Genomic DNA, 144,179 nt, shown 5'->3' on the forward strand with positions numbered 1-144,179 from the left:
ACTCAGATACCCTTTATCATTTGATTGGGGCATTTTGTCTATCAGCATTCAGAGTGATTATTGAAAGATATGAACTTATTGCCTTTGTGTTACCGGTAGAGTTGGTGTTTTTGGTGACGTTCTCTGGTCCTTTGTAGTCTTTGTTCTTTTGGTCTCTTTTTTTCATCCACTAGAACAGTCCCTCTTTAAATTCCTTATTGGACTGGTTAAGTGGTCCTGAACTCCTTTATATTTTGCTTGTCTGGGACAATCTTTCTCTCTCCTTCTATCCTGAATGACACCATTGCTGAAGAAAGAATTCATACAAATTGGACTCCAATTAAAAGAGATTTAAAAACATAAAATAAATTTTTGCTATTATGATTGAGGAAAATGGCATTTAGGAGGAAAACCAGAAGCTGAAATGGAGGAGGACAGATTTCACCATCCGTAGCATTCACAGCAATCTGGTATCCTTTCCTAGGATTGACCCCCCCTTCCTGACCCTCTGCGCTCCTTGTTGAAACCCAGCAGTCACATCTCCGTACCTCCCGCACCTCTGCAGTCATGCTTTATACCGCCTTCCATGTATCCTATTGGGGACCACAGCGTCGTGTATGGAATCATCCGGAAGCTGTTTGACAAAACTGGGGGGATTCTGACTTTTGTTGGTTTTGGGGTGTGTGTGTGTGTCTATCACATGCAGCTATCACATGCAGCTATCGGATCCTCTGGCTGGGTCACCCTGATGCCGAAATGGTTGGCACAATATCATTTCTGGTGCTGGGGCTGGGCGGCTAGTCTGGCACTCCTGGCCGACCCGGTGCTCGCTTGTGCAGTGACATTCCACTGGAGGGGCAGCTGAGCTGAAAGGACCAGCTCAGCCACATTCTCATGTCCGGAAGTGTGGCCCGACAATGGCGGCTGCTTCTCTTCTCCCCGATGCCTCTCCAGCAGGGAGCCAAACTCGGGGCCGCCATGCGGGGAGCTCCTGAGGTGCTGGGTGCACATGGCGGGGAGCCCAGGGGTTGCCTGTGTGTGGGAGTTGCGGTGGGGACGGGGTTGGGTTCCTCGGTCTACTGTGCTGCCTGGCCTTCAGGCTGAGCCCCATGCTCACCCAGCCCTTACTCACTCGGGCAAGGAGGGTGCCCTCCACACACTGGTGTGAGAGATCCCGCACCACAAGTTGTGCATGCTGAGTCCACCTGGTGAGGGTGGCCCAGGTGCGTGAGCTGCAAGTGTGGGACCCAGGAAATTTAACAAAAATCTCCTATCCCTGGACAAGCAGAGCAAGACTGATTCCATTTTATGCTACACCGGCCACCTCCAGGATGACCCCCACATGACCTGCTTATGGCTTAAGGTGCTGCCCCACCATAGTCAGGCCGCTGTGCACACCCTAATCGGAAATGAGCTCATAACAATGTAACCCTGCTTTGTGTCCCCCAAAACTGCATGCCGATTCTGAACTTCCCCTGGGGAGGGAGAGATTTCTGTCCTTTAGGGGAGGGAAAGAATGACACGGGTTGGGGGGGCGGGTGCTGGAGTCCCCCACCTGGGAGCATGTGTGGAATCTGGGTGGGGGCATATGTCCTGAGGTTTCAGCCTGAGAGACGGTTCTGAGGACAGCAGAGCTGACCTGGACCTGCAGCTCATGGGCTCCTGCACTGGGTCCCTGCAGGGCAGCAGGACCCCGGCCTTGGGCTCTCAGTGGCCCCAGCACCTGGAGCAGCCTGCCTCCTGGTGTTGGTGCGGGTGGGGCCCACCGGCCTACTCCTGCTCTCCCCACCCTGGGGTGTCCCAGGATCCAAAGGGCACCCTAGGTCAGTGACCTGGATCTGTGGGGTACACCCAGGGCCTAAGAGGCCATTCCAGCTGTGAGAGGGCTCGCTCAGCCTGGGGCCAGAATCCAGGGCTGGCCAGGGCCATGGGGGGCTGGATCCCATTAGTCTTTGTGTTGGGCCTGGAGGGGCTCAAATCAACTTAGCCCCCACAGAGCCCGGGGCCAGGTCAGCCCAGGTCCCTATGGGTTAGGGGCTGGTGTCCTGTGCAGGGTGTGCCGCCCTCCAGGAGGGACAGTGGGCAGAGGCAGGGCACGGTGCATCTTTTGAACCACTCACCTGCACCCACCCTGTCAGGGGCTCCCTGTCTTTCCTCCTCTCTGCAACCCCTGGGTACTCTTTGAGACACCCGGGCTTCTGATGGGATCAGGGTATGCAGAGAAATGCCGGGAGGCTGAGCATGTCTCACAGGGGTCACCTGCACCTGGTCCTTGCTGGGGGTAAATGGTGTGGGGGTGGATGGTGTGGGGGCAGGGGTATGATTGTTGTGGAGTGTGGGGGATGGTGTAGGGGGATGGTGTTGAGGTATAGTGTGGGTTGGGTTTGCGTGGGGCTGTGTGGGTGTGAGGGGGATGGTGTAGGTGGGATGCCATTGGGAATGATGATGTAGGGGGGTGGAGTAGGAGTGGGGAATGAGGGGGATGTCGTGGGGAGCCTGCGGACAAAGGTACCTCCTTCCCCTAAGATGCAGAAGGAGACTTCTACAGTTAAAGACGACCCCAGTCTGGGGTTTGTTGTGACACCTTCCCCTGGGGCACGGTGTGGTCAGTGCAGGTGTCTGGCTGGACCGGGGGCATTATCTGGGGGTCATCATAATGTGTATGCTTTCAAATTGCAAATTGTCTCAAATTAAATGCATAGAATTTAGAAATATATAAAGTACTGAGAGTGGGTGTCACTCTGACCCATCTGACCCTCATGGGATCGATGTGTGTCCTGCTCCAGCCGCGGCCATGCCGCCTGCCCCCAGGTCCGGTCCCTGCCCCCCACATCCCCCACCCCATCCCCTGCTTCTCATGGGGCCGTCCCTATTCCTTTTGGTGTTCAGCTCCCATGGCAACCCCTGGAGGCCCCATCCTACTGGCCACTCATCCCTGAGGCCTGGGGGGTGGGCACAGGGGTCATCCCAATCACCCTACCATTGAGCAGTGTGTTGTTGGCTGCCGTTGCTCCCCCTGGCACAGAGGCCCTGTTTTCCCTACCCAGAAGCCCCCGGGGCCCCAAAGCCCCCTGTACAAGCAGCCTCACCCGACCCCCTAGCAGTCCTAAAACATGATGTGGCTGCCCAACGTCCTGTTGACGTCCAGGTCTACTTCCGTGATGTCCCTGGAGAAGAAAAGGGCATCCTCCTTCATTTCCTGTGGGAAAACCAGGGAGGAGGAACAGGCGCCAGGGATACAGACCCCGACCTGTCACGAGCTGCCATGCTGGGCAGGGTGCCCTGGGGCCACAATGGGAGTGTGTCCTGCGGAAACCTCCTTCCTTCCTTGGGAAATCCAGGGATGACGGGAGTGCCCACCGTGCCCGTGGGACCTGTGTGACGGCTTGTGCCCAGCTGTTGTGGGCAGGGAGGTGACTGAGTTTCACCCTGCGTGGGAGGGGATAGGGGTTCACCCAAGGTGTGAGGGAACATGGGAGTGTTGTGCCCAAGATTGCGAATCCAAGAAACCACTAAGTATCTGACACCAATGCAAACATACAAGGGTTGATTTCCAAACTCGAGCTTGCGTCCAAGTACTCCCAACACAGCGGAGCAGAGACTTGGACCCCGAGGTGGGTTTTAGCTTAGTTTTAAGGGCTTGTCTTCGGGTCCTACAGAGGGCTGGAGCAATTCCTCAATTTCTGTTGACATTTTGATACGGGGCCTTCAAGCGTATTGAGCTCTGCTCTCATTCTAATAGACGGTTCCAGCCCTTGGCATGGGCTTAGTTTTGATTCAATTGTGGGGCTTTCTAGAACATTAAGCTGTAAACTTTTGTTTTTTTTTTCCTGTAACTGAAGCAATGTAAATTTCAGCTCTTCTTCACAGGGGCCTGGGTTGGCTGGGCGTGTGCTAATGCTGAATTTAAATTGGAATGGCCTTAATTTTCTCAGCCTCCTTGCTTCCTGTCCCACCTATCTAGCTCCTTCCCCCTTCCCCAGAGCTCCTAAGAGAGCAATTGCAAATAACCTCAGCATGGTATCCTGTGTTGGGCAACAGGCCAGTGATTTGGGATCAGGAAGACCTGGAGCACGGGCGTCCCAGCTGTGCAGCGGGATTCGAAGCTGCAGAATCTTATTCCCTGAGGCTATCTTGACAACTGACTTTATACATAGAAAAGCTCCCCTTTGTCTTTAAAAGTTGAGGAGCAAGTCATAGAGTTTTATCTCTGCACATCTGATTGCTCAGATTCCAATCTGAGATGTATTTCCTGTTAATAAGGATAATTTACTACTATCTGTAGTACTATGGTTAAAATATTCTGACACAAGTAATTCAGAGGGAAGGGTTTCTCATCATTTCTTCACAGTTCAGTCACTCATCAGGAAATGCATCTTTATGGATTTGGAATGAACTGAGAGACATTATTACCAATGGTCCTATTATTATGTGAAGGATTCTTCCCTGAGATTCTTCCCCTATTTCAACTGACACTGAAACACTGTGAACTCTTTGGAAGACAAATGTCAAGGAAATAAATGTTATGCATTGCTAATTTTATTTTTTAATTTTTTTTATTTTATTTATTTATGATAGTCACAGAGAGAGAGAGAGGCAGAGACACAGGCAGAGGGAGAAGCAGGCTCCATGCACCGGGAGCCCGACGTGGGACTCGATCCCGGGTCTCCAGGATTGTGCCCTGGGCCGAAAGCAGGCGCCCAACCGCTATGCCACCCAGGGATCCCCCATTGCTAATTTTAAATGCACTTGCAGTATGGTGTCTATTATACTAGAATTATTTTTATCTGATTTTTGCTATTTATTATCCGTTCCTGCTTTTCAGGTTGAGGATGCATTATACGTGTTCATAAGTGTTTTTCTTTCCTTCTGATCTAAAATTCTTACTTTGTTTCCATCAAAGGAACTCTTTAAGAATAAGGCAAAAGTTAATTCAACTATTCTTAAAATGTCTTCACACTTGGAGCCTGATTCATTTAAGTCAATTTTCAAAATAAATCTTATTTTTTAGGAAAAAAACAAAGATTTATAGGGAAATTGAGAAGATAGTATAGTGCATTCACATGCACTGGCACTCTATTTCTCCAATTATTGATATCTTATATTAGTACAGTACAAATATGAGCTAATGAATCAATATTAAAATAGTCGCATTAACCAAAGACCATACTTTATTCAGATTTCCTTAGTTTTTGCTAAGTTACCATCCCTCATATCACATTCCATTTGTCCTCATTTTTTCTTAGGCTCCTCTGGATTGTGACAGTCTTTCAGGCTTTCCTTGTTGTTGTTGAACTGGAACACTTTGAGAAGGAGAGTATTTTGAAAAACTTCCCTCAGTTGGGACATGTCTGTCGTTTATCTCATGATTGAACTGTTTTTGTGGATTATATACAGAGATATACTGCCATTTTTATTATATCATATAAAGGATAGATACTATCACATGATTTATCAGTCGTGGTATCGATCTGATCATCTCGCTAAGGTAGTGTTTGTCAGCTTTCTCTGTAGTAAACTGATTAATTTTTGTTATTTTTATTATTATTTTTATTATTATTCGTGTATTATCATTATTATTTTAGGTATTTCATAATATATTTTTAGAAGGAAGTTACCACGTGTATTGCACACATAAGAGTGGGAAGGTATGCTCATGAACTTGACGGTGGAATGTCTGCACAAATTCTTTGAAATTCTTCTACATGGGAGATTTCTCTTCCCTCTAGGTTTGTTTGATTTTTTTTTCAAAGATGTTATTTATTGATATGAGAGAGAGAGAGGAGAAAAAGCATGAGCGAGAGGGGTAGAGGGAGAGGGTGACAGGTCCCATGCTGAACAGGGAGCCTGCCTTGGGACCTGGATCATGATCTGAACCTAAGGCAGAAGCTTAACTAACTCAGCCACCCAGGTTCCACTCTTTCTTTTTTTTAATAATAAATTTATTTTTTATTGGTGTTCAATTTGCCAAATATAGAATGACACCCAGTTCCCATCCCGTCTAGTGCCCCCCTTAGTGCCCGTCACCCATTCATCCTCACTCCTGCCCTCCTCCCATTCAATCACCCCTAGTTCATTTCCAGAGTTAGAAGACTTTATGTTCTGCCTCCCTTTCTGATATTTCCCACACATTTCTACTCCCTTCCCTTATATTCCCTTTCACTATATTCCCCAAATGAATGAGAACATACAATGTTTGTCCTTCTCTGATTGTCTTACTTCACTCAGCATAATACCTTCCAGTTCCATCCACCTTGAAGTACATGGTGGGTATTTGTCGTTGCTAATGGCTGATCAAGGTCCACCTTTTCTCTCTCTTCATCTTCTGAGTCTCCTATGATATGAATGTTATAGTTTTAATAAGTGGCTGAACTCCCTAAGTCTGCCTCTTTGGTCCATAACCTTTCTTGTTTTGAAGACTTCCACTTGGGACTACATCTCAGTTATAGAATTTTTAACGTTGGACTGACTTGATTTAAGTTCTTTTATTTCTACAGTAAGGGATTCTCTAGTTTGCTTCTGTGCTCTTTTTCCAGCCCAGCTGCTATCTTTATAATCATTGCTTTAAACTGTAGTTAGAAATCATATATGTTTATTGATGAACTTCCTGGCTGTGAGTACTACTTCATGTTATTTTATGGAGGAGAATTTCTCAATCTCATTATTTTTTCCAAAAAAGAAAGAAGAAAGAAAAGGAAAAATCAAGAAAAACAATAACAACTGCCCTCCCAAAAAAAAAAGATTATTTTAGCCTGCTTGTTAAAAGATTCTAAATCCCAAAATATGAAAAACAATTAAAGTACCATGAAAGTAAAAAAAGAAATATATAAGGTACATAAAAAAAATTAAAATAAGGCAACTAATAAAAAAGAATCAAAGAAAATAAATTAAAAAAGAGCACAGTGTACAAAGGAATCTAGAACCTACTTTCCAGGCAGAGCTGAAGCTCTGCAGCCTCTGTGGTCCAACAACTTGGCGGCAGCAAATGGCCTGTGTGGGGTCTGGGGATGGGCCGTGGTGCTGATTATCAGGTGCACATCTGCCTAGGAGTTGATCCTGCAGGGGTCAGAGGCGGAGTGGGCGTCAGCATCTCTGGGCTCAAGCGGGCAGCGCTGGGCTGCTCCCTGAGACCCGGCCCTGATGGGCGGGATGCGGGTGGGGATGCTAGGTCCTCTGGCTCTGGGGCTGAGCATCCCACCCGCCTGTCTGCTTGGGCCTCCAGAGAAGAGCCCCCAAGCCCCCGGGTCTCCGCCGCTGCTCTCAGAACCCTGCGTTTACTCTACCTGCATCCGAGCTTCTTTTGGTTTTGTTTTTTTATCTCAGACTGTTGAGCCCAGGATTGCGAATCTGAGAAACCACCAAGAAGCTGACACTGATGCAAACACACGAGGGTTTATTTACAAGCTCGAGCTTGTGACCAAGTATACCCGACAGAGTGAAGCAGGGACTTGGACCCCGAGGTGGATTTTAGCTTAGTTTTAAGGGCTGGTCTCGGGGAACTCCCAAAGGGCTGGAGCAATTCCTCAAGTTCGGTTTACTTTAATATGGGGCCTTCAAGGGCATTGAAATCTGTTCTAATAGAGGCTTCCTGCCGTTGGTCTGGGATCAGTTTTTATTCTATTGTGGGGCTTGCTGTGTCCTGACAGTGAGCACTCAGGAAGGAAATGACGGACGTGACTCCCTTCTCAGGAGCATCACAGAGAATAAATGAGACTGAACCAAAGTAGCACAAGACTTGTGCACTTAGCCATACCAGGCTTTGGGAGGCCTTCCTGGGCTCGTGGGTTGGGAGCCTCATCGTGTGAAAATGTCCACAGTTCCTGAAGCCACCCTCAATTTAAATGTCATTCCTGTCAAATCATGGTGGCACATCCTATAAATAGGAAAAAAAAACCCATAACATCCATCCGCCCCCACAAATGACCCCGGACAGCAAATCAGTATTGGAAAAGCAGGACAGAGTGGGACATAGCACTTTCCTATTTCAAACGATGTCACAGAGACAAAGGATAAAGCAGTGTTTTCCTCAGGACCCCTCCTGGCTCCATCAGTTAAGCATCCGACTCCTGACCTCACCTCCGGTCCTGATCTCAGGGTCGTGAGTTCTCGCCCTGCGCTGGTCCATGGACTAGGCCTGACGCCTACTTAACAAACCACACCCATGTGGGTTGGTCCCAGAATAAAGTGAAGGAACAGAACAGAGAGTCCAGTAGGAAACATGTTCTGATACAACAGACTTTTTAAACTTAATTTAAACCCAATTAATTAATGTATAGTGTATTATACTTTCAGAGGAAGATTTCAGGAATTAAACAGTTGGAGATAACCGCAGTACTCGTGACATCACGTCCCCTCCTTCATGCTGGTCCCATGTTATCCCCTCCCCCGTCTCCGGTTGGCAGCGACACTCAGTTTGTTTCCTTTATTTTTTTTTTTTTTTTAAAGATTTTATTTATTCATGATAGTCACAGAGAGAGAGAGAGAGAGGCAGAGACACAGGCAGAGGGAGAAGCAGGCTCCATGCACCGGGAGCCCGACGTGGGATTCGATCCCGGGTCTCCAGGATCGCGCCCTGGGCCAAAGGCAGGCGCCAAACCACTGCGCCACCCAGGGATCCCTCCTTTATTTTTTTTAATTATTTATTTATCTATTTACCATAGACACACAGAGGGGGGGGGGGCAGACAGAGACACAGGCAGAGAGAGAAGCAGGCTCCATGCACCGGGAGCCCGATGTGGGATTCGATCCCGGGTCTCCAGGATCGCGCCCTGAGCCAAAGGCAGGCACCAAATTGGTGCGCCACCCAGGGATCCCCAGTTTGTTTCCTTTAATTAAGAGTCTGTGTTTCCTGCATCTGTTTTCATCTTATTTGTTTTTCCTTCCCATCACAGATGTTCATCTGCTTTGCTTCTTTAATTCCAGCTATGAATGACACCACACGGTCATTCTCTTTTCCGACTGACCTATTACACTTAGGATGATCCTTCTAGTTCTATCCACGTCATTGCAAATGGCAAAATTTCCTTCTCTTTGATAGCTGAGTACCATTCCTCTCTCTATGACCATCATCTATCTCCCATCCTCTTTATCCATCATCTGGCAGAGGGCACCGAGGCTCCTCCCAAGTGTGGCTACTGTGGACACGGCTGCTGTGGAAATTGGGGTGCAGTTGTCCCACGTCTCACTGCATCTGTATCTTCAAAGTGAGCTCCAGGCTGTACACCTGCTGGTCGCAGGGCGGCTCTATTTGTAACTTCCTGAGGAGCCTCCACACTGTTTCCAGGGCGGATGCACCAGCCCGTTGTCCCGCCCACAGTGGAAGAGGGTTGAGTGAGTTTTACAGGACGTGGTAAAAGTCTGGTCCACATTTCATTTCGCTTTTTGGGCTCCAATTCCTTCTCCTTAAGTATTTTTGGGGAAGCTGGGTGTTGGGCTCCTTTTCAGTCAGACGTTTCCGGAGATAACAGGCCACAGCTGGAGCCTGGAAGGAGGCAGAGGTGGGCCTGGGGATGGGCACTATGCCTCCTGCACAGCCTCCTGCAGCGCCTGAGCATCCCGCAGGGGACGCCTGAGCCCAGGCACCACCCAGAGGGCACGCATGTGCAGTAGGCCTCGTCTGCCTGCACTAACAGGAGCAAGCCTGTGCTGGGGAGGCCTGAGGAAGACGTGGGGACACGTCCACGCTGATGAGCCACAGCTTCCTCAGAATCTGCGGGGAGTCTTCAGGGGGATACTGGGCAGCGTTCACGATGGCAGGAGCCCCGGTCTCCTCAGGACACATGGAGAGGCTTCAGGAAGATGTGGGCCCACATCCACCCTGACAGGAGCCCCTGGGCTGCCTCAGGACCCGCGGGGAGGCTTCAGTAAGATGTGGGTCCGCATCCACGCTGACAGGATCCCCTGGGCCACCTCAGGACACGAGGGGAGGCTTCTGAAAGATGTGGTGCCGCGTTCACTCTGGCAGGAGCTAATGGGCCCCTCAGGACATAAGTTGAGGCTTCTGGAAGCTGGGGGCCGCATCCACAGTGACAGGAGCCTCGGCCACCTCAGAACCTGTGGTGATGCTTCGGGAGGACGTGGGGCCACGTCCACACAACCGGACACTGATGTCCTCAGGACCCCCGGTGTAGATGTTGGGAAATATGGGGATGCGTCCGTGCGGACAGAAGACCCCAGCCTTGTCAGAGCCTGTGGTGAGGCCTAAGAAAAATGTGGATGCCGAATCCACACTGACAGGAGTCTCCGGCCTCCTCAGGATGCACTGTGAAGGACTGGGATGATTTGGGGCCACGTCCATGCTGACAGGAGCCCCCAACCTCCTCAGGTCTTATGGTGAGGCTGAGGAAATTGTGGGGCCACGTCAAGACTGAGAGGACCCCCGTCCTCCTCAAGACCTGCACTTTGGCTTTGGGAGACATGGGCTGCATCTAGGCTGACAGGAACCCACAGCCTCCTCAGGACCTGCGGTGAGTTTTCTGGGGGACATGGGGCCATGTCCAGGCTGACAGGAGCCCCGGGCCTCCTGAGAACCTGCTGTGAGGCTTCCAGAGGATGTGAGGCATACCCACGGTGACAGGAGACCAGGCGTACTCAGGACCCGCTGACTAAGTCTCTGGAACACGTGGGGCCACGTCTGCACTCACAGGACCCCGGCTTCCACAGGATGTCCTGGAGGACTCTGGAGGTGCCATTGGGGACCACGTCCATATCAGTAGGGACTCCTCAGAACCATAGGGTAAGTGAATGGGTAGAATGAATGGTAGGGTCAGGGGAGGGGAGGCATTTGGTGGTTAGGCTTAGGTTAGATGTTAGGGGTTATAATTATGCTTATGGTTACGGATTAGAGGTTAGGGTGAGGGATAAGGGTAAGGGTCAGTGGTTAGGAGTTAGAATGGGGTTTTGTGTGAAGGATAGGAGTTAGAGTTAGGGATAGGGTTTAGACTTTAGGGACTAGGGCAGGAGGTTAGGAGTTGGTGTTTGGGTTATGGTGAGAGTTAGGTTTGGGCTAGGTTTGCGGTTAGGGTTTAGGGTGTGAGTTAGGGTCAGGGGTTAGGGTTAGGGGTTAGAGTAAAAGTTACGGCTAGGTTTAGTGTTAGGGCGAGGGTTAGGTTTAGGATAGGGGTTAGGGATAGGATTAGGGTTAGTGTTTGGTAAGGGTTAGGTTTAGGGTCAGGTCAGGGTCAGGGTACGGCTTGGAAAAGGTTAAGAGAGGGCTAGGCAGTGGGTTAGGGATTAGTTTTAGGGTACGGGTTAAGGTACACTTTTGGGTATGAGATAGGATTAGTATTAGAGGGTTAGGGTTAGGGTACAGGTTAAGTTTAGGATACAATTTGAGTACATTAAGTTAAGGTTATGGTTAGAGGTTAGGGTTAGATTTAAGGTAAGGGTCAGGGTTAAGGGTTTAGAATAGGTTTAGGAGTTAGGGTGAGGGTTGGCAGGAAGGTTCAGTGAATGTGTTTCGGTCTTGGGGTTTGTGTTTGGTTTTTGATTAGTGATAGTTCTTGTTTAAGCGTTAGGTTAACATTAGGCTTAAGTGTAGGGTAAGGGTTATATCTGTGTATGGTTAGAGTTTGGGTCTTGGCATGTGCCCGAACTGGGACTCCTAGCATCTTGGGCAGTTTAGTTTGATGCACTCTATTTAGGTTTTGGTTTCAAAGATAGCCTGACTCCACCAAGTCAGTGGCCTCCCCAGAGAATCAAAATCCAGGCTTCTCTGGGGTGAGAATAGGCATGGCAGGCTTCTCCTGAGCTCAGGTAAGGAGGGGTTTGTGGCTCTAAAGACTTTTGTTTGGATTTTCAGTTGCCTTTCTGATTTTATCTCTTGTGCGCACATGTATCCTCTATACTACCAATTATTATTTTAAAGTTTTACTTGAATTCCTCTTTGTAAACACAGTATGATATAGTTTCAGGTTTACAACATAGTGATTCAACCCTTGAATACAACGCCTGGTACTGGTCCGAGGTGACCTCCACTATCCCCATCCACTGATTCTCCATCCGCCCCACCTTCCTCTGGTATTTATTAGATTATTTTGTGTGGTTAAGAGTGTTATCTTGGTTTGCATCTCTCATCCCCCCATTTGCCCCTTTGCCAGTTTGGTTTCTTAAAATTCACATGTGAATGCAATTGTATGGTGTTTGGTACCTGTCTTACTCTGACTGAGTTCATTTAGTGTAAGTCCCTTCTATTTCTCCCACGTCATTGTAAATGGCTTCATTTCATGCCTTCTGATGACCCAGTGATGTTGCAGTGTGTATATTTACCACATCGTCTCTACCCATTCATCGTTGATGGACATCTGGGTTGTATACACAGTTTCGCTGTTGTTGATAATGCTGCTACCAACACTGGGCTGCGTGTTCCCCTTCGAATCTACTAAACTACTTTTGTATCCTCAGGGTAAATACCTAGCTGTGCAATTTTGGAATCATAGGGTAGCTCTATTTTTAACTTCTTTTTAAAAATTTTTTTTATGATAGTCACAGAGAGAGAGAGGCAGAGACACAGGCAGAGAAAAAAGCAGGCTACATGCACTAGTAGCCCGACGTGGGATTCGATCCTGGGTCTCCAGGATCAGGCTCTTGGCCAAAGGCAGTTGCCAAACCGCTGTACCACCCAGGGATCCCGTATCTTTAACTTCTCAAGGACCCGCCAGACTGTTTTCCACAGTGGCTGCACCTTTATTTACGTATTCATGAGAGACACAGAGAGGCAGAGTTATAGGCAGAGGGAAAATGAGGCTCCATGCGGGGAACCTGATGTAGGACGTGATCCCCTAGGAGCCTGGGAACATGACCTTAGCTAAAGCAGATGCTCAACCAAAGAGGCACCCAGGTGCCTTACTGATTCTGTGTCTTTGCTAATTATGGGTCTGTTCATATTTTCTATTTCTTCCTATTTCAGTTTTGCTCATTTGCACATTTCTAGGGATTTGTCCATTTCTTCCAGGTCTCCCAGTTTGTTAGCATATAATCTTTCATAGTATTCCCTTATAATTGTTTTATTTTTCTGGTGTTGATTGTGATCTCTCTTCTCTCATTTGTGATTTTATTTATTTAGGTTTTCTCTTTGCTCGTTGATAAGGCTGGCAAGGGCTTGATACATTTTATTAATTATTTTGAAGAACCAGCTCTTAGGGATCCCTGGGTGGCGCAGTGGTTTGGCGCCTGCCTTTGGCCCAGGGCGCGATCCTGGAGACCCGGGATCGAATCCCACGTCGGGCTCCCGGTGCATGGAGCCTGCTTCTCCCTCTGCCTGTGTCTCTGCCTTTCTCTCTCTCTCTCTGTGTGACTATCAAAAAATAAAAAAAAAAAGAACCAGCTCTTAGTTTCGTTATTCCATTCTACTGTTTTGTTTTTTCTGTATTGTTTATTTCTGCTCATATCTTTATTTTTTCCCTTCTTCTGTAGGCTTTAGGCTTTGTTTGCTATTGCTTTACGAGCTCCTTTAGGTGTAGGGTTAGGTTGTGTATTGGAGACTTCTTATTTCTTGAGGTAGGCCTGGATTGCTATGTACTTCCCTCTTAGGACTGCCTTTGCTACATCCCAGACGTTTGGGGAAACGTTTTCATTTTCATTTGTTTTATATTTCCTCCTTAATTTCCTGGTTGCTCCATTCATTCTCTAGTAGGATGTTCATAATCTCCACGTATTTTTGGTCTGTCCAACTTTTTTCTTACTGTCGACTTCGACTTTCTTAGCATCGTGGTCTGAAAATGTACAGGGTGTGATATCAACTTTCTTGTACCTGTTGTACCTGTTGATGGCTGATTTGTGGGCCATGATATGATCTGTTCTGGAGAATGTCCCATGTGCACTTGAAAGGAATGTGTATTCTGCTTTAGGAAGAAATGTTCAGACTATATCTGTTGAGTCCCTGTGGTCCAATGTGTCTAGGCAATTGTTCCCCTGTTGATTTTCTGCATAGACGATCAGTCCATTGCCATCATTGGGTGGTAAAATCCCCTGTCATTGTATTATTATCAGTGAGTACCTGTACGTTTGTCATTAATTGGTTTCTATATTTAGGTACTCCTATGTTTGCAGCATAAATATTTAGTTGTTTGAACTTTTTTTTAAAAAATAAATTTATTTTTTATTGGTGTTCAATTTACCAACAAGCAGAGTAACACCGAGGCTCATCCCGGCAAGTGCCCCCCTCAGTTCCCGTCACCCATTCACCCGCACCCCCTGCCCTCCTCCCCTTCCAGCATCCCTTGTTCCTTTCTCAGAGTCAGGAGTCTTTATGTTCTGTCTCCCTTTCTGATATATCCCACACATTTCTTCTACATTCCCTTATATTCCCTTTCACTATTATTTATATTAACCAATTGAATGAGAACATATGTTTGTCCTTCTCCGATTGACTTACTTCACTCAGCGTCAAACCCTCCAGTTTCATCCAGGTTGAAGCAAAAGGTGGGTATTTGTCGTTTCTAATGGCTCAGTAATATTCCATTGTATACATAAACCACATGTTCCTTATCCATTCATCTTTCAAAGGACTCCAAGCCTCCTTCCACATTTTGGCTATTGTGGACGTTGCTGCTATTAACATCGGGGTGCAGGTGTCCCCGCGTTTCATTGCATCTGAATCTTTGAGGTAAATCCCCAACAGTGCAATTGTTGGGTCATAGGGCAGGTCTATTTTTAACTCTTTGAGGAACCTCCACACAGTTTTCCAGAGTGGTTGCACCAGTTAACATTACCACCAAAAGTGTAAGAGTCTTCTCTTTACTCTGCATCCTCTCCAACATTTGTTTTTTTCTTCCCTTGTTAATTATCTCCATTCAGTGGTGTAAGGTGGTTCTCATTGTGGTTTTGATTTGTATTTCCATGATAGCAAGTGATGCAGAGCATTTTTTTTATGTTCATGTTGGCCATGGCAATGTCGTCCTCTGTGAGATTTCTCTTCATGTCTTTTGCCCATTTCATGATTGGATTCTTTGTCTCTTTGTTGTTGATTTTAAGAAGTTCGTTATCGACCTTTGAAACTAACCCTTTATCTGATACATCATTTGCAAATATCTTCTCCCATTCTGTAGGTTGTCTTTTAGTTTTGTTGACTGTATCCTTTGCTGTGCAAAAGCTTCTTATCTTGATGAAATCACAATAGTTCATTTTTGCTTTTGTTTATTTTGCCTTCGTGGATGTATCTCCAAGAGGTTACTGTGGCCAAGTTCAAAAAAAGATATAGCCTGTGTTCTCCTCTCGGATTTTGATGGACTCTTGTCTCACATTTAGATCTTTCATTCATTTTGAGAGTATTTTTGTGTATGGTGAAAGAGAGTGGTGTAGTTTCCTTCTTTCTTCTGCATGTGTATGTCCATTTTCCCAGCACCATTTATTGAAGAGACTGTCTTTCTTCCAATCGATAGTCTTTCCAACTTTATCGAATATTAGTTGACCATAAAGTTCAGGGTCCACTTCTGGGTTCTCTCTTCTATTCCATTGATCCATTTGTCTTCTTTGTGCCAGTACCACACTGTCTTGAACCACAGCTTTGTAGTACACCCTGAAATCTGGCATTGTGATGCCCCTAGATATGGTTGTCTTTTTTAAAATTCGCCTCGCTATTCCGGGTCTTTTCTGATTCCACACAAGTCTTTTTTTATTATGATAGTCACAAACAGAGAGAGAGAGAGAGAGGCAGAGAGACAGTCAGAGGAAGAAGCAGACTCCATGCACCAGGAGCCTGACATGGGATTCAATCCTGGGTTTACATGATCGTGCCCTGGGCCAAAGGCAGGCGCCAAACCGCTGCATGACCCAGGGATCCTGATTCCACACAAATCTTAAAATAATTAGTTCTAAGTCTCTAAAGAAAGTCCATGGTATTTTGATAGGGTTTGCATTAAAACTGAACATTGCCTTGGTAAAATTGATATTTTCACAATGTTAATTCTGCCAATCCATGAGCATGGAATATTTTTCCATCTCTTTGTGTCTTCCTCAATTTCTTTCAGAAGTTTTCTATAGTTTTTAGGGTATAGATCCTTTACCTCCTTGGTTAGGTTTATTCCTAGGTATCTTATGCATTTGGGTGTAATTGTAAATGAGACTGACTCCCTAATTTCTCTTTCTTCAGTCTCATTCTTAGTGTATAGAAATGCCATTGATTTCCGGGCATTGATTTTGTATCCTGCAACACTACCAAATTGCTGTAATAGTTCTAGCTATTTTGGGGTGGAGGCTTTTGGTTTTTCTAGGTAGAGTATCATGTCATCGGCGAAGAGGGAGAGTTTGACTTCTTTGTCAATTTGAATGACTTTATTTCTTTTTGTTTTCTGATTGCTGAGGCAGGACTTCCAGTACTATTTTGAATAGCAGTGGTCAGAGTGGACATCCCGGTCTTGTTCCTGATCTTAGAGGTAAGGCTCCCAGTGCTTCCCCATTGAGAATGATATTTGCTGTGGGCTTTTCCTAGATGGCTTTTAAGATGTCGAGGAATGTTCCCTCTATCCCTACGCTCTGAAGTGTTTTGACCAGGAATGGATGCTCTATTTTGTCAAATGCTTTCTCTGCATCTAATGAGAAGATCATATGGTTCTTGGTTTGTCTCTTGCTGATAGGTGAATCACAGTGATTGTTTTATGAGTGTTGAACCAGCCTTGTGTCCCAGGGATAAGTCCTACTTGGTCATGGTGAATAATTTTCTAAATGTACTGTTGGATCCTATTGGCTAGTATCTTGTTGAGAATTTTTGCATCCATGTTCATCAGGGGTAATGGTCTGTAATTCTCCTTTTTGGTGGGGTCTTTGTCTGGTTTTGGAATTAATGTGATGCTGGCTTCATAGAACAAATTTGGAAGTACTCCATCTCTTTCTATCTTTCCAAACAGCTTTAGTAGGATAGGTATGGTTTCTTCTTTAAACGTTTGATAGAATTCCCCTGGGAAGCCATCTGGCCCCGGACTTTTGTGTCTTGGGAGGTTTTGGATGACTGCTTCAATTTCCTCCCTGGTTATTGGCCTGTTTAGGTTTTCTATGTCTTCCTGTTCCAGTTTTGGTAGTTTCTGGTTTTCCAGAAAGCATCCATTTCTTCTACATTGCGTAGTTTATTGGTGTATGGCTGTTCATAATATGTTGTTAAAATCGTTTGTATTTCCTTGGTGTTGGTAGTGATCTCTCCTTTCTCATTCATGATTTTATTAATTTGAGTCTTCTCTCTTCTTTTTAATAAGGTTGGCTAATGGTTTATCTATCTTATTAATTCATTCAAAGAACCATTTCCTCATTCTGTTGATCTGTTCCACAGTTCTTCTGGTCTCGATTTCCTTAAGTTCTGCTCGAATTTTAATTAACTCTATTCTTCTGTTGGGTGTAGGATCTATCAGCTTTTTTTCCTCTAGCCCCCTTATGTGTAAAGTTAGCTTTTGTATTTGAGTAGTTTCCCGTTTCTGAATGGATTCTTCTATTGTGATATATTTCCCCCTTAGGACTGCTTTTGCTGCATCCCAAAGAATTTGAACCGTTGTATGTTCATTCTCATTAGTTTCCATGTATCTTTTTAATTCTTCCTCAATTTCCTGGTTGACCCTTTCATCTTTTAGCAGGTTGATCCTTCACCTCCACGTGTTTGAGGTCCTTCCAAACTTCTTGTTGTGATTTAGTTCTAATTTCAAGGCATTATGGTCTGAGAATATGCAGGGAACGATCCCCATCCCTTGGTATCGGTTCAGACCCTATTTGTGACCCAGTATGTGGTCTATTCTGAAGAAAGTTCCATGTGCACTTGAGAAGAATGTGTATTCAGTTGAGTTTGGATGTAAAGTTATGTAGATTTCTGTGAAATCCATCTGGTCCAGTGTATCATTTAAAGCTCTTGTTTCTTTGGAGATGTTGTGCTTAGAGACCTATCGAGGGTAGAAAGAGCTAGATTGAAGTCACCAAGTATTAGTGTATTATTATCTAAGTATTTCTTCACTTTGGTTATTAATTGGTTTAAATATTTGGGAGCTCCCACATTCGGGGCATATATTGAGGATTGTTAAGTCCTCTTGTGGGATAGATCCCTTAAGTATGATTTAATGTCCCTCTTCATCTCTCACTACAGTCTTCGGGGTAAATTTTCGTTTATCTGATATAAGGATGGCTACCCCTGCTTTCTTTTGAGGACCGTTTGAATGGTAAATTGTTCTCCAACATTTCATTTTCAGGTTGTAGGTGTCCTTCTGTCTAATATGAGTCTCTTGTAGACAGCTATAGATGGGTCCTGCTTTTTTATCCAGTCTGAAACCCTGCGCCTTTTGATGGGGTCATTAAGCCTGTTCACGTTCAGAGTTACTATCTACAGATATGAGTTTAGTGTCTTCATGATATCTATTCAGTCCTTGTTTTTGTGGATTGTTCCACTGAACTTCTTCTTAAAGGGGAATTTTAAGAGTCCCCCTTAAAATTTCTTGGAGAGCTGGTTTGGAGGTCACATATTCTTTCAGTTCCTGCCTGTCTTGAAAGCTCTTTATCTCTCCTTCCATTTTGAATGGGAGCCTTGCTGGATAAAGTATTCTTGGTTGCATGTTCTTCTCATGGAGGACCCTGAATATATCCTGCCAGCCCTTTCTGGGCTGCCAGGTCGCTGTGGAGACGTCTGCTGTTACCCTAATGCTCCTACCCATAAAGGTCAGGATTTTCTTGTCTCTTGCTGCTTTAAGGATCTTCTCTTTATCTTTGGAATTTGCAAGCTTCACGATTAAATGTCGAGGTGTTGGATGGTTTTTATTGATTTTAGGAGGGTATCTCTCTATTTCCTGGATCTGAATGCCTGTATCCCTTCCCAGAGTAGGAATGTTTTCAGCTAGGATTTGTTCAAATACATATTCTGGCCCTCTGTCCATTTCGGCACCCTTGGGAACCCCAATTTCACATAGGTTTTGCTTCCTCAGGCTGTCGTTTATTTCCCTTTATCTGTCTTCCTGGTATCTTAATTTTCTGTCTCTTTTTTCCTCAGTTTCCCTCTTTGCCATCAAGTTGTCTTCTATGTCACTCACTCGTTCTTCCAACTCGTTATCCCTCGTCATTAGGACTTCTAGTTTGGATTGCATTGCATTCAATTGATTTTTAATTTCAGCCTGATTGGATCTAAATTCTGCAGTCCTGAAGTCTCTTGAGTCCTTTATACTTTTTTCTAGAGCCACCATTAGCTGTATAATAGTGCTTCTGAATTGGCTTTCTGACATTCAGTTGTAATCCAGATTTTGTAACTCTGTGGGAGAGAGGACTGTTTCTGATTCTTTCTTTTGAGGTAAGGTTTTCCTTCTAGTCATTTTCCTGAGTGCCTAGTGGCCAAAAACAAATTGAATTGGGAAAAGGAGAAAAAGAGAGGAGAGAAAGAAGGAAAGAAAAGAGAAAAAAGAAAAAGAATAAAGGAAGAAAGAAGGAAAAAAGAGAATAAAAAAAGAAAGAAAAGAAAGAAAATGGGAAAAAGGGTGGGGGAAGCAATCAGAAATAAAAAAAAAACATTTGGGAGTATCTTCTGTTTCTGTGTACTTTAAGTCCCTTGACTTCCCCTGGAACTTGTCCGTCTAGCTGGTCTTCTGGCAGAGGGGCCTATTGTGCTGATTTTCAGGTGTTAGCATTTGGGGGAGCTGCTCTGTCCCCTGCTTGGTGCAGGGCTCAGTGCGGTTAGTTTACCCCGTGAGGTCCCAGGATGAACAACCCCAGTGGCAGCGGCCAGCTCTGGAAATCTGTATCCAGCATACACAGTAACTCGGGAGCAGTCCACTTCTAATGGCTGAGTAATATTCCATTGTATACATAAACCACATCTTCTTTATTCATTCCACTTTCGATGGACACCGAGGCTCCTTCCACAGTTTGGCTATTGTGGACATTCCTAATATAAGCATCGGGGTGCAGGTGTCCCGGTGTTTCATTGCATCTGAATCTTTCGGGTAACTCCCCAACAGTGCAATTTCTGGGTTGTCTTTAAGGTCTATTTTTATCTCATTGAGGAACCGCCACAAAGTTTTCCAGAGTGGCTGCACCAGTTCACATTCCCACCAACAGTGGTTTCTATATTTAGGTACTCCCATGTTGGCAGCATAAATATTTAGTTGTTTGATCATGATAGAGAGTCTTTTTAATTATGAAATAATGCCCTTCTTCATCTCTTCTTACAGTATTTGTTCTTTCTTTTTTGAAATTTAAAATATTTATTTATTTATTTATTTATTCATGAGAATTACACAGAGAAGCAGAGGAAGGAACATAGCAGAGTGAGTGGCAGGCTCCCCAAAGGGAGGCTGATGTGAGACTCGATCCTGGGATCCCAGAATCACACCCTGAGCCGAAGGCAGATGCTCAACCACTGAGCCACCAGGTGTCCCCAGGTTTTGGTTTCAAATCTCATTTGTCTGATATAAGTATGAGTCCTCCAGCTTTCTTTTGATATCCATTAGCATCATAGTGATTTTCCATCCCCTGACTTTCAATCTGTTGGTGTCTATAGGTCGAAGGTGAGCATCTTATAGGCAGCGTACAGATGGATGTTGTTTTTTTAATAATAATTTTATTTATGATAGTGTGAGAGAGAGAGAGCGAGAGAGGGAGGCAGAAAATTAGGCAGAGAGAGAAACAGGCTCCCCACCAGGAGCCCAATATGGGACTCGATCCAAGACTCCAGGATCACACCCTGAGTCAAAGGCAGAGGGTCAACCCCTGAGCCACCCAGGCATCCTAGATCCTGCTTTTTAAGCCACTCTGATACCCTATATCTTTTGATTGAAGCATTTAGTCTATCAGCAGTCAGAGAGATTATTCAAAGATATGAACTTTGTGCATTTCTGTTACCAGAAGAGTTGGTGTTTCTGGTGACGTTCTCTGGTCCTTTCTAGTCTTTGTTGCTTTTGGTCTCTTTTTTTCCCCCCACTAGAAGAGTCCCTCTTAAAATTCCTTACTGGACTGGTTAAGTGGTCATGAACTCCTTTATATGTTGCCTGCCTAGGAAAATCTTTAACTCTCCTTCTCTCCTGAATGACACCCTTGCTGAAGAAAGAATTCATACAAATTGGACACAAATAGAAAGAAATTTAAAAACATAAAATAAATTCTTTCTAATATGATTGAGGAAAACGGCATTTAGGAGGAAAACCAGAAGCTGAAAGAGAGGAGGACAGATTTCACCCTCTGTAGCCTTCACAGGGACCTAGTGTCCTTTCCTAGGTGGGCCCCCTCTCCGGAGGATGCTTCCTGCCCCTCTGCACTCCTTGTTGGATCACAGCAGGCACATCTCGGTGCCTCCAGCACCTCTGCAGTAATGGCTTATAGCGTTTTCCATGTATCCTATTGGGGACCACAGTGTAGTGTATGTAACCATCTGGCTGCTGTTTGACAACATTGGGGGGATTCCAACTTTTGTTGGTTTTGAGGTGCGTGTGTGTCTATCACATGCAGCTATCCCATGCAGCTATCGGATCCTCTGGCTGGGTCACCCAAAACCCCAAAATGGTTGGCAGAATATCATTTCTGGTGCTGGTACTGGGCGGCTAGCTGGGCTCTCCTGGCCACACTGGCGCTCACTCGTGCAGTGACTTCCAGCTGGAGGGTCAGCTGAGCTGGAAGTTCCGGCTCAGCCACTTTCCCATGTCTGGCAGTGGGTCCGGCCGCCCCGGGAAGGCACGTGGGGACGTCAGCTGTGTTTGCCTGGTGGCGCCCCTGGAGGGGCTGGTTGGGGCCTAGGTGGTGCCCCCTCCTCCTCTCTGGGGGTCTCTCCACCCCCCGTGCACAGAGGTCTGGGAGACACAGAAATGGGTTGGCTGTGCATTTTCGCAACACAACACTAATGACTTTGTACAGCAAATGGGCTCAGAGCCGTAGGTGCGTGTCTTCCCCTGGGGAAGGAGACCTTTCTGTCCTTTATGTGGGGGCAAGAATCACATGGGGTGGGTGGGCGGGTGCTGGAGTCCCCCATCTGGGAGCATGTGTGGACTCCGGGTGGTGGCGTGTGTCCTGAGGTTTCAGCCTGAGTGACAGTTCTGAGGACAGCAGAACTGACCTGGACCTGCTGGTCATGGGCTCCTGTGCTGGGTCCCCGCAGGGAGGCTGGACCCCTGCCTCGGACCCTCTGGGGCCCCAGCACCTGGAGGAGCCTGCCTCATGGTGTGGGTGCAGGTGTGGCCCACCGGCTTACCCCTCCTCTCCCCACACTGATGTGTCCCGGGATCCCCAGGGCTGCCCTAGATAAGCGACCTGTATCGGTGGGGCACGCCCAGGGCCCAGGAGGCCACATCCACTTTGAGAGGGCTCGCTCAGCCCGGGGCCAGAATCCAGGGTTGGCCAGGGCCATGCGGGCCTGATTCCATTAGTCTTTGAGTTGGGATTGGTGGGGGCTCAAATCAACCCAGCCCCCACAAGCCTGGGCCCAAGTCAGTCCAGGTCCCTATGGGTTATGGGCTGGTGTCCTGTGCAGGTTGTGCCGCACTCCCGGAGGGACAGTGGTTGGAGGCAGGGCACAGTGTGTCTTCTGCACCACTCTCCTGCACACACACTGTCCGGGACTCCCTGCCTTCCCTCCTCCCTGCAACCGCTGGGTACTCAATGGGACACCCGGGGTTCTGATGTGAGTAGGGTATCTAGAGAACCCCGGGGAGTCTGAGCATGTCCCACAGGGTGCAGGTGCACTGGGTCCTTGCTCAGGGACGATGGTGTGGGGGTCGATGGTGTGGGGGCAAGGGTATGATGGTGGTGGGTTGTGGGGGATGGTGTAGCGGGGATGGTGTTGGGGTATAGTGTGGGTGGGGATTGTGTGAGGCTGTGAGTGTGTGAGGGGGATGGTGTAGGGGCTATGCCATGGGGGATGATGATGTTAGGGGATGGTGTGGGTCTGGGGAATGGGAGGATGGTGTGGGGGGCCTGTGGACACAGAGCATCCCCTTTCTCTCAGATGCACACGGAGACGTCTACAGATAAAGGCGACCCCAGTCTGGGGTATGCTGTGACACCTGCCCCTGGGGACCCCTGTGGTGAGTGCAGGGCCCTGGCTGGACCAGGGGCATTATCTGGGGGTCATCATACTATGTATGTTTACAAATTGCAAATTGTCTCAAATTGAATGCATAGAATTTAGAAATATATAAAGTCCTGAGGGTGGGTATCACCCTGACCCGTCCGACCCTCATCAGATCGATGTGTGTCCTCCAGTCACGGCCATGCACCCAGCCCCCAGGTCCCCTTACTGGCCCCACGGCCCTCACCCCAGCCCCCTGCTTTTCAGGGGGCCGTCCCTCACCCCTTTGGGGTTCAGTTTACATGGCAATCCCTGGAGGTCCCGTCCTAGTGGCCTCCTCATCCCTGAGACCCCGAGGGTGGGGGCACGGTGTTCATCCCCAACAATCTACCATGGAGCGGTGTGTTGTTGGCTGCTGTTCTTCCCCAGGCTCTTAAGCCCTGTGTTCCCTACCCAGAAGCCCCCCGTCCTCCCGGGTCCCGATCCCCCGGGCCCCTCAGCCTCACCCTACCCCCTAGTAGTCCCAAAACATGACGTGACTGCTGAACATCCTGTTGATGTCCAGGTCCCCCAGCGTGATGTCCCTAGAGGAGAATAGGGTCTCCTCCTTCATTTCCTGTGGGAAAACCGGGGAGGAGGAGCTAGCATCAGGGACACAGACCCCAACCTGTCTGTCCTGGGCATGGATCCCTGGGGCCACCATGGGAGTGTCTACTGCCAAAACCTCCTTCCTTCCTCTGGGAGGCCAGGGATGGCGGGAGTCTCCACCGTGCTCATGGGACCTGTGTGACGGCCTGTGCCCAGCTGTTGTAGGCAGGGAGGAGACTGAGTGTTACCCTGGGTGGGAGGGGAGAGGGGTTCAGCCAAGGTAGGAGGGTGTTGTGCCCAAGTTTGCGAATCTGAGAAACCACTAAGGAGCTGACACCAATGCAAACACACAAGGGTTGATTTCCAAACTCCAGCTTGCGTCCAAGTACACCCAAGAAAGCGGAGCAGGGACGTGGACCCCGAGGTGGGTTTTAGCTTAGTTTTAAGGGCTTGTCTTGGGGTCCTCCAGAAGGGCTCGAGCAATTCCTCAAGTTATGTTTACATTTTGATATGGGGCCTTCAAGGGTATTGGGCTCTGCTCTCATTCTAATAGGCGCTTCCAGCCCTTGACATGGGCTCAGTTTCATTTTATTGTGGGGCTTTCTAGGCCATTAAGCTGTAAACCTTTGTTTTTTTCCTGTAACTGAAGTAATGTAAATTTCAGGTCTTCTTCACAGGGGCCTGGGATGGCTGGACTTGTTCGAACACTGAACTTAAAGTAGAAAGGCCTTCATTTTCTCGACCTCCTTGTGTCCAGTCCCATCCTATCTAGCTCTTTCCCCTTCCCTGGAGCTCCTAAGAGAGCAATTGCAAATGACCTCAGCTTGGCAGCATGTGTTGGGGACAGGCCCAGGGATTTGGGATCAGGAAGACCTGGGGCGTGGGCGTCCCAGCTGTGCAGCAGGATTCCATGCTGCAGACTCTTATTCCCTAAGGCTATCTTAACAACTGACTCTGTACATAGAAAAGCTCTCCTTTATCTTTAAAAGATGAGGAGTGAGTCTAAATTTTTTTTCTCTGCCCATCTAATTGCTCAGATTCCAATCTGAGATGTATTTCCTGGTAATAAGGATAATTTACTATCCGTAGTACTATGGTTGAAATATTCTGACACAAATAGTTCAGAGGGATGATGCTTTCTCATCTCTTTCTAAACAGCTCAGTCACTCATCAGGGAATGCATCTTTATGGATTTGGAAAGAACTGAAAAACATTATTACAATGGTCCTATTATTATGTGAAGGATTCTTCCCGGAGATTCTTCCCCTAATTCAACTGACACTGAAAAACTGTGAACTCTTTGGAAGACAAATGTCAAGGAAATAAATGTTATGCATTGTTAATTTTAAATGCACTTTCAATATGGTGTCTATTATAATAGAAGTATTTTTTTTCTGATTTTTGCTTTTATTATCCTTTCCTGCTTTTCAGGTTGAGGAGGCATTATACGTGTTCATAAGTGTTGTTCTTTCCTTCTGATATAAAATTATTTCTTTGTTCCCACCGAAGGAACTCTTTAAGAATAAGGCAAAAGTTAATTCAACGATTCTTAAAATGTCTTCACACTTGGATCCTGATTCATTTAAGTCCATTTTCAAAATAAATCTTATTTATTAGGAAAAAAACAAAGATTTATAGGGAAATTGAGATGATAGTACAGAGCATACGCATGCACTTGCACTCTATTTCTCCAATTATTGATATCTTACATTAGTACAGTACAAATATGAACTAGTGAATCAATATTAAAATAGTTGCATTAACCAAAGACCATACTTTATTCAGATTTCCTTAGTTTTTGCTAAGTTACCATCCCTCATATCACATTCCATTTGTCCTCCTGTTTTCTTAGGCTCCTCTGGATTGTGACAGTCTTTCAGCCTTTCCTTTTTGTTGTTGAACTGGAACACTTTGAGAAGTAGAGTATTTTGTAAAATTTCCCTCAGTTGGGACATGTCTGTTGTTTATCTCATGACTGAACTGTTTTTGTGGATTATATACAGAGATATACTGCCATTTTCGTTATATCATATAAAGGATAGATACTATCAACATGATTTATCAGTCTTGGTATCGATCTGATCATCTTGCTGAAGTAGTGTTTGTCATCTTTCTCCGTAGTTAAGTGATTCTTTATTATTATTACTATTATTATTATTATATTATCATTATTATTTTAGGTTTTTCATAATATATTTTGCAGAAGGAAGTTACTATGTATATTGCACACATAAAAGTTTGAAGCTATGCTCATGAACTTGAGTGTGGTATGTCTGCACGAATTGTTTGAAATTCTTCTACATGGGAGATTTCTCTTCCTTCTGAGTTTGTTTCTTTTTGCATGATATTATTTATTTATATGAGAGAGAGAGGAGAAAAAGCCTTAGCGAGAGTGGCAGAGGGAGAGGGAGAAGCAGGTTCCCTGCTAAACAGGCCTTGGGACCTGGATCATGATCTGCGCCTACAGCAGAAGCTTAACTGAATGACCACCCAGGTGCCACTCTCTTTCTTTTTTCTTCCTTCCTTTCTTTCTTTCTTTCTTTCTTTCTTTCTTTCTTTCTTTCTTTCTTTCTTTTCTTTCATTTCTTTCTTTCTTTCTTTCTTTCTTTTATTTTAATAATAATTTTATTTTTTATTTGTTTTCAATTTGCCAGCATACAGAAAAACACCCACTGTTCATCCATCAAGTGCCCCCCTCAATGCCCATCACACATTCACCCCCACCGCCCGCCCTCCTCCCCTTCCATCACCCCTAGTTCATTTCCCTGAGTTAGGAGTCTTTATGTTCTGTCTCCCTTTCTGATATTTCCCACACATTTCTTCTCCGTTCCCTTATATCCCCTTTCACTATTATCTATATTCCCCAAATGAATGAGAACATACAATGCTTGTCCTTCTTCGATTGACTTACTTCACTCAGCATAATACCTTCCAGTTCCATTCACGTTGAAGCAAATGGTGGTTATTTGTTGTTTTGAATGGCTGAGCAAGGCCCACCTGTTCTCTCTCTTCATCTTCTGCGTCTCCTAAGATATGAATATTATTGTTTTTATAAGTGGCTGACTTCCCTACGTCTGTCTCTGTGGTCCATAACCTTTCTTGTTTTTAAGGTTTCCACTTGGGACTGTATCTCAGTTATAGCATTTTTAACATTGGCCTGACTAGATTTTAGTTCTTTTATTTCTGCAGTAAGGGATTCTCTAGTTTTCTTCTGTACTCTTTTTCCAGCCCAGCTGCTATCTTTATAATCATTGTTTTAAACTGTAGTTAGACATCATATATGTGTATTGATGGACTTCCTGGCTGTGAGTACTACCTCATGTTATTTTATGGAGTTGAATTTATCCATCTCATTACCTTTTCCAGAAAAGAAAGAGGGAAGAAAAAGAAAAACCAAGGAAAACAATAACAACTGCCCTCCAAAAAAAAAACACCAGATTATTTTGGCCTGCATTTTAAAAGATTCTAAATCCCCAAATATGAAACACAATTAAAGTACCATGAAAGTAAAAATAAGAAATATATAAGGTACATACATAAAAATTAAAATAAGGCAATTAATAAAAAAATCAAAGAAAATAAATGAAAATAAAGCACAAAGTACAAAGGAAGCTAGATCCTACTTTCCAGGCAGAGCTGAATCTCTGCATCCTCTGTGGTCCGACAACATGGTGGCAGTGAGTGGTCTGTGCAGGGTCTGGGGATGGGCTCTGGCGCTGATTATCAGGTGCACATCTGCGTGGTAGATGCACCAGCAGGGTCAGAGGCAGGGTGGGCGTCAGCACCTCTGGCCTCCAGTGGGCGGTGCAGTGCTGCTTCCTGAGACCCCCCCTGATGGGCGGGATGCGGGTGGGGTCTCTGGGTCCTCTGGCTCTGGGGCTGAGCATCTGGTCCCCCAGTCTCCATGGGCCTCCACAGAAGAGCCCCCAAGCCCCCGGGTCTCGCTGATTCTCTCAGAAACCTGCGTTTACTCTACCTGTGTCCGAGCTTCTTTTGGTTTTGTTTTTTTATCTCAGAGTGTTGTGCCCAAGACTGGGAATCCAAGAAACCACGGAGAAGCCGACACTGATTCAAACTCACGTGCGTTTATTTACAAGCTCGACCTTGTGTCCATGTATACCCAACAGAGTTGAGCAGGGTCTTGGATCCTGAGGCGGGTTTAAGATTAGTTTTAAGGGCTGGTCTCAGAGACCTCCAGAAGGGCTGGAGCAATTTCTCAAGTTCTGTTTACATTTTGATATGGGACATTCAAGGGCATTGAGCTCTGTTCTCATTCTAATAGAGGCTTTCTGTCCTTGGCCTGGGCTCAGTTTTGATTCTATTGTGGGGCTTTCTAGGTCATTAAGCTGTAAACTTTTGTTTTTTTCCTGTAACTGAAGTAATGTAAATTTCAGCTCTTCTTCACAGGGACCTGGGATGGGTGGACTTGGGCTAACACTGAATTTAAATTGGAATGGCCTTAATTTTCTTGGCCTCCATGCTTCCCGTTCCATCCTAACTATCTCCTTCCCCCTTCCCCAGAGCTCCTAAGAGAGCAATTGCAAATGACCTCAGCATGGCAGCGTCTGTTGGGGGACAGGCCCAGGGATTTGGGATCAGGAAGACCTGGGGCACGGGCTTCCCAGCTGCGCAGCGGGATTCCATGCTGCAGACTCTTATTCCCTAAGGCTATCTTGACAACTGACTTTGTACATAGAGAAGCTCTCCTTTGTCTTTAAAAGATGAAGAGCGAGTCAAAGCAATTTTTCTCTGCCCATCTGATTGCTCAGATTCCAATCTGAGACATATTTCCTGTTCATAAGGATAATTTACTATCCGTGGTACTATGGTGAAAATATTCTGACACAAGTAATTCAGAGGGATGAGGGTTTCTCATCTCTTTCTAAACAGCTCAGTCACTCATCAGGAAATGCATCTTTATGGATTTGGAATGAACTGAGAGACATTATTACCAATGGTCCTATTATTATGTGAAGGATTCTTCCCTGAGATTCTTCCCCTGGTTCAACTGACACTGAAACACTTTGAACTCTTTGGAAGACAAATGTCAAGGAAATAAATGTTATGCGCTGCTAATTTTAAATGCACTTGCAATATGGTGTCTATTATAATAGAAGTATTTTTATCTGATTTTTGCTATTTAATATCCATTCCTGCTTTTCAGGGTGAGGAGGCATTATACGTGTTCAAAAGTGTTTTTCTTTCCTTCTGATCTAAAATTCTTACTTTGTTTCCATCAAAGGAACTCTTTAAGAATAAGGCAAAAGTTAATTCAACTATTCTAAAAATGTCTTCACATTTGGAGCCTCATTCATTTAAGTCAATTTTCAAAATAAATCTTATTTATTAGGAAAAAACAAAGATTTATAGGGAAATTGAGAAGATAGTACAGAGCATTCGCATGCACTTGCACTCAATTTCTCCAATTATTGATATCTTATATTAGTATGGTACAAATATTAGATAATGAATCAATATTAAAAAATTCGCTTTAAACAAAGACCAAAAACAAAAAACAAAAAACAAAAACAAAAACAAAAACGAAAACAAAGACCATACTTTATACAGATTTCCTTAGTTTTTGCTAAGTTTCCATCCCTCATATCACATTCCATTTGTCCTCATGTTTCCTTAGGCTCCTCTGGATTGTGACAGTCTTTCAGCCTTTCCTTTTTGTTGTTGAACTGGAACACTTTGAGAAGTAGAGTATTTTGTAAAATTTCCCTCAGCTGGGACATGTCTGTTGTTTATCTCATGACTGAACTGTTTTTGTGGATTATATACAGAGATATACTGCCATTTTCATTATATCATATAAAGGATAGATACTATCAACATGATTTATCAGTCTTGGTATCGATCTGATTATCTTGCTGAGGTAGTGTTTGTCAGCTTTCTCCGTAGTAAACATTATTATTATTATTATTATATTATCAATATTTTAAGTTTTTCATATTATATTTGGTAGTAGGAAGTTACTATGTGTATTCCACACTTAAGAGTGGGAAGCTATGCTCATGAACTTGAGGCTGGAATGTCTTCACAAATTGTTTGAAATTCTTCTAAATGGGTGATTTCTCTTCCTTGTGGGTGTGTTTCTTTTTCAAAGATGTTTTCTATTTATTTGAGGGAGAGAGGAGAGATAAAGCATGAACGAGAGGGGCAGAGGGAGAGGGAAAAGCAGGTTCCTTGCTGAACAGGGAGCCTTCCTTGGGACCTGGATCATGATCTGAGCCTAAGGGAAAAGCTTAACTGACAGAGCCATAGAGGTGCCACTCATTCTTTCTTTCTTTCTTTCTTTCTTTCTTTCTTTCTTTCTTTCTTTCTTTCTTTCTTTTCTTTTCTCTCTTTGTTTCTTTCTTTTCTTTTCTTTCTTTCTTTCTTTCTTTCTTTCTTCTTCTTTCTTCTTTCTTTCTTTCTTCCTTTCTTTTTAATAATAATTTTATGTTTTATTGGTGTCAATTTGCCAACATACAGAATAACACCCACTGCTCATCCTGTCAAGTGCCCCCCTCAGTGCCCATAGCCCATTCAGCCCCACTGCCCGCCAACCTCCCCTTCCATCACCCCTAGTTCATTTCCCAGAGTTAGGAGTCTTTATGTTCTGTCTCCCTTTCTGATATTTCCCACTCATTTCTTCTCCATTCCCTTATATTCCCTTTCACTATTATCTATATTCCCCAAATGAATGAGAACATACAATGTTTGTCCTCCGATTGACTTACTTCACTCAGCATAATACCTTCCAATTCCATCCACCTTGAAGTACATGGTGGGAATTTGTCGTTTCTAATGTCTAAGCAAGTCCCACCTTTTCTCTCTCTTCATCTTCTGAGTCTCCTATGGTATGAATGTTATTGTTTTAATAAGTGGCTGGCTTCCCTACGTCTGTCTCTGTGGTCCATAACCTTTCTTGTTTTTAAGGTTTCCACTTGGGACTGCATCTCAGTTATAGCATTTTTAACATTGGCCTGACTAGATTTTCATTCTTTTATTTCTACAGTAAACGTTTTTCTAGTTTTCTTCTGTGTTCTTTTTTTTTTTTTTATTTTTTTTTATTGGTGTTCAATTTACTAACATACAGAATAATACCCAGTGCCCGTCACCCATTCACTCCCACCCCCCGCCCTCCTCCCCTTCTACCACACCTAGTTCGTTTCCCAGAGTTAGCAGTCTTTACGTTCTGTCTCCCTTTCTGATATTTCCCACACATTTCTTCTCCCTTCCCTTATTTTCCCTTTCACTATTATTTATATTCCCCAAATGAATGAGAACATATAATGTTTGTCCTTCTCCGACTGACTTACTTCACTCAGCATAATACCCTCCAGTTCCATCCACGTTGAAGCAAATGGTGGGTATTTGTCATTTCTAATAGCTGAGTAATATTCCATTGTATACATAAACCACATCTTCTTTATCCATTCATCTTTCGTTGGACACCGAGGCTCCTTCCACAGTTTGGCTATCGTGGCCATTGCTGCTAGAAACATCGGGGTGCAGGTGTCCCGGCGTTTCATTGCATTTGTATCTTTGGGGTAAATCCCCAACAGTGCAATTGCTGGGTCGTAGGGCAGGTATATTTTTAACTGTTTGAGGAACCTCCACACAGTTTTCCAGAGTGGCTGCACCAGTTCACATTCCCACCAACAGTGTAAGAGGGTTCCCTTTTCTCCGCATCCTCTCCAACATTTGTTGTTTCCTGCCTTGTTAATTTTCCCCATTCTCACTGGTGTGAGGTGGTATCTCATTGTAGTTTTGATTTGTATTTCCCTGATGGCAAGTGATGCAGAGCATTTTCTCATATGCATGTTGGCCATGTCTATGTCTTCCTCTGTGAGATTTCTGTTCATGTCTTTTGCCCATTTCATGATTGGATTGTTTGTTTCTTTGGTGTTGAGTTTAATAAGTTCTTTATAGATCTTGGAAACTAGCCCTTTATCTGATATGTCATTTGCAAATATCTTCTCCCATTCTGTAGGTTGTCTTTGAGTTTTGTTGACTGTATCCTTTGCTGTGCAAAAGCTTCTTATCTTGATGAAGTCCCAATAGTTCATTTTTGCTTTTGTTTCTTTTGCCTTTGTGGATGTATCTTGCAAGAAGTTACTATGGCCGAGTTCAAAAAGGGTGTTGCCTGTGTTCTTCTCTAGGATTTTGATGGAGGGGGGAGGAGCAAGATGGTGGAAGAGTAGGGTCCCCAAATCACCTGTCTCCACCAAACTACCTAGAAAACCTTCAAATTATCCTGAAAATCTATGAATTCGGCCTGAGATTTAAAGAGAGACCAGCTGGAATGCTACAGTGAGAAGAGTTCGCGCATCTATCAAGGTAGGAAGACGGGGAAAAAGACATAAAGGAACAAAGGCCTCCGAGGGGGAGGGGCCCCGCGAGGAGCCGGGCTGAGGCCGGGGCGAGTGTCCCCAGGACAGGAGAGCCCCGTCCCGGAGAAGCAGGAGCTGCACCGACCTTCCCTGGCGGAAAGGCGCTCCCGGGGAGTTAGAACAGGACCCAGGAGGGCGGGGATGCGCTCGGGCTCCCGGGACAGTAACAGCAACTGCGCGCCCAGGAGAGTGCGCCGAGCTCCCTAAGGGCTGCAGCGCGCACGGCGGGACCCGGCGGGACCCGGAGCAGCTGAAGGGGCTCGGGCGGCGGCTCTGCGGAGGGGGCTGCGCGGCCCCGGGAGCAGCTCGGAGGGGCTCGGGCAGAGGAAGAGGCTCCGTGCGGAGGGGGCTGCGCGGTTCCAGGAGCAGCTCGGAGGGGCTTGGGCGGCAGCTCCGCGGAGGGGGCTGCGCGGCCCGGGAGCGCGAATCCAACAGCGCAGGCTCCGGAGCACAGGGCGCCGGGACACAGCCCAGGATCCCGCCTCCCCCGGGACAGGCAGAGGCCGGGAGGGCCCAGGACAGCGAGGACGCTCCTGCCCCAAGCTGAGCAGATCAGCGGCCCCACCCCGGAGCCTCCAGGCCCTGCAGAGTTCAGAGTTCCTGCCGGAGCTGAATCCAGGGCTCCAGAGCTGGCCCCGCCACTGGGGCTGTTCCTCCTGCGGCCTCACGGGGTAAACAACCCCCACCGAGCCCTGCACCAGGCAGGGGCACAGCAGCTCCCCCAACTGCTAACACCTGAAAATCAGCACAGCAGGCCCCTCCCCCAGAACACCAGCTAGACGGACAACTTCCAGGAGAAGCCAAGGGACTTAAAGTACACAGAATCAGAAGATACTCCCCGGTGGTTCTTTTTTTGTTTGTTTGTTTTTGTTTTTGTTTTTGTTTTGTTTTGCTTTTTGATTTGTTTCCTTCCCCCACCCCCTTTTTTTTCTCCTTTCTTTTTCTTTCTCTTTTTCTTCTTTTTTTTTTTCGTTTTTTTTTTTCTTTTTTTCCCTTTTTTTTTCTCTTTCTCTTTTCTTTCCTTCTTTCTCTCCTCTCTTTTTCTCTTTTTCCCAATACAACTTGCTTTTGGCCACTCTGCACTGAGCAAAATGACTAGAAGGAAAACCTCACCTCAAAAGAAAGAATCAGAAACAGTCCTCTCTCCCACAGAGTTACAAAATCTGGATTACAATTCAATGTCAGAAAGCCAATTCAGAAGCACTATTATACAGCTACTGGTGGCTCTAGAAAAAAGTATAAAGGACTCAAGAGACTTCATGACTGCAGAATTCAGAGCTAATCAGGCAGAAATTAAAAATCAATTGAATGAGATGCAATCCAAACTAGAAGTCCTAACGACGAGGGTTAACGAGGTGGAAGAACGAGTGAGTGACATAGAAGACAAGTTGATAGCAAAGAGGGAAACTGAGGAAAAAAGAGACAAACAATTAAAAGACCATGAAGATAGATTAAGGGAAATAAACGACAGCCTGAGGAAGAAAAACCTACGTTTAATTGGGGTTCCCGAGGGCGCCGAAAGGGACAGAGGGCCAGAATATGTATTTGAACAAATTCTAGCTGAAAACTTTCCTAATCTGGGAAGGGAAACAGGCATTCAGATCCAGGAAATAGAGAGATCCCCCCCTAAAATCAATAAAAACCGTTCAACACCTCGACATTTAATTGTGAAGCTTGCAAATTCCAAAGATAAGGAGAAGATCCTTAAAGCAGCAAGAGACAAGAAATCCCTGACTTTTATGGGGAGGAGTATTAGGGTAACAGCAGACCTCTCCACAGAGACCTGGCAGGCCAGAAAGGGCTGGCAGGATATATTCAGGGTCCTAAATGAGAAGAACATGCAACCAAGAATACTTTATCCAGCAAGGCTCTCATTCAAAATGGAAGGAGAGATAAAGAGCTTCCAAGACAGGCAGCAACTAAAAGAATATGTGACCTCCAAACCAGCTCTGCAAGAAATTTTAAGGGGGACTCTTAAAATTCCCCTTTAAGAAGAAGTTCAGTGGAACAGTCCACAAAAACAAAGACTGAATAGATATCATGATGACACTAAACTCATATCTCTCAATAGTAACTCTGAATGTGAACGGGCTTAATGACCCCATCAAAAGGCGCAGGGTTTCAGACTGGATAAAAAAGCAGGACCCATCTATTTGCTGTCTACAAGAGACTCATTTTAGACAGAAGGACACCTACAGCCTGAAAATAAAAGGTTGGAGAACCATTTACCATTCGAATGGTCCTCAAAAGAAAGCAGGGGTAGCCATCCTTATATCAGATAAACTAAAATTTACCCCAAAGACTGTAGTGAGAGATGAAGAGGGACACTATATCATACTTAAAGGATCTATTCAACAAGAGGACTTAACAATCCTCAATATATATGCTCCGAATGTGGGAGCTGCCAAATATATAAATCAATTATTAACCAAAGTGAAGAAATACTTAGATAATAATACACTTATACTTGGTGACTTCAATCTAGCTCTTTCTATACTCGATAGGTCTTCTAAGCAAAACAGCTCCAAAGAAACGAGAGCTTTAAATGATACACTGGACCAGATGGATTTCACAGATATCTACAGAACTTTACATCCAAACTCAACTGAATACACATTCTTCTCAAGCGCACATGGAACTTTCTCCAGAATAGACCACATATTGGGTCACAAATCGGGTCTGAACCGATACCAAAAGATTGGGATTGTCCCCTGCATATTCTCGGACCATAATGCCTTGAAATTAGAACTAAATCACAACAAGAAGTTTGGAAGGACCTCAAACACATGGAGGTTAAGGACCATCCTGCTAAAAGATAAAAGGGTCAACCAGGAAATTAAGGAAGAATTAAAAAGATTCATGGAAACTAATGAGAATGAAGATACAACCGTTCAAAATCTTTGGGATGCAGCAAAAGCAGTCCTGAGGGGGAAATACATCGCAATACAAGCATCCATTCAAAAACTGGAAAGAACTCAAATACAAAAGCTAACCTTACACATAAAGGAGCTAGAGAAAAAACAGCAAATAGATCCTACACCCAAGAGAAGAAGGGAGTTAATAAAGATTCGAGCAGAACTCAACGAAATTGAGACCAGAAGAACTGTGGAACAGATCAACAGAACCAGGAGTTGGTTCTTTGAAAGAATTAATAAGATAGATAAACCATTAGCCAGCCTTATTAAAAAGAAGAGAGAGAAGACTCAAATTAATAAAATCATGAATGAGAAAGGAGAGATCACTACCAACACCAAGGAAATACAAACGATTTTAAAAACATATTATGAACAGCTATACGCCAATAAATTAGGCAATCTAGAAGAAATGGACGCATTCCTGGAAAGCCACAAACTACCAAAACTGGAACAGGAAGAAATAGAAAACCTGAACAGGCCAATAACCAGGGAGGAAATTGAAGCAGTCATCAAAAACCTCCCAAGACACAAGAGTCCAGGGCCAGATGGCTTCCCAGGAGAATTTTATCAAACGTTTAAAGAAGAAATCATACCTATTCTCCTAAAGCTGTTTGGAAAGATAGAAAGAGATGGAGTACTTCCAAATTCGTTCTATGAAGCCAGCATCACCTTAATTCCAAAGCCAGACAAAGACGCCGCCAAAAAGGAGAATTACAGACCAATATCCCTGATGAACATGGATGCAAAAATTCTCAACAAGATACTGGCCAATAGGATCCAACAGTACATTAAGAAAATTATTCACCGTGACCAAGTAGGATTTATCCCTGGGACACAAGGCTGGTTCAACACCCGTAAAACAATCAATGTGATTCATCATATCAGCAAGAGAAAAACCAAGAACCATATGATCCTCTCATTGGATGCAGAGAAAGCATTTGACAAAATACAGCATCCATTCCTGATTAAAACTCTTCAGAGTGTAGGGATAGAGGGAACATTCCTCGACATCTTAAAAGCCATCTATGAAAAGCCCACAGCAAATATCATTCTCAATGGGGAAGCACTGGGAGCCTTTCCCCTAAGATCAGGAACAAGACAGGGATGTCCACTCTCACCACTGCTATTCAACATAGTACTGGAAGTCCTAGCCTCAGCAATCAGACAACAAAAAGACATTAAAGGCATTCAAATTGGCAAAGAAGAAGTCAAACTCTCCCTCTTCGCAGATGACATGATACTCTACATAGAAAACCCAAAAGTCTCCACCCCAAGATTGCTAGAACTCATACAGCAATTCGGTAGCGTGGCAGGATACAAAATCAATGCCCAGAAGTCAGTGGCATTTCTATACACTAACAATGAGACTGAAGAAAGAGAAATTAAAGAGTCAATCCCATTTACAATTGCACCCAAAAGCATAAGATACCTAGGAATAAACCTCACCAAAGATGTAAAGGATCTATACCCTCAAAACTATAGAACACTTCTGAAAGAAATTGAGGAAGACACAAAGAGATGGAAAAATATTCCATGCTCATGGATTGGCAGAATTAATATTGTGAAAATGTCAATGTTACCCAGGGCAATATACACGTTTAATGCAATCCCTATCAAAATACCATGGACTTTCTTCAGAGAGTTAGAACAAATTATTTTAAGATTTGTGTGGAATCAGAAAAGACCCCGAATAGCCAGGGGAATTTTAAAAAAGAAAACCATATCTGGGGGCATCACAATGCCAGATTTCAGGTTGTACTACAAAGCTGTGGTCATCAAGACAGTGTGGTACTGGCACAAAAACAGACACATAGATCAGTGGAACAGAATAGAGAATCCAGAAGTGGACCCTGAACTTTATGGGCAACTAATATTCGATAAAGGAGGAAAGACTATCCATTGGAAGAAAGACAGTCTCTTCAATAAATGGTGCTGGGAAAATTGGACATCCACATGCAGAAAAATGAAAGTAGACCACTCTCTTTCACCATACACAAAGATAAACTCAAAATGGATGAAAGATCTAAATGTGAGACAAGATTCCATCAAAATCCTAGAGAAGAACACAGGCAACACCCTTTTTGAACTCGGCCATAGTAACTTCTTGCAAGATACATCCACAAAGGCAAAAGAAACAAAAGCAAAAATGAACTATTGGGACTTCATCAAGATAAGAAGCTTTTGCACAGCAAAGGATACAGTCAACAAAACTCAAAGACAACCTACAGAATGGGAGAAGATATTTGCAAATGACATATCAGATAAAGGGTTAGTTTCCAAGATCTATAAAGAACTTATTAAACTCAACACCAAAGAAACAAACAATCCAATCATGAAATGGGCAAAAGACATGAACAGAAATCTCACAGAGGAAGACATAGACATGGCCAACATGCACATGAGAAAATGCTCTGCATCACTTGCCATCAGGGAAATACAAATCAAAACTACAATGAGATACCACCTCACACCAGTGAGAATGGGGCAAATTAACAAGGCAGGAAACAACAAATGTTGGAGAGGATGCGGAGAAAAGGGAACCCTCTTACACTGTTGGTGGGAATGTGAACTGGTGCAGCCACTCTGGAGAACTGTGTGGAGGTTCCTCAAACAGTTAAAAATATACCTGCCCTACGACCCAGCAATTGCACTGTTGGGGATTTACCCCAAAGATACAAATGCAATGAAACGCCGGGACACCTGCACCCCGATGTTTCTAGCAGCAATGGCCACAATAGCCAAACTGTGGAAGGAGCCTCGGTGTCCAACGAAAGATGAATGGATAAAGAAGATGTGGTTTATGTATACAATGGAATATTACTCAGCTATTAGAAATGACAAATACCCACCATTTGCTTCAACGTGGATGGAACTGGAGGGTATTATGCTGAGTGAAGTAAGTCAGTCGGAGAAGGACAAACATTATATGTTCTCATTCATTTGGGGAATATAAATAATAGTGAAAGGGAAAATAAGGGAAGGGAGAAGAAATGTGTGGGAAATATCAGAAAGGGAGACAGAACGTAAAGACTGCTAACTCTGGGAAACGAACTAGGTGTGGTAGAAGGGGAGGAGGGCGGGGGGTGGGAGTGAATGGGTGACGGGCACTGGGTATTATTCTGTATGTTAGTAAATTGAACACCAATAAAAAAAAAAAAAAAAAAAAAAAAAAGGATTTTGATGGAATCTTGTCTCACATTTAGATCTTTCATCCATTTTGAGTTTATCTTTGTGTATGGTGAAAGAGAGTGGTCTAGTTTCATTCTTCTGCATGTGGATGTCCAATTTTCCCAGCACCATTTATTGAAGAGACTGTCTTTCTTCCAATGGATAGTCTTTCCTCCTTTATCGAATATTAGTTGCCCATAAAGTTCAGGGTCCACTTCTGGATTCTCTATTCTGTTCCACTGATCTATGTGTCTGTTTTTGTGCCAGTACCACACTGTCTTGATGACCACAGCTTTGTAGTACAACCTGAAATCTGGCATTGTGATGCCCCCAGATATGGTTTTCTTTTTTAAAATTCCCCTGGCTATTCGGGGTCTTTTCTGATTCCACACAAATCTTAAAATAATTTGTTCTAACTCTCTGAAGAAAGTCCATGGTATTTTGATAGGGATTGCATTAAACGTGTATATTGCCCTGGGTAACATTGACATTTTCACAATATTAATTCTGCCAATCCATGAGCATGGAATATTTTTCCATCTCTTTGTGTCTTCCTCAATTTCTTTCAGAAGTGTTCTATAGTTTTGAGGGTATAGATCCTTTACATCTTTGGTGAGGTTTATTCCTAGGTATCTTATGCTTTTGGGTGCAATTGTAAATGGGATTGACTCCTTAATTTCTCTTTCTTCAGTCTCATTGTTAGTGTATAGAAATGCCACTGACTTCTGGGCATTGATTTTGTATCCTGCCACGCTACCGAATTGCTGTATGGGTTCTAGCAATCTTGGGGTGGAGACTTTTGGGTTTTCTATGTAAAGTATCATGTCATCGGCAAGAGAGAGAGTTTGACTTCTTCTTTGCCAATTTGAATGCCTTTAATGTCTTTTTGTTGTCTGATTGCTGAGGCTAGGACTTCCAGTACTATGTTGAATAGCAGTGGTGAGAGTGGACATCCCTGTCTTGTTCCTGATCTTAGGGGAAAGGCTCCCAGTGCTTCCCCATTGAGAATGATATTTGCTGTGGGCTTTTCATAGATGGCTTTTAAGATGTCGAGGAATGTTCCCTCTATCCCTACACTCTGAAGAGTTTTGATCAGGAATGGATGCTGTATTTTGTCAAATGCTTTCTCTGCATCCAATGAGAGGATCATATGGTTCTTGGTTTTTCTCTTGCTGATATGATGAATCACATTGATTGTTTTACGGGTGTTGAACCAGCCTTGTGTCCCAGGGATAAATCCTACTTGGTCATGCTGAATAATTTTCTTAATGTACTGTTGGATCCTATTGGCCAGTATCTTGTTGAGAATTTTTGCATCCATGTTCATCAGGGATATTGGTCTGTAATTCTCCTTTTTGGCGGGGTCTTTGTCTGGCTTTGGAATTAAGGTGATGCTGGCTTCATAGAACGAATTTGGAAGTACTCCATCTCTTTCTATCTTTCCAAACAGCTTTAGGAGAATAGGTATGATTTCTTCTTTAAACGTTTGATAAAATTCTCCTGGGAAGCCATCTGGCCCTGGACTCTTGTGTCTTGGGAGGTTTTTGATGACTGCTTCAATTTCCTCCCTGGTTATTGGCCTGTTCAGGTTTTCTATTTCTTCCTGTTCCAGTTTTGGTAGTTTGTGGCTTTCCAGGAATGCGTCCATTTCTTCTAGATTGCCTAATTTATTGGCGTATAGGTGTTCATAATATGTTTTTAAAATCGTTTGTATTTCCTTGGTGTTGGTAGTGATCTCTCCTTTCTCATTCATGATTTTATTAATTTGAGTCTTCTCTCTCTTCTTTTTAATAAGGCTGGCTAATGGTTTATCTATCTTATTAATTCTTTCAAAGAACCAACTCCTGGTTCTGTTGATCTGTTCCACAGTTCTTCTGGTCTCGATTTCGTTGAGTTCTGCTCGAATCTTTATTAACTCCCTTCTTCTCTTGGGTGTAGGATCTATTTGCTGTTTTTTCTCTAGCTCCTTTATGTGTAAGGTTAGCTTTTGTATTTGAGTTCTTTCCAGTTTTTGAATGGATGCTTGTATTGCGATGTATTTCCCCCTTAGGACTGCTTTTGCTGCATCCCAAAGATTTTGAACGGTTGTATCTTCATTCTCATTAGTTTCCATGAATCTTTTTAATTCTTCCTTAATTTCCTGGTTGACCCTTTTATCTTTTAGCAGGATGGTCCTTAACCTCCATGTGTTTGAGGTCCTTCCAAACTTCTTGTTGTGATTTAGTTCTAATTTCAAGGCATTATGGTCCGAGAATATGCAGGGGACAATCCCAATCTTTTGGTATCGGTTCAGACCCGATTTGTGACCCAATATGTGGTCTATTCTGGAGAAAGTTCCGTGTGCGCTTGAGAAGAATGTGTATTCAGTTGAGTTTGGATGTAAAGTTCTGTAGATATCTGTGAAATCCATCTGGTCCAGTGTATCATTTAAAGCTCTCGTTTCTTTGGAGATGTTTTGCTTAGAAGACCTATCGAGTATAGAAAGAGCTAGATTGAAGTCACCAAGTATAAGTGTATTATTATCTAAGTATTTCTTCACTTTGGTTAATAATTGATTTATATATTTGGCAGCTCCCACATTCGGAGCATATATATTGAGGATTGTTAAGTCCTCTTGTTGAATAGATCCTTTAAGTATGATATAGTGTCCCTCTTCATCTCTCACTACAGTCTTTGGGGTAAATTTTAGTTTATCTGATATAAGGATGGCTACCCCTGCTTTCTTTTGAGGACCATTCGAATGGTAAATGGTTCTCCAACCTTTTATTTTCAGGCTGTAGGTGTCCTTCTGTCTAAAATGAGTCTCTTGTAGACAGCAAATAGATGGGTCCTGCTTTTTTATCCAGTCTGAAACCCTGCGCCTTTTGATGGGGTCATTAAGCCCGTTCACATTCAGAGTTACTATTGAGAGATATGAGTTTAGTGTCATCATGATATCTATTCAGTCTTTGTTTTTGTGGACTGTTCCACTGAACTTCTTCTTAAAGGGGAATTTTAAGAGTCCCCCTTAAAATTTCTTGCAGAGCTGGTTTGGAGGTCACATATTCTTTTAGTTGCTGCCTGTCTTGGAAGCTCTTTATCTCTCCTTCCATTTTGAATGAGAGCCTTGCTGGATAAAGTATTCTTGGTTGCATGGTCTTCTCATTTAGGACCCTGAATATATCCTTCCAGCCCTTTCTGGCCTGCCAGGTCTCTGTGGAGAGGTCTGCTGTTACCCTAATACTCCTCCCCATAAAAGTCAGGGATTTCTTGTCTCTTGCTGCTTTAAGGATCTTCTCCTTATCTTTGGAATTTGCAAGCTTCACAATTAAATGTCGAGGTGTTGAACGGTTTTTATTGATTTTAGGGGGGGATCTCTCTATTTCCTGGATCTGAATGCCTGTTTCCCTTCCCAGATTAGGAAAGTTTTCAGCTAGAATTTGTTCAAATACATATTCTGGCCCTCTGTCCCTTTCGGCGCCCTCGGGAACCCCAATTAAACGTAGGTTTTTCTTCCTCAGGCTGTCGTTTATTTCCCTTAATCTATCTTCATGGTCTTTTAATTGTTTGTCTCTTTTTTCCTCAGTTTCCCTCTTTGCTATCAACTTGTCTTCTAGGTCACTCACTCGTTCTTCCACCTCGTTAACCCTCGTCGTTAGGACTTCTAGTTTGGATTGCATCTCATTCAATTGATTTTTAATTTCTGCCTGATTAGCTCTAAATTCTGCAGTCATGAAGTCTCTTGAGTCCTTTATACTTTTTTCTAGAGCCACCAGTAGCTGTATAATAGTGCTTCTGAATTGGCTTTCTGACATTGAATTGTAATCCAGATTTTGTAACTCTGTGGGAGAGAGGACTGTTTCTGATTCTTTCTTTTGAGGTGAGGTTTTCCTTCTAGTCATTTTGCTCAGTGCAGAGTGGCCAAAAGCAAGTTGTATTGGGAAAAAGAGAAAAAGAGAGGAGAGAAAGAAGGAAAGAAAAGAGAAAGAGAAAAAAAAAAGGGAAGAAAAAAAAAGAACGAAAAAAAAAAAGAAGAAAAAGAGAAAGAAAAAGAAAGGAGAAAAAAAGGGGGTGGGGGAAGGAAACAAATCAAAAAGCAAAACAAAACAAAAACAAAAACAAACAAACAAAAAAAGAACCACCGGGGAGTATCTTCTGATTCTGTGTACTTTAAGTCCCTTGGCTTCTCCTGGAAGTTGTCAGTCTAGCTGGTGTTCTGGGGGAGGGGCCTGTTGTGCTGATTTTCAGGTGTTAGCAGTTGGGGGAGCTGCTATGCCCCTGCCTGGTGCAGGGCTCGGTGGGGGTTGTTTACCCCGTGAGGCCGCAGGAGGAACAGCCCCAGTGGCGGGGCAGCTCTGGAAACCTGGATTCAGCTCCGGCAGGAACTCCGTCTGCAGGGCCTGGAGGCTCCGGGGCGGGGCCGCTGATCTGCTCAGCTGGGGCAGGAGCGTCCTCGCTGTCCTGGGCCCTCCCGGCCTCTGCCTGTCCCGGGGGAGGCGGGATCCTGGGCTGTGTCCCGGCGCCCTGTGCTCGGGGCCTGCGCTGTTGGATTCGCGCTCCCGGGCCGCGCAGCCCCCTCCGTGGAGCCGCCGCCCGAGCCCCTCCGAGCTGCTCCTGGAACCGCGCAGGCCCCTCCGCACGGAGCCTCTTCCTCTGCCCGAGCCCCTCCGAGCTGCTCCCGCGGCCGCGCAGCCCCCTCCGCGGAGCCGCCGCCGGAGCCCCTTCAGCTGCTCCGGGTCCCGCCGGGTCCCGCCGTGCGCGCTGCAGCCCTTAGGGAGCTCGGCGCACTCTCCTGGGCGCGCAGTTGCTGTTACTGTCCCCGGGAGCCCGAGGGCATCCCCGCCCTCCTGGGTCCTGCTCCAACTCCCCGCGAGCCCCTTTCCCCCGGGAAGGTCGGTGCAGCTCCTGCTCCTCCGGGACGGGGCTCTCCTGTCCTGGGGACACTCGCCCCGGCCTCAGCCCGGCTCCTCGCGGGGCCCCTCCCCCTTGGAGGCCTTTGTTCCTTTATGTCTTTTTCCCCGTCTTCCTACCTTGATAGAAGCGCGAACTCTTCTCACTGTAGCATTCCAGCTGGTCTCTCTTTAAATCTCAGGCCGAATTCATAGATTTTCAGGATAATTTGAAGGTTTTCTAGGTAGTTTGGTGGAGACAGGTGATTTGGAGACCCTACTCTTCCGCCATCTTGCTCCTCCCCCTCTTCTGTGTTCTTTATCCAGCCCAGCTGCTATCTTTATAATCATTGTTTTAAACTGTAGTTAGACATCATATATGTGTATTGATGATCTTCCTGGCTGTGATTAGAACCTCATGTTATTTTATGGTGGTGAATTTCTCCATCTCATTATTTTTTCCAGAAAAGAAAGAAGGAAGAAAAAGAAATTCAAGAAAAATAATAACAAATGCCCCCCCTCCCCCCAAAAAAACCAACAGATTATTTTGGCCTGCTTGTTAAAAGATTCTAACTCCCAAAATAGAAACAATTAAAGTTATCCCCAGTGGCGCAGCAGTTTAGTGCCTGCCTTTGGCCAAGGGTACGATCCTGTAGACTCTGGATCAAATCCCACATCGGGCTCCCAGTGCCTGGAGCCTGCTTCTCCCTCTGCCTGTGTCTCTACCTCTCTCTCTCTCTTTCTCTCTCTCTCTCTTTCTCTCTGTTTGTGATTATCATAAATAAATTGAAAAAATTAAAAAAAGGAACACAATTAAAATACTATGAAACTAAAAATAAGAAATTTATAAGGTACATACATAAAAATTAAAGTAGGCAATTAATATAAAAGAATCAAAGAAAATAAATGAAAATAAAGCACAAAGTACAAAGGAAGCTAGACCATACTTTCCAGGCAGAGCTGAAGCTCTGCAGCCTCTGTGGTCTGACAACTTGGTGGAAGCGAGTGGTCTGTGTGGGGTCTGGGGATGGGATGTGGTGCAGATTGTCAGGTGCACATCTGCCTGGGATATGCACCTGCGGGGATCAGAGACTGGGTGGGCGTCAGTATCTCTGGGCTCCAGCGGGCGGCGCTGTGCTGCTCCCTGAGACTAGGTGCTGATGGGGGGATGCGGGTGGGGACACTGGGTCCTCTGGCTCTGGGGCTGAGGATTCCGTCCCACAGTCTGCATGCTGCAGGAACCAAAGGATCCGCCAAGCTCCCGGGTCTCTGCCGCTTCTCTCAGAACCCTGCTTTCACTCTGCCCGCGTCCGAGTTTCTTTGGTTTTGTTTTTTACCTCAGACTGTTGTGCCCAAGATTGCGAATATGAGAAACCACCAAGAAGCCGATTCCGATGCAAACACATGAGGGATTATTTACAAGCTCGATCTTGTATCCAAGTATACCCGACACAGCAGAGGAGGGACTTGGACCCTGTGGTGGGTTTTAGCTTAGTTTTAAGGACTGGTCTCGGGGACCTCCAGAAGGGCAGAAGCAATTCTTCAAGTTCTGTTTACATTTTGATATGGGGCCTTCAAGGGAATTGAGCCCTGTTCTCATTCTAATAGGGGCTTCCTGCCCTTGGCCTGGGCTCAGTTTTGATTCAATTGTGGGGCTTTCTAGGACATTAAGCTGTAAACAGCAAAGGTTCCACACCTGGAAGGGGGACGTCACACTGTCCCTATATGCTGAAGAAGAGGTACTAGAAACGAGAAACCAGAGAGCCTCCACCAAATCCTGTTAGAATTAAGGAGTGAGTTCAAAAGTCACGGGACACAAACTGACCCTACAGAGCAGAGTAGCCTTGCTGTGTCCTGACAATGAGCACTCAGGAAGGAAATGAAGGATGTGACGCCCTTCTCAGGAGCATCAAGGAAAATAAATAATGAGACTGAACCAAAGGAGCACAAGACTTGTGCACTGACCCAAACCAGACTCTGGGAGGCCGTCCTGGGCTTGTGGGGTGGGAGCCTCATCTTGTGAAAATGTCCGCAGTTCCTGAAGCCACCCTCAGTTTCAATGTCATTCCTATCAAAATCATGGTGGCAGATGTTAGAAATAGGAAAAAAAAAAACATCCAACCCCCACAACAAATGACTCCACACAGCAAATCAGTATTGGAGAAGCATGACAGAGTGGGACGCAGCACTTTCCTATTTCAAAAGATGTTACAGAGATAAAGCAGTGTGGTTCTCAGGCTCCTGGCTGGCTCCGTCCGTTAAGCATCCGACTCCTGACCTCACCTCCGGTCCTGATCTCAGGGGTTGTGAGTTCTAGCCCTATGCTGGGCCAAGGATGAGGCGTGGAGCCTACGTAGACAAAACAGACCCACGGGGGGTGGTCCCGGCATAAGCTGAATGAGCAAAATAGAGAGTCCAGAAGGAAATGTGCTCTGAAAGAACTGATTTTTTTTAACTTAATTTAAACCCAATTAATTAAAGTATAGTAAATTATACTTTCAGAGGAAGAATTCAGGGATTCATCAGTTGGAGATAACAGCAGTGCTTGAGACATCACGTGCCCTCCTTCATGCCTGTCCCCTGTTATCTGCCCCCTGCAGCTACACTCAGGTTGTTTCCTATCATTAAGGGTCTGTATTTCCTGCATCTGTTTTCATCTTATTTGTTTTTCCTTCCCTTCACAGTTGTTCATCTGCTTTGCTTCTTTAATTCCACCTATGAATGAAACCACACGGTCATTCACTTTCCCGAGTGACTTACTTCACTTAACATGATCCCTTTAGTTTTATCCACATTATTGCAAATGGCAAGATTTCCTTCTCTTTGATAGCTGAGTACCATTCCTCTCTCTATGACCATCATCTATCTCCCATCCTCTTTATCAATAATCTGGCAGAGGGTACCGAGGCTCCTCCCACAGTGTGGCTACTGTGGACCCAGCTGCTGTGGACATTGAGGTGCAGGTGTCCCAAGTCTCACTGCATCTGTATCTTCGGAGTGAGCTCCAGGCCATTCACCTGCTGGTCGCAGGGCGGCTCTATTTGTAACTTCCTGAGGGGCCTCCTCACTGTTTCCAGGGTGGCTGCACCAACCCGCGGTCCCGCCCACAGTGGAAGACGGTTGAGTGAGTTTTGCAGGACGTGGTAAAAGTCTGGTCCACATTTCATTTCACGTCCTTTGGACTACAATTCCTTGTCCTTAAGTATTTCTGGGAAGCCGGGTGTTGGGCTCCTTTTCAGCGAGATGTTTCCAAAGCTAACAGGCCCCAGCTGGAGCCTGAAAGGAGGCAGGTGCAGCCCATAGAGCACCTGCTGCCTCCTGCACAGTCTCCTATAGCACCAGAGCATCCTGCAGGGGGCGCCTGAGCCCAGGCCCTTCCCATGGGGCATGCATGTGCAGTAGGCCTCCTCTGCCTGCACTAACAGGAGCCAGCCTATGCTGGGGAGGCCTGCAGAAGACATGGGGATGCATCTATGCTGATGAGCTGCAGCCTCCTCAGGACCCGCGGGGAGTCTTCAGGGGGAAATTGGGCCACATTCATGCTGACAGGAACCGCGGTCTCCTCAGGACCCGCGTTGAGGCCTTAGGAAGATGTGGGCCCGCGTCCACCCTGACAGGAGTCCCTGGTCTGCCTCAGGACCCGCGGGGAGGCTTCAGGAAGATGTGGGCCCACATTCACGGTGACAGGAGCCCTGAGCACCTCAGGACTGGCGGGGAGGTTTCAGGAAATTGTGGGCCCACATTCACGCTGACAGGTGCCCCTGAGCAGCCTCAGGAACTGTGGGGAGGCTTCAGGAAGATGTGGCGACACGTTCACTCTGGCAGGAGCTCCCGGGCCCCTCAGAACATAAGTTGAGGCTTCTGGAATCGGGGGGCCGCATTCTTGGTTACAGGAGCCCTGGCCTCCTCGAACCCTCGGCCACGCTTCAGGAGGACTTGGGGCCACATGGACACAACAGGACGCTGACTTCCTCAGGACCCCTGGTGTAGACTTGGGGAAATATGGGGATGCGTCCATGTGGACAGAAGACCCCAGCTTTGTCAGGGCCTGTGGTGAGGCCTAAGAAAACTGTGGGTGCCGCATCCACAGTGACAGGAGTCTCCAGCCTCCTCATGACACACTGTGAAGTTTTGGGAAGATTTGAGGCCACGTCCATGCTGACAGGAGCCCCCAGCCTCCTCAGATCTTATGGTGAGGCTTGAGGAAAATGTGGGACCACGTCAATGCTGACAGGAACCCTGTCTTCCTGAGGACCTGCACTTTGGCTTCGGGACATAAGGGGCTGCGTGTATGCTGACAGGAGCCCACAGCCTCCTCAGGACCTGCGGTGAGTTTTCTGGGGGACGTAGGGCCATGTCCAGGCTGACAGGAGCCCCCGGCCTCCTGAGGACCTGCTGTGAGGCTTGCAGAGGATGTGAGGCATAGTCCACAGTGACAGGAGACCCAGCGTCCTCAGGACCCGCTGACTATGACTCAGGAACACGTGGGGCCACGTCCACACTCACAGGAGCCCGGCTTCCTCAGGACCCCTTGGAGGAATCTGGAGGAGCCATTGGGGGCCACGTCCATATCAGAAGGGACTCCTCAGAACCACAGTGTAAGTGAAAGGGTAGAATGAATGGTAGGGTTAGGGGAGGGGAGGAACTTGGTGGTTAGCCTTAGGTTAGATATTAGGGGTTAGTGATTATGCTTATGGTTACGAATTAGAGGTTAGGTGAGGCATAAGGGTATTGGTCAGTGTTAAGAGTTAGGATGGTGGTTAGGGTAAGGGACAGGATTTAGTGTTAGGGTTAGGGTTTAGGCTCTAGGGATGAGGGCAGGAGTTTAGGAGTTGGGGATAGGATTATGGTTAGAGTTAGGGTTGGGCTTAGGTTTGCAGTCAGAGTTAGGGGTTAGGGTGTGAGTTATTGTTAGGGGTTAGAGTTAGGGGTTAGAGTTAAGGGTTAGATTTAAAGTTAGGGCTAGGTTTAGGGTTAGGGTGAGGGTTAGGATTAGGATAGGGGTTAGGGCTAGGGTTAGTGTTAGTGTTTGGTTAGGGTTTAGGGTTAGGGTCAGGTCAGGGTCAGGGTACGGTTTTGGAAAAGGGCAAGATATAGGGTTAGGGAGTGGTTAGGGGTTGGCTTTAGGGTATGGGTTAGGGTACAGTTTGCGGTATGAGATAGGATTAGTATTAGAGGGTTAGGGTTAGGGTACAGGTTAAGGTTAGGAATAGGATTTGAATACCTTATTTTAAGGATAGGGTTAGAGGTTAGGGTTCGTGTTAGATTTAATGTAGGGGTCAGGGTTAAGGAAACCTAAGTTTAGGTGCACCTGCATTTAGGAGTTAGGGTGAGGGTTGGCAGGAAGGTTCAGTGAATGTGTTTTGGTCTTGGGGTTTGTGTTTGTTTTTCGATTAGTGATGGGTCTTGTTTAAGTGTTAGGTTAACATTACGATTAAGTGTAGGGTTAGGGTTATGTCTGTGTATGGTTAGAGTTTGGCACTTGGCATATGCCTGCACTGGGACTCCTAGCATCTTGGGCCGTTTAGTTTTATGCACTCTATTTAGGTTTTGGGTTCAAAGATAGCCTGACTCCACCAAGTCAGTGGCCTCCCCAGAGAATCAAAATCCACGCTTCTGATGGCGTCAGAATAGACATGGCAGGCTTCTCCCGAGCTGAGCTAGGAGGGGATTTGTGGCTCTAAAGACTCTTTATTTGGATTTTCAGTTGCCTTTCTGATTTTATCTCTAGTGCGTACATGTTTCATCAATACTACCAATTATTATTTTAAAGTTTTACTTGAATTCCTGTTTGTACACACATTATGATATAGTTTCAGGTTTACCACATAGTGATTCAACCCTTGGATACAACGCCTGGTACTGGTCATAGGTGCCCTCCACTATCCCCATCCCCATCCCCTGATTCCCCATCTCCCTCACCTTCCTCTGGCATTTATTAGTTTATTCTCTGTGGTTAAGAGTGTGTTTTTTTGTTTGCTTCTCTCATCCCCCCATCTGCCCCTTTGCCAGTTTGTTTGGTTTCTTAAAATTCACATGTGAATTCAATTGTATGGTATTTAGTATCTGTCTTTCTCTGACTGACTGAGTTCATTTAGCATAAGTCCTTTCCACTTCTCCCACGTCATTGTAAATGGCTTCATTTCATCTCTTCTGTTGACCCAGTGATGTCGCAGTGGGTATATTTACCACATCGTCTCAGCCCATTCACCGTTGATGGACATGTGGCCTGTATCCACAGTTTGGCTCTTGTTGATAATGCTGCTACAAACACTGGGCTGCGTGTCCCTCATCGAAACTACTAAAGGAGTTTTGTATCCTCGGGGTAAATACCTAGCTCTGCAATTTTGGAATCATAGGGTAGCTCTATTTTTAACTTCTTTTTTATTTTTTTTATGATAGTCACAGAGAGAGAGGCAGAGACACAGGCAGAGGGAGAAGCAGGCTTCATGGACTGAGAGTCCAGCGTGGGATTCGATCCCGGGTCTCCAGGATCACGACATGGGCCAAAGGCAGGTGTCAAACCACTGCACCACCCAGGGATCCCCTATTTTTAACTTCTCGAGGACCCTCCACAGTGTTTTCCACAGTAGTTGCACCTGTTCGCATGCCCACCAGGAGTGTAAATGGCTCCCTCTTCTCCATAGCCTCAACAACACCTGTTGTTTCTTCTGTTGTCAATTTTAGCCATACTGATGGCTGTCAAGTGACATCTTATTGTGGTTTTAATTTGCATTTCCCTGATGATGGGTGACGCAGAGTGTCTTTCCGTGTGTCTGGTGGCCGTTGGATGTCTTGACAGAGACAAAATCCATTCATGTCTCTGCCCATCTGCAGTTGGATAATTTGTGTTTAGGATGCTGAGATTTATATTTGCTCTACATATTTTGCATACTAACTCTTTATTGGTTGTGTTGTTTACAAATATCTCCTTTCATTTTGTATGTTGCCTTTTAGCGTTGGTTGTTTCTATCACTTTGCAGAAGCTTTTGAATTTGATGAAGCCCCAATAGTATTTTTGATCTTGTTTTCCTCAACTCAGAGGCATATCAAGAAAGAATATCCAATGGCCAATGTCAAAGACTTTGCTGCCTATCTTTTCTTCTTTGTATGGTTTCAGGTCTCACATTTAGGTCTTTCATCCATTTTGAATTTATTTTTTATATATATGGTGTAAGAAAGTGGTCCAGTTTGATTCTTCTGCATGTGGCTGCCTGGTTTCCCAACACCATTTGTTCTTATCCTGGGGTCAGGGTTAGGGTTTGTTGTAGAGACTGTCTTTGTGCCATTGTATATTCCTTCCTGCCTTGTTGTGGATTAATGGATCATAGAGTTACAGGTTTGTATCTTGTTTTGGAATTCCATTCTGTTCTATTGATCTAAGCGTCTCATGTTGGGAGATTCTTGAGGGTTGATTCAATTTCTTTGCTGGTTATCTGTCTGTTCAAGTTTCTTATTTCTTCCTTTTTCATTTTTGCTATGTTATATATTTCCAGGAATTGATCTATTTCTTCCAGGTTCTAGTTTGCTGGGATATAATTTTTCATAATGTTCTCTTATAAACGTTTGTATTTCTATAGTGTTGGTTATTTCTCTTTTCTCATTTGTGATTTTATTTGGGTCCTTTCTCATCTTTTTATCTTTTTTCTTTTTTAAAGATTTTATTTATGGATTCATGCGAGACACAGAGAGGCAGAGGTACAGGCAGGGGAAAACTGAGGCTCCATGCAGGGAGCCTGATGTGGGACGTGCTCCACCAGGACCCCGGGATCATGACCTGAGCCAAAGCAGATGCTCAACCACTGAGGCACCCAGGGGCCTTGCTGATTAAATTCCTTTGCTACTTATGAGTCTGTTCACATTTTCTTTTTCTTCCTATTTCAGTTTTGCTCGTCTGCGCATTTCTAGGGATTTGTCCATTACTTGCAGGTCTTCCAGTTTGTTAACGTATAATCTTTCATAGTATTCCCTTATAATTGTCTTATTTTTCTGGTGTTGATTGTGATCTCTCTTCTCTCATTTGTGATTTTATTTATTTAGTTCTTTTCTCTTTTCTCGTTGATAATGCTGGCTAGGGCTTGATCCATTTTATTAATTATTTTGAAGAATCACCTCTTAGTTTCGTTATTCACTTCTCTTTTGTTGTTTCTGTATCGTTTCTTTCTGCTCTCATCTTTATTTTTTCCCTTCTGCAGGCTTTAGGCTTTGTTTCCTATTCCTTTTCCAGTTCCTTTAGGTGTAGGGTTGTGTTGTGTATTGGAGACTTCTTGTTTCTTTTTTTTAAATTTATTTATGATAGTCACAGAGAGAGAGAGAGAGGCAGAGACATAGTCAGAGGGAGAAGCAGGCTCCATGCACTGGGAGCCCGACGTGGGATTCGATCCCGGGTCTCCAGGATTGCGCCCTGGGCCAAAGGCAGGCGCCAAACCGCTGCGCCACCCAGGGTTCCCAGACTTCTTGTTTCTTGAGGTAGGCCTGTATTGCTATCTACTTCCCTCTAAGGACTGCCTTTGTTACATCCTAGAGTTTTGAAGAAACATGTTTTCATTTTCATTTGTTTTAAATTTCCTCTTTAATTTCCTGGTTGCTCCATTCATTCTCTAGTAGCATGATCATAATCTCCAAGTATTTTTGGTCTGTCCAATTTTTTTCTTACTGTCGACTTCGTGTTTCATAGCCTCGTGGTCTGAAAATGTACATGGTGTGATACCAACCTTCTTGTACCTGTTGTACCTGTTGAGGGCTGATTTGTGGCCCATTATATGATCTATTCTGGAGAATGTCCCATGTGCACTTGAAAGGAATGTGTGTTCTGCTTTAGGAGTAAATGTTCAGACTATATCTGTGGAGTCCCTGTGGTCCAGTGTGTCAAGGCTATTGTTCCCCTGTTGATTTTCTGCATAGATGATAGGTCCATGACATAAGTGGGTGTTAAAATCCCCTGTCATTGTATTACTATCAGTGAGTTCCTGTATGTTTGTTGTTAATTGGTTTCTATATTTTGGTTCACCCGTGTTGGCAGCATATTTAGTTGTTTGATCTTTTTTTAAAAATATATTTATTTTTATTTTTATTTTTTTATTTATTTATGATAGGCACACAGTGATAGAGAGAGAGAATGAGAGGAAGAGACACAGAGGGAGAGGGAGAAGCCGGCTCCATGCACCAGGAGTCCAACGTGGGACTGGATCCTGGGTATCCAGGACCGCGCCCTGGGCCAAAGGCAGGCGCCAAACCTCTGCGCCACCCAGGGATCCCAAATTTATTTTTTATTGGTGTTCAATCGACCTACATACAGAATAACACCCAGTGCTCATCCCGTCAAGTGTCCCCCTCAGTGCCCGTCACACATTCACCCCCACCCCCACCCTCCTCCCCTTCCAGCACCCCTAGTTCATTTCCCAGAGTTAGTAGTCTTTATGATCTGTCTCCCTTTCTGATATTTCCCACACGTTTCTTCTCCATTCCCTTATATTCCCTTTCACTATTATTTATATTCCCCAAAGGAATGAGAACATACACTGTTTGTCCTTCTCGGATTGACTTACTTCACTCAGCATAATACCCTCCAGTTCCATCCACTTTGAAGCAAATGTTGGGTATTTGTCGTTTCTAATGGCTGAGTAATATTCCATTGTATACATAAACCACATCTTCTTTATATATTCATCTTTCGATGGACTCCATGGCTCCATCTGCAGTTTGGGGGTTGTGGACATTCTGCTATAAACATCGGGGTGCAGGTGTCCCAGCGTTGAATTGCATCTGAATCTTTGGGGTAAATCCCCAACACTGCAATTGCTGGGTCATAGGGCAGGTCTATTTTTAACTCTTTGAGGAACCTCCACACAGTTTTCCACAGTGGCTGCACCAGTTCACATTCCCACCAAGAGTGTAAGAGAGTTCCCTTTTCTCCGCATCCTCTCCAACATTTGCGGTTTCCTGCCTTGTTCATTTTCTCCATTCTCACTGATGTGACGTGGTATCTCATTGTTGTTTTCATTTGTATTTCCCTACTGGCAAGTGATGCAGAGCATTTTTTCATGTGGATGTTGGCCATGTCAATGTCTTCCTCTGTGAGATTTCTCTTCATGTCTTTTGCCCATTTCATGATTGGATTGTTTGTCTCTTTGGTGTTGATTTTAAGAAGTTCTTTATAGATCTTGGAAACTAGCCCTTTATCTGATACGTCTTTTGCATATATCTTTTCCCATGCTGAAGGTTGTTTTTAGTTTTGTTGACTGTATTCTTTGGTGTGCAAAAGCTTCTTATCTTGATGAAGTCACAATAGTTCATTTTTGCTTTTGTTTCTTTTGTCTTCATGGATGTACCTTGCAAAAACTTGCTGTGGCCATGTTGAAAACGGGTTTTGCCTGTGTTTTCCTCTACGATTTTGATGGACTCTTGTCTCACATTTAGATCTTTCATCCATTTTGAGTTTATCTTTGTTTATGGTGAAAGAGAGTGGTCTAGTTTCATTCTTCTGAAGGTGGATGTCCAATTTTCCCAGCACCATCTATTGAAGAGACTGTCTTTCTTCCAATGGATAGTCTTTCCTCCTTTATCGAATATTAGTTGACCATAAAGTTCAAGGTCGACTTCTGGGTTCTCTATTTCTGTTCCATTGATCTATGTGAGTTTTTGTGCCAGTACCACACTGTCTTGATGATCACAGCTTTGTAGTACAACCTGAAATCTGGCATTGTGATGCCTCTAGATATGGTTTTGTTTTTTAAAATCCCCCTGGCTATTCGGGGTCTTTTCTGATTCCACACAAATCTTAAAATAATTTGTTCTAACTCTCTGAAGAAAGTCCATGGTATTTTGATAGGGATTGCATTAAACGTGTACATTGCCTGGGTAACATTGACATTTTCACAACATTAATTCTGCCAATCCATGAGCATGGAATATTTTTCCATCTCTTTGTGTCTTCCTCAATTTCTTTCAGAAGTTTTCTATAGTTTTTAGGGTATACCTCATTTACCTCCTTGGTTAGGTTTATTCCTAGGTATCTTATGCTTTGGGTGCAATTGTAAATGAGATGGACTTCTTAATTTCTCTTTCTTCAGTCTCATTGTTAGTATATAGAAATGCCATTCATTTCTGGGCAGTGATTTTGTATCCTGCAACGCTACCAAATTGCTGTATGAGTTCTAGCAATCTTGAGGAGGGAGGGGTTTGGGTTTTCTAGGTAAAGTGTCATGTCATCGGTGAAGAGGGAGAGTTTGACTTCTTTGCCAATTTGAATGCCTTTAATGTCTTTTTGTTGTCTGATTGCTGAGGCTAGGACTTCCAATACTACATTGAATAGCAGTGGTGAGAGTCGACATCCCTGTCTTGTTGCTGATCTTAGGGGAAAGGCTCCCAGTGCTGCCCCACTGAGAATGATATTTGCTGTGGGCTTTTCGTAGATGGATTTTAAGATGTCGAGGAATGTTCCCTCTATCCGTACGCTCTGAAGTGTTTTGATCAGGAATGGATGCTCTATTTTGTCAAATGCTTTCTCTGCATCTAATGAGAGGATCATATGGTTCTTGGTTTTTCTCTTGCTGATATGATGAATCACATTGATTGTAGACGAGTGTTGAACCAGCCTTGTGTCCCGGGGATAAATCCTACTTTTTCATGGTGAAAAATTTTCTTAATGTATTGTTGGATCTTATTGGCCAGTATCTTGTTGAGAATTTTTGCATCCATGTTGATCACGGCTATTGGTCTGTAATTCTCCTTTTTGGTGGGGTCTTTGTCTGATTTTGTAATTAAGGTGATGCTGGCTTCATAGAACTAACTTGGAAGTTCTCCATCTCTTTCTTTCTTTCTTTCCAAACAGCTTTAGTAGGAGAGGTATGGTTTCTTCTTTAAATGTTTGGTAGAATTCCCCTGGGAAGCCATCTGGCCCTGGACTTTTCTGACTTGGGAAGTTTTTGATGACTGCTTCAATTTCCTCCCTGGGTATTGGCCTGTTTAGGTTTTCTATGTCTTCCTGTTCCAGTTTTGGTAGTTTGTGGCTTTCCAGGAATGCGTCCATTTCTTCTAGATTGCCTAATTTATTTCCGTATAGCTGTTCATAATATGTTTTTAGAATCGATTGTATTTCCTTGGTGTTGGTAGTGATCTCTCCTTTCTCGTTCATGATTTTATTAATTTGAGTCTTCTCTCTATTCTTTTTAATAAGACTGGCTAATGGTTTATGTATGTTATTAATTCTTTCAAAGAACTAACTTCTGGTTTTGTTGATCTGTTCCACATTTCTTCTGGTCTCGATTTCCTTGAGGTCTGCTCATATTTTAATTAACTCTCTTATACTGTTGGGTGTAGGATCTAGCTGCTTTTTTTTTTCTCTAGCTCCTTTATGAGTAAGGTTAGTTTTTGTATTTGAGTTCTTTCCAGTTTTTGAATGGATGCTTCTATTGTGATGTATTTCCCCCTTAGGACTGCTTTTGCTGCATGCCAAAGATTTTGGACGTTTGTGTCTTCATTCTCATTAGTTTCCATGAATCTTTTGAATTCTTCCTCAATTTCCTGGTTGGCCCTTTCATCTTTTAGCAGGATGGTCCTTAACCTCCACGTGTTTGAAATCCTTCCAAACTTCTTGTTGTGATTTAGTTCTAATTTTAAGGCATTATGGTCTGAGAATATGCAGGGGACGATCTGAATCTCTTGGTATCGGTTCAGATGTGATTTGTGACCCAGTATATGGTCTATTCTGGAGAAAGTTCCATGTGCACTTGAGAAGAATGTGTATTCAGTTCAGTTTGGATGTAAAGTTCTGTAGATATCTTTGAAATTTATTTGCTCCAGTGTATCATTTAAAGCTCTCGTTTCTTTGGTGATGTTGTGCTTAGAAGACCTATCGAGGGTAGATAGACCTAGATTGAAGTCACCAAGTATAAGATAATAATTATCTAAATATTTCTTCACATTCATTATTAATTGGTTTAAATATTTGGCAGCTCCCACATTCGGGGCATATATATTGAGGATTGTTAAGTCGTCTTGTTGGATAGATCCTTTAAGTATGATTTAGTGTCCGTCTTCATCTCTCACTACAGTCTTCGGGGTAAATTTTAGTTTACCTGATATAAGGATGGCTACCCCTGCTTTCCTATGAGGACCTTTTAAATGGTAAATGGTTCTCCAACCCATTATTTTCAGATTGTAGGTGTCCTTCTGTCTAAAATGAGTCTCTTGTAGACAGCAAATAGATGGGTCCTGCTTTTTTATCCAGTCTGAAACCCTGCGCCTTTTGATGCGGTCATTAAGCCCGTTCACATTCAGAGTTACTAATCGACAGATATGAGTTTAGTGTCATCATGATATCTATTCAGTCCTTGTTTTTGTGGATTGTTCCACTGAACTTCTTCTTAAAGGGGAATTTTAAGAGCCCCCCTTAAAATTCCTGCAGAGCTGGTTTGGAGGTCACATATTCTTTCAGTTCCTGCCTGTCTTGGAAGCTCTTTATCTCTCCTTCTATTTTGAATGAGAGCCTTGCTGGATAAAGTATTCTTGGTTGCATGGTCGTCTCATTGAGGACCCTGAATATATCCTGCCAACCCTTTCTGGCCTGCCAGGTCGCTGTAGAGACGTCTGCTGTTACCCTAATGCTCCTCCCCATGAAGGTCAGGGATTTCTTGTTTCTTGCTGCTTTAAGGATCTTCTTTTTATCTTTGGAATTTGCAAGCTTCACTATTAAATGTCGAGGTGTTGGATGGTTTTCATTGATTTTAGGGGGGGGGGGAATCTCTCTATTTCCTGGATCTGAATGTCTGTTTCCCTTCACAGATTAGGAAAGTTTTCAGCTAGGATTTGTTCAAATACTTATTCTGGTCCTCTATCCATTTTGGTGCCCTCGGGAACCCTAATTACATGTAGGTTTTTCTTCTTCAGGCTGTCGTTTATTTCCCTTAATCTGTCTTCCTTGTCTTTTAATTGTCTGTCTCTTTTTACCTCTATTTCTCTCTTTGCCATAAACTTGTCTTCTATATCACTCACTCGTTCTTCCACCTCGTTAACCCTCATCGTTAGGACTTCTAGTTTGGCTTGCATCTCATTCAATTGATTTTTAATTTCGGCCTGATTGGATCTAAATTCTGCAGCCATGAAGTCTTTTGAGTCCTTTATGCTTTTTTCTAGAACCACCAGTAGCTGTATAATCATACTTCTGAATTGGCTTTCTGACATTGAATTGTAAATCAGATTTTGAAACTCTGTGGGAGAGAGGACTGTTTCTGATTCTTTCTTTTGAGGTGAGGTTTTCCTTCTAGTCATTTTGCTCAGTGCAGAGTGGCTAAAAACAAATTGTATTGGGAAAAGGAGAAAAAGAGAGGAGAGAAAGAAGGAAAGAAAAGAGAAAAAGAAAAAAGAATAAAGGAAGAAAGAAGAAAAAGGGAATAATAAGAGAAAGAAATAGAAAGAAAGGGGAGAAAAAGGGTGGGGGAAGCAATCAGAAATAAAAAAAAAACATGGGGGAGTATATTCTGATTCTGTTTACTTAACGTACCTTGACTTCCCCTGGAACTTGTCCGTCTAGCTGGTCTTCCAGGGGAGGGGCCTGTTGTGCTGATTTTCAGGTGTTAGCACTTGGAGGAGCTGCTCTGTCCCCTGCCTAGTGCAGGGCTCAGTGAGGGTAGCTTACCCTGTGAGGCCCTAGGAGGAACAACCCCAGTGGCAGTGGCCAGCTCTGGAAACCTCTATTCAGCACCCACAGTAACTCCAGAGCAGTCCGTCTGAAGGGCCTGGAGTCTCTGGGGTGGGGCCGCTGATCTGCTCAGCTCTGGGCAGGAGCATCTTTGTTGTCCTGGGCCTTCCGGGCCTCTGCCTGTCCCAGGGGAGGCCAAATCCTGGGCTGTGTCCAGGCGCCCTGTGCTCTGGGGCCTGTGCTGTTGGATTCGCTCTCCTGGCCGCCCAGCCATCTCTCCCCAGAGCTGCCGCCTAGCCCCTCTGAGCTGCTCCTGGTCATGCAGCCCCCTCAGGGAGCCGCTGCCTGAGCACCTCCGAGTTGCCTCCGGAGCCGCGCATCCCCCTCTGCACGGAGTCCCTTCTTCTGCCAGAGGCACCGCCACCAAGCTGCTCCCGGGGCATGCAACCCCCTCCACACAGAGGCCTGCCCGAGCCCCTCTTAGCTGCTCCCAAGTCAGTGCATGTGCCCTGCAGCCCTTAGGGAGCTTGGTGCACTCTCCTGGGAGTGCAGGTGTCTGTTAGTGTCCCAGAGAGCCTGTGGGTATCGCCGCCCTCCTGGGGTCCTGCTCTGAATCCCTGCAAACGCCATTCTACCCAGGAAGATTGGTGCAGATCCTGCTTCTCTGGGACAGAGCTCTCCTGACTGGGGGGCACTAGGCCTGGCCTTAACCTGGCTCCTCGTGGGGCCCCTCCCCCTTCGATGCCTTTTGTTTCTTTATTTCTTTTTCCCATCTTCCTACCTTGATAGAAGTGTGAACTTTTCTCACTGTACCATTTGATCTGTTCTCTGTTTAAATCCCAGGCCGAATTCCTAGATTTTCAGGATGTTGTGAATGTTATCTAGGTAATTTGGTGGGGACAGGTGACTTGGGGACCCTACTCTTCCGCCATCTTGCCCCTCCTCCTGTATGTTGCCTTTTAGCTTTGGTTGTTTCCTTCACTTTGCAGAAACTTTTCAATTTGATGAAGTCCCAATAGGATGTTTGCTTTTGTTTCCCTTACCTCAGAGGCATATCTACAAAGAAGATCCAATGGCCAATGTCAAAGACGTTGCTACCTATCTTTTCTTCTTTTATGCTTTCAGGTCTCCCATTTAGGTCTTTCATTCATTTTGAATTTATTTTTTATATGTATGGTGTAAGAAAGTGGTCCAGTTTCATTCTTCTGCATTTGGCTGCCTGGTTTTCCCAACACCATTTGTTCTTATCCTGGGATCAGAGTTAGGGTTTGTTGAAGAGACTGTCTTTGTGCCATTGGATATTCTTTCCTGCCTTGTTGTCCATTATGGGTCATAGATACATGTTTGTATCTTGTTTTGGCTTTCCATTCTGTTCTATTGATCTAAGCGTCTCCTGTTGGGAGAACCCTGATGGCTGATTCAATTTCTTTGCTGGTTAACTGTCTGTTCAAATTTCTTATTTCTTCATTTTTCATTTTTGCTCTGTTATATATTTCCAGGAATTGATCTATTTCTTCCAGGTTCTAGGTTGCTGGCATTTAATTTTTCATCATATTCTCTTATAATTGTTTGTATTTCTCTAGTGTTGGTGGTTATTTCTCTTTTCTCAGATGTGATTTTATTTGGGTCCTTTCTCATCTTTTTATCTTTTTTCTTTTTTAAAGATTTTATTTATGTATTCATGAGAGACACAGAGATGCATAGGTATGAAAATGAGGCTCCATGAGGGGAGCCTGATGTGGGACTTGATTCCCGAGGACCCCGGGAATATGACCTGAGCCAAAGCATATGTTCAACCACTGAGGGACCCAGGTGCCTTTCTGATTCAATTCCTTTGCTAGTTATGGATCTGTTCACATTTTCTATTTTTTCCTATATCAGTTTTGCTTGTTTGCACATTTCTAGGGATTTGTACATTTCTTCCAGGTCTCCCTATTTGTTAGCATATAATCTTTCATAGTATTCCCTTATAATTGTCTTATTTTTCTGCTATTGTGATCACTCTTCTCTCATTTGTGATTTTATTTATTTAGGTCTTTTCTCTTTTCTCGTCATAAGGCTGGCAGGGCTTGATCCATTTTATTAATTTTTTTTATTTATTATAGTCACAGAGAGAGAGAGAGAGAGGGAGAGACACAGGCAGAGGGAGAAGCAGGCTCCATGCACCGGGAGCCCGACGTGGGATTCGATCCCGGATCTCCAGGATCGTGCCCTGGGCCAAAGGCAGGCGCCAAACCGCTGCGCCACCCAGGGATCCCTTTTTTATTAATTATTTTGAAGAACCAGCTCTTAGTTTCGTTATTCCATTCTACTGTTTTTTTTTATTTCTGTATTTTTTATTTCTGCTCTCATCCTTATATTTTCCCTTCTTCTGTAGGCTTTAGGCTTTATTTCCAATTCCTTTTCCTGCTCATTTAGGTGTAAGGTTAAGTTGTGTATTAGACACTTCTTGTTTCCTGAGATAAGCCTGTATTGCTATGTACTTCCCTCTTTGGACTGCCTTTGCTACATCCCAGAGGTTTGAAGAAACATGTTTTCATTTTCATTTGTTTTGAATTTCCTCTTTAATTTCCTGGTTGCTCCATTCATTCTCTAGTAGGATGTTCATAATCTCCATGTATTTTTGGTCTGTCCAAATTTTTTTCTTACTGTCGACTTCGTGTTTCATAGCGTCGTGTTAAAAAATGTACAGGGTGTGTTATCAACCTTCTTGTACCTGTTGTACCTGTTTAGGGCTGATTTGTGGCCCATGATATAATCTGTTCTGGAGAATGTCCCATGTGTACTTGAAAGGAATGTGTATTTTGCTTTAGGAAGAAATGTTCAGACTATATCTGTTGAGTCCCTGTGGTCCAGTGTGTCAAGGCTATTGTTCCCCTGTTGATTTTCTGCATAGATGATTGGACAATTGCCATAAGTGAGTAGGTGTTAAAATCCCTGTCATTGTAATATTATCAGTGAGTTCCTGCACATTTATTGGTATTTGATTTCCATATTTAGGTACTCCCATGTTGGCAGCATAAATATTTAGTTGTTTCATCCTGATAGTCTTTTTAACTATGAAATAATGCCCTTCTTCATCACTTCTTACAGTATTCTTTCTTTTTTGAGATTGAATATTTTATTTATTTATTCATGAGAGATACACAGAGAAGCAGAGGCAGAAACATAGGCAGAGGGAAAGAGGTTCCCCGAATGGATGCCGATGTGGGACTCAATCCTGGGATCCCAGGAACACACCTTGAGCCGAAGGCAGATGCTCAACCACTGAGCCTCCAGGGGAACCCCAGGGTTTGGTTTCAAATCTAGTTTGTCTAATATAAGTATTGGTCCTCTAGATTTATTTTCATAACCATTAGCGTGATAGATGATTTTCCATCCCCTGACTTTCAATCTGCTGTTGTCTATAGGTCTAAGTTGAGCATCTAGTAGGCAGCATACCGACGGACATTGTTTTTTTAAAAACAATTATATTTTTGAGAGCATGAGAAAGATGGGGGGGGGCAGAAAATTAGGCCAAGAGAGAAGCAGGCTCCCCACCAGCAGCCCAATATGGGACTCGATCCCAGACTCTGAGATCACACCCTGAGTCAAAGGCAGAGGCTCAACCCTTGAGCCAGCCAGGCATCGCGGATCCTGTTTTTTAAGGCACTCTGATACCCTATATCTTTTGATTGGAGCATTTAGTATCAGCATTCAGAGTGATTATTCAAAGAAATGAACTTTGTGCCTTTGTGTTACCGGTAGAGTTGGTGTTTCTGGTGACGTTCTCTGGGCCTTTCTAGTCTTTGTTGCTTTTGGTCTCTTTTTCTCCCCCACTAGAAGAGTCCCTCTTAACATTCCTTACTGGACTGGTTTAGGGGTCATGAACTCCTTTATACTTTGCCTGTCTGGGAAAATCTTTCTCTCTATCCTGAATGACACCCTTGCTGAAGAAAGAATTCATACAAATTGGACTCCAATAAAAAGAAATTTAAAAACATAAAATAAATTTTTGTTATTATGATTGAAGAAAATGGCATTTAGTAGGAAAAGCAGAAGCTGAAAGAGAGGAGGATAGATTTCACCATCCGTAGCCTTCACAGGGACCTGGTGTCCTTTCCTAGGAGGGACACCCCCTCCGTAGGATGCTTCCTGCCCCTCTGTGCTCCTTTTTGGAACACAGCAGGCACATCACCGTGCCTCCAGCACCTCTGCAGTCATGGTTTATAGCGTCTTCCAGGTATCCTTTTGGGAAACACGGCGTCGTGTATGTAACCATCCAGCTGCTGTTTGACAACATTGGGGGGATTCTGACTTTTGTTGGTTGTGGGGTGTGTGTGTGTATCACATGAAGCTATCACGTGCAGCTATCGGATCCTCTGGCTGTGTAACCCAAATGCCGAAATGGTTGGTAAAACATCATTTGTGGTGCTGATGCTGGGTGGCTAGCTGGGCTCTCCTGGCTGACCTGGGGCTCGCTCCTGTAGTGAATTTCAGCCAAAGGGTCAGCTGAGTTGGAAGGTCTGCTTGGCCACATTCCCATATCCGGCAGTGGGTCTTGCCGAACGCTGGCTGCTTCTCTTCTCCCCGATGCCTCTCCAAAAGGGAGTCAGTCCTCGGGGACGCCCTGGGGGGAGCTCCTGAGGAGCCGGGTGCCCATGGCGGGGGCCCTGAGGCTGCCTGTGTGTGGAGGTCGGGGTGGGGACGGGGCTGGGGTTCCTCAGTCTCCTGTGCTGCCTGGCTTTCAGGCCGAGCCCCATGCTCACCCAGCCCCTACTCACTAGGGCGAGGAGGGTGTCCTCCACACGCTGCTGTGATAGATCCAGCACCTCAAGGTGTGCACGCTGAATCTGCCTGTTGAGCGTTGCCCAGGTGCGCGAGCTGCAAGTTGGGACAAAGGAAATTTAACAAAATCCCCTACCCCTGGACAAGCAGAGCAGGACTGATTCCATTTTGTGCTACACCCGCCACCTTCCCTATGACCCCCACATGAGCAGCTTATGGCTTAAGGCGCTGCCCCACCCAAGTCAAGCTGCTTGGCACACCCTAATCAGAAATTGGCTCATAACAATGTAACCCTGCTTTGTGTCCCCGAAAACTGCGCACCAATTCTGACCAAAGTAATAGGCCAGCTCAAGTGGATACTATAGGGTAAGTTGTAATTCAATCAGCCACCTGCGTGTGGACCGAAATGACTGCAAATTTCTGCATATCCCACGGTCCACTGACCCTATAAAGCTGCTATGCCTCTTGGTCTCGGGGTCCAAGTCCCTGCTCCGCTGTGTCAGGTGCACTTGGACCCAAGCTCCAGCTTGTAGACAAACCCTCGGAGTTTCCACCGGTCTCGGCTCCTTGGTGGTTTCTCAGATTTGCAGTCTTGGGCACAACACAAGGGCCTGCTGTCCTGACATCCCTTCAAGGGCCACGCTGAGCGCCCCACAGGCCCTCTGTGCCACAAGCACACTGGCATGGGGATGCGGGAAGGGTAGTACGTGCTCCAGAACCGGGCCAGCCCCGGCCTCCTGGACAGAGGGAGCACAGACCTCCCAGGTCGCTTTGCACAGACCCTGGTGACCTGAAGTTCCCTGGCTGTCACTCTGTCCTAGCCCATTCTGGCCCATGGAGCACAGGCTGAGTCTCAGTATAGTCTGTGGGGTCCTGACCCTGGCGACTGGCCGCCCCTGGAAGGCACGTGGGGACGTCAGCTGTGTGTGCATTGTGGTGCCCCTGCAGGGGCTGTTTGGGGCCTGGGTGATACCCCCTCGTCCTCTCTGTGGGTCTCTCGACGCCCCGTGCACAGAGTTCTGGGAGACACAGAAAAGGGCTGGCTGTGCACAACACTTTATTGACTATCTACAGTAAATGGGCTCAGAGCCGTGGGTGCGCGCTTTCACCTGGGGATGGAGACCTTTCTGTCCTTTACGGGAGGACAAGAATCACATGGGTTGAGGGTCAAGTGCTGGAGTCCCCCACCTGGGAGCATGTGTGGACTCCGTGTGGGGGCGTGTGTCCTGAGTTTTCAGCCTGAGAGACGGTTCTGAGGACAGCAGAGCTGAACTGGACCTGCAGCTCATGGGCTCCTGTGCTGGGTTCCCACAGGGCAGCTGGACTCCGGCCTCAGGCCCCCTGGGGCCCCAATATCTGGAGGAGCTTGCCTCCTGGTGTGGGTGCCGGTGGGGCCCACCGGTGTACCTCTGCTCTCCCCACCCTGGGGTGTACCAGGATCCTCAGGGCTGCCCTAGGTCAGCGACCTGGATCGGTGGGTCACGCCCAGGGCCCAGGAGGCCACATCCAGCTGTGAGAGGGCTCGCTCAGCGTGGGGCCAGAATCCAGGGCTGCACAGGGCCATGGGGAGCTGGAACCCATTAGTCTTTGTGTTGGGCCTGGGCGGGGCCGAAATCAACCCAGCCCCCACAGATCCTGGTGCCAGGGCAGCCCAGGTCCCACTGGGTTAGGGGCTGTTGTCCTGTGTAGGGTGTGTCACACTCCAGGAGGGAGAGTGGGCAGAGGCAGGGCACAGTGGGTCCTTTGCACCACCCACCTGCACCCACTCTGTTGGGGACTCCGTGCCTTCCCTCCTCCCTGCAACCCCTGTGTGCTCTATTGGACACCCGGTCTTCTTCTATATGGACACCTTATCCAGAGAATCCCAGGGAGGCTGAGCATGTCCCACAGGGGGCACCTGTACCGGGTTTGCTGGTGGCCGATGGTGTGGGGTAGATGGTGTGGGACCAGGGGCATGAAGGTGGTGGAGTGTGTGTAGGGGGGATGGTGTTGGGGTGTAGTGTGGGTTAAGATTGTGTGGGGCTGTGTGGCTGTGAGGGGGATGGTGTTATGTGGAATGCCATTGGGGATGATGATGTAGGGGGATGATGTGGGGGTGGGGAATGAGAAGGATGACATGGGGGGCCTGCGGACACAGGGCATCCCCTTCCTCTAAGATGCACAAGGAGACGTCTACAGTTAAAGGCGACCCCAGTCTGGGGTTTGCTGTGACACCTGCCCCTGTGGCGCTGTGTGGTATGTGCAGAGCCCTGGCTGGACCGGGGTCATTATCTGGGGGTCATCATACTGTGTATGTTTTCAAATTGCAAATTGTCTCAAATGAAATGCATAGAATTTATTTTTTATTTATTTTTTTTTTTGCATAGAATTTAGAAATATATAAAGCACCGAGAGTGGGTGTCACTCTGACCCGTCCGACCCTCATGGGATTGATGTGTTTCCTGCTCCAGCCGCGACCATGCCGCCTGGCCCCCAGGTCTGGTTCCTGCCCCCCACGTCCCCCACCCCATCCCCTGCTTCTCAGGGTGCCATCTCTCTCCCCTTTGGGGTTCAGCTCCCATGGAAACCACTGGAGGCCCCATCCAATTGGCATCCTCATCCCAGAGGCCCCGGGGTTGGGGGCATGTGGGTCATCCCCATCACCCTACCATGGAGCGGTGTGTTGTTGCCTGCTGTTGCTCCCCCCGGCTTCAGAAGCCCCGTTTTCCCTAACCACAAGCCCCCAGGCCTCCCCTGGGGCCCCTAAGCCCCCTTGCCCAGCAGTCTCACCCGACCCCCTAGCAGGCCCAAAACATAGTGTGGCTGCCGAACGTCCTGTTGATGTCCAGGTCTATCTGTGTGATGTCCCTGGATGAGACCAGGGCCTCCTCCTTCATTTCCTGTGGGAAAACTGGGGAGCAGGAGCCCGCATCAGGGACACAGACCCTGACTTGTCACGAGCTGCCATGCTGGGCAGGGAGCCCTGGGGACACCATGGGAGTGGGTCTGCCGAAACCTCCTGCCTTGCCCTGGGAGGCCGGGGATGGCGGGAGTACCCACTGAGCCCATGGGACCTGTGTGAGGGCCTGTTCCAAGCTGTTGTTGGCGGGGAGGAGACTGAGGGTCAGCCTGTGGGGGAGGGGACAGGTGGTCAGCTCAGGTGGGGAGGGGACATGGAGGTATTGTGCCCAAGATTGCAAATCTGAGAAACCACTGAGGAGCCAACACCGATGCAAACACACGATGGTTGATTTCCAAACTCGAGCTTGCGTCCAAGTACACCTGACACAGCGGAGCATGGACTTGGACCCCGAAGTGGGTTTTAGCTTAGTTTTAAGGGCTGGTCTCAGGGACATCCAGAAGGCTGGAACAATTCCTCAAGTTCTGTTTACATTTTGTTATGGGGCCTTCAAGGGCATTGAGCTCTGTTCTCATTTTATATGGGGCTTTCTGGGACCTTAAGCTCTAAGCTGTTTTTTTTCCTTTTCCTGTAACTGAAGTAATGTAAATTTTAGCTCTTATTCACAGGGGCCTGGGATGGCAGTACTTGTGCTAACAGTGAACTTAAAGTGGAACCGCCTCAATTTTGTCAGCCTCCACACAGAGAAGTTACTGAAGTTTAAAACTCCAAATTTTAGGGGCTGCCCTGGTGGAGACCTGTGCTCTTCCTGCCCGGGAGGGTGTCCTCCCACTCCTGGCCTTTGCTGGCCTGTCCCAGGAACGTGGCCCCGTGACTGCACAGGGGTTTGCAGCTTATGGCCACACAGGGCAGAGAGCTGGCCCGAGTCCCACTGCTCCCAGCCGTATTCCCACTCCTGTGCCTGGGAACAGTTGGTGCCACCATCCTTGGGTCCTGTGGATCCTGAGCCCACCCTGTCGCTCCAGGGACTGCCCCTGACTTCTCCACCTGAACACCTTAAGGCTGGTGTGTCCCCACTCTAGGAGACATCTGAAAGTTCACATTTTGTGCTCTGCTGCATAATATTGTGCGTAGAACCATCAGCTGGATCCCTGCCCTTGTATGTCTCCCCAAGATAAACTTATTGATATTTTTAAGATTTCATTTTTTTGCAATCTCTACAGCCAACATTGGGCTTGAACATGCTACCCCAAGAACAAGAGTCCCATGTTCTTACGAACCACACTGAGACATTTAGGCTCCCTTTGATTGATTGATACATGTTAATTGAAGCAGGCGTGTTGCATGTGTCAGGGCAGAAACTGAGCCCATGCTTTGAGGTGTGGTGGAGTCATTTGGACCTTGATCAATGTTAAAGAAACCATAGCTTCCCTGGGAGCCCAGGGAGCAGGGACCACATACGTGAAAATTTGATAATTTCCTTTTCTGTAGTAGTTATCTTACTATTTATTTAAAGTGCTATTCAATGGTAAATGTCAATCTAGGATTGGGATACAGTGAGAACGTTCTAGGATTCGGAGGTTACTAAAGCTCCCCGTCAAGGACTCAGTGTTCCAGTTCGATGCAGAGATAGACAAGGAAGCAAAGAGTTATGAAACATGGCACTGGGGTGCCTGGCTGGCCTGGTTGGGGTATCTTGAACTCAGGGTTATGAGTTTGAACACCGTGTTGGGTATAGACAGGACATAAAATTAAAATATTTAACAAATAATAAATGGATGAACAAATAAAGCATGATATCAAAGGTAAGTGCTTGCTTATGTCTCACCTGCGACCTATTCTTGATCACCCCATTTGGACTACTTGGCCCAGATGACGTCCTCCACAAGGGACAGTCCCGCCTGAGTGGAAGTGGGCGTCTTTCATTGTAAGACCTGTGGTTCCCCTCGTTCTGTAGGGAGAGAAGAGCCATGAAGGCACGAGTTCGGGGAATCAGCATACACCTAGAAAATGATCGTTTCTGAACCCTGTAGCCAGAGCTCAGCATCCTTTTAGGATCGGATATCATAAAGAAGCCTCTTTGGTCATTGTTTTGGATGCAGGGTGGAGGGTAAACTAGAATTAGGAAGAAGAAAGGAGGAGGAAATCCAGAAGCTGAAGGAGAGGAGGAAAGATTTCACAATCCGTAGCATTCACAGGGACCTGGTGTCCTTTCCTAAGAGGGGCCCTCCCATTGAAGTATGCTTCCTAGCCCTCTGCTCTCCTTGTTGGAACCCAGCAGGCACATCTCCTTGCCTCCAGCACCTCTGCAGTCGTGATTTATAGCGTCTTCCATGTATCCTACTGGGGACCATAGCGTCATGTATGTAACCATTCGATGGCTGCTTGACAACACTGGAGGATTCCGACTTTTGTTGGTTTCAGGGTGTGTTTGTGTCTATCACATGCAGCTATCACATGCAGCTATCGGATCCTCTGGCTGAGTCACCCAAACACCGAAATGGTTGGCAGAACATCATTTCTGGAGCTGGCGCTGGGCAGCTAGCTGGACTCTCCTGGCCGACCCGGGGCTGGCTCGTGCAGTGACTTTCCGCTGGAAGGTCAGCTGAGCTGGAAGGTCTGGCTCGGCCACATTCGTATGTCAGGCAGTGGGTCCCGCTGAGCGCCAGCTGTTTCTCTTCTCCCTGATGCCTCTCCAGCAGGGAGCGGGACCTCGGGGCCGCCCTGGGGGGGATCTCCAGAGGCGTCAGGTGCCCATTACGGGGAGCCATGGTGCAGCCTGTGTGTGGGAGTAGGTGTGGTGATGGAGCTGGGGTTCCTCGGTCCCCTGTGCTGCCTGGCCTTCATGCCGAGCCCCATGCTCACCCAGCCCCTACTCACTAGGGCGAGGAGGGTGCCCTCTACACGCTGGTGTGAGAGATCCAGCACCACAAGGTGTGCAAACTGAGTCCACCTGGTGAGGGTGGCCCAGGTGCATGAGCTGCAAGTGTGGGACCCAGGAAATTTAACAAAAATCCCCTACCCCTGCACAAACAGAGCAGGACTGATTCCATTTTGTGCTACACCCGCCACCTCCCCTATGACCCCCACATAACCTGCTTATGTCTTAAGGTGCTGCCCCAACCCAGTCATGCTGCTGGGCACACCCTAATCCGAAATCGGCTCATAACAATGTAACCCTGCTTTGTGTCTGCCAAAACTGCACGCCGATTCTAACCAAAGAAATAGGCCAGGTCAAGTGGATCCTATAGGGTAAGGTGTAATTCAATCGGCCACCTGCGTGTGGACCGACACGACTGTGCAACTTTCTGTGTATCCCATGGGCCACTGGCCCCTTTAAAGCTGCTACGCCTCTTAGTCTCAGGGTTCAAATCCCTGCTCCGCTGTGTTGGGGGCACTTGGACTCAAGCTCCAGCTTGTAAAGAAATCCTCGGGAGTTTGCATCAGTGACGGCTCAACGGTGGTTTCTTGGATTTGCAATCTTGGGCACAACACAAGGGCCTGTTGTCCTGACATCCCATCCAGGGTCATGCTGACAGCCCCATAGGCCTGCTGTTCCCCAAGTACACAGGCACAGAGATACGGGGAGGGGAGAAGGTACCCCAGAAACCAGCCAGCCCCGGCCCCCTTGACAGAGGGAGCACAGACCTCCCAGGTCACTTTACAGAGACCCTGCTGACCTGAGGCTCCATGGCCGTCACTCTGTCCTAGGCCCTCCTGGCCTGTTGGGCACAGGCTGAGTCACAGTATAGTTTGTGGGGTCCTGACCCTGGCGTCTGGCCACCCCTGGACGGCACGTGGGGACGTCAGCTGTGTGTGCCTTGCGGTGACCCTGCAGGGGCTGTTTGGGGACTGGGTGGTGTCCCCTCCTCCTCTCTGTGGATCTATCCATGCCCCGTGCACAGAGTTCCGTGAGACACAGAAACGGTCCGTCTGTCCATTTCCGCATCACAACACTTTATTTACATTCTACAGCAAATGGGCTCAGAGTGGAGGGTGTGCGCCTTCCCCTGTGGAGGGAATGTCTGTCCTTTAGGGGAGGGCAAGAATCACATGGGTGGGGTGCGAGTGCTGGAGTCCCCCACCTGGGAGCATGTGTGGACTTTGGGTGGGGGCGTGTGTCCTGAGGTTTCAGCCTGAGAGATGGTTCTGAGGACAGCAGAGCTGACCTTGACCTGCAGCTCATGGGTTCCTAGCTGGGTCCCCGCAGGGCAGCTGGACCCCAGCCACGGCGCCCCTGAAGCCCCAGCACCTGCAGGAACCTGCCTCCTAGTGTGGGTGTGGGTGGGTCCCACCAGCCCACCTCTGCCCTCCCCAACCTTGGGTGTCCTGGGATCCCCAGGGCTGCCCTAGGTCAGCAACCTGGATCTGTGGGGCACGCCCAGGATCCAGGATGTCACATCCAGCTGTGAGAGGGCTCGCTCAGCGTGGGGCCAGAATCCAGGGTTGGACACGGCCATGGGGCCTGGATCCCATTATTCTTTTTGTTGGGACTGGGGTGGGGGCTCAAATCACCCCCGCCCTCACAGAACCCGGGGTGAGGCCAGCCCAAATCCCCCTGGGTTAGGGGCTGGTGTCCTGTGCAGTGTAAGCCGCCTTCCAGGAGGGACAGTGGGCGGAGACAGGGCACAGTGGGTCCTCTGCACCACTCACCTGCACACACCCTGTCGGGGGCTCCCTGTCTTCCCTCCTCCCTGCAACCCCTGGGTACTCTATGGGACACCCGGGCTTCTGATGGGATCAGGGTATCCAGAGAACCCCGGGGAGGCTGAGCTTGTCCCACAGGGGGCACCTGTACCGGGTCCTTGCTGGGGGCCAATGTTGTGGGGGTGGAAGGTGTGGGGGCCGGGGTATGATGGTGGTGGAGTGTGGTGGATGGTGTAAGGCGGATGGTGTTGGGGTATAGTGTGGGTGGGGATTGTGTGGGGCTGTGTGGGTTTGAGGGGGATGGTGTAGGTGGGATGCCATTGGGGATGATGATGTAGGGGGATGGAGTGGGAGTGGGGAATGAGGGGGATGTCGTGGGGGGCCTGCGGACACAGGGCATCCCCTCCACGAAGATGCACAAGGAGACGTCTACACTTAAAGGAGACTCCAGTCTGGGGTTTGCTGTGACCCCTGCCCCTGGGGCCGGGTGTGGACAGTGCAGGGCCCTGGCTGGACCGGGGGCATTATCTGGGGTTCATCATACTATGTGTATTTTCAAATTGCAAATTGTCTCAAATCAAATGCATAGAATTTAGAAATATATAAAGCACCGAGAGTGGGTGTCACTCTGACCCGTCCAACCCTCATGGGATCGATGTGTGTCCTGCTCCAGCCATGACCATGACGCCTGGCCCCCAGGTCTGGTTCATGCCCCTCACATCCTCCACCCATCCCCTGCTTCTCAGGGGGCAGTCCCTCTCCCCTTTGGGGTTCAGCTCCCATGGCAAGCCCTGGAGGCCCCATCCTAGTTGCCTCCTCATCCCCGAGGCCCCGGGGGTGTGGGCATAGAGGTCATCCCCAACACCCTACCATGGAGCGGTGTGTTGTTGGCTGCTGTTTTGCCCCCTGCCTCAGAAGCCACGTTTTCCCTACCCAGAATCCCCTGGTCCTCCCCTGGGTCCTGATCCCCCCTGGCCCCTCAAACTCACCCTAACGCGTAGTAGTCCCAAAATATGATGTGACTGCTGAACATCCTGTTGACATCCAGGTCCACCTGCGTGATATCCCTGGAGGAGAACAGGGCCTCCTCCTTCATTTCCTGTGGGAAAACCGGGGAGGAGGAGCACATTCACCCCCCCCCGCCCTCCTCCCCTTACATCACCCCTAGTTTGTTTCCCAGAGTTAGGAGTCTTTATGTTCTGTCTCCCTTTCTGATATTTCCCACACATTTCTTCTCCCTTCCCTTATATTCCCTTTCACTATTATCTATATTCCCCAAGTGAATGAGAACATACAATATTTGTCGTTCTCTGATTGACTTACTTCACTTAGCATAATACCTTCCAGTTCCATCCATGTTGAAGGAAAAGGTGGTTATTTGTCATTTCTAATGGCTGAGCAAGCCCACCTTTCCTCTGTCTTTATCTTGGGAGTCTCCCATGATATGAATATTATTGTTTTAATAAGTGGCTGAGTTCCGAAATCTGCCTTTGTGGTCCATAAACTTCCTTGTTTTTAAGGCTTCCACTTGGGACTGCATCTCAGTTATAGCATTTTGAACGTTGGCCTGACTAGATTTTACTTCTTTTATTTCTACAGTAAAGGATTCTCTAGTTTTCTTCTGTGCTCGTTTTCCAGCCCAGATGCTATCTTTTAATCATTGTTTTAGACTGTAGTTAGACATCATATATTTGTATTGATGGACTTCCTGGCTGTGAGTACTACCTCATATTATTTTATGGAGGTGAATTTCTCCATCTCATTATTTTTTTCCAGAAAGGAAAGAAGGAAGAAAAAGAAAAACCAAGAAAAACAATAACAACTGCCCTACCCAAAAAAACTACCAGATTATTTTTGCCTAGTTGTTAAAAGATTCTAAATCCCAAAATAAGAAACACAATTAAAGTACCATGAATCTAAAAATGAGAAATATATAAGGTACATACATAAAAATTAAATAAGGCAATTAATAAAAAAGAATCAAAGAAAATAAATGACAATAAAGCACAAAGTACAAAGGAGCTAGACCCTACTTTCCAAGCAGAGCTGAAGCTGTGCAGCCTCTGTGGTCTGACACCTTGGTGGCAGCGAGTGGTCTGTGCAGGGTCTGGGGATTGGCCATGGCGCTGATTGTCAGGTGCACATCTGCCTGGGAGATGCATCCGTGGGGTCAGAGGCGGGGTGGGCGTCAGCGCGTCTGTTCCCCAGCGGGTGGCGCTGTGCTGCTCCCTCAGACCCGGCCCAGATGGGCGGGATATGGGTGGGGTCTCTGGGTCCTCTGGCTCTGGTGCTGAGCATCCTACCCCCAATCTGCAGGGGCCTCCACAGAAGAGCCCCCAAGCCCCCGGGTCTCTGCCGCTTCTCTCAGAATCCTGCGATAACTACCTGCGTCCGAGCTTCTTTTGGTTTTCTTTTTTTATCTCAGACTGTTGTGCCCAAGATTGCGAATCCGAGAAACCTCCGAGAAGCTGACACTGACGCAAACACACGAGGGTTTATTTACCACCTCGAGCTTGTGTCCAAGTATACCCGACAGAGCGGAGCAGGGACTTGTACCCTGAGGTGGGTTTTAGCTTAGTTTTAAGGGCTGGTCTCAGGGACCTCCAGAAGGGCTGGAGTAATTTCTCAAGTTCTGTTTACATTTTGATTTGGGCATTCAAGCGCAATGACCTCTGTTCTCATTCTAATAGGGGCTTCCTGCCCTTGGCCTGGGCTCAGTTTTGATTCAATTGTGGGGCTTTCTAGGACATTAAGCTGTAAAAATAAAAGGTTCCACACCTGGAAAAGGGAAGTCACACTGTCCCTATATGCTGAAGATGCGGAAGTAGAAACAGGAAACACGAGAGTCTACACCAAAACCTGTTAGAACTAAGGAGTGAGTTCAGGAAATCACGGGACACAATCTGACCCTACAGAGCAGAGTAGCCTTGCTGTATCCCGACAATGAGCACTCAGGAAGGAAAGGAAGGACGTGAAGGTCTTCTCAAGAGCATCAAGGAGAAATAATGAGACTGAACCAAAGGAGCACAAGACTTGTACACTGAGCCATACCAGGCTCTGGGAGGCCTTCCTGGGCGCGTTGGGTGGGAGCCTCATCTTGTGAAAATGTTCACAGTTCCTGAAGCCACCCTCAGTTTCAATGTCATTTCTATCAAAATCATGGTGGCAGAACTTAGAAATAGGAAAAAAAACACATCACATCCATCCTCCTCAACAAATAACCCCGGACAGCAAATCAGTATTTGAGAAGTAGGACGGAGTGAGATGCAGCACTTTCCTATTTCCCCTGTTATGCCCCCACCCCTCCAGCGACCCTCAGTGCATTTCCTATCATTAAGAGTCTGTATTTCCTGCATCTGTTTTGATCTTATTTGTCTTTCCTTCCCTTCACAGTAGTTCATCTGTTTTCCTTCTTTAATTCCACCTATGAATGACACCACACAGTCATTCATTTCCCGAGTGACTTACTTCACTTAACATGATCCCTTTAGTTCTATCCACATTATTGCAAATGGAAAGATTTCCTTCTCTTTGATAGCTGAGTTCCATTCCTCTCTCTATGACCATCATCTATCTCCCATCCTCTTTATCCATCATCTGCCACAGGGCACCGAGGCTCCTCCCACAGTGTGGCTACTGTGGACCTGGCTGCTGTGGACATTGGGGTGCAGTTGTCCCACTTCTTACTGCATCTGTATCTTCGGAGTGAGCTCCAGGCCGTTCACCTGCTGGTCGCAGGGTGGCTCTATTTTAACTTCCTGAGGGGCCTCCACACTGTTTCCAGGGCGGCTGCACCAACCTGCGGTCCCGCCCACAGTGGAAGAGAGTTGAGTGAGATTTGCAGGACGTGGTAAAAGTCTGGTCCACATTTCATTTCGCGTTCTGTGGGCTCCAATTCCTTGTCCTTAAGTATTTTTGGGGAAGCCGGGTGTTGGGCTTCTTTTCATTGAGATGTTTCCAAAGCTAACAGGCCCCAGGTGGAGTCTTAAAGGAGGCAGGTGGGGCCCATGGAGCACACGCTGCCTCCTGCACAGCCTCCTGCAGCGTCTGAGTGTCCTGCATGGGGCGCCCGAGCCCAGGCCCCTCTCATGGGGTGCCCATGTGCAGTAGGCCCCCTCTGCCTGCACTAACAGGAGACAGCCTATGCTGGGGAGGCCTGAGGGGGATGTGGGGACGCATCTACGAGATGAGCTGAAGCCTCCACAGGACCCTCGGGAAGTCTTCAGGGGGAAATTGGGTCACGTTCATGCTGACAGGAGCCCCAGTCTCCTCAGGACCCGCGGTGAGGCTTTAGGAAGATGTGGGCCTGCATCCACCCTGACAGGAGCCCTGGGCCGCCTCAGGACCCGCGGGGAGTCTTCAGGAAGATGTGAGTCTACATCCACACTGACAGGAGCCCTGAGCCACCTCAGGACCCTCGGGGAGGTTTCAGTAAATTGTGGACCTGCATCCACACTGACAGGAACCCCTGAGCAGCCTCAGGACCTGCGGGGAGGCTTCAGGAAATGTGGTGCCACGTCCACTCTGGCAGGAGCTCCCAGGCCCCTCAGGACATAAGTTGAGGCTTCTGGAAGCTGGGGGCCACATTCATGGTTACAGGAGCCCCAGCCTCCTCAGAACCCTCGGTGATGCTTCGGGAGGACTTGGGGCCACATGGACAGAACAAGACCCTGACTTCCTCAGGATCCCCGGTGTAGACTTGGGGAAATATGTGGATGCGTCCATGTGGACAGATGACCCCAGCCTTGTCAGGGCCTGTGGTGAGGCCTGAGAAAAATGTGGGTGCCGCATCCACACTGACAGGAGTCTCCAGCCTCCTCAGAACCCACTGTGAAGGTTTGGGAAGATTATGGGCCACATCCATGCTGACAGGAGCCCCCAGCCTCCTCAGGTCTTATGGTGAGGCTTGAGGAAAAGAAGGGGCCACGTCAACCCTGACAGGAACCCCGTCCTCCTCAGGACCAGCACTATGGCTTCAGGATATATGGGGCTGCGTCTATGCTGACAGGAGCCCACAGCCCCCTCAGGACCTGCGGTGAGTTTTCTGGGGGACGTGGGGCCATGTCCATGCTGACAGGAGCCCCCGGCTTCCTGAGGACCTGCTGTGAGGCTTCCAGAGGATATGAGAAATAGTCCACAGTGACAGGAGACCCGGCGTCCTCTCGACCCGCTGACTATGACTCAGGAACACGTTGGGCCATGTCCACACTCACAGGAGCCCGGCTCGCTTGGACCCCCTGGAGGACTCTGGAGGAGCCATTGGGGGCCACGTCTACATCAGAAGGGAGTCCTCAGAACCACATGGTAAGTGAAAGGGTAGAATGAATGGTAAGGTTAGGGGAGGGGAGGCAGTTGGTGGTTAGCCTTAGGTTATATGTTAGGTGTTAGTGATTATGCTTATGGTTACAGATTAGAGGTTAGGTGAGGCATAAGGGTAATGGTCAGTAGTTAAGAGTTAGGATGGTGGTTAGGGTAAGGGACAGGATTTAGTGTTAGGGTTAGGGTATAGGCTCTAGGGATTAGGGCAAGAGGTTAGGAGTTGGGGTTAGGGTTATGGTTAGAGTTAGGGTTGGGCTTAGGTTTTCAGTTAGGGTTAGGGGTTAGGGTGTGAGTTAGGGTTAGGGTTTAGGGTGAGGGGTTAGGCTTATAGTTAGGGCTAGGTTGAGAATTAGGGCGAGGGTTAGGGTTAGGATAGGGGTTAGGACTAGGTTTCGGGTTATTGTTTGGTTAGGGGTTAGGGTTAGGGACAGGTCAGGGTCAGGGTCAGGATACGGTTTTGGAAGAGGGTAAGAGATACATTTAGGGAGTGGGTTAGGGGTTAGTTTTAGGGTAAGGGTTAGGGTACAGTTTGGGGTATGAGATAGGATTAGTATTAGAGGGTTAGGGTTAGGGTACAGGTTAAGGTCAGGAATAGGATTTGAGTACATTAAGTTAAGTTTAGGTTTAGAGGTTAGGGTTAGGGTTAGATTTAAGGTAGCGCTCAGGGTTAAGGGTTTAGAATAGGTTTAGGAGTTAGGGTGAGGTTTGGCAGGAAGGTTCAGTGAATGTGTTTCGGTCTTGGGGTTTGTGTTTGGTTTTCGATTAGTGATAGGTCTTGTTTAAGGTTTAGGTTAACATTAGGCTTAAGTGTAGTGTTAGGGTTATATCTGTGTATGGTTAGAGTTTGGGTCTTGGCATGTGCCTGCACTGGGACTCCTAGTATCTTGGGCAGTTTAGTTTTATGCACTCCATTTAGGTTTTGGGTTCAAAGATAGCTTGACTCCACCAAGTCAGTGGCCTCCCCAGAGAATGAAAATCCAGGCTTCTGATGGTGTCAGAAAAGACATGGCAGGCTTCTCCCGAGCTGAGCTAAGGAGGGGATTTGTGACTCTAAATACTCTTTATTTGGATTTTCAGTTGCCTTTCTGATTTTATCTCTTGTGCGCACGTTTCATCAATACTATCAATTATTATTTTAAAGTTTTACTTGAATTCCTCTTTGTAAACACAGTATGATATAGTTTCAGGTTTATCACATAGTGATTCAACCCTTGGATACAACGCCTGGTACTGGTTACAGGTGCTCTCCACTATCCCAATCGCCTGATTCCCCATCCCTCCCACTTTCCTCTGGTTTTATTAGTTTATTCTCTCGGGTTAATAGTGTGTTTTTTTATTTGCTTCCCTCATCCCCCCCTCCGCCCCTTTGCCAGTTTGTTTGGTTTCTTAAAATTCACATGTGAATGCAATTGTATGGTATTTGGTATCTGTCTTCCTCTCACTGAGTTCATTTAGCCTAAGTCCTTCCACTTCTCCCACGTCATTGTAAATGGCTTCATTTCATCCCTTCTGATGACCGAGTGATGCCGCAGTGTGTATATTAACCACATCGTCTCGGCCCATTCATCTGTCGATGGACATCTGGGCTGTATCCACAGTTTGGCTCTTGTTGATAATACTGCTACAAACACTGGGCTGCGTGTCCCTATTTGTTTTTTTTTAAATTTTTTTAAGTTTTTATTTATTCATGATAGTCACACAGAGAAAGAGAGGCAGAGACACAGGCAGAGGGAGAAGCAGGCTCCATGCACCAGGAGCCCGATGTGGGATTCGATCCCGGGTCTTCAGGATCGCGCCCTGGGCCAAAGGCAGGCGCCAAACCGCTGCGCCACCCAGGGATCCCAACACTGGGCTGCGTGTCCCTCTTTGAATCTACTAAACAACTTCTGTATCCTTGGGGTAAATATCTAGCTGTGCAATTTTGGAATCGTAGTGTAGCTCTATTTTTAACCTGTTTGTTTTAAAATTTTTTTAATGATAGTCACAGAGAGAGAGGCAGAGACACAGGCAGAGGGAGAAGCAGGCTCCATGCACTGTGAGTCCGACGTGGGATTCGATCCCGGGTATCCAGGATCACGACATGGGCCAAAGGCAGGTGCCAAACCACTGAGCCACCCAGGGATCCCCTATTTTCAACTTCTCGAGGACCCTCCACAGTGTTTTCCACAGTGGCTGCACCTGTTCGCCTGCCCACCAGGAGTGTAAGGGGCCTCCCTCTTCTCCATAGCCTCAATGACACCTGTTGTTTCTTCTGTTCTTAATTTTAGCCATTATGATGGCTGTCAGATGACATCTCATTGTGGTTTTGGTTTGCATTTCCCTGCTGATGGGTGACGCTTAGTGTCTTTCCGTGTGTCTCATGGCCATCTGGATGTCTTCTCAGAGACAAAGTCCATTCATGTCTTCTGCCCATCTGCAGTTGGATAATTTGTGTTTAGGATGCTGAGATTTATATTTCCTTTATGTATTTTGGATGCTAAATCTTTATTGGATATTTTGTTTACAAATATCTCCTCTCATTTTGTATGTTGCCTTTTAGGTTTGGTTGTTTCCTTCACTTTGCAGAAGCTTTTAATTTTGATGAAGTCCCAATAGTATTTTTGCTTTTGTTTCCCTCACCTCAGAGGCATATCTAGAAAGAAGATCCAGTGGCAAATGTCAAAGACGTTGCTACCTATCTTTTCTTCTTTGAATGGTTTCAGGTCTCACATTTAGGTCTTTCATCCATTTTGAATTTATTTTATATATATATGGTGTAAGAAAGTGGTCCAGTTTCATTCTTCTGCATTTGGCTGCCTGGTTTTCCCAACACCATTTGTTCTTATCCTGGGGTCAGGGTTAGGGTTTGTTGAAGAGACTGTCTTTGTGCTTTGGATATTCCTTCCTGCCTCGTTGTCGATTAATGGATCATAGAGTTACATGTTTGTATCTTGTTTTGGCTTTCCATTCTGTTCTATTGATCTAAGCGTCTCCTGTTGGGAGATCCTTGATTACTGATTCAATTTCTTTGCTGGTTATCTGTCCAAGTTTCTTATTTCTTCCTTTTTCATTTTTGCGATATTATATATTTCTAGGAATTGATCTATTTCTTCCAGGTTCTAGGTTGCTGGCATATAATTTTTCATAATGTTCTCTTATAATCGTTTGTATTTCTCTAGTGTTAGTTGTTATATTTCTTTTCTCATTTGTGATTTTATTTTGGTCCTTTCTCATATTTTTATCTTTTTGCATTTTTTAAAGATTTATTTATTGATTCATGAGAGCCAGAGAGAGGCAGAGGTATAGACACAGGGAAGTTGAGGCTCCATGCGGGGAGCCTGATGTGGGGCTTGATTCCCCAGGACCCCGGGATCATGACCTGAGCCAAAGCACATGCTCAAACATTGAGGCACCCAGGGGCCTTGCTGATTCAATTCCTTTGCTAGTTATGGGTCTGTTCACATTTTCTATTTCTTTCTATTTCAGTTTTGCTCACTTGCACATTTCTGGGTATTTGTCCATTTCTTCCAGGTCTCCCAGTATGTTAGCGTATAATCTTTCATAGTATTCCCTTATAATTGTCTAATTTTTCCGGTGTTGATTGTCGTCTCTCTTCTCTCATTTGTGATTTTATTTATTTAGGTCTTTTCTCTTTTCTCGTTGATAAGGCTGGCTAGGGCTTGATCCATTTTCTTAATTATTTGAAGAACCATCTCTTTGTTTCGTAATTCCATTCTACTGCTTTGTTGTTTCTGTATTGTTTATTTCTCCTCTCATCTTTATTTTCCCCCTCTTCTATAGGCTTTAGGCTTTGTTTGCTATTCCATTTCCAACTCCTTAAGGTGTAGGGTTAGGCTGTGTATTGGAGACTTCTTCTTTCTTGAGGTAGGCCTGTATTGCTATGTACTTCCCTCTAAGGACTGCCTTTGCTACATCCCAGAGGTTTGGAGAAACATGCTTTCATTTTCATTTGTTTTAAATTTCCTCTTTAATTTTCTGGTTGCTACATTCATTCTCTAGTAGGATGATCATAAACTCCAAGTACTTCTGGTCTGTCCAGTTTTTTTCTTACTGTCGACTTCCAGTTTCATAGCGCCTTGGTCCGAAAATGTACATGGTGTGATATCAACATTCTTGTACCTGTTGTACCTGTTGAGGGCTGATTTGTGGGCCATGATATGATCTGTTCTGGAGAATATCCCATGTACACCTGAAAGGAATGTGTATTCTGCTTTAGATTAAAAGGTTCAGACTATATCTCTTGAGTCCCTGTGGTCCAGTGTGTCAAGGCTATTTTTCCCTTGTTGATTTTCTGCATAGGCGATCGGTCCATTGCCATAAGTTTGTTTTAAAATCCCCTGTCATTGTATTATTATCAGTGACTTTCTGTATGTTTGTTGTTAATTGGTTTCTATATTTAGGTACTCCCATGTTGGCAGCATAAATATTTAGTTGTTTGAACTTTTTTTTTTAATAAATTTATTTTTATGGTGTTCAATTTACCAAGAAAAAGAATAACACCCAGTGCTCATCCCGGCAAGGGCCCCCCTCAGTGCCGCTCACCCATTCACCCGCACCCCCCACCCTCCTCCCCTTAAAGCATCCCTAGTTCCTTTCTCAGAGTTAGGAGTATTTATGTTCTGTCTCCCTTTCTGATATTTCCCACACGTTTCTTCTCCATTCCCTTATATTCCCTTTCACTATTATTTATATTCTCCAAATGAATGAGAACATACACTGTTTCCTTCTCCGATTGACTTACTTTACTCAGCATAATGCCCTCCAGTTTCATCCACGTTGAAGCAAATGGTGGGTATTTGTCGTTTCTAATGCCTAAATAATATTCCATTTTATACATAAACCTTATCTTCTTTACACATTCATCTTTCAAGCTCCTTCCACAGTTTAGCTATTGTGGACATTCTGCTATAAACATCGGGGTGCCGGAGTCCCGTCGTTTCCTTGCATCTGAGTCTTTGGGGTAAATACCCAAAGCTGCAATTGCTGGGTCGTCAGGCAAGTCAATTTTTATCTCTTTGAGGAACCTCCACTCAGTTTTCCAGAGTGACTGCACCAGATCACATTCCCACCAACAGTGTAAGAGTGTTCCCTTTTCTCCGCATCCTCTCCAACATTTGTGGTTTCCTGCCTTGTTAATTTTCCCCATGCTCACTGGTGTGAGGTGGTATCTCATTGTGGTTTTGATTTGTATTTCCCTGATGGCAAGTGATGCAGAGCGTTTTTTCATGTGCATGTTGGCCATGTCAATGTCTTCATCTGTGAGTTTTCTATTCATGTCTTTTGCCCATTTCATGATTGCATTGTTTGTTTCCTTGGTTTTGAATTTAAAACGTTCTTTATAGATCTTGTAAAGTAGCCCTTTATCTGATACCTCTTTTGCATATATCTTCTCCATTCTTTAGGTTGTCTTTTAGTTTTGTTGACTGTATCCTTTGCTGTGAAAAAGCTTCTTATCTTGATGTAGTCACAATAGTTCATTTTTGCTTTTGTTTCTTTTGCCTTTGTGGATTTATCTTGCAAGAAATTACTGTGGCTGAGTTTAAAAAGGGTGTTGCCTGTGTTCTCCTCTAGGATTTTGATGGACTCTTGTCTCACATTGAGATCTTTCATCCATTTTTGAGTTTATCTTTGTGTATGGTGAAAGAGAGTGGTCTAGTTTCATTCTTCTGCATGTGGATGTCCATTTTCCCTGCACCATATATTGTAGAGACTGTCTTTCTTCCAATGGATAGTCTTTCTTACTTTATCGAATATCAGTTGACCATGAAGTTTAGGGTCCACTTCTGGGTTCTCTGTTCTGTTCCATTAATCTATGAGTCTGTTTTTGTGCCAGTACCACACTGTCTTGATGACCACAGTTTGTAGTACAACCTGAAATCTGGCATTGTGGTGCCCCCAGATATGGTTTTCTTTTTAAAAATTCCTCTGGCTATTCGGGGTCTTTCCTGATTCCACACAAATATTAAAATAGTTTGTTCTAACTCTCTCAAGAAAGTCCATGGTATTTTGATAGGGATTGCATTAAACGTATACATTGCCCTGGGTAACATGGACTTTTTCACAATATTAATTCTTCCAATCCATGAGCATGGAATATTTTTCCATCTCTTTGTGTCTTCCTCAATTAGTTTCAGAAGCGTTCTATAGTGTTTATGGTTGAGATCCTTTACCTCCTTGGTTAGGTTTATTCCTAACCTACTCTACCTAGAAAACCCAAAACCCTCCCCCAGAAGATTGCTACAACTCATACAGAAATTTGGTAGCGTGGCAGGGTACAGAATCAATGCCCAGAAATCAATGGCATTTCTATACACTAAAAATGAGGCTGAAGAAAGAGAAATTGAGGAGGCAATCTCATTTACAATTGCACCCAAAAGCATAAGATACCTAGGAATAATACAGACTTCGGGGTAAATTTTAGTTTATCTGATATAAGGATGGCTACCCCTGCTTTCTTTTGAAGACCATTTGAATGGTAAATGGTTCTCCAACCTTTTATTTTCAGGCTGTAGGTGTTCTTCTGTCTAAAATGAGTCTCTTGTAGACAGCAGATAGATGGGTTCTGCTTTTTTATATAGTCTGAAACCCCTCGCCTTTTGATGGGGTCATTAAGCCCATTCACATTCAGAGTTGCTAATCGACAAATATGAGTTTAGTGTTATCATGATATCTATTCAGTCCTTGTTTTGTGGATTGTTCCACTGAACTTCTTGAAGGGGAATTTTAAGAGTCCCCCTTAAAATTCCTGCAGAGCTGGTTTGGAGGTCACATATTCTTTCATTTCCTTCCTGTCTTGGAAGCTCTTTACCTCTCCTTCCATTTTGAATGAGAGCCTTGCTGGGCAAAGTATTCTTGGTTGCATGTTCTTCTCATTGAGGACCCTGAATATATCCTGCCAGCCCTTTTTGGACTGCCAGTTCTCTGTGGAGTGGTCTGCTGTTACCCTAATGCTCCTCCCCATAAAGGTCAGGGATTTCTTGTTTCTTGCTGCTTTAAGGATCTTCTCTTTATCTTTGGAATTTGCAAACTTTACTATTAAATGTCGAGGTTTTGGATGGTTTTTATTGATTTTAGGGGGAGGATCTCTCTATTTCCTGGATCTGAATGCCTGTTTCCCTTCCCAGATTAGGAATGTTTTCAGCTAGGATTTGTTCAAATACATATTCTGGCCCTCTGTCCCTTTCGGTGCCCTCAGGAACCCCAATTACACGTATGTTTTTCTTCCTAAGGCTGTCGTTTATTTCCCTTAATCTGTCTTTCTGGTCTTTTAATTGTCTTTCTCTTTTTTTCCTCAGTTTCCCTCTTTGCCATCAACTTGTCTTCTATGTCACTGACTCGTTCTTCCACCTCGTTAACCCTCGTCATTAGGACTTCTAGTTTGGATTGCATCTCATTCAACTGATTTTTAATATCTGCCTTATTGGATCTAAATTCTGCAGTCATGGTCTCTTGAGTCCTTTAGGCTTTTTTCTAGAGCCACCAGTAGCTGTATAAGTGCTTCTGAATTGGCTTTCTCACATTGAATTGTAATCCAAGATTTTGTAACTCTTAGGAGAGAGGACTGTTTCTTTCTTTTGAGGTGAGGTTTTCCTTCTATTCATTTGGCTCAGTGCAGAGTGGCCAAAAAAAATTGTATTGGGAAAAGGAGAAAAAGAGAGAGAAAGAAGGAAAGAAAAGAGAAAAAGATAAAAGGAAGAAAAAAATGAAAAAAGAGAAGAAAAAGAGAAAGAAAAAGAAAGAAAGGAATAAAGGGTGGGGGATGCAAACAAATGAAAAAGAAAGAAGAAAAGAAAAGAATCAAGAGAAGAGAAAAGAAAAGAAAAAACAAAAAGAAAAGAAAAGAAAAGAAAAGAAAAGAAAAGAAAAAGCCACGGGGGAGTATCTTCTGATTCTGTATACTTTAAGTCCGTTGACTTCCCCTGGAACTTGTCCGTCTAGCTCGTCTTCTGGGGGAGAGGCCTGTTGTGCTGATTTTCAGGTGTTAGCTCTTGGGGGAGCTGCTCTGCCCTCTGCCTGGTGCAGGGCTCAGTGGGGGTTGTTGATCCCGTGAGGCCCCAGGAGGAACCATCCCAGTGACGCCGGCAGCTCTGGAGCCCTGGATTCCGCTCCCACAGTAACTATGGAGCTCTCCCTCTGCAGGGCCTGGAGGTGCCAAGGTGGGGACGCTGATCTGCTCAGCTCTGGGCAGAATCGTCCTAGCTGTCTTGGGCCTTCCCGGGCTCTGCCTGTCCCAGGGGGAGGATGGATCCTGGGCTTTGTCCTGGAGCCCTGTGCTCCAGTGCCTGTGCTGTTGGATTCCCCCTCCCGGCCACACAGCCGCCTCCGCGGCATCACCGCCCGGGCCCCTCTGAGCTGGTCCCAGAGCCCTGCAGCCCTCTCCGCAGGGATCCTCTTCCTCTGCCGGAGCCCCCTCCAAGCTGCTCCTGGCCTCGCAGCCCCCTCCATGCAGAGCCGCCGCCCAAGCCCCTCCAAGCTCCTCCGGGTCCAGCCGTGGGCCCTGCAATCTTTTAGGGAGCTCGGCCGTGGGGTATGGTACAGTCTCCTGGGTGCGCAGGTGTCTTGTAGTGTTCCAGGGATCCCGAGGGCATCCCCACCATCCAGGCGTCCTGCTCCAACTCCCTGCGAGTGCCTTTCCACCCAGGAAGATTGGTGAAGCTCCTGCTTCTCCGGGACAGAACTTTCCTGTCCTGGGGGCACTCGCCCCGGCCTTAGCTTGGCACCTCGTGGGGCCCCTCCTCCTTGGATGCCTTTTGTTTCCTTATTTCTTTTTCCCCCTCTTCCTACCTTGATAGAAGTGCGAACTCTTCTCACTGTAGCATTCCAGCTGGTCTCTCTTTAAATCTCTGGCCGAATTCATAGATTTTCAGGATGATGAAGATTATCTAGGTAATTTGGTGGGGACAGGTGATTTGGGGACCCTACTCTTCCGCCATCTTGCCCCTCCCTCCACTTTCCTATTTCAACCAATGTCACAGAGACACAGGATAAAGCAGTGTGGTTCTCGGGCTCTGGCTGGCTCCGTTGGTTAAGCATCCGACTCCTGACTTCACCCTTGGTCTTGATCTCGGGGTCATGAATTCGAGCCCTCTGCTGAACTGTGGACGAGGCATGGAGCCTACTTAAACAAACCAAACCCACAGGGGTGTGGTTCTGGCATAAGCTGAAGGAGCAGAATAGAGAGTCTGGAAGAAAATGCACTCCGATACCGTCAACTGATTTTTTAAATTTAATTTAATTTAAACCCAATTAATTAACAGTATAGTGTATTATACTTTCAGAGGTAGAATTCAGGGATGCACCAGTTGGAGATAACAACAGGGCTCATGACATCACGTGCCCTCCTTCATGCCCATCTACCAGTTACCCTGTCCCAACACTCCACTCCCCTCCCCTCCAGCGATCCTCAGTTTCTTTCCTGTGATTGAGTCTTTTTTTCCTCCATCTCTGTTTTCATCTTATTTGTTTTTCCTTCCCTTCACAGATGCCCATCTGCTTTGCTTCTTTAATTTCACCTATGAATGCAACCATACGGTAATTTTCTTTCCTGACTGACTTATTTCACTTAACATGATCCCTCTAGTTCTATCCACGTCATTGCAAATGGCAATATTTTCTTCTCTTTGATAGCTGAGTACCATTCCTATCATCTAACTATCTATCATCTATGACCATCATCTATCTTCCATCCTCTTTATCCATCATCTGCCTGAGGGCACCGAGGCTCTTCCCACAGTGTGGCTACTGTGGACCCGGCTGCTGTGGACATTGGGGTGCAGGTGTCCCCGAGTCTCATGCATCTGTATCTTCGGGGTGAGCTAAGGCCGTGCACCTGCTGGTCCCAGGGCGGCTCTATTTGTAACTTCCTGTGGAGCCTCCACACTGTTTCCATGGCTTCTGCACAGCCTGCGGTGCCTCCCACAGTGGAAGAGGGTTGAGTGAGATTTACAGCACATGGTAAAAGTCTGGTCCACATTTCATTTCGCATCCTTTGGGCTCCAATTCCTTCTCCTTAAGAATTTTTGGGGAAGCCGTGTGTTGGGCTTCTTTTCAGTCGGACGTTTCCGAAGCTAACAGGCCACAGCTGGAACCTGGAAGGAGGCAGAGGTCGGCCCGGGGATGGGCACGTGCCTCCTGCACAGCCTCCTGTAGTGCCTGAGGATCCCACAGGGGGCGTCCGAGCCCAGGCATCGCCCAAGGGGCACGAATGTGCAGTAGGCCTCGTCTGCCTGCACTAACAGGAGCCAGCCTGTGCTGGGGAGGCCTGAGGAAGACGTGGGGACATGTCCACGCTGATGAGCCACAGCCTCCTCAGAATCTGCGGGGAGTCTTCAGGGGGATATTGGGCAGCGTTCACGCTGACAGGAGCCCTGGTCTCCTCAGGACACACGGTGAGGCTTCCGGAAGATATGGGCCCACATCTATCCTGATAGGAGACCTTGGGCCGCTTCAGGACCTGCGGGGAGGCTTCAGGAAATTGTGAGCCCGCCCCCACCCTGACAGGAGCCCCTAGGCTGCCTCAGGACCCGTGGGGAGGCTTCAGTAAGATGTGAGCCCCCATCCACGCTGACAGGAGCCCCTGGGCCGCCTCAGAACATGTGGGGAGGCTTCTGAAAGATGGGGCGCTGCTTCCACTCCGGCAGGAGCTAACTGGCCCCTCAGGACATAAGTTGAGACTTCTGGAAGCTGGGGGCCGCAACCACAGTGACAGGAGCCTCGGCCACCTCAGAACCGGGGTGATGCTTCGGGAGGACGTGGGGCCACGTCCACACAACCGGACGCTGATGTCCTTAGGACCCCCAGTGTAGACTTTGGGAAATATGGGGATGCGTCCATGTGGACAGAAGACCCCAGCCTTGTCAGAGCCTGTGGTGAGGCCCCAGAAAAATGTGGATGCCGATTCCACACTGACAGAAGTCTCCGGCCTCCTAAGGACACACTGTGAACGATTGGGATGATTTGGGGCCACGTCCATTCTGACAAGAGCCCCCAGCCTCCTCAGGTCTTATGATGAGGCTGAGGAATATGTGGGACCACATCAAGACTGAGAGGACCCCCTTCCTCCTCAGGACCTGCAGCTTGGCTTCGGGACACATGGGGCTGCGTCTAGGCTGACAGCAACCCACAGCCTCCTCAGGACCCGCGGTGAGATTTCAGGGGACATGAGGCCATATTCAGGCTGACAGGAGCCCCCGGCCTCCTGAGAACCTGCTGTGAGGCTTAAAGAGGTTGTGAGGCATCCAGAAGGATGTTCCTCCTCCTTCCAGAGTAGGCATACTCCACGTTGGCAGGAGACCCGGCGTACTCAGGACCCACTGACTATGACTCTGGAACACGTGGGGCCACGTCCGCATTCACAGGAGCCGGCTTCCTCAGGACCCCCTGGAGGACTCTGGAGGTGCCGTTGGGAGCCACGTCCATGTCAGAAGGGACTCCTCAGAACCATAGGATAAGTGAATGGGTAGAATGAATGGTAGGATCAGGGGAGGGGAGGTGGTTGGTGGTTAGGCTTAGGTTAGATGTTAGGGGTTAGTGATTATGCTTATGGTTACAGATTAGAGGTTAGGGTGAGGGATAAAGGTAAGGGTCAGTGGTTAGGAGTTAGGATGGGGGTTTCGGTTAGGGACAGGAGTTAGAGTTAGGGTTTAGACTTTAGGGATTAGGGCAGGAGGTTAGGAGTTGGGGTTTGGGTTATGGTTAGAGTTAGGGTTCAGGTAGGTTTGCAGTTAGGGTTAGGAGTTAGGGTGTGAGTTAGGGTTAGAGGTTAGCGTTAGGGGTTAGAGTTAAAGTTAGGGCTAGGTTTAGGGTTAGGGCGAGGGTTAGGTTTAGGATACGGGTTAAGGCTAGGATTAGGGTTAGAGTTTGGTTAGGGGTTAGGGTTAGGGTCAGGTCAGGGTCAGGGTACGGTTTTGGAAAAGGGTAAGAGAGGGTTAGACAGTGGGTTAGGGATTAGTTTTAGGGTCCGGGTTAGGGTACAGTTTGGGATATGAGATAGGATTAGTATTAGAGGGTTAGGGTTAGGGTACAGGTTAAGGTTAGGAATAGGATTTGAGTACATTAAGTTAAGGTTATGGTTAGAGGTTAGGGTTAGGGTTAGATTTAAGGTAAGGGTCAGGGTTAAAGGTTTAGAAGAGGTTTAGGAGTTAGGGTGAGGGTTGGCAGGAAGGTTCAGTGAATGTGTTTTGGTCTTGGGGTTTGTGTTTGGTTTTTGATTAGTGATAGTTCTTGTTGAGGGTTAGGTTAACATTAGGCTTAAGTGTAGGCTTAGGGTTATGTCTGTGTATGGTTAGAGTTTGTGTCTTGGCATGTGCTTGCACTGGGAATCCTAGCATCTTGGGCAGTTTAGTTTCACGCACTCTATTTAGGTTTTGGTTTCAAGGATAGCCTGACTACACCAAGTCAGCGACGTCCCCAGAGATCATTTTAAAATGATCAAAATCCAGGCTTCTCTGGGGTGAGAATAGGCATGGCAGGCTTCTCCTGAGCTGAGCTAAGGAGGGGATTTTTGGCTCTAAAGACTCTTTGTTTGGATTTTCAGTTTCCTTTCTGATTTTATCTCTGTGCGCCAATGTTTCCTCTATACTACCAATTATTATTTTAAAGTTTTACTTGAATTCCTCTTTGTAAACACAGTATGATATCGTTTCCAGTTTACCACATAGTGATTCAACCCTTGAATACAACGCCTGGTTCTGGTCAGAGGTGACCTCTACTTTTCCCATCCCCTGATTCCCCATCCCCCCCCCCACTTTCCTCTGGTATTTATTAGTTTAATCTCTGTGGTTAAGAGTATGTTTCTTGGTTTGCATCTCTCATCCCCCCCTTCGCCCCTTTGTCAGTTTGTTTGGTTTCTTAAAATTCACATGTGAATGCAATTGTATGGTATTGGGTATCTGTCATTCTCTGACTGAGTTCATTTAGCATAAGTCCCTTCCACTTCTCCCACGTCATTGTAAATGGCATCCTTTCATCCCTTCTGATGACCGAGTGATGTCGCAGTGTGTATACTTACCACATCGTCTCTGCCCATTCATCTGTCGATGGACATCTGGGCTGTATACACAGTTTCGCTGTTGTTGATAACGCTGCTACCAACACTGGGCTGCGTGTTCCTCTTCAAATCTACTAAACTACTTTTGTATCCTAGGGGTAAATACCTAGCTTTGCAATTTTGGAATCGTAGGGTAGCACTATTTTTAACTTCTTTTTTAATTTTTTTTATGATAGTCACAGAGAGAGAGGCAGAGACACAGGCAGTGGGAGAAGCTGGCTCCATGCACCGGGATCCCAACGTGGGATTCGATCCCAGGTCTCCCGGATCACGCCCTGGGCCAAAGGCAGGCGCCAAACCACTGCGCCACCCAGGGATCCCCTATTTTTAACTTCTCGAGGACCCTCCAGACTGTTTTGCACAGTGGCTGCACCTTTATTTATGTATTCATGAGAGACACAGAGAGGCAGAGTTATAGGCAGAGGGAAAATGAGGCTCCATGCGGGGAGCCTGATGTGGGACTTGATCCCCCAGGACCCCGGGATCATGACCTGAGCCAAAGCACATGCTCAACCACTGAGGCACCCAGGTGCCTTGCTGATTCAATTCCTTTGCTAGTTATGGGTCTCTTCACATTTTCTATTTCTTCCTATTTCAGTTCTGCTCGTTTGCACATTTCTAGGGATTTGTCCATTTCATCCAGGTCTCTCAGTTTGTTAGCGTATAATCTTTCATAATATTCCCTTATAACTGTCTTTTTTTCTGGTGTTGATTGTGATCTCTCTTCTCTCATTTGTGATTTTATTTATTAAGGTCTTTTCTCTTTTCTCGTTGATAAGCCTGGCTAGGGTTGATCCATTTTATTAATAATTTTAAAGAACCAGCTCTTCGTTTTGTTATTCCATTCTACTGTTTTGTTGTTTCTGTATTGTTTATTTCTGCTCTCATCTTTATTTTTTCCCTTCTTCTGTATGCTTCAGGCCTTGTTTGCTATTCCTTATTCAGCTCCTTCAGGTGTAGGGTTAGGATGTGTATTGGAGACTTCTTGTTTCTTGAGGTAGGCCTGTATTGCTATGTACTTCCCTCGTAGGAATGCCTTTGCTACGTCCCAGAGGTTTGGAGAAACATGTTTTCATTTTCATTTGTTTTAAATTTCCTCTTTAATTTCCTGGTTGCTCCATTCACTCTAGTAGGATGATCATAAACTCAACATATTTTTGGTCTCTCCAAATTTTTTCTTACCTTCGACTTCCAGTTTCATAGCGCCGTGGGCCAAAAATGTACATGGTGTGATACCAATTTTCCTGTACCTGTTGTACCTGTTGAGGGCTGATTTGTGGGCCCTGATATGATCTGTTCGGGAGAATGTCCCATGTGCACTTGATAGGAAAGTGTATGCCCCGGCAGGAACTCTACAGGGGCATTCAAAATGGATGAAAGATCTAAATGTGAGACAAGAGTCCATCAAAATCCTAGAGAAGAACACAGGCAACATCCTTTTTGAACTCGGCCATAGTAACTTCTTGCAAGATACATCCACGAAGGCAAAAGAAACAAAAGCAAAAATGAACTATTGGGACTTCATCAAGATAAGAAGCTTTTGCACAGCAAAGGATACAGTCAACAAAACTCAAAGACAACCTACAGAATGGGAGAAGATATTTGCAAATGTCATATCAGATAAAGGGCTAGTTTCCAAGATCTATAAAGAACTTATTAAACTCAACACCAAAGAAACAAACAATCCAATCATGAAATGGGCAAAAGACATGAACAGAAATCTCACAGAGGAAGATATAGACATGGCCAACATGCATATGAGAAAATGCTCTGCATCACTTGCCATCAGGGAAATACAAATCAAAACCACAATGAGATACCACCTCACACCAGTGAGAATGGGGAAAATTAACAAGGCAGGAAACAACAAATGTTGGAGAGGATGCGGAGAAAAGGGAACCCTCTTACACTGTTGGTGGGAATGTGAACTGGTGCAGCCACTCTGGAAAACTGTGTGGAGGTTCCTCAAAGACTTAAAAATATACCTGCCCTACGACCCAGCAATTGCATTGTTGGGGATTTTCCCCAAAGATACAAATGCAATGAAACGCCGGGACACCTGCACCCCGATGTTTATAGCAGCAATGGCCACGATAGCCGAGCTGTGGAAGGAGCCTCAGTGTCCAACGAAAGATGAATGGATAAAGAAGATGTGGTTTATGTATACAATGGAATATTACTCAGCTATTAGAAATGACAAATACCCACCATTTGCTTCAACGTGGATGGAACTGGAGGGTATTATGTTGAGTGAAGTAAGTCAGTCGGAGAAGGACAAACATTATATGTTCTCATTCATTTGGGGAATATAAATAATAGTGAAAGGGAATATAAGGGAAGGGAGAAGAAATGGGTGGGAAATATCAGAAAGGGAGACAGAACGTAAAGACTGCTAACTCTGGGAAACGAACTAGGGGTTGTAGAAGGGGAGTAGGGCGGGGGGTGGGAGTGAATGGGTGACGGGCACTGGGGGTTATTCTGTATGTTAGTAAATTGAACACCGATGAAAAATAAATTTAAAAAAAAGGAAAGTGTATTCTGCTTTCAGATCTAATTTTCTAACTATATCTGTTGAGTCCCTGTGGTCCGGTGTGTCAAGGCTATTGTTCCCTTGTTGATTTTCTGCTAGACGATCGGTCCATTGCCATAAGTGGGTGTTGAAATCCCCTGTCAGTGTATTATTATCAGTGAGTTCCTGTACATTTGTTGTTAATTTCTTTCTATATTTACGTAAGTAAATATAAATATAAATAAATATTTAGTTGTTTGGTCTTGATAGTCTTTTTAATTATGAAATAATGTTCTTCATCTACTTACAGGATTTGTTCTTTCTTTTTGAGATTTAAATATTTTATGTATTTTTTCATGAGAGATACACAGAGAAGCAGAGGCAGAAACATAGGCAGAGGGAGAGGCAGGCTCCCCTAAGGGAGGCCGATGTGGGACTCGATCCTGTGATCCCAGGTTCACACCCTGAGCTGAAGGCAGATGCTCAACCACTGAGCCACCAGGTGTCCCCCAGGGTTTGGTTTCAAAACTCGTTTGTCTGATATAAGTATGGGTCCTCCAACTTTCATTTGAAATCTATTAGCATGGTAGATGATTTTCCCTCCCCTGACTATCAATCTGCTGGTGTGTATACGTGTAAGGTGAGCATCTTGTAGGCAGCATACAGATGGATCTTGTTTTTTTAATAACGATTTTATTTATGAGAGAGAGAGAGAGGCAGAAAATTAGGGAGAGAGAGAAGCATACTCCACTCCTGGAGCTCAATATGGGACTTGATCCCAGACTGCAGGATCATACCCTGAGTCAAAGGTAGATGCTCAACACTTTGAGCCACCCAGGCTTCCCGGATCCTGTGTTTTGAGCCACTCTGATACCCTGTATCTTTTGATTGAAGCATTTAGTCTATCGGCATTCAGAGTGATTATTCAAAGATATGAACTTTGTGCCTTTGTGTTACCGGAAGAGTTGGTGTTTCTGGTGATGTTCTCTGGGCCTTTCTAGTCTTTGTTGCTTTTGGACTCTTTTTTTCCCCCACTAGAAGAGTCCCTCTTAAAATTCCTTACTGGACTAGTTAAGTGGTCATGAACTCCTTTATATTTTGCCTGTCTGGGAAAATCATGATCTCTCCTTCTCTCCTGAATAACACCCTTGCTGAAGCAAGAATTCATACAAATTGGACACCAACAAAAAGAAATTTAAAAACATAAAATAAATTTTTGCTATTATGATTGAGGAAAATGGCATTTAGGAGGAAAACCAGAAGCTGAAAGAGAGGAGGACAGATTTCACCCTCCGTAGCCTTCACAGGGACATGATGTCCTTTCCAAGGAGGGGCCTCCCCTCTGTAGGATGCTTCCTGCCCCTCTGTGCTCCTTGTTGGAACCAAGCAGGCACATCTCTGTGTCTCCAGCACCTCTGCTGTCATGGTTTATTGCGTCTTTCATGTATCCTATTGGAGACCACAGCGTCGTGTATGTAACCATCCAGCTGCTGTTAGACAACATTGGGGGGATTCTGACTTTTGTTGGTTTTGGGGTGTGTGTGTGTCTATCACATGTAGCTATCACGTGCAGCTATTGGATCCTCTGGCTGGGTCACCCAAATGCCCAAATGGTTGGCACAACATCATTTCTGGTGCTGGCACTGGGCGGCTAGCTAGGCTCTCCTGGCAGACCCGGGGCTCGCTCTTGCAGTGACTTTCTGCTGGAGGTTCAGCTGAGCTGGAAGGTCCGGCTTGGCTATATTCCCATGTGAGGCAATGGGTCCTGCCATGTGCTGGCTGCTTATCTTCTCCCTGATGCCTCTCCAGCAGGGAGCAAGACATCGGGGCCATCCTTTTGGGAGCTCCTGAGGATCCAGCTGCCCATGGTGGGGAGCCCTGGGGCTGCCTGTGTTTGCGAGTCTGGGTGGGGACGGGGCTGGGGTTCCTCGGTCCCCTGTGCTGCCTGACCTTCAGGCCGAGCCCCATGCTCACCCACCCCTACTCAGTCGGGCAAGGAGGGTGCCCTCCACACGCTGGTGTGAGAGATCAAGCACCACAAGGTGTGCACGCTGAGTCCATCTGGTGAGGCTGGCCCAGGTGAGTGATCTGCAAGTGTGGGACCCAGGAAATTTAACAAAAATCTCCTACCCCTGGAGAGACAGAGCAGGACTGATTCCATTTTGTGCTACACCCCCCACCTCCAGGATGACCCCTACATGACCTTCTTATTGTTTTAGGCGCTGCCCCACCCTAGTCAGGCTGCTGGGCACACCCTTATCTGAAATCAGCTCATAACAATGTAACCCTGCTTTATGTCCCCCAAAACTGCACTCCGATTCTGACCAAAGTAATAGGCTAGCGCAAGTGGATACTATAGGGTAAGGTGTAATTTAATTGGCCACCTGCTTGTGAACAGTCATGACTGTGCAACTTTCTGCGTATCCCATGGGCCACTGGCCCCTATAAAGCTGCTACGCCTCTTAGTCTCAGGGTCCAAGTCCATTCTCTGCTGTGTCAGGTGCACTTGGAACCAAGCTCCAGCTTGTAAAGAAACCCTTGGGAGTTTGCATTGGTGTTGGCTCCTCGGTGGTTTCTCGGATTCACAATCTTGGGCATAACACAAGGGCCTGCTGTCCTGACATCCCTTCTAGGGCCATGCTGACCACCCCGCAGGTACTCTCTGCCCCAGGCACACAGGCACGGGGATGATGCATGGAGGAAGGGTCCAGGAACACGGCCTGCCCAGGCCCCCTGGACAGAGGGAGCACAGACAACCGGGTTGCTTTGCACAGAACCTGGTGACCTGAGGCTTCCTGGCTGTCACTCTGTCCCAGCCCTTCCTGGCCCGCGGGGCACAGCCTGAGTCCTAGTAAAGTCTGTCAGGTCCTGACCCTGGCGTCTGGCCGCCCCTGGAAGGCACATGGGGATGTCAGCTGGCTGTGCATGGTGGTGCCCCTGCAGGGGCTGGTGGGGCATGGGTGGTACCCCCTCCTCCTCTCTGGTGGTCTCTCCAAGCCCTGTGCACACTGTTCTGGATGACACAGAAACGGGCTGGCTGTGCATTTTCACACCACAACACTTTATTGACTTTCTACAGCAAACGGGTCAGGGCCGAGGGGGCGCGCCTGCCCCTGGGAATGGAGAGGTTTCTGTCCTTTAGGGGAGGGCAAGAATGACACGGGGTGGGGAGGCGGGTGCTGGAGTCCCCCACCTGGGAGCATGTGTGGAATCCGGGTGGGGGCGTGTGTCCTGAGGTTTCAGCCTGAGAGACGGTTCTGAGGACAGCAGAGCTGATCTGGACCTGCGCTGGGTCCAAACAGGGCAGCTGGACCCTGGCCTTGGGCTCCCAGGGGCCCCAGCACCTGGAGCAGCCTGACTCCTGGTGTGGCTGTGGGTAGGGCCCACCGGCCTACCCCTGCTCTCCCCACCCTGGGTTTCCCAGGATCCAAAGGGCGCCCTAGGTCAGTGACCTGGATCAGTGGGGTAAGCCCAGGACCCAAGAGGCCACATTCAGCTGTGAGAGGGCTCGCGCAGCCTGGGGCCAGAATCCAGGGCTGGCCAGGGCCATGGGGGGCTGGATCCCATTAGTCTTTGTGTTGGCCCTGGGGGGCTCAAATCAACTCAGCCCCCACAGAGCCCGGGGTCAGGTCAGCCCAGGTCCCTATGGGTTAGGGGCTGGTGTCCTGTGCAGGGTGTGCTGCCCTCCAGGTGGGACACTGGGCGGAGGCAGGGCACGGTTCATCCTCTGAACCACTCACCTGCACCCACCCTGTCGGGGGCTTCATGTCTTAACTGCTCCCTGCAACCCCTGGGTACTCTATGGGACACCAGGTCTTCTGATGGGATCAGGGTATGCAGAAAAACCTGGGGAGGTTGAGCATGTCCCACAGGGGGCACCTGCACCAGGTCCTTGCTGGGGTAAATGGTGTGGCGGTGGATCATGTGGGGGCAGGAGTATGATTGTGGTGGAGTGTGGGGGATGGTGTAGGGGGATTGTTTTAGGGTATAGTGTGGGTGGGGATTGTGTGGGGCTGTGTGGGTGTGAGGGGGATGGTGTGATGCCATGGGGATGATGATGGAGGGGGTTGGAGTGGGAGTGGGGAATGAGGGGGATGTTGTGGAGGCCTGTGGACACAGGGTATCTGCTTCCACTAAGATACACAAGGAGACATCTACCGTTAAAGGCGACCCCAGTCTGGGGATTGTTGTGACACCTGCCCCTGGGGCGCGGTGTGGTCAGTGAAGGGCCCTGGCTGGACCGGGGGCATTATCTGGGGGTCATCATAATATGTATGCTTTCAATTTTTTATTTTTTAAATTATTTATTTATGATAGTCACAGAGAGAGACAGGGAGGCAGAGACACAGGCAGAGGGAGAAGCAGGTTCCATGCACCGGGAGCCCAATGTGGGATTCGATCCCGGGTCTCCGGGATCGTGCCCTGGGCCAAAGGCAGGCACCAAACCGCTGCGCCACCCAGGGATCCCCATACGTATGCTTTCAAATTGCAAATTGTCTCAAATTAAATGCATAGAATTTAGAAATATATAAAGCACCGAGAGTGGATGTCACTCTGACCCTTCTGACCCTCATGGGATCGATGTGTGTCCTGTTCCAGCCGTGGCCATGTCGCCTGGCCCCCAGGTCCGGTTCATGCCTCCCACATCCCCAACCCCATCCCCTGCTTCTCATGGGGCCGTCCCTCTACCATTTGGTGGTGTTCAGCTCCCATGGCAACCCCTGGAGGCCCCATCCTAGTGGCCTCCTCATCCCTGAGGCCCAGAGGGGTGGGCAAGGGGGTCATCCCAATCACCCTACCATGGAGCGGTATGTTGTTGGCTGCTGTTACTCCCCCTGGCCTCAGAGGCCCCGTTTTCCCTACTCAGAAGCCCCCGGGGGCCCAAAGCTTCGTGGCCCGCAGCCTCACCCAACACCTAGCAGTCCTAAAACATGATGTGGCTGCCGAACGTCCTGTTTACGTCCAGGTTTACCTGCGTGATGTCCTAGGAGGAGACCAGGGCCTCTTCCTTCATTTCCTGTGGGAAAACCGGGGAGGAGGAACAGGCATTAGGGACACAGACCCCGAACTGTCACGAGCTGCCATGTTGGGCAGGGAGCCCTGTGGTCACCATGGGAGTGTGCCCTGCCGAAACCTCCTTCCTTCCTCTGGGAGGCCAGGGATGGCGGGAGCGCCCACTGTGCCCGTGGGACCTGTGTGACGGTCTGTGCCCAGCTGTTGTGGGCAGGGAGGTGACGGAGTGTCAGCCTTGGTGGGAGGGGATAGGGGTTCAGCCAAGGTGGGAGGGGACATGGGGGTATTGTGCCCAAGATTGCGAATCCAAGAAACCACTAAGGAGGTGACATCGATGCAAACATACAAGGGTTGATTTCCAAACTCGAGCTTGCATCCAAGTACACCCAACACAGCGGAACAGGGACTTGGACACTGAGGTGGGTTTTAGCTTAGTTTTAAGGGCTGGTCTCAGGGACCTCCAGAATGGCTGGAGCAATTCCTCAATTTCTGTTTACATTTTGATATGGGGCCTTCAAGGGTATTGGGCTCTGCTCTCATTCTAATAGGGGCTTCCTGCCCTTGGCCTGGGCTCTGTTTTGATTCTATTGTGGGGCTTTCTAGGACATTAAGCTGTAAACTTTTGTTTTTTTTCCTGTAACTGAAGGCATGTAAATTTCAGCTCTTCTTCACAGGGGCCTGGGATGGCTGGGCGTGTGCTAATGCTGAATTTAAATTGGAATGGCCCTAATTTTCTCGGCCTCCATGCATCCTGTCCCATCCTATCTAGCTCCTTCCCCCTTCGCAAGAGCTCCTAAGAGAGCAATTGCAAATGACCTCAGCATGGCATCCTGTGTTGGGGGACAGGCCCAGTGATTGGGATCAGGAAGACCTGGAGCATGGGCGTCCCAGCTGTGCAGCTGGATTCGATGCTGCAGACTCTTATTCCCTAAGGCTATGTTGACAACTGACTTTGTACTTAGAAAACCTCTCCTTTGTCTTTAAAAGATGAGGAGCCAGTCAAAGCGTTTTTTCTCTGCCCATCTGATTGCTCAGATTCCAATCTGAGACATATTTCCTGTTAATAAGGATAATTTACTACTATCTGTAGTACTATGGTTAAAATATTCTGACACAAGAGTTCAGGGGGTGACGGTTTCTCATCTCTTTCTTCACAGTTCAGTCACTCATCAGGAAATGCATCTTTATGGATTTGGAAAGAACTGAGAGACATTATTACCAATGGTCTTATTATTATGTGAAGGATTTTTTCCTGAGATTCTTCCCATGTTTCAACTGACACTGAAACACTGTGAACTCCTTGGAAGACAAATGTCAAGGAAATAAATGTTATGCGTTGCAAATTTTAAATACACTTGCAATATGGTGTCTATTATACTAGAAGTATTTTTATCTGATTTTTGCTATTTATTATCCATTCCTGCTTTTCAGGTTGAGGAGGCTTTATACGTGTTCAAAAGTGTTTTTCTTTCCTTCTGATCTAAAATTCTTACTTTGTTTCCATCAAAGGAACTCTTTAAGAATAAGGCAAAAGTTAATTCAACTATTCTTAAAATGTCTTCACAGTTGGAGCCTGATTCATTTAAGTCAATTTTCAAAATAGATCGTATTAGGAAAAAAACAAAGATTTATAGGGAAATTGAGAAGATAGTACAGTGCATTCACATGCACTTGCACTCAATTTCTCCAATTATTGATATCTTATTTTAGTATGGTACAAATATGAGCTAATGAATCAATATTAAAATAGTCGCATTAACCAAAGACCATACTTTATTCAGATTTCCTTAGTTTTTGCTAAGTTACCATCCCTCATATCACATTCCATTTGTCCTCATGTTTTCTTAGGCTCCTCTGGATTGTGACAGTCTTTCAGCCTTTCCTTGTTGTTGTTGCCCTGGAACACTTTGAGAAGTAGAGTATTTTGTAAAATTTCCCTCAGGTGGGACATGTCTGTCATTTATCTCATGATTGAACAGTTTTTTGGATTATATACAGAGATATACTGCCATTTTCTTTTTTTTTTCTTTTTTTTTTCATTTTCATTATATCATATAAAGGATATACTATCAACATGATTTATCAGTCTTGGTATCGATCTGATCACATTGCTGAGATAGTGTTTGTCAGCTTTCTACACAGTAAACTGATCCTTTTTTATTATTATTAAACATTATTATTATATTATCAATATTATTTTAAGTTTTTCATATCATATTTTGTAGAAGGAAGTTACAATGTGTATTCCTCACATAAGAGTGGGAAGCTATGCTCATGAACTTGAGTGTGCAATGTCTGCACAATTTGTTTGAAATTCTTCTACATGGGTAATTTCTCTTCTTCTGGGTTTGTTTGTTTCTTTTTCAAAGATGTTTTTTATTTATTTGAGAGAGAGAGGAGAGAAAATCCATGAGTGAGGGAGCAGAGGGAGAGGGAGAAGCAGGTTCCCTGCTAAACAGGGAGCCTGCCTTGGGTCCTGGATCATGATATGAGCCTAAGGCAGAAGCTTAACTAGCTGAACCACACAAGTGCCACTCTTTCTTTCTTTCTTTCTTTCTTTCTTTCTTTCTTTCTTTCTTTCTTTTCTTTCTTTTCTTTTTCTTTTTTTTTCTTTTTCTTTTTCTTTCTTTTTTTAATAATAATTTTATTTTTTATTGGTGTTCAATTTGCCAACATACAGAATAACACCCACTGCTCATCCCGTCAAGTGCCCCCCTCAGTGCCCATCACACATTCACCCCCACCGCCCACCATCCTCCCCTTCCATCACCCCTTGTTCGTTTCCCAGAGTTAGGAGTCTTTATGTTCTGTCTCCCTTTCGGATATTTCCCACACATTTCTTCTCCCTTCCCTTATATTCCCTTCACTATTATCTATATTCCCGAAATGAATGAGAACATACAATGTTTGTCCTTCTCCGATTGTCTTACTTCACTCAGCATAATACCTTCCAGTTCCATCCACGTTGAAGCAAACGGTGGGTATTTGTCATTTCTAATGGCTGAGCAAGGACCACCTTTTCTCTTTCTTCATCTTCTGAGTCTCCTATGGTATGAATGTTATTGTTTTAATAAGTGGCTGACTTCCCTACGTCTGTCTCTGTGGTCCATAAACTTTCTTCTTTTTAAGGCTTCCACTTGGGACTGCATCTCAGTTATAGCATTTTTAACATTGACCTGATTATATTTAAGTTCTTTTATTTCTACAGTAAAGGTTTCTCTAGTTTTCTTCTGTGCTCTTTTTCCAGCCCTCCTGCTATCTTTATAATCATTGTTTTAAACTGTAGTTAGATATCATATATGTGTATTGATGAACTTCCTGGCTGTGAGTAGACCTCATGTAATTTTATGGAGGTGAATTTCTTCATCTCATTATATTTTCCAGAAAAGAAAGAAGGAAGAAAAAGGAAAACCAAGAAAAACAATAACAACTGCCCTCCCCCCCCCCCAAAAAAAAACAGATTATTTTGGCCTGCTTGTTAAAAGATTCTAAATCCCAAAATAGAAACAAATAAAGTGATCCCTGGGTGGCGCAGGGGTTTAGTGCCTGCCTTTGGCCCAGGGCAGGATCCTATAGACTCTGGATCGAATTTCACGTTGGGCTCCCAGTGCATGGAGCCTGCTTCTCCCTGTGCCTGTGTCTCTGCCTCTCTCTCTCTCTCTCTCTCTCTCTCTCTTTCTCTCTTTCTCTTTCTCTCTGTTTGTGACTATCATATATAAATTGAAAAAAATTAAGAATAAACACAAAGTACTATGAAAGTAAAAATAAGAAATATATAAGGTACATACATAAAAATTAAAATAAGGCAATTAATAAAAAAGAATCAAAGAAATAAATGAAAAAAGAACACAAAGTACAAAGGAATCTATACCCTACTTTCCAAGCAGAGCTAAAGATCTGCAGCCTCTGTGGTCTGACAACTTGGTGGCAGCGAATGGTCTGTGTGGGGTCTGGGGATGGGCCGTGGCGCTGATTATCAGGTGCACATCTTCCTGGGAGATGCACCTGCGGGGGCCAGAGGCGGGGTGGGCGTCAGTGTCTCTGGGCTCAGTGGGCGGTGCTGTGCTGCTCCTGAGACTCGGCCCTGATAGGCGGGATGCGGGTGGGGTCTCTGGGTCCTCTGGCTCTGGGGCAGAGCATCCCGCCCCCCAGTCTGCTGGGGCCTCCACAGAAGAGCTGCCGAGTCTCCGGGTCTCCGCCGTTTCTCTCAGAACCCTGCGTTCACTCTAACTGCATCTGAGCTTCTTTTGGTTTTGGTTTTGTATCTCAGACTGTTGTGCCCAAGATTGCGAATCCGAGAAACCATTGAGAAGCCAATAGCAATGCAAACACACGAGGGTTTATTTACAAGCTTGAGCTTGTTTCCAAGTATACCCGACAGAGCGGAGCAGGGACTTGGACCCGGAGGTGGGTTTTAGCTTAGTTTTAAGGGCTGGTCTCAGGGTCCCCGAGTCCCATGCATCTGTATTCGGGGTGACCTAGGCCGTGCACCTGCTGGTCCCAGGGCGGCTCTATTTGTAACTTCCTGAGGAGCCTCCACACTGTTTCCAGGGCGGCTGCGCCAGCCTGCGGTCCCGCCCACAGAGGAAGAGGGTTGAGTGAGTTTTGCAGGATGTGGTTGAAGTCTGGTACACATTTCATTTTGTGTCTTGTGGGCTCCAATCATTGTCCTTAAGTATTTCTGGGGAAGCCGGGTATTGGGCTCCGTTTCAGTGAGACGTTTCCAAAGCTCATAGGCCTCAGGTGGAGCCTGGAAGGAGGCAGTTGTGGCCCTGTGCATGGGGACCCTGCCTCCTGCATGGCCTCCTGCAGTGCCTGAGCATCCCGCAGGAGGCTCCCAAGCCCAGGTCTGGCCCAAGGGCCGCGAAGGCTCAGTAGGCCTCGTCCACCTGCACTAACAGGAGCCCACCTGTGCTGGGGAAGCCTGAGGAGGACGTGGGGACGCATCCACGCTGATGAGCCCCGGTCTCCTCAGGAACCGCAGTGAGGCTTCAGGAAGATGTGGGCCCGCATCCACCCTGACAGGAACACCTGGGCCGCTTCAGGACCTGCAGGGAAGCTTCAGGAATCTGTGGTGCCGTGTCCACTCTGGCAGGAGCTCCCGGGCCGCTCAGGATATAAGTTGAGGCTTCTGGAAGGTGGGGGCCGCATCCACGGTATCAGGAGCCCTGGCCTCCTCAGAACCCGCAGTGACGTTATGGGAGGACGTGGGGCCACGCCCACACAACAGGACGCTGACGTCCTCAGGACCCCCGGTGTAGACTTCGGGAAATATGGGGATCCTTCCATGTGGACAGAAGACCCCAGCCTTGTCAGGGCCTGTGGTGAGGCCTAAGAAAGATGTGGGTGCCGAATCCACACTGACAGGAGTCTCCGGCCTCCTCAGGATCTGCCCTTTGGCTTCGGGATATATGGGGCTATGTCTATGCTTACAGGAGCCCACAGCCCCTTCAGGACCCGCGGTGAGTTTTCTGGGGGCCGTGGGGCCATGTCTAGGCTGACAGGAGCCCTCGGCCTCTTGAGGACCTGCTGTGAGGCTTCCAGAGGATGTGAGGCATAGTCCACAGTGACAGGAGACCCAGCGTCCTCAGGACCCGCTGACTATGACTCAGGAACACGTGGGGCCACATCCACACTCACAGGATCCTGGCTTCCTCAGGACCCCCTGGAGGACTCTGGAGGCGCCGTTGTGGGCCACGTCCACATCAGAAGGGACTACTCTGAACCACAGTGTAAGTGAAAGGGTAGAATGAATGGTAGGGTCAGGGGAGGGGGGGCACTTGGTGGTTAAGTTATGTTAGATGTTAGGGTTTAGTGATTATGATTATGGTTACGGATTTAAGGATAGCGTGAGAGATAAGGGTAAGTGTGAGTGGTTAGGAGTTGGATGGGGGTTAGGGAGTGGGGAAAGGGGTTAGGGTTAGTGTTAGGGACAGGATTTAGAGTTAGGGTTAGGGTTTATCTTAGAGATTAGGGCAGGATGTTAGGAGTTGGGGTTAGGGTTATGGTTAGTGTTAGGGTTGTGATTAGGTTTGCAGTTAGGGTAATGGGTTAGGGAGTGAGTTAAGGTTAGTTGTTAGGGTTACGGGTTAGGGTTAAAGTTAGTGCTAGGTTTAGAGTTAGGGTGAGTGGTAGGGTTAGGATAGGGGTTAGGATTAGGGTTAGTGTTTGGTTATGGGTAATGGTCAGGTCAGGGTCAGGGTAGGGTCAGTGTACGGTTTTGGAAAAGGGTAAGAGATAGGGTTAGGCAGTGGGTTAAGGTACAGTTTGGGGTATGAGATAGGGTTAGAATTAGAGGGTTAGGGTTAGGGTACAGGATAAGGTTAAGAATAGGATTTGAATACATTAAGTTAAGGTTAGGGTTAGAGGTTAGGGATAGGGTTAGATATAAGGTAGGGGTCAGCGTTAAGGAAGCCTAAGAATAGGTTTAGGAGTTAGGGTGATGCTTGGCAGGTAGGTTCAGTGAATGTGTTTTGGTCTTGGGGTTTGTGTTTGTTTTTTGATTAGTGATAGGTCTTGTTTAAGGTTTAGGTTAACATTAGGCTTAAGTGTAGGGTTAGGGTTATGTCTGTGTAGGTTAGAGTTTGGGTCTTGGCCTGTGCGTGCACTGGGACTCCTAGTATCTTGGGCAGTTTAGTTTTATGCACACTATTTAGGTTTTGGGTTCAAAGATAGCTTGACTCCAACAAGTCAGTGGCCTCCCCAGAGAATCAAAATCCAGGCTTCTGCTGGTGTCAGAAAAGACATGGCAGGCTTCCCCGAGCTGAGCTAAGGAGGGGATTTGTGGATCTAAATACTCTTTATTTGGATTTTCAGTTGCCTTTCTGATTTTATCTCTTGTGCGCACGTTTCATCAATACTAACAATTATTATTTTAAACTTTTAATGAATTCCTGTTTGTAAACACAGTATGATATAGTTTCAGGTTTACCACATACTGATTCAACCCTTGGATGCAATGCCTGGTACTGGTCACAGGTGCCCTCCACTATCCCCATCCCCTAATTCCCCATCTCCCCCAACTTCCTCTTATCTATTAGTTTATTCTCTGAGGTTAAGAGTGTGTTTCTTGGTTTGCTTCTCTCATCCCACCCCATCGATCCCCTTGCCAGTTTGTTTGGTTTCTTAAAATTCACATGTGAATGCAATTGTATGGTATTTGGTATCTGTCTTTCTCTGACTGAGTTCATTGAGCATAAGTCCTTTCCACTTCTCCCACATCATTGTAAATGGCTTCATTTCATCCCTTGTGATGACCAAGTGCTGTCGCAGTGTGTATATTTACCACATCGTCTCTGCCCATTCATCTGTCGATGGACATCTGAGCTGTATCCACAGTTTGGCTATTGTTGATAATGCCACTACAAACACTAGGCTGCGTGTCCCTCTTTGAATCTAAGAGACTACTTTTATATCCTCGGGATAAACACCTAGCTGTGCAATTTTGGAATCATAGGGTACTTCTACTTTTAACTTCTTGAGGACCCTCAACACTGTTTTCCACAGTAGCTGCACCTGTTCACAGGACCACGAGGAGTGTAAGGGGGCTCCGCCTTCTCCATAGCCTCACCGACACCTGTTGTTTCTTGTGTTGTTAATTTTAGCCATTCTGACGGCTGTCGGGTGACATCTCATTGTGATTTTGGTTTGCATTTCCCTGATGATGGGTGACGCTGTGTGTCTGTCCATGTGTCTGGTGGCCATCTGTATGTCTTGTCAGAGACAAAGTCCATTCATGTCTTCTGCCCATCTGCAGTTGGATAATTTGTGTTTAGGATGCTGAGATTTATATTTGCTTTACGTATTTTGCATACTAACTCTTTATTGGATGTGTTGTTTACAAATATCTCCTCTCATTTTGTATGTTGCATTTTAGCGTTGCTTGTTTCCTTCACTTTGCAGAAGCTTTTCAATTTGATGAACTCCCAATAGGATTTTTGCTTTTGTTTCACTCACCTCAGATGCATACTTGGAAAGAAGATCCAATGGCCAATGTCAAAGATGTTGCTGCCTATCTTTTCTTCTTTGTATGGTTTCAGGTCTCACATTTAGGTCTTTCATCCATTTTGAATTTATTTTTTATATATATGGTGTAAGAAAGTGGTCCAGTTTCCTTCTTCTGCATGTGGCTGCCTGGTTTTCCCAACACCATTTGTTCTTATCCTGGGGTCAGTGTTAGGGTTTGTTGAAGAGGCTGTCTTTGTGCCATTGGATATTCCTTCTTGCCTTGTTGTCGATTAATGGACCATAGAGTTACAGTTTTTTTTAATTAATTAATTTATTTATGATAGAGAGAGAGAGAGAGAGAGGCAGAGACACAGGCAGAGGGAGAAGCAGGCTCCATGCAGCGGGAGCCCGACGTGGGATTCGATCCCGGGTCTCCAGGATCGCGCCCTGGGCCAAAGGCAGGCGCCAAACCGCTGCGCCACCCAGGGATCCCCGAGTTACAGGTTTATAACTTGTTTCAGCTTTCCATTCTATTCTATTGATATAAGCGTCTCCTGTTGGGAGATTCTTGATTGCCGATTCAATTTCTCTGCTGGTTATCTGTGTGTTCAAGTTTCTTATTTCTTCCTTTTTCATTTTTGCTATGTTATATATTTCTAGGAATTGATCTATTTCTTCCAGGTTTGGGGCTGCTGGCATACAATGTTTCATAATGTTCTCTTATAAACGTTTGTATTTCTAGTGTTGGTGGTTATTTCTCTTTTCTCATTTGTGATTTTATTTGGGTCCTTTCTCATCTTTATATCTTTTTCTTTTTTAATGATTTTATTTATGTATTCATGTGAGACGCAGAGAGACAGAGGTATAGGCAGAGGGAAAATGGGGCTCCATGTGGGGAGCGTGATGTGGCACTTGATGCCCCAGGATCCTGGGATCGTGACCAGAGCCAAAGCACATGCTCAACCACTGAGGCACCCAGGGGCCTTGCTGATTCAATTCCTTTGCTAGTTATGGGTCTGTTCACATTTCTATTTCTTCCTATTTCAGTTTTGATTGTTTGCACATTTCTAGGGATCTCTCCAATTCTTCCTGGTCTCCCAGTTTGTTAGCATATAATCTTTCATAGTATTCCCTTATAATTGTCTTATTTTTCTGGTGTTGATTGTGTTCTCTCTTCTCACATTTGTGACTTTATTTATATAGGTCTTTTCTCTTTTCTCGTTGATAAGGCTGGCTAGGGCTTGTCTATTTTATTAATTATTTTGAAGAACCAGCTCTTTGTTTCATTATTCCATTCTACTGTTTTGTTTTTTCTGCATTGTTTATTTCTGCTCTCATCTTTATTTTTTCCCTTCTTCTGTAGGCTTCAGGCTATGTTTGTTATTCCTTTTCCAGCTCCTTTAGGTGTAGTGTTAGGTTGTGTATTGGAGACGTCTTGTTTCTTGAGCTAGGCTGCTATGTACTTCCGTCTTATGACTGCCTTTGCTACATCCCAGAGGTTTTGAGAAACATACTTTCATTTTCATTTGTTTTAAATTTCCTATTTAATTTCTTGGTTGCTTCATTCCTTCTCTAGTAGGATGTTCATAATCTCCACGTATTTTTGGTCTGTCCAATTTTTTTTCTTCCTGTCGACTTCAAGTTTCATAGTGTCGTGGTCCAAAACTGTACAGGGTGTGATATCAACCTTTTTGTACCTGTTGTACCTGTTGAGAGCTGATTTGTGGGCCATGATATATGTTCTGTAGAATGTCCCATGTGCAGTTGAAAGGAACGTGTAGGGATCCCTGGGTGGCGCAGCGGTTTAGCGCCAGCCTTTGGCTCAGTGTGCGATCCTGGAGACCCGGGATCGAATGACACATCCGCCTCCCGGTGAAAGGAGTCTGCTTCTCGCTCTGCCAATGTCTCTGGCCCTCTCTCACTCTCTCTCTCTATGTGCTATCATAAATAATAAAAAACGAAAGGAATGTGTATTCTGCTTTAGGATGAAATGTTCAGACTCTATCTGTTGAGTCCCTGTGGTCCAGTGTGTGAAGGCTATTGTTACCCTGTTGATTTTCTGTATAGACGATTGGTCCATTGCCATAGTAGGTGTTAAAATCCCCTGTCACTGTATTATTATCAGTGAGTTCCTGTACTGTTGCTGTTAATTGGTTTCTATATTTAGGTACTCCCATGTTGGCAGCATAAATATTTAGTTGTTTGATCTTGATAGAGAGTCTTTTTAAGTATGAAATAATGCCCTTTTTCATCTCTTCTTATACTAGTTGTTCTTTCTTTTTTGAAATTTAAATATTTTATTTATTTATTCATGAGAGATACACAGAGAAGCAGAGGCAAAACATAGACAGAGGGAAAGGCAGGCTCCGCAAAGGGAGGCCGATATGGGACTCGATCCTGGGATCCCAGGATCACCCCTGAGCCGAAGGCAGATGCTCAACCACTGAGCCACCAGGTGTCCCCCAGGGTTAGGTTTCAATTCTCCTTTGTCTGATATAAGTATGGGTCCTCCAGCTTTCTTTTGATATCCATTAGCATGATAGATGATTTTCCATCCCCTGACTTTCAATCTCCTGGTGTCTATAAGTCTAATGTGAGCATCTTGTAAGCAGCATACAGATGGATCTTGTTTTTTTAAATAATGATTTTATTTATGAGAGGGAGAGAGAGAGAGAGAGAGAGGCAGAAAATTAGGCAGAGAGAGAAGCAGGCTCCCCACCAGGAGCAGAATATGGGACTCGATCCTAGACTCCAGGATTACACCCTGAATCAAAGGCAGAGGCTCAACTCCTGAGCCACCCAGGCCTCCTGGATCCTGTTTCTTAAGCCCCTCTGATACCCTATATCTTTTGATTGGAGCATTTAGTCTATCAGCCTTCAGAATGATTATTCAAAGATATGAAGTTTGTTCCTTTGTGTTTCTGGAAGAGTTGGTGTTTCTGGTGACTTTCTCTGGTCCTTTCTAGTCTTTGTTTCTTTTGGTCTCTTTTTCCCCCCACTAGAAGAGTCCCTCTTAAAATTCCTTACTGGACTGGTTAAGTGGTCATGAACTCCTTTATATGTTGCCTGTCTAGGAAAATCTTTATCTCTCCTTCTCTCCTGAATGACACCCTTGCTGAAGAAAGAATTCATACAAATTGGACTCCAATAAAAATAAATTCAAAAACATAAAATTAATTCTTTCTAATATGATTGAGGAAAATGGCATATAGGAGGAAAACCAGAAGCACAAAGAGAAGGGGAGAGATTTCACCCTCTGTAGCCTTCACAGGGACCTGGTGTCCTTTCCTAGGAGGTGCCCCCTGTCCGTAGGATGCTTCCTTCCCCTCTGTGCTCTTTGTTGGAACCCATCAGGCACATCTCCGTGCCTCCAGAATGTCTGCAGTCGTGGTTTATAGCGTCTTCCATATATCCTATTGGGGATCACAGTGTCTTGTATGTAACCATCCGGCTGCTGTTTGACAACATTGGGGGGATTCCGACTTTTGCTGGTTTTGGTGTGTGTGTGTCTCTATCACATGCAACTATCACATGCAGCTATTGGATCCTCTGGCTGGGTAACCCAAAACCCCGAAATGGTTGGCAAAACCTCATTTCTGGTGCTGGCGCTGGGTGGCTAGCTGGGCTCTCCTGTCCACCCCGCGGGTAGTTCATGCAGTGACTTTCCACTAGAGGGTCAGCTGAGCTGGAAGGTCCGGCTCGCCCACATTCCCATGTCCGGCAGTGGGTCCTGCCAAGCGCTGGCTGCTTCTCTTCTCCCCAATGCCTCTCTAGCAGGGAACCAGACATTTGGTCCACCCTTGGGGGGAGCTCCTGAGGAGCCGGCTGCCCATGGCGGGGAGCCATGGGGCTACCTGTATGTGGGAGTCAGGGTGGGGATGGGGCGGGGGTTGTCGGTCCCCAGTCCTGACTGTCCTTCAGGCCGAGCCCCATGCTCACCCACCCCCTACTCACTCGGGCAAGGAAGGTGCCCTCCACACATTGGTGTGAGAGATCCAGCACCACAAGGTGTGCACGCTGAGTCCACCTGGTGAGGGTGGCCCAGGTGCATGAGCTATAAGTGTGGAACCCAAGAAATTTAACAAAAATCCCCTACCCCTGGACAAGCAGAGCAGGACTGATTCCATTTTGTGCTACACCCGCCAACTCCCCTATGACCCCCAAATGACCTGCTTATGGCTTAAGGCGCTGTCCCACCTTAGTCAGGCCACTGGGCACACCCTAATTGGAAATCGGCTCATAACAATGTAACCCTGCTTTGTGCCCACCAAAATCGTGCACCAATTCTGACCAAAGTAATAGTCCAGCTCAAGTGGATACTATAGGGTAAGGTGTAATTCAATCGGCCACCTACATGTGGACCGACATGACTGTGCAACTTTCTGCATATCCCATGGTCCGCTGGCCCCTATAAAGCTGCCTCGCCTCTTAGTCTCGGGGTTGAAGTCCCTGCTCCAATGTATCTGGTGCACTTGGACCCAAGCTCCAGCTTGTAAAGAGACCCTCGGGAGTTTGCATTGGTGTCGGCTCCTTGGTGGTTTCTCGGATTCGCAATCTTGGGCACAACACAAGGGCTGCTGTCCTGAAATCACTTCCACAGCCACGCTGACCGCCCTGCAGGCCCTCTGTGCCCAAGGCACCCAGGCACGGGTTGCAGGGAGGGGAGGAATTGCCCCGGAACACGTCCAGGCCCGGCCTCCTGGACAGAGGGAGCAGTGACCTCTCAGGTCACTTTGCACAGACCCTGGTGACCTGAGGCTCCTTGGCTGTCACTCTGTCCTGCCCATTCAGGCCCACGGGGCACCGACTGAGTCCCAGTAAAGTCTGTGAGGCCTGACCCTGGCGTCCGGCCACCCCTGGATGGCACGTGGGGACGTCAGTTGTGTGTGCCCAGCAGGGCTGCTGCATGGGCTGGTTGGGGCCTCGGTGGTGCCACCTTCTCCTCTCTGGGGGTCTCTCCACGCCCTATACACAGAGTTCTGGGAGACACAGAAATGGGCTGGTTGTGCATTTTCGCACCACAACACTTTATTGAATTTGTACAACAAACGGTCTCAGAGCAGAGGGTGCGTGCCTTCCCCTGGGGAAGGAGACCTTTTTGTCTTTAGGGGAGGGTAAGAATCACACAGGGTGAGGGGGCGAGTGCTCGAGTCCCCCACCTGAGAGCATGTGTGGACTCTGGTTGGGGGCGTGTGTCCTGAGGTTTCAGCCTGAGAGACGGTTCTGAGGACAGCAGAGCTGAGCTGGAACTGCAACTCATGGGCTCCTGTGCTGGGTCCCTGCAGGGCAGCTGGACCCCGGCCTCGGGACCCCTGGAGCCCCAACACCTATAGGAGCCTGCCTCCTGGTGTGGGTGTGGGTGGGGCCCACCGGCCTACCCTCCTCTCCCCACTCTGGGGTGTACCGGGATCCCCCGGTCTGCCCTAGGTCAGCAACCTGGATCTGTGGGGCACGCCCAGTGCCCAGGAGGCCACATCCAACTGTGAGAAGGCTCCCTCATCCCGGGGCCAGAATCCAGGGCTGGCCAGGGCCATGGGGGGGCTGGATCCCATTAGTCTTTGTGTTGGGCCTGGTGGGGGCTCAAATCAACCCTGCTACCCAGAGCCTGGTGCCCAGTCAGCCCAGGTCCCTCTAGGTTAGGGCCTGGTGTCCTGTGCAGGGTGTGCCGTGCTCCAGGAGGGACAGTGGGCGGAGGCAGGACACAGTGGGTCCTCTGCACCACTCACCTGCACACACCCTGTCGGGGGCTCCCTGTCTTCCCTCCTCCCTGCAACCCCTGGTTACTCTATGGAACAGCCAGGCTTCTGATGGGAGCAGGGTATCCAGAGAACCCCGTGGAGGCTGAGCATGTCCCACAGGGGGCAGCTGCACCAGGTCCTTGCTCAGGGCCGATGGTGTGGTGGTGGATGGTGTGGGGGCATGGGTATGATGGTGGTGGAGTGTGGGGGCCGGTGTAGGGGGGATAGTGTTGGGTATAGTGTGGGTGGGGATTGTGTGGGGCTTTGTGTGTGTGAGGGGGATGGTGTAGGGGCAATGCCATGGGGGATGATGATGTAGGGGGATGATGTGTTTCTGGGAAATGGGGGGATGGGGTGGGGGGCTGGCAGACACACGGCAAACCCTTTCTCTAAGATGCACAAGGAGACGTCTACAGATAAAGGTGACCCCAGTCTGGGGTTTGCTGTGACACCTGTCCCTGGGGCTCCCTGTGGTGAGTGCAAGGCCCTGGCTGGACCGGGGGCAATATCTCGGGTCATCATACTATGTATGTTTACAAATTGCAAATTGTCTCAAATTAAATGCATAGAATTTAGAAATAAATAAAGCACTGAGAAGGGGTGACACCCTGACCCGTCCGACCCTCATCGAATCGATGTGTGTCCTCCTCCAGTCACAGCCATGCACCCAGCCCCCAGGTCCCCTTACTGCCCCCCACGGCCCACAACCCCGCCCCCTGCTTTTCAGAGGGCCGTCCCTCACACCTTTGGGGTTCAGCTCACATGGCAACCCCTGGAGCCCCCATCCTAGTGGCCTCCTCATCCCTGAGACCCCGGGGGAGGGGGCACGGAGGTTATCCCCAGCACCTTACCATGCAACTGTGTGTTGCTGGCTGCTGTTCTTCTCCCAGCCTCAGAAACCCTGTGTTCCCAACCCAGAAGCCCCTGGTCCTCCCCTGGAGCCCGATCCCACCTGGCCCCTCAGCCTCACCCTACCCTTTAGAAGTACCAAAACATGATGTGACTGCTGAATGTCCTGTTGACGTCCAGGTCTACCTGCGTGATGTCCTAGGAGGAGACAAGTGCCTCCTCCTTCATTTCCTGTGGGAAAACCGGGGAGGAGGAGCAGGTGTCAGGGATACAGACCCCGACCTGTCACGAGCTGCTGTGCTGGGCAGGGAGCCCTGGGGCAACCATGGGAGTGTGTCCTGCAGAAACCTCCTTCCTTCCTCTGGGAGGCCGGGGAAGGTGGGAGTGCCCACTGTGCCCGTGGAACTGTGTGAGGGCCTGTGCCCAGCTGTTGTGGGCAGGGAGGTGACTGAGGGTCAGCCTGGGTGGGATGGCATAGGGGTTCAGCCCAGGTGGGAGGGGACATGGGGTTGTTGTGCCCAAGATTGCGAATCTGAGAAACCACTACGGAGTTGATACCAATGCAAACACATGAGGATTGATTTCCAAACTCAAGCTTGCGTCCAAGTACACCCGAACCCAATACAGCGGAGCAGGGACCTGGACCCCGAGTTGGGTTTTAGCTTAATTTTAAGGCCTTGTCTCACGGACCTCCAGAAGGGCTGGAACAATTCCTCAAGTTCTGTTTACATTTTGATATGGGGCCTTCATGGGCATTGAGCTCTGTTCTCATTCTAATAGGCGCTTCCAGCCCTTGGCGTGGGCTCAGTTCTTATCCTATTGTGGGGCTTTCCAGGGCAATAAGCTGTAAACTTTTGTTTTTTTCCTGTAACTGAAGTAATGTAAATTTCAGCTCTTCTTCACAGGGTCCTGGGATGGCTTGATGTGTTCGAACGCTGAACTTAAAGTGGAAAGGCCTTTATTTTGTTGGACTCTTGCGTCCATTCCCATCCTATCTAGCTCCTTCCCCCTTACCTGGAGCTCCTAAGAGATCAATTGCAAATGACCTCAGCCTGACAGCCAGTGTTGGGGGACAGGCCCAGGGATTTGGGACCAGGAAGACCTGGCTCCTGGGCGTCCCACCTGTGCAGCGGGATTCGATGCTGCAGACTGTACTCCCTGAGGCTATCTTGACAACTGACTTTGTACATACAAAAGCCATTCTTTCTCTTTATAAGATGAAGAGCGAGTCAAAGTGTTTTTTCTCTGCACTTCTGATTGCTCAGATTCCAATCTGAGACGTATTTCCTGTTAATAAGGATAATTTACTATCCGTAGTACTATGGTTAAAATATTGTGACACAAGTAAATAGAGGGATGAGGGATTGTCTTCTCTTTCTTCACAGCTCAGTCACTCATTAGGAAGTGCATCTTTATCATTTGGAAAGAACTGAGAGACATTATTACCAATGGTCCTATTATTATCTGAAGGATTCTTCCCTGAGATACTTCCCCTGTTTCAACTGACCCTGAAACACTGTGAACTCTTTGGAAGACAAATGTCCAGGAAATAAATGTTATGAATTGCTAATTTTAAATGCCCTTGCAATATGGTGTCTAATATAAAAGAAGTATTTTTATCTGATTTTTGCTATTTATTATCCGTTCCTGCTTTTCAGGTTGAGGATGCATTATACGTGTTCATAAGTGTTTTTCTTTCCTTCTGATCTAAAATTCTTACTTTGTTCCCATCGAAGGAACTCTTTAAGAATAAGGCAAAAGTTAATTCAACGATTCTTAAAATGTCTTTACACTTGGAGCCTGATTCATTTAAGTCAATTTTCAAAATAAATCTTATTTATTAGGAAAAAAACAAAGATTTATAGGGAATTGAGAAGATAGTACAGTGCATTCACATGCACTTGCACCCAATTTCTCCATTTATTGATATCTTATATTAGTACGGTACAAATATGAGCTAATGAATCAATATTAAAATATTCGCATTAACCAAAGACCATACTTTATTCAGATTTCCTTAGTTTTTGCTAAGTTACCACCCCTCATATGACATTCCATTTGTCCTCATGTTTTCTTAGGCTCCTCTGGATTGTGACAGTCTTTCAGCCTTTCCTTGTTTTTGTTGAACTGGAACACTTTGAGAAGTAGAGTATTTAGTAAAATTTCCCTCAGTTGGGACATGTCTGTTGTTTATATCATGATTTAAATATTTCTGTGGATTATATACAGAGATATACTCCCATTTTCATTATAGCATATAAAGAATAGATACTATCTACATGATTTATCAGTCTTGGCATCATTCTGGTCATCTTGCTGAAGTAGGGATTGTCAGCTTTCTCCGTAGTAAACTGATTCTTTATGATTATTATTATTATTATTATTATTATATTAGCATTATTATTTTAAGTTTTTCATAATATATTTTGTAGAAGGAAGTTACTATGTGTATTGCACACATAAGAGTGGGAAGCTATGCTCATGAACTTGACGGTGGAATGTCTGCACAAATTGTTTGAAATTCTTCTACATGGGAGATTTCTCTTCCCTCTAGGTTTGTTTCATTGTTTTTCTTCAAAGATGTTATTTATTTATTTTAGAGATAGAGGAGAGAAAAAGCATGAGTGAGCGGGACAGAGGGAGAGGGAGAAGCAGGTTCCCAGATGAACAGGAAGCCTGCCTTGGGACCTGGATTGTGATCCGAGCCTAAGACAGAAGCTTAACTGACTGAGCAACCCAGGTGCCACACTTTGTTTCTTTCTTTTTTTTAATAATAAATTTACTTTTTATTGGTGTTCTATTTGCCAGGATACAGAATAACACCCAGTGCTCATCCCATCTAGTGCCCCCCTCAGTGCCCGTCACCCATTCACCCCCACCCACCGCCCTCTTCCCCTTCAATCACCCCTAGTTCTTTTCCCAGAGTTAGGAGTCTTTATGTTCTGTCTCCCTTTCTGATATTTCCCTCACATTTCTTCTCCCTTCCCCTATATTCCCTTTCACTATTATCTATATTCCCCAAATGAATGAGAACATACAATGCTTGTCCTTCTCCAATTGACTTACGTCACTCAGGATAATACCTTCCAGTTCCATCCACTTTGAAGCAAATGGTGGGTATTTGTCGTTTCTAATGGCTGAGCAAGGCCCACCTTTTCTCTCTCTTCATCTTCTGAGTCTCCTATGATATGAATATTATTGTTTTAATAAGTGGCTGAGTTCCCAAAATCTGCCTCTATGGTCCATAACGTTTCTTGTTTTTAGGGCTTCCACTTGGGACTGCATCAGAGTTATAGCATTTTCAACGTTGGCCTGACTAGATTTTAGTTCTTTTATTTCTACAGTAAGGGATTCTCTAGTTTTCTTCTGTGCTCTTTTTCCAGCCCAGCTGCTATCTTGATAATCATTGTTTTAAACTGTATTTAGACATCATATATGTGTATTGATGAACTTCCTGGCTGTGAGTACTACCTCATGTTATTTTATGGAGGAGAATTTCTCCATTTCATTATTTATTCCAGAAAAGAAAGAAGGAAGAAAAAGAAAAACCAAGAAAAACAATAACAACTGCCCTCCCCCCCAAAAAAAACCACCAGGTTATTTTGGCCTGATCATTAAAAGATTCTAAATCCCAAAATATGAAACACAATTAAAGTACCATGAAAGTAAAAATAAGAAATATATAAGGTACATACATAAAAGTTAAAATAAGGCAATTAATAAAATAGAATCAAAGAAAAAATGCAAAAAGAGCACAAACTACAAAGGAATCTAGACTCTACTTTCGAGGCAGAGCTGAAGCCCTGCAGCCTCTCTGGTCTGACAACTTGGTGGCAGCAAATGGTCTGTGTGGGGTCTGGGCATGAGCCGGGGCGCTGATTGTCAGGTGCACATCTGCCTGGGAGTTGCACCTGTGGGGGTCAGAAGCGGGGTGGGCGTCAGCGCCTCTGGGCTCCAGCGGGCGGTGCTGTGCTGATGGGTGGGATGCGGGTGGGGTCTCTGTGTCCTCTGGCTCTGGGGCTGAGCATCCTGCCCCCCAGTCAGCTGGCGCCTCCACAGGAGAGCTCCCAAGCCACCGGGTCTCCGCTGCTTCTCTCAGAACCCTGCGTTCACTCTATCTGTGTCTGAGTTTCTTTTAGTTTTGTTTATCTCAGACTGTTGTGCCCAAGATTGCGAATCCGAGAAACCACCAAGAAGCTGACACTGATGCAAACACACGAGGGTTTATTTACAAACTCGAGCTTGTGTCCATGTATACCCGACACAGTGGAGCAGGGACTAGGAACCCAAGGTGGTTTTTAGCTTAATTTTAAGGGCTGGTCTCGGGGAACTCCCGAAGGGCTGGAGCAATTCCTCAAGTTCTGTTTACATTTTGATATGGGGCCTTCAAAGGCATTGAGATCTGTTCTAATAGGGGCTTCCTGCCCTTGGCCTGGGCTCAGTTTTTATTCTATTGTGGGGCTTGCTGTGTCCTGACAATGAGCACTCAGGAAGGAAATGACGGACATGACTCCCTTCTCAGGAGCATCACAGAGAATAAATAATCAGACAGAACCAAAGGAGCACAAGACTTGTGCACTGAGCCATACCAGGCTCTGGGAGGCCATGTTGGGCTCGTGGTTTGGGAGCCTTATCTTGTGAAAATGTCCGCAGTTCCTGAAGCCACCCTCTATTTCAATGTCATTCCTGTCAAATCATGGTGGCACATCCTATAAATAGGAAAAAAAACCCATAACATCCATCTGCCCCCACAAATGACCCCAGAGAGCAAATCAGTATTGGAGAAGGAGGACAGAGTGGGACGCAGCACTTTCCATTTCAAACGATGTCACAGAGACACAGGATAAAGCAGTGTTGCCTTTGGGACCCCACCTGGCTCCGTCGGTTAAGCATCCGACACTTGACCTCACCTCCCGTCCTGATCTCGGGGTCGTGAGTTCTAGCCCTGGGCTGGTCCATGGACGAGGCCTGACGCCTACTTAAACAAACCAGACCCACGAGAGTTGGTCCCACCATAAGCTGAAGGAGCAGAACAGAGAGTCCAGAAGGAAACGTGCTCTGATACAACTGATTTTTTAACTTAATTTAATTTAAACCCAATTAATTAACGTATAGTGTATTATACATTCAGAGGAAGAATTCAGGGATTCACCAGTTGGAGATAACCGCAGTGCACGTGACATCACATGCCCTCCTTCATGCCAGTCCCGTTATGCTCTCCCCCATCCCCTCCCCTGCTGTGACACTTAGTTTGTTTCCTAAATATAAGAGTCTGTATTCCTTGCATCTGTTTTCATTTTGTTTTTCCTTCCCTGCACAGATGTTCATCTGCTTTGCTTCTTTAATTTCACCTATGAATGACACCACACAGTCATTCTCTTTTCCGACTGACCTATTTCACTTAAGATGATCCCTCTCCTTCTATCCACGTCATTGCAAATGGCAAGATTTCCTGCTCTTTAATAGCTGAGTACCATTCCTCTCTCTATGACCATCATCTATCTACCATCCTCTTTATCCATCATCTGTCACAGGGCACCGAGGGTCCACCCACAATGTGGCTACTGTGGACCCGGCTGCTGTGGACATTGGGGTGCAGTTGTCCCATGTCTCACTGCATCTGTATCTTCGGAGTGAGCTCCAGGCTTTACACATGCTGGTCGCAAGTCGGCTCTATTTGTAACTTCAGGAGGAGCCTCCACACTGTTTCCATGGCGTCTGCACCAACCCGCGGTCCTGCCCACAGTGGAAGAGGGTTGAGTGAGTTTTACAGGACGTAGTAAAAGTCTGGTCCACATTTCGTTTCGCATCCTTTAGGCTCCAATTCCTTCTCCTTAAGTATTTTTGGGGAAGCTGTGTGTTGGGCTCCTTTTCAGTCAGACATTTCCGAAGCTAACAGGCCACAGCTGGAGCGTGGAAGGAGGCAGAGGTGGGCCTGGGGACGGGCACGTGCCTCCTGTAGTGTCTGAGGATCCCGCAGGGGTGCCTGAGCCCAGGCACCGCCACTGGGCAGGCATGTGCAGTAGGTCTCGTCTGCCTGCACTAACAGGACCCAGCCTGTGCTGGGGAGGCCTGAGGAAGACGTGGGGACATGTCCACACTGATGAGCCACAGCCTCCTAAGACCTGCAGGGAGTCTTCATGGGGATATTGTGCAGCCTTCATGCTGACAGGAGCCTCGGTCTCCTCAGGACACACGGTGAGGCTTCAGGAAGATGTGGGCCCACATCCACCCTGACAGGAGCCCTTGGACCACTTCAGGACCTGCGGGGAGGCTTCAGGAAATTGTGGGCCCGCACCCACCCTGACAGGAGCTCCTGGGCTGCCTCAGGTCCCGCGGGGAGGCTTCAGTAAGATGTGGGCCCCCATCCACGCTGACAGGAGCCCCTGGGCCGCCTCAGAACATGTGGGGAGGCTTCTGAAAGATGGGGCACTGCTTCCACTCTGGCAGGAGCTAATTGGCCCTTCAGGACATAAGGTGAGTCTTCTGGAAGCTGGGGGCCGCATCCACAGTGACAGGAGCCTCGGCCACCTCAGAACCTGCGGTGACACTTCGGGAGGATGTGGGGCCACGTCCACACAACCGGACGTTGATGTCCTCAGGACCCCCGGTGTAGACTTCGGGAAATATGGGGATGCGTCTATGCGGACAGAAGACCCCAGCCTTGTCATAGCCAGTGGTGAGGCCTAAGAAATATGTGGATGCCGAATCCACACTGATAGAAGTCTCCAGCCTCCTCAGGACACACTGAACGATTGGGATGATTTGGGACCACGTACATTCTGACAAGAGCCCCCAGCCTCCTCAGGTCTTATGGTGAGGCTGAGGAAAATGTGGGGCCACGTCAAGACTGAGAGGACCTCCGTCCTCCTCAGGACCTGCACTTTGGCTTCGGGACACATGGGGCTGTGTCTAGGCTGACAGGAACCCACAGCCTCCTCAGGACCCGGGGTGAATTTTCAGGGGACATGGGGCCATGTCCAGGCTGACAGGAGCCCCCGGCCTCCTGAGAACCTGCTGTGAGGCTTCCAGAGGATGTGAGGCATCCAGAAGAATGTTCCTCCTCCTTCCAGAGGCGGCATACTCCACGTTGACAGGTGACCCGGTGTACTCAGTACCCGCTGACTATGACTCTGGAACACGTGGGGCCACATCCGCATTCAGCAGCCCGGCTTCCTCAGGACCCCCTGCAGGACTCTGGAGGTGCCGTTGGGGGCCACATCCATGTCAGAAGGGACTCCTCAGAACCATAGGATAAGTGAATGGGTAGAATGAATGGTAGGGTCAGGGGAGGGGAGGTGGTTGGTGGTTAGGCTTAGGTTAGATGTTGGGATAGTGATTATGCTTATGGTTACAGATTAGAGGTTAGGGTGAGGGATAAAGGTAAGGGTCAGTGGTTAGGAGTTAGGATGGGGGTTTGGGTTAGGGACAGGAGTTAGAGTTCTAGGATTAGGGTTTAGACTTTAGGGATTAGGGCACGAGGTTTGGAGTTGGGGTTTGGGTTATGGTTAGAGTTAGGGTTTGGCTAGGCTTGCAGTTAGGGTTAGGAGTTAGGGTGTGAATTAGGGTTAAGGGTTAGCGTTAAGGGTTAGAGTTAAAGTTAGGGCTAGGTTTAGGGTTAGGGTGAGGGTTAGGTTTAGGATACGGGTTAGGGCTAGGATTAGGGTTAGAGTTTGGTTAGGGGTTATGGTTAGGGTCAGGTCAGGGTCAGGGTACGGTTTGGAAAAGGGTAAGAGAGGGTTAGGCAGCGGGTTAGGGATTAGTTTTAGAGTCCGGGTTAGGGTACATTTTGGGATATGAGATAGGATCAGTATTAGAGGGTTAGGGTTAGGGTACAGGTTAAGGTTAGGAATAGGATTTGAGTACATTAAGTTAAGGTTATGGTTAGAGGTTAGGGTTAGTGTTAGATTTAAGATAAGCGTCAGGGTTAAAGGTTTAGAAGAGGTTTAGGAGTTAGGGTGAGGGTTGGCAGGAAGGTTTAGTGAATGTGTGTGTGTCTTGGGGTTTTTGTTTGGTTTTTGATTAGTGATAGTTCTTGTTTAAGGGTTAGGTTAACATTAGGCTTAAGTTTAGGGTTAGGGTTATGTCTGTGTATGGTTAGAGTTTGTGTCTTGGCATGTGACTGCACTGGGACTCCTAGCATCTTGGGCAGTTTATTTTTATGCACTCTATTTAGGTTTTGGTTTCAAGGATAGCCTGACTACACCAAGTCAGCGGCCTTCCCTGAAAATCAAAATCCAGGCTTCTCTGGGGTGAGAATAGGCATGGCAGGCTTCTCCTGAGCTCAGCTAAGAGGAGGGGATTTGTGGCTCTAAAGACTCTTAGGATTTTCAGTTTCCTTTCTGATTTTATCTCTTGTGTGCCCATGTTTCCTCTATACTACCAATTATTATTTTATAGTTTTACTTGAAGTCCTGTTTATAAACATAGTATGATATAGTTTCATTTTTACCACATACTGATTCAACCCTTGAATACAACGACTGGTACTGGTCAGAAGTGACTTCCACAATCCCCATCCCCTGATTCCCCATCCCCCCCACCTTCCCCTGGTATTTATTAGTTTAATCTCTGTGGTTAAGAGTGTGTTTCTTTGTTTGCTTCTCTCATCCCCTTTACCAGTTTGTTTGGTTTCTTAAAATTCACCTGTGAATGCAATTGTATGGTAGTTGATATCTGTCTTTCTCTGACTGACTGAGTTCATTTAGCATAAGTCCCTTCCACTTCTCCCATGTCATTGTAAATGGCTTCATTTCATCCCTTCTGATGACCAAGTGATGTCGCAGTGTGTATATTTACCACATCGTCTCTGCCCATTCTTCTGTCGCTGGACATCTGGGCTCTATACACAGTTTCGCTGTTGTTGGTAACGCTGCTACCAACACTGGGCTGTGTGTTCCTCTTCGAATCTACTAAACTACTTTTCTATTTTCGGGGTAAATACCTGGGTTTGCAATTTTGGAATCGTAGGGTAGCTCTATTTTTAACTTCTTTTTTTAAATTTTTTTTATGATAGTCACAGAGAGAGAGGCAGAGACACAGGCAAAGGGAGAAGCAGGCTCCATGCACCGGGATCCCGACGTGGGATTCGATCCTGGGTCTCCCAGATCACGCCCGGGGCCAAAGGCAGGTGCCAAATCGCCGCGCCACCCAGGGATCCCCTATTTTGAACTTCTTGAGGACCCTCCAGACTGTTTTTTTTTTTTTTTTTTTTTTTTTCAGACTGTTTTTCACAGTGGCTGCACCTTTATTTATGTATTCATGAGAGACACAGAGAGGCAGAGGTATAGACACAGGGAAAATGAGGCTCCATGCGGGAAGCCTGATGTGGGACTTTATTCCCCAGGACCCCGGGATCATGACCTGAGCCAAAGCAGATGCTCCACCACTGAGGCACCCAGGTGCCTTGCTGATTCAATTTCTTTGTTACTCATGGGTCTGTTCGTATTTTATATTTCTTCCTATTTCAGTTTCGCTCGTTTGCACATTTCTAGGGATTTGTCCATTTCTACCAGGTCTCCCAGTTTGTTAGCGTATAATCTTTCATAGTATTCCCTTATCATTGTCTTATTTTTCTGGTGTTGATTGTGATCTCTCTTCTCTCATTTGTGATTTTATTTATTTAGGTCTTTTCTCTTTTCTCGTTGATAAGGCTGGCTAGGGCTTGATCCATTTTATTAATTATTTTAAAGAACCAGCTCTTAGTTTTGTTACTCCATTCTACTGTTTTGTTGTTTCTGTATTGTTTATTTCTGCTCTCATCTTTATTTTTTCCCTTCTTCTAAGGCTTTAGGCTTTGTTTGCTATTCCTTTTTCAGCTCCTTCAGGTGTAGGGTTAGGATGTGTATTGGAGACTTTTGTTTCTTGAGGTAGGCCTGTATTGCTATGTACTTCCCTCTTAGGACTGCCTTTGGTACATCCCAGAGGTTTGGAGAAACATGTTTTCATTTTCATTTGTTTTAAATTTCCTCTTTAATTTCCTGGTTACTGCATTCATTCTCTAGTAGGATGATCATAAACTTAACATATTTTTGGTCTGTCCAAATTTTTTCTTACTGCCGACTTCCAGTTTCATAGCGCCGTGTTCCGAAAATGTACATGGTGTGTTATCAACCTTCTTGTACCTGTTGTACCTGTTGAAGGCTGATTTGTGGGCCCTGATATGATCTGTTCTGGAGAATGTCCTAAGTGCACTTGAAAGGAATGTGTATTCTGCTTTAGGAAGAAATGTTCAGACTATATCTGTTGAGTCCCTGTGGTCTAGTGTGTCAAGGCTATTGTTCCCTTGTTGATTTTCTGCTAGACGATCTGTCCATTGCCATAAGTGGGTGTTGAAATCCCGTCAGTGTATTATTATCAGTGAGTTCCTGTACATTTGTTGTTAATTGGTTTCTATATTTAGGTACTCCCTTGTTGGCAGCATAAATATTTAGTTGGTTGATCTTGATAGAGAGTCTTTTTAATTATGAAATAATGTTCTTCTTCATCTCTTCTTACAGTATTTGTTTTTTCTTTTTGAGATTTAAAGATTTTATTTATTTTTTCATGATAGATACACAGAGAAGTAGAGGCAGAAACATAGGCAGAGGGAGAGGCAGGCTCCCCTAAGGGAGGCCGATGTGGGACTTGATCCTGTGATCCCAGGTTCACACCCTGTGCTGAAGGCAGATGTTCAACCACTGAGCCACCAGGTGTCCCCCAGTGTTTGGATTCAAATCTCATTTGTCTGATATAAGTATGGGTCCTCCAGCTTTCATTTGATATCCATTAGCGTGCTAGATGATTTTCCCTCCCCTGACTATGAATATGCTGGTGTGTATAGGTCTAAGGTGAGCATCTTGTAGGCAGTGTAAGGATGGATCTTGTTTTTTTAATGACAACTTTATTTATGAGAGACAGAGAGAGAGAGAGAGAGAGAGAGAAAATTAGTGAGAAAGAGAAGCAGACTCCCCACCAGGAGCCCAATATGGGACTCGATCCCAGACTCCAGGATCACAGCCTGAGTCAAAGGCAGATGCGCAACCCCTTGAGCCACCCAGGCATCCCGGATCCTGTGTTTTAAACCACTCTGATACGCTATATCTTTTGAATGGAGCACTTAGTCTATCAGCATTCAGAGTGATTATTCAAAGATATGAACTTTGTGCCTTTGTGTTACAGGAGGAGTTGGAGTTTCTGGTGATGTTCTCTGGTCCTTTCTAGTCTTTGTTGCTTTTGTTCTCTTTTTTCCCCCACTAGAAGAGTCCCTCTGAAAATTCCTTACAGGACATGTTAAGTGGTAATGAACTCCTTTATATTTTGCCTATCTGGGAATTCATGATCTCTCCACCTCTCCTGAATGACACCCTTGCTGAAGCAAGAATTCATACAAATTGGACTCCAATAAAAAGAAATTTAGAAACATAAAATAAATTTTTGGTTTTATGATTGAGGAAAATGGCGTTTAGGAGGAAAACCCGAATCTGAAAGAGAGCAGGACAGATTTCACCATCCGTAGCCTTCACAGGGACATGATGTCCTTTCCAAGGAGGAGCCTCCCCTCCGTAGGATGCTTCCTGCCCTTCTGTGCTCCTTGTTGGCACCCAGCAGGCACATGTCTGTGCCTCCAGCACCTCTGCAGTCGTGGTTTATTGCGTCTTTCATGTATCCTATTGGGGACCACAGCGTCGTGTATGTAACCATCCGGCTGCTGTTAGACAACATTGGGGGATTCCGACTTTTGTTGGTTTTGTGGTGTGTGTGTCTCTATCACATGCAGCTATCATGTGCAGCTACTAATCCTCTGGCTGGGTCACCCAAATGCTGAAATGGTTGGCACAACATCATTTCTGGTGCTGGCGCTGGGCGGCTAGCTAGGCTCTCCTGGCAGACCCGGGGCTCGCTCTTGCAGTGACTTTCTGCTGGAGGGTCAGCTGAGCTGGAAGGACGGGCTTGGCCATATTCCCATGTGTAGCAGTGGGTCGTGCCATGCGCTGGCTGCTTATCTTCTCCCCAATGCCTCTCAAGCAGGGAGCCAGACCTCGGGGCTGCCCTGGTGGAAACTCCTGAGGATCTAGCTGCCCATTGGGGGGAGCCCTGGGACTGCCTGTGTTTGGGAGTCTGGGTAGGGACAGGGCTGGGGTTTCTCGGTCCCCTGTGCTGCTTGGCCTTCAGGTCGAGCCCCATGCTCACCCAGCCCCTATTCACTAAGACGAGGAGGGTACCCTCAAAATGCTAGTGTGAGTGATCTAGCACCACAAGGTGTGCAGGCTGAGTACACCTTGTGAGGGTGGCCCACGTGCATGAGGTGCAGTGTGGGACCCAGGAATTTTAACAAAAATCCCTTACCCCTGGACAGGCAGAGCAGGACTGATTCCATTTTGTGCTCCAAATGGTCATAGGCCATCTCCCCTATGACCCCACATGACCTACTTATGGCTTAAGGCGCTGCCCCACCCGACTCAAGCCGCTGGGCACACCCTAATCTGAAACCCGTTCATAACAATGCAACCCTGCTTTGTGCCCCACAAAGCTCTACGCCAATTCTGACAAAGTAATAGGCTAGTTCATGTCGATACTATAGGATAAAATGTAATTCAGTCGGCCACCTGCATGTGGACCGACATGACCATGCATCTTTCAGCATTCCCTTGGGCCACTGGCTCCTATAAAGCTGCTACACCTCTTAGTCTTGGGGTCCAAGTCCCTTCTCCTCTGTGTCCAGTGCACTTGTACCCAAGCTCCAGCTTGTAGAGAAACCCTCGGGAGTTTGCATCAGTGTGGGCTCCTTGGTGGTTTCGAATTCGAATTGCGAATTTGCAATCTTGGGCACAACACAAGGGCCTGTTGTCCTGACATCCCTTCCAGGGCCACGCTACCGCCCTGCAGGCCCTCTGTGTCCCAGGTACACAGGCACGGGGATGCGGGGAGGGGAGGAAGTGCCCCGGAACTCGGCCAGCCCCGGCCCCCTGGACAGGCGGAGCACAGACCTCCCAGGTCGCTTCCACAGACCCTGGTGACCTGAGGCCCCCTGGCTGTCACTCTGTCCCAGCCCCTCCTGGCCTACTGGGCACAGGCTGAGTCCCAGTAAAGTCTGTAGGGCCTGACCCTGGTGTCTGGGCACCCCTGGAAGGCATGTGGGTACGTCAGCTGTGTGTGCCTGGCAGCGCCACTGCAGGGGCTGTTTGGGGTGTGGATGTAGCCCCCTCCTCATCACTTGGGGTCTCTCCAAGCCCTCTGCTCAGAGTTCTGGGAGACACAGAAACGGGCTGGCTGTGCAATTCCGCACAACACTTTATTGACTTCCTACAGCAAAGGGGCTCAGAGCCAAGGGTGCGCACTTTCCCCTGGGGAGGGAGAACATTCTGTCCTTTAGGGGAGAGCAAGAATCACATGTGGGGCGGGGACGGGTGCTGAAGTCCTCCACCTGGGAGCATGTTTGGACTCAGGGTAGGTTCGTGTCCTGAGGTTTCAGCATGAGAGACGGTTCTGAGGGCAGCAGACCTGACCTGGACCTGCAGTTCATGGGCTCCTGCTTTGGGTTCCCACAGGGCAGCTGGACCCCGGTCTCAGGCCCCCTGGGGCCTCAGAACCTGGTGGAGCCTGTCTCCTGCTGTGGGTGCGGGTGGGGCCGACTGGCCTACCCCTCCTCTCCTCAACCTGGGGTGTCCCGGGATCCCCAGGGCTGCCCTAGGTCAGCGAATTGGATCTGTGGGGCACACCCAGTCCCCAAGAGGCCACATCCAGCTGTGGGAGGGCTCTCTCAGCCTGGGGCCAGAATCCCGGGCTGGCCAGGGCCATGGGGGTTTGGATCCCGTTAGTCTTTCTGTTGGGCCTGGGGCAGGCTCAAATCAACCTAGCCCACACAGACCCTGGGGCCAGGCCAGCCCTTGTCCCTCTGCGTTAGGAGCTGGTGTCCTATGCAGGGTGTGCCGCCCTCCAGGAGGGACAGTGGGTGGAGGCAGGGCACAGTGGGTCCTCTGCACCACTCACCTGCACCCATCCTGTCGGAGACTCCCTGCCTTCCCTCCTTCCTGCAACCCCTGGGTACACTATGGGAAACCCGGTCTTCTGGTGGGAACAGGGTATACAGAAAACCCCGGTGAGGCTGAGTATGTCCCACAGGGTGCAGTTGCACTGGGTCCTTGCTGGGGGCAGATGGTGTGGGGGTGGATGTTGTGGGGGCCGGGGCATGATGGTGGTGGAGTGTGGGGGATAGTGCAGGGGGGATAGTGGGGGTATAGTGTGGGTGGGGATTGTGTGGGACTGTGTGGGTGTGAGGGGGATGGTATGGGTTGGAGCCATTTGGGATGATGAAGGGGGATGGTGTGGGGGTGGGGAATGAGGGGGATGACATGGGGGCCTGCTGACACAGGGCATCCACTTTCTGTCAGACGCACATGGATACGTCTACAGATAAAGGTGACCCAAGTCTGTAGTTTGCTGTGACCCCTGCCCCTGGGGCCCCGTGTAGTCAGTGCCGGGCGCTGGCTGGACCAGGGGCATTATCTTCTGGGGATCATACTATGTATGTTTACAAATTGCAAATTGTCTCAAATGCATAGAATTTAGATATATATAAAACACCGAGTGTGGGTGTCACCCTGACCCGTCCGACCCTCATGGGATCGATGTGTGTCCTGCTCCAGCCACGGCCATGCCACCTGGCCCCCAGGTCCAGTTACTGCCCTCCACAGGCCGTCCCTCGCCCCTTTGGGGTTCAGCTCCCATGGAAACCCCTGAAGGCACCGACCTAGTGACCTCCTCATCCCCGAAGCCCAAGGGGTTGGGGCACGGGGGTTATCCCTGGCACCCTACCATACAGTGGTGTGTTGCTGGCTGCTGTCGCTTCCCCCGGCCTCTTAAGCCCCGTGTTCCCTTCCCAGAAGCCCCTGGGCCTCCCCCAGGGCAATTAGACCCAAGCTCCAGCTTGTAAAGAAACGCTCGGGAGTTTCCATCGGTGTGGGCTCCTTAGTGGTTTCCCTGATTTGCAATCTTGGGCACAACACCAGGGCCTGGTGTCCTGACATCCTTTCCAGGGCCACGCTGACCGCCCCACAGGCCCTCTGTGCCCCAGGAACACAGGCACGGGGATGCGGGGAGGGGAATAATTGCCCCGGAACTCGGCCATCCTCGTTCATCAGGACAGAGGGAGCACAGACCTCCCAGGTCGCTGTGCATAGACCCTGGTGACCTGAAGCTCCCTGGCTGTCACTCTGTCCCAGCCCCTCCTGGCCCAGTGGGCAGAGCCTGAGTCCCAGGAAAGTCTGTGGGTCCTGACCCTGGCATCTGGCCGCCCCTGGAAGGCACATGGGGACGTCAGCTGTGTGTACCTGGCGGCGCCCCTGCAAGGGCTGTTTGGGGCCTGGATGGTGCCCCCTCCTCCTCTCTGTGTATCTCTCCACGCCCCATGCAGAGTTCTGGGAGACACAGAAATGGCCTGGCTATGCATTTTCGCACCACAAAACTTTATTGACTTTTTACAGCAAACGGGCTCAGAGCCTAATGTGTGCCTTCCCCTGGGGAGGGAGACCTTTCTGTCCTTTAGGGGAGGGCAAGAATCCCACGGTGTGGGGGGGCGGGTGCTAGAGTCCACATTGTGGGAGCATGTGTGGACTCCGTGTGGGGGCGTGTGTCCTGAGATTTCAGCCTGTGTGACTGTTTTGAGGACAGCAGAGATGACCTAGTCCTGCAGCTCATGGGCTCTTGCACTGGGCCCCCGCAGGGCAGCTGGACCCCGGCCTTGGGCCCTCTGGGGCCCCAATACCCAATACCTGGAGGAGCCTGCCTCCTGGTGTGGGGTCGGGTGGGGCCAACCGGCCTATCCATCCTCTCCCCACCCTGGGTTGTCCCGGGATCCCCCGGCCTGCCCTAGGTCAGTGACCTGGATCTGTGGGGCACACTCAGGGCCCAAGAGGCCACATCCAGCTGTGAGAGGGCTGGCTCACCCTGGGGCCAGAATCCAGGGCTAGCCAGGACCATGGGGGCCTGGATCCCATTAGTCTTTGTGTTGGGGCTGGGGGGGGCTCAAATCAACTCAGCCCCCACAGAGCTTGGAGCCAGGTCAGCCCAGGTCCCTCTGGGTTAGGGGCTGGTGTCCTGTGCAGGGTGTGCCCGCCCTCCAGGAGGGACAGTGGGCGGAGGCAGGGCCCAATGTGTCCTCTGCTCCACTCACCTGCACCCACCATTTCGGGGATCCCTGCCTTCCCTCCTCCCTGCAACCCCTGGGTTCTCTATGGAACAATCTGGCTTCTGATGGGAGCAGGGTATGCAGAGAACCCTGGGGAGGCTGAGCATGTCCCACAGGGGGGCAGCTCCACTGGGTCCTTCTGGGGGCCAATGGTGTGGGGGTGGATGGTGTGGGGCAGGGACATGACTGTGATGGTATATTAGTGCGGTACAAGTATTAGCTAATGAATCAATATTAAAATAGTCGCATTAACCAAAGACCATATGTTATGATTGATAACATAGAGAATTGATAATATCTGCGGGGATATGAACATATCCACATATGTTATGATATCTCTAGTTTTCTTCTGTGCTTTTTTTCCAGCCCAGATGTTATCTTTATAATCATTGTTTTAAACTGTAGTTAGACATCATATATGTCTATTGATGAACTTCCTGGCTGCGAGTACTACTTCATGTTATTTTATGGAGTTGAATTTCTCCATCTCATTATTTTTTCCAGAAAAGAAAGAAGGAAGAAAAAGGAAAACCAAGAAAAACAATAACAACTACCTTCCCCAAAAAAACCACCAGATTATTTTGGCCTGCTTGTTAAAAGATTATAAATCCCAAAATAAGAAACACAATTAAAGTATCATGATAGTAAAAGTAAGAAATATATAAGGTACATAAATAAAAATTAAATTAAGCAATTAATAAAATAGAATCAAAGAAAATAAATGAAAATAAAGCACAGAGTACAAAGGAAGCTACACCCTACTTTCCAGGCAGAGCTGAGGCTCTGCTGCCTATGTAGTCTGACAACTTGTTGGCATTGAGTGGTCTGTGCAGGGTCTCGAGAAGGGCCTTGGTGCTGAATCTCAGGTGCACATCTGCCTGGGAGATGCACCTGCGGATCAGAGGCTGGGTGGGTGTCATCGCCTCTGGCCTCCAATGGGAGGCGCTGTGCTGCTCCCTTAGACTCCGCGCTGATGGGCAGGATGTGGGTGGGGACGCTGGGTCCTCTGGCTCTGGGGCTGAGCATCCCCGCCCCATCTGCAGGGGCCTCAACAGAAGAGCCGCCAACCCCCCGGGTCTCTGCTGCTTCTCTCAGAACCCTGCTTTTACTCTGCGTGCGTCTGAGCTTCTTTTGGTTTTGATATTTTATCTCAGACTGTTTTGCCCAAGATTGGGAATCCGAGATACCACCGAGAAGCTGACACCGATGCAAACACACGAGAGTTTATTTACAAGCTCGAGCTTGTGTCTAAGTGCACCCGACATAGCGGAGCAGGGACTTGGACCCCGAGATGGGTTTTAGCTTAGTTTTAAGTGCTGGTCTCGGGACCTCCAGGAGGGCTGGAGCAATTCCTCAAGTTCTGTTTATATTTTGATATGAGGCCTTCTAGGGCATTAAGTTCTGTTCTCATTTTAATAGGGGCTTCCTGCCCTTTGCCTGGACTCAGTTTTTATTCTATTGTGGGGCTTTCTAGGGCATTAAGCTGTAAACAGCAAAGGTTCCACAACTGGAAGGGGAACTCACACTGTCCCTATATGCTGAAGATGTGGTACTAGAAACAGGAAACTCGAGAGCCTCCACCAAGCCTCTTAGAACTAACGAGTGAGTTCAATAAAGTCAGGGGACACAAACTGACCCTACAGAGCACAGTAGCCTTGCTGTGTCCTGCCAATGAGCACTCAGGAAGGAAATGAAGGACGTGACTCCCTTCTCAGGAGCATCACAGAGAATAAATAATGAGACAGAACCAAAGGAACACAAGACTTGTGCACTGAGCCATACCAGGCTCTGGGAGGCCTTCCTGGGCTTGTGGGGTGGGAGCCTCATCTTGGAAAATGTCGCAGTTCCTGAAGCCACCCTCAGTTTCAATGTCATTCGTATCAAAATCATGATGGCAGATCTTAGAAATAGGAAAAAAAAAAAAAAACCTTTACATCCATCTGCCCCCACAAATGACCCCAGAGAGGAAATCAGTATTGGAGAAGCAGGACAGAGTGGGACATAACACTTTCCTATTTCAAACGATGTCACAGAGACACAGGATATAGCAGTGTTGTTCTCGGGCCCCTGGCTGGCTCTGTCAGTTAAGCATTCGACACCTGACCTCACCTCCTGTCCTGACCTCGGGGTCCTGAGTTCTAGCCCTGGGCTGGGCCATGGATGAGGCGTGGAGTCTACTTAAACAAACCAGACTCAAGGATGGTGTTCTTGACATAAGCTGAAGGAGCAGAACAGAGAGTCCAGAAAGAATTGTGCTCTGATACAACTGATTTTTTAACTTAATTTAATTTCAACCCAATTAATTAACGTATAGTGTATTATACTTTCAGATGAAGAATTCAGGGATTCACCAGTTGGATATAACAGCAGTGCACATGACATCACATGCCCTCCTTCATGCTGGTTCCCTGTGATCCCCTCACCTGTCCCCTACCCTCCAGCGACCCTCAGTTTGTTTCCTATAATTAAGAGTCTGTATTTCCTGCATCTGTTTTCATCTTATTTGTTTTTCCTTCCCTTCACAAATGTTCATCTGCTTTGCTTCTTTAATTCCACCTATGAATGACACCCCACGGTCATTCACTTTCCCGACTAACTTATTTCACTTAACATGATTTCTCTAGTTCTATCCACGTCATTGCCAATGGCAAGATTCCTTCTCTTTGATAGCTGAGTACGTAGCATTCCTCTCTCTATGACCATCATCTATCTCCTATCCTCTTTATTCATCATCTGCCTGAGGGCACCGAGATACCTCACACAGTGTGGCTACTGTGGACCTAGCTGTTGTGGACATTGGGGTGCAGGTGCCCCGAGTCTCACTGTATCTGTATCTTCGGAGTCAGCTCCAGGCCCTGCACCTGCTGGTCGCAGGGCGTCTGTATTTGTAATTTCCTGAGGAGCCTCCACACTGTTTCCAGGGCGGCTGCACCAGCCCGCAGTCCCGCCCACAGTGGAAGGGAGTTGAGTGAATTTTGCAGGACTTGCTAAAGTCTGGTCCACATTTCATTTTGCAGTCTGGGGGCTCCAATTCCTTGTCCTTAAGTATTTCTGGGGAAGCCGGGTGTTGGGCTCCTTTTCAGTGAGACGTTTCCAATGCTAACAGGCCCCAGCTGGAGCCTGAAAGGAGGCAGGTGCGGCCCCCTGCACCAGCAAGCCGCCTCCTGCACAGCCTCCTGCAGCGCCTAGCATCGCAAAGGGGGCGCCCAAGCCCAGGCCTCACCCAGGGTGCACGCATGTGCAGTAGGCCTCGTCTGCCTGCACTAATAGGAGCCAGCCTGTGCTGGGAAAGCCTGATGAAGACATGGGGATGCATCCACCCTGATGAGCCACAGCCTCCTCAGGACGCGCAGGGAGTCTAAAGGGGGATATTGGGCCGTGTTCACGCTGACAGGAGCACCGGTCCTCTCAGGACCCTCGGTGAGGCTTCAGGAAGATGTCGACCCGCATGCACCCTGATAGGAAACCCTGAGCTACCTCAGGACCCGCGGGGAGGCTTCAGGATATTGTGGGCCCGCATCCACGCTGACAGGAGCCCCTGGGCCACCTCAGGACCCGCAGGGAGGGTTCAGGAAGATGTGGCACCGCGTCCACTCTGACAGAAAATCCCAGGCCCCTCAGGATATAAGTTGAGGCTTCTGGAAGCTGGGGGCCGCATTCAGAGTGACAGGAGCCACGGCTTCCTCAGTACCCTCAGTGACATTTTGGTAGTACGTGTGGTCATGTCCACACAAAAGGACGCTGACTTCCTCAGGACCCCTGGTCTAGTCTTTGGGAAATATGGGTATGCGTCCATGCGGACAGAAGACCCCAGCCTTGTCAGGGCCTCTGGTGAGGCTTAAGAAAGATGTGGGTGCCGCATGCACACTGACAGGAACCTCCGGCCTCCTCAGGACACACTGTGAAGTTTTGGGAAGATTTGGAGCCCTGTCAATGCTGACAGGAGCCCCCAGCCTCCTCAGGTCTTATGGTGAGGCTTGAGGAAAATGTGGGGCCACGTCAACACTGACAGGACCCCCGTCCTCCTCAGGACCTGCACTTTGGCTTCGGGAAATATGGGGCAGGGCCTATGCTGACAGGAGCCCACAGCTTCATCAGGACCCACAGTGAGTTTTCTGGGGGATGTGAGGCCATGTCTAGGCTGACAGGAGCCCCCGGCCTCCTGAGGACTTGCTGTGAGGATGTGAGGATGTGAGGCTTCCAGTGGATGTGAGGCATAGTCCACATTGACAGGAGACACGGCGTCCTCTGGACCCACTGACTATGACACAGGAACACGTGGGGCCATGTCCACACTCACAGGAGCCTGGCTTCCTCAGGACCCCCTGGAGGACTCTGGAGGTGCCATTGGGGACCACGTCCATATCAGAACGGACTCCTCTGAACCACAGGGTAAGTGAATGGGTAGAATGAATGGTAGTGTCAGGAGAGGGGAGGCAGTTGGTGGTTAGCCTTAGGTTAGATGTTAGGTATTAGTGATTATGCTTATGGTTATGGATTAGAGGTTAGGGTGAGGGATAAGGGTAAGGGTCAGTGGCTAGGAGTTAGGATGTGGGTTAGGGGTAGGGATAGGATTTAGAGTTAGGTTAGGGTTTAGGCTTTAGGGATTAGGGCACGAGTTTTGGAGTTGGGTTTAGGGTTATGGTTAGAGTTAGTGTTGGGCTTAGGTTTGCAGTTAGAGTTAGGGGTTAGGGTGTGAGTTAGGGTTAGGGGTTAGAGTTAGGGGTTAGATTTAAGAGTTAGAGTTAAAGTTAGTGCTAGGTTTAGGGTTAGGGCGAGGGTTAGGATTAGGATAGGGGTTAGGGCTAGGGTTAGGGTTAGTGTTTGGTTAGGGGTTAGGGTTAGGGTCAGGTCAGGGTCAGGGTACGGTTTTGGAAAAGGGTAAGATATAGGGTTAGGGAGTGGGTTAGGGGTTGGTTTTAGGGTACGGGTTAGGGTACAGTTTGGGGTATGAGATAGGATTAGTATTAGAGGGTTAGGGTTAGGGTACAGGTTAAGGTTAGGAATAGGATTTGAATACCTTATTTTAAGGTTAGGGGTAGAGGTTAGTGTTCGGGTTAGATTTAAGTTAGGGGTCAGGGTGAAGAGTTCATAATAGGATTAAGAGTTAGCGTGAGGGTTGGCAGGAAGGTTCAGTGAATGTGTTTTGGTCTTGAGGTTTGTGTTTGGTTTTCGATTACTGATGGGTCTTGTTTAAGGGTTAGGTTAACATTATGATTAAGTGTAGGGTTAGTGTTATGTCTGTGTATGGTTAGAGTTTGGGTCTTGGCATGTGCCTCCATGGGGACTCCTAGTATCTTGTGCAGTTTAGATTTATGCACTCTATTTCGGTTTTGGGTTCAAAGATAGCCTGACTCCACCAAGTCAGTGGCCTCCCCAGAGAATCAAAATACAGGCTTCTGTTGGGGTCAGAATAGACATGGCAGGATTCTCCCGAGCTGAGCTAAGGAGGGGATTTGTGGCTCTAAAGACTATTTATTTGGATTTTCAGTTGCCTTTCTGATTTTATCTCTAGTGCACACATATTTCATCAATACTACCAATTATTATTTTAAAGATTTACTTGAATTACTGTTTCTAACACAGTATGATATAGTTTCAGGTTTACCACATAGTGATTCAACCCTTGGATAGAACGCCTGGTACTGGTCACAGGTGCCCTCCACTATCCCCATCCCCTGATTCCCCATCCCCCCCACATATCTCTGGTATTTATTAGTTTATTCTCTGTGGTTAAGAGTGTGTTTTTTTTTGTTTGCTTCTCTCATCCCCCCCTCTGCCCATTTGCCAGTTTGTTTGGTTTCTTAAAATTCACATGTGAATGCAATTGTATGGTATTTGGTATCTGTCTTTCTCTGACTGACTGAGTTCATTTAGCATAAGTCCTTTCCACTTCTCCTATGTCATTGTAAATGGCTTCATTTCATCCCTTCTGATGACCCAGTGATGTCGCAGTCGGTATATTTACCACATCGTCTCTGCCCATTCATCAGTCGATGGACATCTGGGCTGTATCCACAGTTTGGCTGTTGTTGATAATGCTGCTACAAACACTGGGCTGCGTGTCCCTCTTTGAAACTACTAAACGACTTTTGTATCCTCGGGGTAAATACCTAGCTCTGCAATTTTGGAATCGTAGGGTAGCTCTATTTTTAACATCTTTTATAAAATTTTTTATGATAGTCACAGAGAGAGAGGCAGAGACACAGTCAGAGGGAGAAGTAGGCTCCATGCACTATGAGTCCGACATGAGATTCCATCCCGGGTCTCCAGGATCGGGACATGGGCCAAAGGCAGGTGCCAAACCACTGCACCACCCAGGGATCCCCTTTTTTTAACTTCTCGAGGACCCTCCACAGTGTTTTCCACATTGGCTGCCCCTGTTCGTATTGTGATGTATTTCCCCCTTAGGACTGCTTTTGCTGCATCCCAAAGATTTTGAACAGTTGTATGTTCATTCTCATTAGTTTCCATGAATCTTTTTAATCCTTCCTTAATTTCCTGGTTTACCCTTTCGTCTTTTAGCAGGATGATCCTTCACCTCCACGTGTTTGAGCTCCTTCCAATCTTCTTGCTGTGATTTAGTTCTAATTTCATTTTTTCATTATTTTATTTTTTTTAATTTATTATAGTCACACAGTGAGAGAGAAAGAGAGGCAGAGACACGGGCAGAGGGAGAAGCAGGCTTCTAGCACCGGAAGCCCGACGTGGGATTCAATCCCGGGTCTCCAGATTCACGCCCTGGGCCAAAGGCAGGCGCCAAACTGCTGCGCCACTCTGGGATACCTTAGTTCTACTTTCAAGGCATTATGGTCTGAGTATATGCAGGGGACAATCCCAATCTTTTGGTATCGGTTCAGACCCGATTTGTGCCCCAGTATGTGGTCGATTCTGGAGAAAGTTCCATGTGCACTTGAGAAGAATGTGTATTCAGTTGAGTTTGGATGTAAAGTTTTGTAGATTTCTGTGAAATCCATCTGGTCCAGTGTATCATTTAAAGCTCTCGTTTTTTTTGGAGAAGTTGTGCTTAGAAGACCTATCAAGGGTAGAAAGAACTAGATAGAAGTCACCAAGTGTGAGTGTATTATTATCTAAGTATTTCTTCACTTTGGTTATTAATTGTTTTAAATATTTGGCAGCTCTCACATATGGGGCAATATATTGAGGATTGTTAAGTCCTCTTGTTGGATAGATCCTTTAAGTATGATTTACTGTCCCTCTTCATCTCTCACTACAGTCTTCGGGGTAAATTTTAGTTTATCTGATATAAGGATGGCTACCCCTACTTTCTTTTGAGGACCATTTGAATGGTAAATGGTTCTCCAAACATTTATTTTTAGGCTGTAGGTGTCCTTCTGTCTAAAATAAGTCTCTTTTAGACAGCAAATTGATGGGTCCTGCTTTTTTATCCAGTCTGAAACCCTGCGCCTTTTGATGGGGTCATTAAGCCTGTTCACATTCAGAATTACTATCAACAGATATGAGTTTAGTGTCATCATGATATCTATTCAGCCCTTGTTTTTGTGGATTGTTCCACTGAACTTCTTCTTAAAGGGGAATTTTAAGAGTCCCCCTTAAAATTTCTTGCAGTGCTCGTTTGGAGGTCACTTATTCTTTCAGTTCCTGCCTGTCTTGGAAGCTCTTTATCTCTCCTTCCATTTTGAATGAGATCCTTGTTGGATAGAGTATTCTTTGTTGCATGTTCTTCTCATTTAGGATCCTAAATATATCCTGCCAGCCCTTTCTTGCCTGCCAGGTCGCTGTGGAGAGGTCTTCTGTGACCCTAATGCTCCTCCCCATAAAGGTCAGGGATTTCCTGTCTCTTGCTGCTTTAAGGATCTTCTCTTTATCTTTGGAATTTGCAAGCTTCACTATTAAATCGAGGTGTTGGACGGTTTTTATTGATTTTAGGGGGGATCTCTCTATTTCCTGGATCTGAATGCCTGTTTCCCTTCCCAGATTAAGAAAGTTTTCAGCTAGGATTTGTTCAAATACATATTCTGTCCCTCTGTCCCTTTCGGCGCCCTCAGGATCCCCAATTACATATAGGTTTTTCTTCCTCAGGCTGTCGTTTATTTCCCTTTATCTGTCTTCCTGGTCTCTTAATTGTCTGTCTCTTTTTTCCTCAGTTTTCCTCATTGCCATCAACTTGTCTTCTATGTCACTCACTCGTTCTTCCACCTCGTTAACCCTCGTCATTAGGAATTCTAGTTTGGATTGCATCTCATTCAATTGTTTTTTACTTTCTGCCTGATTGTATCTAAATTCTGCAGTCATGAAGTCTCTTGAGTCCTTTATGCTTTTTTCTAGAGCCACCAGTAGCTGTATACTAGTGCTTCTGAATTGGTTTTCTGACATTGAGTTGTAATCCAGATTTGTAACTCTGTGGGAGAGAGGACTGTTTTTTCTTTTGAGGTGAGGTTTTCCTTCTAGTCATGTTGCTCAGTGCAGAGTGGCCAAAAACAAGTTGTATTGGGAAAAGGAGAAAAAGAGAAGAGAGAAAAAAAAAGAGAAGAGAAAAAGAAAAAAGGAAAAAGGAAGAAAAAAGCAAAAAAGAGAATAAAAGAAGAAAGAAAAAAAAGGAGAAATAAAAAAGAAAGGGGGGAAAGGATGGGGGAAGCAAGCAGAAATTTAAAAAAAAACATGGGGGAGTATCTTCTGATTCTGTCTACTTTAAGTCCCTTGACTTCCCCTGGAACTTGTCCGTCTAGCTGGTCTTCTGGGGGAGGGGCCTGTTGTGCTGATTTTCAGGTGCTAGCCCTTGGGGGAGCTCCTCTCCCCCTGCCTGGTGAAGCGCTCAGTGGGGGTTGTATACCCTGTGACGACCAAGGAGGAACAACCCCAGTGGCAGCAGCCAGGTCGGAACACCTGTATTCAGCCTTCCCAGTTACTCTGGAGAAGTCCGTCTGCAGGGCCTGGAGGCTCTGGGGCAGGGCTGCTGATCTTCTCAGCTCTGACCAGGAGCGTCCTTGCTGTCCTGGGCCCTCCAGGCCTCTGCCTGTCCCGGGGGAGGCCGAATCCTGGGCTGTGTCCCATCCCTGTGCTCCCCGACCTGCGCTGTTGGATTCTCGCTCCCGGCCGGGTAGGCACCTCTCCACGGAGCCGCCATAGCCCCTCTGAGCTGCTCCTGGAGCCCCGCAGCCCCCTCCACACGAAGCCACTTCCTCTGCCCTAGGCGCCGCCACCTAGCTGTTCCCAGGGACCCGCTGCCCCCTCCGCACAGAGCCGCTGCCGGATCCCCTCAGAGCTGCTCCTGGGTCAGTGCATGTGCCCTACAGCCCTTAGGGAGCTCGGTGCACTCCTGGGAGTGCAGGTGTATGTTTGTGTCCCATGGAGCCCAAGGGTATCCCCGCCCTCCTGGGGTCTTGCTCTGAATCCCTGCGGGCGTCATTTCCCCCTGGAAAAATGGTGCAGCTCCTGCTTCTCTGGGACAGAGCTCTCCTGCCCGGGGGGCACTCGCCCTGGCCTTAGCCTGGCTCTGTGGGGCCCCTCCCCCTTGGATGTCTTTTGTATCTTTATTTCTTTTTCCCCATCTTCCTACCTTGATAGAAGTGTGAACTTTTCTCACTGTAGCATTCTATCTGGTCTCTGTTTAAGTCTCAGGCTGAATTCCTAGATTTTCAGGATGATTTGAAGTTTATCTAGGTAATTTGGTCAGGACAGGTGACTTGGGGACCCTTCTCTTCCGCCATCTTGCCTTTCCACCTGTATGTTGCTTTTTAGCTTTAGTTGTTTCCTTCACTTTGCAGAAGCTTTTCAATTTGATGAAATCCCAATAGTATTTTTGCTTCTGTTTCCCTCACCTCAGAGGCATATCCTGAAAGAAGATCCAATGGCCAATGTCAAAGACTTTGCTGCCTATCTTTTCTTCTTTGTATGGTTTCAGGTCTCACATTTAGGTCTTTCATCCATTTTGAATTTATTTTTTATATATATGGTGTAAGAAAGTGGTCCAGTTTCATTCTTCTGCATGTGGCTGCCTGGTTTTCCCAACACCATTTGTTCTTTTTTTTTTTAATTTTTATTTATTTATGATAGTCACAGAGAGAGAGAGAGAGAGAGAGGCAGAGACACAGGCAGAGGGAGAAGCAGGCTCCATGCACCGGGAGCCCGATGTGGGATTCGATCCCGGGTCTCCAGGATCGCGCCCTAGGCCGAAGGCAGGCGCCAAACCGCTGCGCCACCTAGGGATCCCAACACCATTTGTTCTTATCCTGGGGTCAGGGTTAGGGTTTCTTGAAGAGACTGTCCTTGTGCCATTGGATATTCCTTCCTGCCTTGTTGTCCATTAATGGATCATAGAGTTACAGGTTTGTATCTTGTTTTGGCTTTCCATTCTGTTCTATTGATCTAAGCATCTCCTGTTGGGAGATCCCTGATTGCTGATTCAATTTCTCTGCTGGTTAACGGTCTGTTCAAGTTTCTTATTTCTTCATTTTTCATTTTTGATATGTTATATATTTCTAGGAATTGATCTATTTCTTCCAGGTTCTAGGTTGCTTGCAATCTAGATATGAATATGATATCTCTAACTGTTCACCACATATCTAATTGATATCTAGATAGCTGAGTACGTAGCATTCCTCTCTCTATGACCATCATCTATCTCCCATCCTCTATATACATCATCTGCCTGAGGGCACCGAGACTCCTCACACAGTGTGACTACTGTGGACACGGCTGTTGTGGACATTGGGGTACAGGTGTCCTGAGTCTCACTGCATCTGTATCTTCGAAGTCAGCTCCTGTCCCTGCACCTTCTGGTCGCAGGGCGGCTCTATTTGTACCTTCCTGAGGAGCCTCCACACTGTTTCCAGGGCGGCTGCACCAGCCCGCGTTCCCACCCACAGTGGAAGAGGGTTGAGTGAGTTTTACAGGACTTGCTCAAAGTCTGGTCCACATTTCATTTTCCGGTCTGTGGGCTCCAACTCCTTGTCCTTAAGTATTTCTGGGGAAGCCGGGTGTTGGGCTCCATTTCAGTGAGACATTTCCGATGCTAACAGGCCACAGCTGGAGCCTGGAAGGAGGCAGGTGCCGCCCGGTGCACCAGCAAGCCACCTCCTACACAGCTTCCTGCAGTGCCTAGCATCCCAAAGGGGGCGCCGGAGACCAGGCCCCACCCAGGGGACCCGCATGTGCAGTAGGCCTCCTCTGCCTGCATTAACAGCCTGTGCTGGGGAGGCCTGAGGAGGACATAGGGATGCATCGACCCTGATGAGCCGCAGCCTCCTCAGGTCGCTCAGGGAGTCTAAAGGGGGACATTGGGTTGCGTTCACGCTGACAGGAGCCCGGGTCTCCTCAGGACCCACAGTGAGGCTTCTGGAAGATGTGGGCCCGCATACACCCTGATAGGAGACCCTGGGCTGCCTCAGGACTCGCGGGAAGGCTTCAAGATATTGTGGGCCCGCATCCATGCTGACAGGAGACCGTGGGCCACCTCAGGACGTGCGGGGAGGCTTCAGGAAGATGTGGCACCGCGTCCACGCTGACAGGAGCACTTGGTTGCCTCAGGACCCACGTGGAGGCTTCAGGAAATTGTGGGCCCGCATCCAGGCTGACAGGAGCCCCTGGGTCGCCTCAGGACCCGCGGGGAGACTTCAGGAAGATGTGGCACCGCGTCCACTCTGGCAGGAACTCCCAGGCCCCTCAGGATATAAATTGAGGCTTCTGGAAGATGGAGGCCCCATTCAGGATGACAGGAGCCACGGCCTCCTAGATCCATTGGTGACAATTCGGGAGTATGTGTGGTAACGTCCACACAACAGGACGCTGAATTCCTCAGGACCCCTGGTGTAGTCTTCGGGAAATATGGGGATGCGTCCATGCGGACAGAAGAGCCCAGCCTTGTCAGGGCCTCTGGTGAGGCCTAAGAAAGATGTGGGTGCTGCATCCACACTGACAGGAATCTCTGGCCTCCTCAGGATGCACTGTGAAGTTTTGGGAATATTTGGGGCCCGTCCATGCTGACAGGAGCCCCCAGCCTCCTCAGGGCTTATGGTGAGGCTTGAGGAAAATGTGGGTCCACCTCAACACTGACAAGACCCCCGTTGTCCTCAGGACTTGCACTTTGGCTTTGGGATATATGAGGCTGGGTCTTTGCTGACAGGAGCCCACAGCCTCCTCAGGACCCACAGTGAGTGTTCTGGGTGGCGTGGGGCCATGTCCAGGCTGACAGAAGCCCCCGGCCTCCTGAAGACCTGCTGTGAGGCTTCCAGAGGATGTGAAGCATAGTCCACAGTGACAGGAGACCCGGCGTCTTCAGGACCCACTGACTATGGCTCACGAACACATGGGGCCACGTGCACACTCACAGGAGCCCGGTTTCCTCAACCCCCTGGAGGACTCTGGAGGTGCCATTGGGGGCCACGTCCATATCAGAAGGGACTCCTCAGAATCACAGAGTAAGTGAATGGGTAGAATGAATGGTTGGGTCAGGGGAGGGGAGGCAATTGGTGGTTAGCCTTACGTTAGATGTTAGGTGTTAGTGATTATGCTTATGGTTATGGATTAGAGGTTAGGGTGAGGGATAAGGGTAAGGGTCAGTGGTTAGGAGTTAGGATGTGGGTTAGGGCTAGGGACAGGATTTGGTGTTAGGGTTAGGGTTTAGGCTTTAGGGATTAGGGCAGGAGGTTCGGAGTTGGGGTTAGTGTTATGGTTAGAGTTAGGGTTGAGCTTAGGTTTGCAGTGAGGGTTAGGGGTTAGGGTGTGAATTATGGTTAGGGGTTAGAGTTAGGGGTTTGAGTTAAGGGTTAGAGTTAAAGCTAGGGCTAGGTTTAGGGTTAGGGCGAGGGTTAGGATTAGGATAGGGGTTAGGGTTAGGGTTAAGGTCTGGTTAGGGGTTAGGGTTAGGGTCAGGTCAGGGTCAGGGTCAGGGTACGGTTTTGGAAAAGGGTCAGATATAGGGTTAGGGTGTGTATTAGCGGTTGGTTTTAGCGTACGGGTTAGGGTACAGTTTGGGGTATGAGATAGGATTAGTATTAGAGGGTTAGTGTTAAGGTACAGGTTAAGATTAGGAATAGGATTTGAATACCTTATTTTAAGGTTACGTACGGTTAGAGGTTCGGGTTCAGGTTAGATTTAACGTAGGGTTCAGGGTTAAGGAAACCTAAGTTTAGGTCTACCGATGTTTAGGAGTTAGGGTGAGGGTTGGCAGGAAGGTTCAGTGAATGAGTTTCGGTCTTGGGGTTTGTGTTTGGTTTTCGACTAGTGATAGGTCTTGTTTAAGGGTTAGGTTAACATTAGGATTAAGTGTAGGGTTAGGGTTATGTCTGTGTATGGTTAGTGTGGGTCTTGGCATGTGCTTGCACTGGGACTCCTAGTATCTTGGGCAGTTTAGTTTTATGCACTCTATTTAGGTTTTGGGTTCAAAGATAGCCTGACTCCACCAAGTCAGTGGCCTCCCCAGAGAATCAAAATCCAGGCTTTTACTTGGGTGATAATAGGCATGGCAGTCTTCTCCCGAGCTGAGGTAAAGAGGGGTTTTGTGGCTCTAAATACTCTTTATTTGGATTTTCAGTTGCCTTTCTGATTTTATCTCTAGTGTGTACATGTTTCATCAATACTACCAATTATAATTTTAAAGTTTTACTTGAAGTCCTCTTTGTAAAAACAGTATGATATAGTTTCAGGTTTACACATAGTGATTCAACCCTTGGATACAACGCCTGGTACTGGTCACAGGTGCCCTCCACTATCCCCATCCCCTGATTCCTCATCCGCCCCACCTTTCTCTGGTATTTATTACTTTATTCTCTGTGGTTAAGAGTGTGTTTTTTTGTTTGCTTCTCTCATCCCCACTCTGCCCCTTTGCCAGTTTTTTTAGTTTCCTAATATTCACATGTGAATGCAATTGTATGGTATTTGGTATCTGTCTTTCTATGACTGACTGAGTTCATTTAGCATAAGTCCTTTCCACTTCTCCCACGTCATTGTAAATGGCTTCATTTCATCCCTTCTGATGACTGAGTGATGTCGCAGTGTGTATATTTACCACATCTTTCTGCCCATTCATCTGCCAATGGACATCTGTGCTGTATCCACAGTTTGGCTGTTGTTTATAATGCTGCTACAAACACTGGGCTACGTGTCCCTCTTGGAATCTACTAAATGACTTTTGTATCCTTGGGGTAAATACCTAGCTCTGCAATTTTGGAATCGTAGTGTAGCTCTATTTTTAACTTCTCTTTTTATTTTTTTTTTTATGATAGTCACGGAGAGAGAGGCAGAGACACAGGCAGAGGGAGAAGCAGGCTCCATGCACTGTGAGTCCGATGTGGGATTCGATCCCGGGTCTCCAGGATCGCGACATGGGCCAAAGGCAGGTGCCAAACCAGTGCGCCACCCAGGGATCCCTTATTTTTAACTTCTCGAGGACCCTCCACAGTGTTTTCCACAGTGGCTGCACCTGTTCGCATGCCCACCAGGAGTGTAAGGGGGCTACCCTTTCTCCAAAGCCTCAACAACACCTGTTGTTTCTTCTCTTGTTAATTTTAGCCATTCTGATGGCTGTCAGGTGACATCTTATTGTGGTTTTGATTTGCATTTCCCTGATGGTGGGTGACGCTGAGTGTCTTTCGGTGTCTGGTGGCCATCTGGATGTCTTGTCAGAGAAAAGTCCATTAATGTCTTCTGCCCATCTGCAGTTGGATAATTTGTGTTTAGGATGCTGAGATTTATATTTGCTTTACGTATTTTGCATACTAACTCTTTATTGGATGTGTTGTTTACAAATATCTCGTTTCATTTTGTATGTTGCCTTTTAGCGTTGGTTGTGTCATTCAATTTGCAGAAGCTTTGAATTTGATGAAGTCCCAATAGTATTTTTGCTTTTGTTTCCCTCAACTCAGAGGCATATCTAGAAAGAAGATCCAATGGCCAACGTCAAAGATGTTCCTGCCTATCTTTTCTTCTTTGTATGGTTTCAGGTCTCACATTTAGGTCTTTCATCCATTTTGAATTTATTTTTTATATATATTGTGTAAGAAAGTGGTCCAGTTTCATTCTTCTGCATGTGGCTGCCTGGTTTTCCCAACACCATTTGTTCTTATCCTGGGGTCAGGTTAGGGTTTGTTGAAGAGACTGTCTTTGTGCCATTGGATATTCCTTCCTGCCTTGTTGTCCATTAATGGATCATAGAGTTACAGGTTTGTATCTTGTTTCGGCTTTGCATTCTGTTCTATTGATCTAAGCGTCTCCTGTTGGGAGATTCTTGAGTGCTGATTCAATATCTTTGCTGGTTATTTGTCTGTTCAAGTTTCTTATTTCTTCATTTCTCCTTTTTGCTATGTTATATATTTCCAGGAATTGATCTATTTCTTCTAGCTTCTAGGTTGCTGGCATATACTTTTTCATCATATTCTCTTATTATCGTTTGTATTTCTGTAGTGTTGGTTGTTATTTTTCTTTTCTCATCTGTGATTTTATTTGGGTCCTTTCTCATCTTTTTATCTTTTTTCTTTTTTAAAGATTTTATTTATGGATTCATGCGAGATGCAGAGAGGCAGAGATATAGGCAGAGGAAAAATGAGGCTCTATGTGGGGAGGCTCATGTGGGACTTGATCCACCAGGATCCTGGGATCATGACCTGAGCCAAAGCACATCCTCAACCACTGAGGCACCCATGTGCCTTGCTGATTCAATTCCTTTGCTAGTTATGGGTCTGTTTATATTTTCTATTTCTTCATATTTCAGTTTTGCTCGTTTGCACATTTCTAGGGATTTGTCCATTTCTTCCAGGTATCCCAGTTTGTTAGCATATAATCTTTCATAGTATTCCCTTATAATTGTCTTATTTTTCTGGTGTTGATTGTGATCACTCTTCTCTCTTCTGTGATTTTATTCATTTAGTTCTTTTCTCTTTTCTCATTCCTAAGGCTGGATAGGGTTTGATCCATTTTATTAATTATTTTGAAGAAATAGCTCTTAGATTCGTTATTCCATTCTAATGTTTTTTATTTCTGTATTGTTTATTTCTGCTCTCATCTTTATTTTTTCCCTTCTTCTGTAGGCTTTAGGATTTGTTTGCTATTCCTTTTCCAGCTCCTTTAGGTGTAGGGTTAAGCTGTGTATTGGAGACTTCTTGTTTCTTGAGGTAGGCCTGTATTGCTATGTACTTTCCTCTTTGTTTGTTTTTGTTTTTTTTTTTGTTTTTTTGTTTTTTTTTTTTTTTTTTGTACTTTCCTCTTTGGACTGCCTTTTCTACATCCCAGAGGTTTGGAGAAACATGTTTTCATTTTCATTTGTTTTAAATTTCCTCTTTAATTTCCTGGTTGCTCCATTCATTCTCTAGTAGGATGTTCATAATCTCCACGTATTTTAGGTCTGTCCAAATTTTTTCTTACTGTCGACTTCGAGTTTCATAGCATCATGCTCCGAAAAGGTACAGGGTGTGATATCAACATTCTTGTACCTGTTGTACCTGTTGAGGGCTGATTTGTGGCCATGATATGATCTGTTCTGGAGAATGTCCCATGTGCACTTGAAAGGAATGTGTATTCTGCTTTCGGAAGAAATGTTCAGACTATATCTGTTGAGTCCCTGTGGTCCAGTGTGTCTAGGCTATTGTTCCCCTGTTGATTTTCTGCATAGACGATCAGTCCTTGCCATTACTGGGTAGGTTTTAAAATCCCCTGTCATTGTATCATTATCAGTGAGTTCCTGTATGTTTATTGGTAATTGGGTTCCATATTTAGGTACTGCCATGTTGGCAGAATAAATATTTATTTGTTTGATTCTGATAGAGAGTCTTTTTAATTATGAAATAATGCCCTCCTTCATCTCTTCTTACATTATTTGTTCTTTCTTTTTGAGATTTAAATATTTTATTTATTTATTCATGAGAGATACACAGAGGAGCAGAGGCAGAAACATAGGCAGAGGGAGAGACAGGCTCCCCAAAGGATGCCAATGTGGGACTCGATCCTGAGATCCCAGTATCAACCCCTGAGCCGAAGGCAGATGCTCAACCACTGAGCCACCAGGTGTCCCCCAGGGTTTGGTTTCAAATCTAGTTTGTCTTATATAAGTATTGGTCCTACAACTTTCTTTTCATAACAATTAGTGTGATAGAGGATTTTCCATTCCCTGACTTTCAATATGCTGGTGTCTATAGGTCTAACGTGAGCCTCTAGTAGGCAGCTTACTGATGGATCTTGTTTTTTTAATAACAATTTTATTTTTGAGAGCATGAGAGAGAGAGAGAGAGAGAGAGAGGCAGAAAATTAGGCAGAGAGAGAAGCAGACTCCCCACCAGGAACACAATATGGGACTCGATCCCAGACTCCAGGATCACACCCTGAGTCAAAGGCAGAACTCAACCTCTGAGCCACCAAGGCATCCCGGATCCTGTGTTTTAAGCCACTCTGACACCCTATATCTTTTGATTGGAGCATTTAGTATCAGCATTCAGTGTGCTTATTCAAAGATATGAACTTGTGCCTTGTTGTCAGTGGTAGAGTTGGTGTTTCTGGTGACGTTCTCTGGTCCTTTCTAGTCTTTGTTGCTTTTGGTATCTTTTTTTCCCCCACTAGAAGAGTCCCTCTTAAAATTGCTTACTGGACTGGTTTAGCGGTCATGAACTCCTTTATACGCTGCCTGTCAGGCAAAATCTTTCTCTCTCCTTCTCTCCTGAATGACACACTTCCTGAAGAATGAATTCATTCAAATTGGACTCCAATAAAAAGAAAGTTAAAAACATAAAATAAATTTTTGCTCGTATGACTGAGGAAAATGGCATTTAGGAGGAAAACCAGAAGCTGAAAGGGAGGAGGACAGATTTCACCATCCTTAGCCTTCACTGGGACCTGGTGTCCTTTCCTAAGGGGACCGCCTCTGTAGGATGCTTCCTG

This window comes from Canis lupus, chromosome 35 (genome assembly GCF_048164855.1).
Source record: "Canis lupus baileyi chromosome 35, mCanLup2.hap1, whole genome shotgun sequence".
Classification (NCBI taxonomy): domain Eukaryota; kingdom Metazoa; phylum Chordata; class Mammalia; order Carnivora; family Canidae; genus Canis; species Canis lupus.